This window comes from Muscardinus avellanarius, assembly GCF_963383645.1.
Source record: "Muscardinus avellanarius genome assembly, chromosome: 10".
Taxonomy (NCBI): Eukaryota; Metazoa; Chordata; class Mammalia; order Rodentia; family Gliridae; genus Muscardinus; species Muscardinus avellanarius.
In genome coordinates this window covers 38,783,830-38,928,008 of record NC_137796.1, presented here as the reverse complement: position 1 = coordinate 38,928,008, position 144,179 = coordinate 38,783,830, and the positions used below count along the sequence as shown (strand labels likewise).

Genomic DNA, 144,179 nt, shown 5'->3' with positions numbered 1-144,179 from the left:
GGGGGTGGGCAGCCCTGCTCTCCAGAAGGGCTGGTTCCAGGCAGGGATGGGTGCCCAGCCCACTCCCTGGAAGGCCCGGTTACACTGGTGGGGGCATGTGGCCCAACCCATCCCCGGGAGGCCTGATGCTGGGCGGAAGGCTGAGCCTGCATTCCAGGAGGCCTGTACCGAGCAGGAAGCTGAGCTGTGCATACCGAAGAACTCAGCGCTGCTGTGCTGTGTGGGTGGTGGTGCACTTAGAATAGCAGATCCTGGCTGTGGGACTCCGCTCTTGGAAGGGAGAAAAAATTCATTGCTACCAAGTGCCTGATTCCACAACCTCTTCAACCACACATACTGTCTTCTCTTAGAGAGAGAGAGAGAGAGAGAGAGAGAGAGAGAGAGAGAGAGGAAGAGGAAAAGAAAAGTATTGGAGAGGGGTCAAGATGTTCGTGGCGGCAGCCAGGACTGTGGAGATGCAGACAAAACATATCCAACTGACCTGGAACTTTTGGAAAAATTCCCCACGAAGGGTGATTGCTACGTCCTTACATGCTTAAGAATCCTGGACATCATCTGTAAGGAGGGAGCTCAGCGGAGACCTAGGAGGAAGGCGGTGTTGGCAGCGGCAGCTGCAGGGACAGTGGAGACTTGTATTTGGGAGAGGCAGAGATCTAATCCAACCCACCCTGATCCTCTGAAGAAATTGCCCAAAGGTGGAATGCTACACACTCAGGAATACTGGACAACATACAGTGTGGATAAAGAGTTTGTGAAAGAACTGAGATGGTAGAGACAGTGACAGTGACAGTGGCCAGTACTCAGGAGAGGCAGAGATCTGAAGCAACACACCTGGAACTTTTGAAGAAATATCCCAAGAGGCAGAATGCTACCACCGTGCATGATCGGGAACTTTGGTTCTGGGTGAAGAGGGTGCTTGGATCAGAGTCTGCCGAGGGGTGAGGCTGGTGCAGGGGACAGTGAGGCTGGGATTGGACCCTGCCAAGGGGTTAGGCCAGTGCCAGGGCCAGCGAGGCTCCTACTGTGAGGCAAGGACGGAGGTAGGGCCCCGAGGCCGGGATCGGAGCCTGCCGAGGGGTGAGGCTGGTGCCGGGGCCAGCAAGGCTGGGTTCAGAGCCTGCCATGAGGCAAGGCCGGTACTGGGGCCTCTGAGGCTGGTATTGGAGCCTGCTGAGGGGTGAGGCCAGTGTCAGAACCAGAGAACCGGGATCAGAGCCTGCCTTGAGGCAAGGCCGGTGCAGGGGTCTTCAAGGCTGCAATTGGAGCCTGCCAAGGGGTTAGGCTGGTGCTGGGGCCAGAAAGCCCAGGACCGGGGCCTGCTATGAGGCAGGGCCAATGCAGGGGCCTCCAAGGCCAGGATCAGAGCCTGCCAAGGGGTGAGGCCGGGGCCGGGGCCAGCAAGCCTGGTATCAGGGCCTGCTATGAGGCATGGCCGGTGCTGGAACCTCTGAGGCCAGGATCAGAGCCTGCTGAGGGGTGAGGCCGGTGCCAGGGCCAGAGAAGCCAGGATCAGAGCCAGCCATGAGGCAAGGCCAGGGCAGGGGCCTTTGAGGCCAGGATTGGAACCTGCTGAGGGGTTAGGCTGGTGCCAGGGCCAGCAAGGCTGGGACTGGGGCATGCCATGAGGCATGGTTGGTGCTGGGGCCTCCAAGGCCAGGATTGGTGCCTGCTGAGGGGTGAGGCCAGTGCCAGGGCCAGCAAAGCTGGGATCAGAGCCAGCCGTGAGGCAAGGACAGGGCAGGGGTCTTCAAGGCTGGGATTGGAGCCTGCCAAGGGGTGAGGCCAGGGCTGGGGCCAGCCTGGCCAGGAATGGGGCTTGCCATGAGGCAAGGCTGGAGTTGGGGCCTCCAAAGCCAGGATCAGAGCCTGCAGAGGGGTGAGGCAGGAGACTGGGCCAGCATGACTGGATTGAAGCCTGCTGTGAGGCAAGGCCAGTATTGGGGCCTCCGAAGCTGGGAACAGAGCCTGCCGAGGGGTGAGGCCAGAGCCGGGGTCAGCAGGGCAGGGATCGGGGCCTGCCATGAGGCAAGGCCATAGCTGGAGCCAGCAAGGCTGGGATCAGAGTTTGCCAAGGGTCCAGGCCAGCGCTGGGTCCTTCGGGAGTGGGAACGGAACTTGCAATGTGGCATACACAGAGAAACATCACAGAAAATAGAAAATCTGATGCTTTCCCTAATATGCAAAAACTAGGAAGAAATGGGTAATGGGAGGAGAGCTAGTTGAAGAAAGGGCCCCATGGAAGAGCAGTTAAGGTGACCAATCAGAGGGCATGGGATGGGGGAAGATGGAATCTCTTTAAAATGCATGATGTACATAAACAAATGTATCAAAGTTAATCACCAAACCAAGCATGGGATTGAGGGAGGGGGAGGGAATGAGGCGGGGACGGGATAAGGGCTAATTAGATGATATATGCTTGTGTACCCTCAAAAGTCTTGTGTTCCACTGTGATGTTTGACTACAATGCACCAATAAAAATATAGTATAAAAATAAATAAATAATCAAATATAAAAAATAAATAAATAAAACATGACTCAGTGGCTGGGCCCTGTCCTGGGGAAGCTTAAACAGTAGCCTTCCCTGTCTGGTGGAGGGTTCAGAAGAAGGCTTTTTATTTGGTGAAAGACACAACAGGCTTCCAGTTGACTGCCTCCTGAAGGAACTTCACAATCTGTGTCCCCACAGTTAAGCAGTCTGCCAACTTCTCCTCGGCTGTCCCTCTTCTTCAGAGAAATGCTCAGAATTTCTCCAGGAAGCACCTCTGTTTTATTTCTTTCAGGGCCAGCAAACTCACCATTGTGGCTTCTTACAGATGCCCTTTTATTTCTTTGAGGTTCCAAGGTAAGAACCGTGTACACCTGGGTTTCATTTAAGACCATCACAGAAAAAAACAGAAATTGTCTGTGGTAATTTACAGCAGTTTTTAAGGTGTATGGTCAAATAAATATGCATTGTCTTTAATATTACTCCTTTTGCAAAATTAAGGTTTTAAGGTGCTAGTGGTATTTATCTAATGTCTTAATTTTCCATATAATTTATAGTTCATTTATTAAAATGCTAAATGCAATGCTTTAAAATGCTCTTAAATTCATGAGGTCTAAAGTAACACTTAAGTTTTTTAATGGGTTTCTTTAACTGCTGGTATATGAACAATATTATTAAATGGTATGCTTTCTTTTGGGGTTTGCTTGTATGTAACAACAAAAGATAGATACAGAGAATCTATAGAGGACTACTTTTGGCAATGAAATCGGGAGACCCCAAAGTCTGTAATAACTCTTTAAAACTGGCTTCAAGGTTGTTTACTGAAAAGAAGTTACAGGAGACTAAGTCATATCATACAGGGATTTAAAATTTGCCTTAGAAATTAATTCCAAAAGCTTGTTAAGTCCACCAGGCAAGCAATCTAGAGACACATGTCCAGGTGAAGATTGGCAGCTTGGTTTCACTCATGCCAAGGGAAACTTTTAGATCTTTTCTGACTGGGACATAGTCCTAAATACCAATGTTACCCTATTGCCAGTGTACTGGCAAGTTTTAAGTAAACTTCAAACAGTGCCAGAGAAAAAGAGTAAATTCTGTCTTATCCAGGTGACCTGGCACTCATCAAATCATCCAAAATCTTTATTCTAAAGCCTATTTCAGGTCTCCACAATAATAATTTCTGGATTTACATGGTGCAAAATAAACTTAATACATCCCATTTTTGTGTGTTTCAGTCTAAGTCAACAAAACAGTTGTAATTTCTCATTTAAGTATTAGGTTTAGGTTTTCATGGCTAACCTATATTGTTAAATATTATCTCATAGGATCAAAGCGTTCTGACAGACAAAACCTGAAAGACATCTACCGAGGCCTTTGACTCGTCATAGACACACACGACATGGACCCATCTAATCTCCCCATGCCGATTACATACATATGTACCCTAAACCGGTGCCCCCTTACATCGCCCTTGTTTAGCTTCGAAGCAGCTCGATGAGTCATCGCCCTGATTCCTTTGCTAGGGGTACGTGTATGTATGTAATAATAATGGGATGATATTGATATAAAATTAGCTCATGTTAAATGTTTGTAAAATTGTAAATGTCAAAATGTATTTTCTGTACCTACCTTTGGCCTGACAGATGTCAGGAAGTTACTAGACAAAGGAGGGAATGTGCCAGTATTGGGAATGACCTAGGAAGATTTGGGAAAGATTTGATTATTAATATATTTCAAAAGAATAATTAGTATATTTCAAAATAGTTGTGTTAAAATGGAGGCAGACATGGATAAAAAAGGACTTGGTTTCGGCCTAAAACAGGCAGCTATTCCAATGTAAATCAACATAGCTCAAAGTAATTAACAAGTCAATAGAGGAGAGCAAGGGCTTCCTCTTTCTAAAGACAGATCTACATGATGAGCTAGGGGGGATGGGGCAGGGTTTGACTGTGCCCTTCATGAAAGGAGACACCTTACTACACCTTGCTAGGGGAGGCACTTTACAGGGACGTTCACTATGTCAGAGTCACGCAAACAAGATGGAGGTCATGGATATAAAAAGTCCGGTCCACGTGTAAGCCCTTTGGTATACTCATTCGAGTCATCCCCTCATGCCATCTTGGCATGGGGCTGTTGCAGACTAATCTCAGTCGGGTCGTTATTGTCCACTCCCGGTCAAATCCTCAGAAAGATGGGGCAAAAGGCAGGTGGAGTACTGCAGAATCTTATCTGCAGCGATTCTTTCCCTTTAGGGACTAAATTTTCTTTAGGTCCCTAAATGACGACGCTTTGGAAAGAACCTGAGGTGGACAAAGGCTTCTTGAGCCAATGACACTTTATTACAAAGACCCCAAGAAATTTATACCCTTCACCAGTAAAGTTAAGAGAACAAGGGGGGTGGGTGTCTTTCAGCTGGCTGTTGGCCCTCGAAGAATTAACTCCTGTTCCTCTCCAAGGTCTTGTAGATAAGCAGTTCCAGGTGGCAGCCTCCCAGAATAGTCAAGGCTTGGGAGCTTCTCGGGGAATCTTCTTTAACTTTTCCTGGAACTTTTCCATCTTTTGGGCTCAGTTCATATAGCAAGTGTGGGGAAATGTGGTGATTCAGGTGGATGTGATGGAGTTTCTTCAGGTGTTGGTACCTTATCTTCTAAGTCTGAAAGCTTAAGCATACTCACAACACAGTTTGGCAGACAAAATATCACAAACAACACCACAAGGTTCTTAGTTCTAATTGTCAGATGTATTTCCTTAACTGCTGAGCATTCTTCTTTAGACAACAAGCCTATTAAAAGCCTACTCATCTTTAATAATCCACTTCCCTGTCACAAACTCTCTGCAGCCTGCTTCTAACTTTCTAATTCCTTCCTTTCCCAGTTGGGACTTTCTTATGATAAGCTCTTCTTCATGCAAAAATGCTTTTCTTACTCTTACGGTATTTCATTTCCTTCATACATATATATTTAGAACGTCTGTCCTTTATTTAGTCATATTCATCTTTAACTATGCGGTCAGTCAACAGTCTTTTTCTTTGGGTCTATTGTATTTGGGCAGCTAAGTTGTTTATCAACTAAATTGCTTTAAGGTCACACACAAGGTTTTTCTCTGTCTCTAGGCAGGATTTCAAGGGTAAACGATTACTTTGAACTGAACTACTTTGCCGGAGTTAATGGATAGTGATGAAGGTCGGAGGCCATTTGTGATTGCTGCAGCTGGGGTGCTTATCACAGTACCTGAATTCTGGCCAGTCTTTTCATTACTATTGAGCAAAGCCAAGGACGTTTAGACAAATTATTAGAGAATTTATTTCCACAGACTCAATTTCATTCATAGTTCTAATTTCACATCACTGGAGCAATTCGTATAGGGAGTTAAAAGAATACTAGAAGAATAATAGTTATGCAAGAATATCTAGAACTGGAAAGATGCTTTTGACCAGCGAGCACACCTTCTCTCGGGGCTTATTTCTCACTTTGAGATTTTGCCTATTAACTGCGAAAATGCAGATGCCGAGAGAGCGTGGCTTTTGCTGGTATCTGCATGGGGCTGTATTTCTATTTTCTGTATTTCTATCTTTCTAATAAACTCCTTTAAATCTTAAAAAAAAAAAAGAAAAAAAAAGAAAAAGAAAAAAACAGAAATCGGCTTGATCAATTTGTGTCTATGTATCAAGCACATTCAAGCGCTTTCCTCATCTAATCTTCCTGCTCCCATCCACCACCCTCCTCAGGTCCCTCTCTCACTCCAATAGGGATCCTCCTCTTTTGTCTGGAGTACTTCCTGAAGTGCAATTTCTCCCTAGCTTCCACATAGCTTCCACGTTTGACCTTTTAGTTTTTGTGATAATAATCTTACTTAGTATAATATTCTTCAGTTCCATTTACATAGGGAGATGTAATTTGTTTCTAGTGCTACATTTATGCTTTATATGCTTTAGAATTGTGCTTACATTAGGTTTCATTTCTTTTTTGCAGGTCTGCAGATGGAACTCAGGGGCATTCAACCTCTGAGCTACACCCCAGCCTTATTTTTTATAATTTATTTTGAAACAGGGTATCACTAAGTTGTGAAGGGCCTCACTAAGTAGATGAGGCTGTAGGTGAAATGTGATCCTCTGGTCTCAATCTCCCAAATGCTGGGATTACAAGCATACGCCACCATGCCTGGCTCTAGATTTACATTTGCTGTCTTTTGGCTTGACCAATTTGTGTCTATGTATCAAGCACATTCAAGCGCTTTCCTCATCATATCTTCCTGCTCCCATCCCTCTCTCACTCCAATAGGGATCCTCCTCAGGGGATTATTAAGTGAATATATGTATTAAAATATGAGAACGAGAGCTTAAATAACATAGTGAGAATTGTAATCAATGGTTGGAATATTGAAGAAGGCAATTATCATGTGACTTTAGATTCAATCATATTGCTAGATAAAATAATTGACTTCAGTTATGAAACCAATGCATTGGTTTCATATCATCAGTTTGTAAGCAATAATTAAGTGATAATCCTCAGGGGGATTCTACCTCCAAACTACACCCCCAAGTCTATTTTATTCTTTATTTTGAACAGGTTCTCACTGAGTTGCAAAGGGTCTCACTAAGTAGTTGAAGCTGTCCACGAACTATGATCCTCCTGTCTCAGCCTCCTAAATATTGGGATTACAAGCATACACCACCACACCTAGCTAATAGGTAAGCATTTTAAGAATGAATAATGTACTGGCTAGTCAATATTAATTTTTTCCAAAATATAAAAAATTAAAAGGACATTTATATAGAAAATATTTCTTTCTTTTTATTTCTCTTCTTCTTCTTCTTCTTCTTATTATTATTATTATTATTATTATTATTATTATTATGAATTGAATTCAGGAGCATTCTGCCTCTGAACTACACGACCAATCCCCTTAAACATTTTTTTATTCTTTTCTTTCTTTTTTTTTTTTGCAGGTCTAGGGATGGAACCCAGAGGCATTTGACCTCCGAGCTACAACCCCTGCCCTATTTTTTATTCTTTCTTTCTTTTTTAAATTTTTTTATTGGTGTATTATATTCATACATCATATTGGGGTAAAAAACTTGTGTGTCCATACATGTACACATCACTGATTTAACCCGAAACCTATTCCCACACCATTCCCTCCCCGTCTGTCCTTCCCTTGCTTGGCTTAGTGGTTGACGTTAATATGTTTAAGTACATTGTGTGTTAAAGAGATTTTCCTCTTCCCCCCTCCTTTCTCCTCCTTTAGGTTGCCTTGTTTGCTCCTTTGTAGGATTTCCTTTTTCATCTAGAATTCCTCCTATGACCCATTTCTCCCTAACTCTCAGATATTAGGGAAAGCATCTGATTTCTTATTTTTTGTGACTAATCTCACTTAGCATAATGTCCTCCAGTTCTGTCCATTTCCCTGAAAATGATGTAATTGAGTTTTTTTAATGGCTGAGTAAAATTCCATTGTGTACATATCCCACAGTTTTGTAATCCATTCATCTGTTGATGGACATCTTGACTGGTTCCATAGTTTGGCTATGGTGAGTTGTGCAGCTATGAACATAGATACACATGCATTAGTTTGGTAGTTTGGTTTCCTATCTATTGGGTAGATACCCAAAAGTGTATTGCTGGATCAAGGGTAGTTTTGTTCCCATTCTTCTGAGAATTCTTCATACTGTTTTCCAAAGTGGTTGCACTAATTTGCAATCCCACCAACAATGTCTTAGAGTTCCCACTTCTCCACATCCTCGCCAGCATCTGTTGTTGTTTGTCTTTTGAATGATTGTCATTCTAGTTGAAGTTAGGTGAAATCTTAGGGTAGTTTTGATTTGCATCTCTCTGATTGCCAGTGATGTTGAGCATTTTTTCATGCATTTATTGGACATTTGAATTTCTTCTTTTTTGAAGTGTCTATTTAGTTCATTTGCCGATTTTGTTATTGGATGCTTTGTTTTCTTAGTGTTGAGTTTCTTGAGTTCTCTGTATATTCTAGATATTAGTCCTCTATCACAGGTGTAGGTGGCAAAAATCTTCGCCCATTCTGTTGGCTCTCAATTGAGGTTATTGAAAGTTTTATTTGCTGAACAGAAACTCTTCAGTTTCATGCAATCCCACGTGTTGATTCTCCTTTTAATCTGTTGTGCCTTTGGGTTTTTTTTTTGAGAAAGTGTTTATCTGTGCCTATGTGTTGCAGTGTTGGACCTATGCCCTCTTCAAGGAGCTTCAAGATCTCTGGTTTGATTTCCAAGTCTTTGATCCATCTTGAATTGACTTTTGTACAGGGTGAGAAAGTGGGATTAATTTCCAATTTTCTGCATATGGCTAACCAGTTTTGCCAACACCATTTGTTGAACAGGCTATCTTTTCTCCAGTATATGTTTTTGGCCCCTTTGTCAAAAATCCATTGGCTGAAAGTGTGTGGACTTGTTTCTGGGTCTTCTATTCTGCTCCATTGGTCTATGTATCTGGTTTTTGTGCTGGTACCATGCTCCATGCTGATTTTTTTTTACAATGGCTTTGTAGTATAGTTTAAAGTCAGGTATTGTGATCCCTCCTGCATGGTTTTTTGTTGCTGAGAACTACCTTGGCTATTCTGGGCTTTTTGTTATTCCAGATAAATTTAAGGACTGATTTTTCTATGTCTGTGAGGAATGGTCTTGGTAGTTTAATGGGCATTGCGTTAAATCTGTAGATAAATTTTGGAAGGATGGCCATTTTAATGATGTTTATTCTGCCAATCCATGAACATGGAAGATCCTTCCATCTTCTAAGATCTTCTTCTTTTTTCAGTGTTTTGTAGTTTTCTTTGTAGAAATCTTTTACCTCCTTGGTCAAGTTTATTCCTAAGTTTTTTTTTATTTTTTTGTGGGAGATCTTGTGTGGAAGTGTTTTCTAAATTTCTTTTTCAGTGGATTTATGGTTGGTGTACAGGAAAGCTTCTGATTTTTTAAGATTGATTTTGTATCCAGACACTTTGCTGAATTTGTTAATCAGTTCTATAAGCCTTTTGGTTGAGTTTGTTGGGTTTTCTATAAATATAGTATCATGTCATCTGCAAATAGTGAAAGTTTGAGTTATTCTTTTTCTATTTGTACTCCTCTGCTTTCCTTTTCTTGCCTTATTGCTCTGGCTAGAGTAGCTGGTACTATATTGAAGAGAAGTGGTGATAATGGACATCCTTGTCTCGTTCCAGTTTTTAGGGGGGATTCTTGAAGCTTTTCCCCATTTAATATGATGTTGGCAGTGGGCTTATTGTAGATTGACTTTATGATGTTTATGTATGTTCCTTCTATTCCAATTCTCTGCAGTGTTTTTTTTTTTAACATAAATGGATGTTGAATTTTATCAAATGCTTTTTCAGCATCTATTGAAATAATCATGTGATTTTTGTCCGTGGTTCTGTTTATATGGTGAATTACATGGACTGATTTTCATATGTTGAACCAGCCTTGCATCCCTGGGATGAATCCTACCTGGTCATGGTGTATGATTTTCTTGGTGTGGTTTTGAATGCGTGTCGGTAGTATTTTGTTTAGTAGTTTTGCATCCAAGTTCATCAGAGATATAGGCCTGTAATTTTCCTTCCTTGAACTGTCTTTATTCTGTTTGGGTATTAGTGTGATGTTGGCTTCATAGAATGTATTTGGGAGAGTCCTGGTTTTTTCTATTTTGCAAAATAGTTTGAGGAGTATTGGGCTTAGCTCTTCTATAAAGGTTTTATAGAATTCACTTGGGAAACCATCTGGTCCTGGGCTTTTCTTTGTTAGTAAGCTCTTTATTGCTGTTTCAATCTCTTTGATTGTTATTGGTTGGTTTAAGTGTTCTGTATCTTCTTGACTCAGATTAGGCAGGTTGTATTTATCTAGGAAGTTGTCGATTTCCTCCAGATTTTCCATTTTGTTGGAGTATAGTTTTTCAAAATAGTTTTGCACACAAAGATTTGCACAAGATGTACTTGACAACTTTCTTTGTAAACTGAAGACAGGCCAGGTGCAATTGGACACATGTATAATTAGTACTTATGAGACTGAAACAGGAGGTTTGTGGTAAGCCTCAGTAATTCAGTGAGACCTTCAGCAACATAGTGAGATTATGTCTCAAAATAAAAAATAAAAAGGGCTCAGTGGAGGAATCCCCTGAAATTTTATCCCAGGTACCACAAAAGCAAGCAAAGAAACTAGTTATAAAAAGTGTTTGATTCTGAAAAGAATCCAGCGGAAGACAGATGAATGGGGACATTTTCAACTATGAAATATTGCTCACTAGTAAAAAAAAAAAAGATAGATGAATAGAAAATATATTGAGCAAGAAAAGTCAGAGCCAAGAAAGTATATAACATGTATTTCTATTTATATAAATCCTAGAAAGCACACATCTAGTCAGTGGTGGAAAAATAAAGTTGTGTTTGCTAGGTGTTAGAGGAAGAGGCTTAAGAGAAAATTTTGGAGTAATGAAAGCATCTCCCAGGAACAAAAGCAAACACAGTTTGTAGACAGTATTCTCATAGATAGAAAGCTGTTTTATAAATTAATTCTCAAAAAAGATAAATAACAACCATCCCATAAAACCAACTAGCATAAACATGAAAAAAAAAACTGATTACATGTAACAGAATTAAGCCCTTAAAAGAATAACACATTAAAATCACAGGAAAAGAAGATAATATCAAATAAGAGTAGAAAATAAAAATTTCTGGAAATAAGCAATGTAATCATTTAGGATAATCTTATATTTAACTGTCACTGGACAGTTAAATATAAGATTAGACATGATTATATATGAAGAGAAGTGCTGCTTGGGAGGCTGAGACAGGAGGATTACACAGGTTCAAAGCCAGCCTCAGCTACTTAGTGAGACCCTGTTTCCAAATTAAGTATAAAATAGGTCTGGGAGTATAGACCAGAGGTAGAAGAGCCCATAGGTTCCACCCCCAGTACCACAAAAAATAAGTAAATACAAAATAAAAATATGAAGAGATATAAATATGCAAATGTAAAGAGAGGAAAGATAGAAATATAAAGAATTTATAAAATATATATGTTTAGATTTAAGAAACCTGGAATCACAAGAATACATAAAAATAAACTTACATGCAGACATATTGTAGTAAAATGGCAAAATAGAATATTGTAAAAGATGTTAGAGGGAAAAAGCTGAGGTTGGTGATGCATACTTTTAGCACCAGTATGTGGGAGTCTAAGGCAGGAGTATTGCAGGTTTGAAGTCAGTTTCAGCAGTTTAGTGAGACCTCCAGCAACTTAGACTCTGTTTCAAAATATTAAAGGGGTGAAGGTTTAGCTCAGATTTAGAGCACCCCTAGGTTCAATCCCTAGTATCAAAAATAAAGAGGGGAAAAGATTATAGATCTAAAAATGTATATTTTGTGTGTTTATGTGTGGGGGATGAGGGGGATGGATGACCAGTAGTGAAAAATTGTTCTGGTATTAATTTTCAAAATGTGAAAACAGTCAGAGCCTGGGTGCTGTGCAGGCACTCACGCATGGAGGGGGTGGTAGCTATTACAATGTAGAGTTCCTCTCTATCTCTGCCTTTTGTCCTAATGTCTACTCATATTAAAGCCTTTAGCCCTAAGAAGTTGTAGATGCAATTGAAAGCCCTAAAATCATGGTGACTCTGCTTGGGGCATTTGAGAGCCATAAAGATAGCCACTGGCACTGGGCATGGTGGTGCATGCTTGTAATCCTGGCATTTGGGAGGCTGAGACCGGAGGATCATGGTTCACGGACAGCCTCAGATACTTAATGAGGCCCCTTGCAACTCAGTGAGACCGGGTTTCAAAATAAAAATATTTTTAAAAATATTTTTACTTTTCAAATAAAATAAAATAAAATAAAATAGGGCTGGGGGTGTAACTGGGAGGTAGAATGTCCCTGGATTCTATTTCCAGTACTGAATTAAAAACAAAAAGCACACTGGTTCTAATCAGCACTCCCCTCTCCTACCTATTCTTTGGGACCCAGGAATGCTAAATTCTATGCTACTTCAAAGCACATGCATAGTTAGTGAACACCAAATAAAGCCTAATACAATAGAGGTGGAAACCAGATTATTAATCTCTGCATTTAGTAAGTGCACTATCCAGAGGAACTACCTGGTTAATAAATAAGTTACTAGCCCATTACCTTGGTAATGCTGATAAGAATATACCAATACAAAATTTATTTAAAGGCCAGGGATGAAGAGGGTGTTAAAGTTCCATTTTGGGGCTCTACAGCATGTCTACATGCTGCTTTTTTTTCTTTTCTCTTCTCTATTTCCTACTTATTTTGTAATATGGTCTTGTTAAAGCTGCACCAAGCTGCCTATTAGTTTTAATTTCCCTTTTCAACAAATTGTAGTTGAATAGAAGAAGAAGAGCCCACAGTGCCATTACAAGCATAACATTTTTGGTACCCCAGATGGGACAAGTGACTCAAAACTAATTTTTAAGTAATTTTCTCAGGACTTTTGGTCTGGTGATTCAGCAGGCGCCAGCAGCTTCAGCTCCAGCTATAAAGCTATAGAGCTTTGAGATAACTGCAGGGCAACAGCAACACTAATCATAGTTTAGCACCACTGCACCCTCAAAGTGGTTTTCAGGGCATCTCATAGGTGGTCTTTACACCACTGTACCCCAAAAGGCACATGCCTTTCTGAAAGCAATGAGCTTCCCTTAAACGACTGTTGATCATCTGGCACCTGGGAGGCAATTCTGGCTCTTCATGGAAATAGTCTACAATCAGATCCCCTTCAGGAAGAAATCCCCCTTAAATAGTTTAGGGAAGATGAGAAGGGACTCCAGACCAACCTTAAGCATACTAAATGGATTAAGTGGTGACCGATCAGTGATTTGGGAACCTTACACCTTTGGACTAATGGTTAGTGTCGACTAAATTCTCATAAGCAGGGCCAGACTGATGTCACAATCTGTGTTTGAGTTCCCAATCTGTACTGGGGAAACCCATTATTGTCTAGTGAGGCCCCAAATGAATGCCCATTCATTCTGCCCCCATGAAAGATGAGACACTCTTTAAAAAAGTAAACTGTTAAATCTTGGAAACACCCATAGCCCACCTCCAGAGAACCTCCAAATAGAGGGGAAGCTAGCCACGACCTGTTGCTAAACAGCAGCGAGTCTCTCCCACTGCGGCTGTGGCTAGGGAGAGGTGCTGGGTGAGATAAGTAAGGCAGGCAAGCCTGCTAGTGTCTAGCCACACCCTGCAAATGTTGCTATTAGCAACCATAGCCAGCAGACAGACATAGCCCAACAGCCATGTTGCCATCCTTGCAAATAAGCAGAATGGGGGAAAGCTGCCACTTCTGCTGTGCGTCCTGTACCACATGCCCTGTACCAGCTTGGCTCCACAGCTCAGGAACCTGACTGGGGTATGGGGGAGTAAGAGGGCTCTATAAACACCTGAAGTCATTCATGGCTCACTCCAGCTGCCCACTCATCTGAGCCTGAGCTCTGCTTTTGGGAGCCGGGGCCACTCTGGGCACAGCTCCAGGGAACTGGGATCCTCAGGGTCCTATTGCTGTCAGATTAACTTCTAATTTGCTCTGTTCCTATAATTCCTACAGAGACCAATGTCTCCTGTGTCCTGGGCTCCTCTCTTCTGTTATCTAACATAGCATAGTCTGTTAATGGCACTCTGTGCAGAATTTAGGAGGAAAGAACATCCATGAATGGCTATCTCTAAACTAGTTTGGCAGCTTTAGGCTTCTATTCACACCTACATAATGCAACTTTCTGAGGTAAAATAATGAGAAACAGACTTTCCACCCTTGAGATTCTACATCTGCTAGCTACTATCTGTCTGTGGATGATAAAAACATCCTGGGAAATAAAGTGTTTTATTAACTGGTAGCACCAATGATTTATAAACTTTAGGAAAAATACAGAAGACCTCTTCTAAAAAGAGAGAGGGAGGGTGAACAGAGGTAGGGTCTGGAGCAGTTCAGGTTCATGCTATTAAGAGGCCCACCCTGCTGAACCGTGAGAAGCCAACATCACGAAGCTCATGCAAGGGGCTTAGCCGGACTCGACCCCGCTGAGTTTCACTTCACTTGATTGGGTGCAGGCTGGGACATGCTGAGAAGGGTGACCTTCCCCAGACTGACAGGTAAAACCCAATCTCTCTCTCGTAGATGGAATTCTAGCAATCCAAAGTGGAAGCCAGAACTCCCCTAGAGTTACTCAAACACTGAAAATAGTTTGACCTCCAGATCTTAAAGAAAATGATTTTCTTCTGCAATCAAGCCTGGCCACAGAACTCACTGGGGAATGAGGAGGTCACCACAGGGAAGCTTAAATTTTAATACTATCCTTCAGTTAGCCTTGTTTTGTAGGAGGGACACAATGCAAATACAATGAGAGGTCATATATTTAGAGTCATTCAGACTCTGGACTTATACTCCAGAGCCGTCCAGACTTATTCAAAGATTGCAAACCTGAGGCAATTGTAGCAGCAGCAGTAGAGGCAAAACCCAAAGGTCAGGTGACCCCAGAAAAGCAGGATGATTGCCTTGCAGAAGCTAAGGCACCAGTAAAGCTCTCCTTAGCATCCAGGGAACTTGCATAAATAGGCCTCCTTTATTCCATAATACAGACCTCTCCAACCAGAGAACCCAAGAGACACTCGAAACTAAAAAACAAAAAACAGCAGCCAGGATCAGTTCCAAGGGGACTAAAAGAAATGTTTCCCCTGACAGTAGTGGGAAGGGAAAGAGTTTGGATTTCAACCTGTCCATAAGCCGTTTTCACTGGCTGAGCTTAAAGAAATTAAAAGAGACATTGGTTGTTATACCACTGACCCTGACCAATATGTACAGGCAACCAGGTTACTCAATTCTTTTTACTACCTAACCTGGAGGGATGTCAAGTTGCTTTTAGATCAGACCCTGACTTCATTAGAGAGAGACTGAGTATTTAAGAGGGGTAGAGAAGTGGGTGACAATTATTATAATTCCCAACAGACCTCTTTAAGAATGGAGTGAATGATCCTGCTGGGATGATTCCCAGTGGGACCCTAAAACATAAAAGATGACTGAAAAAGGATTAATTTCCTGTATGTATAATTGAGGGACTAAAAAGGGTTAACATCAAGCTGGGTGTGGTGGTGCATGCTTGTAATCCCAGTATTTGGGAGGCTGAGATTGGAAGATTGCGGTTCATGGACAGCCTCAGCTACTTAGTGAGGTGCTCGGTAACCTAGTAAGACCCTGTTTCAAAATAAAGAATTAAAAAAAAAAACAGGGCAGGAGTGTATGTAGTTCAGAGGTCAAATGTCCCTGGGTTTCATCTCCAGACCTGCAAAAATAAATAAATAAATAAATAAGGTTAACATCAACTATGGCTTCTTGGTAGCCACTCATCAGAGTGCAGAGGAATTCCCAATAGCCTTCCTCAAGAGACTAAAGAAGCCATGATAAAATTCACTAACCTGACTCCAGACTCAGAAGAAGGGGAGGCCATGCTCAGAAACAAATTCTTAACTCAGTCCACATCTGATATAAAGAGAAAACTCCAAAAACGTGTCAGATTCAGACATATTTAATCTAAAATCACTACTGCAGGCTTCTAACTCAGTTTATAATAGACTTGTAAAGGGAGAAACAAAAAGGACAGATGCAGATACCAGCAAAAGCCACGTCATCTCGGCATCTGCATTATTATTATTCATGCAGTCCATAGGCAGAATCTCAAAGTGAGAAATAAGCCCCGAGAGAAGGTGTGGTCGCTGGCCAAAAGCATTCTCCACTTTTAGATAGTCTTTCATAACTATTATTCTTTTAATAATGATTCTTTTAACTCTCCACATGAATTGCTCCAGTGGTATAAGATCAGGACTGTGAGAGAAACTGAGTCCATGGAAAATAAAATTTCTAGTAATTTGTCCAAACCTCTAAATGCCTTTGGTTTTGTTCAGATAGTAAGAGAATTTAGTTAGAGATTAGATGCAGTGGTAACGTTCTAGTCAGCAATTACAAACGCAGATTTCCTCTCAATCTCTGACCTTCAACCTAATTACTAACTAACCTAGAGGGGGAGGTGACCCGATGCCTCCATTTACCTCTCTTTATGATCCTGCCCAGATACGGGAAGACAAATGTTGGGTGTTATATCAAAGAAACCCAGTTTATGAGCAACTGATACTGCCCAATACAATGGAGCTGAAGGCTAAGAAGATTCCTGACCTTTACACCCAGTATGAGCCCTGCCCGAGATGGGAGGGGCGCCACGTGGCCCAGGAAAGGATATTGCAAAGGGTCTGGGACAGAAATATGGATTATTTATAAGATGAATAGGTTTCTAATAAGCCTATCATTTGGGAAAAAGTGTTTCACAGCTAAGGAAGTATACCTGACAACTAAATCTAAAAACTACATGGTATTTTTGGTGTTTGTCTGCCAAACTGTGTTGTGAGTTTGCTTAAGCTTTCAGATTTAGAAGGTGAGATGCCAACACCTGAAGAAACTCTATCACATTCACCTGAATCACCACATCTCCCCACACTTGCTATACGGACTGAGCCCAAAAGATGGAAAGTTCCAAGAAAGTTAAAGAGGATTCCCCGAGAAGCCTCCAAGCCTTGGGCATGCCCGTTTCTTCTGGAAGATTGCCCTTTGGAACTGCTTGTCTGCAAGATCAGGGAGAAGATCCGGAGTTAATCTCTTGAAAGCCAAAAGCCAGCTGAAAGCCGGACTAGTTTTTTTTTACCTCTGTTTACATGTCATTCACTATTGTTTCACAGTGATTGCATTCACTTCCTTTTCTCTTACTATTAACTTTACTGGTGAAGGGTATAAATTTTTCAGGGTTCTTGTAATAAAGTGTCATTAGCTCAAAAGGCTCTTGTCCATATCAGATTCTTTCCAAGAGCGCCGTCATTAGGGACTTAAAGAAATTTAGTCCCTAAAAGGGAAAGAATCACTGCAGATAAGAGGCTGCAGTATTTCACTCTATCCTTCCCCATCTTTGCTGAGATTCTCGATCGCGAGTGGACTTGCGCCCCGATTGGACTGAATTGGCCTTTGGCGGACAGACATCATGGGGAAATTATGGATGCCAGGTATATGAGTGTTAATCCCATGGAAAGTCAAGCTTGAGTCTGTTTTAGGTATATAAATTCAGGGCATTTCCAGTGTGAATGCCCCCAACTAGGAGGCTGTGAATGGGCTTCAAAGCCTTGCCCATGGTGTAATAGGGAATACTGGAAGTCTCAGTGCCCCTAGGCCCAGAAGGAACCAGGTTCCCAATGATGGGTCCCAGAGCCATCCTCCAGGCTCCCACAACCTATGTTAAGACTGAAGAGCCTTGGGTTACTCTAGAAGTGGGACCAGAGCCTGCCCAGTTTATCAGAAACCAAAGCACCAACTGCCCTACATGGCAAAGCATTTCTCCTGGTCCAAGATCCTCTCAAAGCATACAAATTAGCCTGCTCCTGGGGTGACCTCCACTTCTCTCATTCTTAATTTTGCCAGAGACTCCAGATTCTCTGTTAAAAAAAAGGAGATATAATGTCAGGAAACCAAACTAACTTGGGTACAAGACTTACTCTTAGTCCTGTTTAAAATTATACCTCTTTTTGCCTCATCCCTTCAAAGAAAAAAATTTAAGCTGCCTTTTTTTTCTCTCATACTCTCTGTATTAAGATAAGGTGCTGCTCAAGGTTTATTTATTTATTTATTTATTTTACTTTTTTAAATTGGAGCCGGGCGTGGTGGCGCACGCTTGTAATCCCCACGCTTGGGAGGCGGAGACAGGAGGATCGCGCAGGTTCGAAGCCAGCCGCGCTGGCGTAAGAGACCCTGTTTCAAAAATATAAAATAGGTCTGGGAGTGTAGCCCAGAGGTAGAAGGGCTTCCAGGAACCCCAGAACCACCAAAAAAAATTTTTTTTAAATTGGTGCACTGTATTCATACATCATAATGGTTTAAAAGATGTATAGACATACATGCACACATCGCCCAGTTAGCCCCTACCCAATATCCACACATTCCGTACCCATGCCTCCTTCCCATGCTTGGCTTCATGGTTGACATCTAATATTATGCAATTTATCTAAAATTAATAATGATAATCTCATATAACAGATTCATTTGTCTGATATCAAACTTTTGATCATTTAGAGATAACATTTCAATATTTCTTTTTGCTTTCTTTATTACCAGAGGATATTTTATCTTTTTTTAAGGTGAAACTATCATACTTTTTTTTTCAGAAAAAAAATCTATCCTAAAATGGAATATGAACTCTAAATACCCAAAAAACCTCGAAAAAGAACAAAGCTAGAAGATGTACATTTTCTGATTTCAAACCTTATAATGCTACAATAATTGAAACAGTGTAATACTGCTATAAAGGCAGATATATAAACCAGTGGAGTAAAATAAATAGCCTAGAAATAACTTCTTCCATATATGGTCAAGTTATTTTTGACAAGGTTTCCAAGAACTTTTGGTGAAGAAAATAATAATCTTTTCACTAAATATTGTTGAAAAATAATAATTACATGAGAAAGACTAAAATTGGACCCTTACCTAACACCATATACAAATATTAACTCAAAATAGATAAAACCTAAATGTGAATCTTTTTTTTTTTTTACTAAGTTCACGTATTTATTAAATAGTTCATCTTTTCACTCATGGTTTGCTATGCCACCTCTGGCTTTAAAGTTTTTTTTTTTTTATTGGTGCACTGTATTCATACATCATAGTAGGATACATACTTTTGTAGACATACATGCACACTTTTCCCAGTCAGCCCCCACCCAATCCCCACCCCATTCTCTCCCTATCCCTCCCTCCCATGCTTGGCTTAGTAGTTGACATCTAATATTATGGCAATTTATCTAAAATTAAAAATGATAATCTCACATAACAGTTTCATTTGTCTGATACCAAGCTTTTGATGACTTAAAGATAACATTTCAATATTTCTTTTTGCTTTCTTTCTTACCAGAGAATATTTTTTTCTATTTTTTAGGTGAAACTATCATATATTTATATATTTATTTTTCAGAAAAAAATTTATCCTAATGTGGAATATGGACTCTAGGTACCCAAAGCGATCTTGAAAAAGAACAAAGCTAGAAGATATATATTTTCTGATTTCAAACCATATAAAGCTACAATAATTGAAACAGTGTAGTACTATTCTGAAGGCAGATATATAAACCATTGGAGTTAAATAAAAGCCTAGAGCTAAATTCTTCCCTATATTGTCAAGTTATTTTTGACAAGGTTTCCATGAACATTTGGTGGTGGAAATATTAATCTTTTAACTAAATATTGTTAAAAAATAATAATTACATGGAAAAGAATAAAATTGGACCCTTACCTAATCCCATATACAAATATTAACTCAAGCCGGGCGTGGTGGCGCACGCTTGTAATCCCCGCACTTGGGAGGCAGAGACAGGAGGATCGCGCAGGTTCAAAGACAGCCGAGCGCACTGGCTTAGGAGACCCTGTTTCCAAATAAAAATGTAAAAATAGGTCTGGGAGTGTAGCCCGGAGGTAGAAGGGCTTCCAGGAACCTCAGTACCACCAAAAAAAAACGCCCCCCAAAAACAAATATTAACTCAAAATAGATAATAGACCTAAATATAAATCTTAAGACTATAAACTTTTAGGAGAAAATCTGGGTCAAAAAACCTCACAACATTGAAATTGGCAGTGATTTCTTGGTTATGATTTCAATGGCACAGGCAACAGAGGAGTATACAAACTCACTAAAAAATAAAAAAAATATTGTATATCCAAAGACAATGTAAACAGAGTTAACAGTTACTAATAGAATGGGATAAAATATTTCCAATTGCTATATCTGAAGGTATATTCCAACTAGAAATCCTAAAAATTAACAACAATAAAGGCAAACAATACCCTTTAGAGATAGGTAAAAGACTAACATAAATAATGAATCTCCACAGATAACCAATCTTAGTTGTCTGTTGGATGGAAAATCTTGTTTCTCTGGTTCTGGTGAGTGTTACCTATTTCTTCTTTGTAGTTAATCTCTTTGAGTATTTTCTCTAGTGCTCGTTTTGAAGACATAAATTCCTTCAGTTTCTGTTTGTCATGGAAGCTTCTTATTTCTCCATCTGATTTGATAGAAAGTTTTGCTGGGTAGGAAATTTTTGGATAGAAGATGTTTTCTTTTAGAATTGGGAATATGTTACGCCAAGCCCTTCTGGCTCTCATGACTTGGTTTGGGAAGTCTGGAGTGATTCTAATTGGTTTTCCTCTGAATGTCACTTGGCCCTTTGTTCTTGTTGCCTTTAAGATTCTCTGCTTGGCTTCCACATTGGTCATTTTGACAATTATGTGGCGTGGGGATCCTCTTCTTTAATCCTGTCTAAAGGGAGTTCTATAAGTTTCCTGGACCTGTGTATCGACCTCTTGCTCTATGTCTGGAAAATTTTCTGCTATTACTTCATTGAAGAGATTGTTGATCCCTTTGGTTTCACTTTCGTTTCCCTCCTCTATTCCAATTATTCTTAGGTTAGCTCTCTTAAGATGGGCCCATATTTCTTCAATATCAGATTCCTTCTGTCGGATATTTTTTTCTAGATTAGAAACTATGCGTTCATTTTTTGATTGCTCATCTTCTAAGAGCGAGATTCTGTTCTCCATGTGTTCTAATCGGTTGTTTGTGCTTTGAATTGAGGCCTTTACTTCATTAATTGCATCCTTTGTCTCTTTTTGGCTCTCTCTGAGTTCTTTTCGAAGCACCTCTATTATTTCTACAGTTATTTTCCTGATTTGATCTTCTAGAAATCTCTGATTTTCTGTTTTATCGGGTTCTGATGTTGTGAGGTTGTGGGCATTTATTGCTCCAGTATTATTCCTTTTTCCCATGATTTCGGAAGTTTGTGCCTTCTCTGGGTTCTTCCCTTGGGTCACTATGACTTCACTTAAGGTGTTCTGGATCTCGAGTCAGTAGTATCTCAGACCCCACTACTCCTTTACTGGGTTTTATCACAGAGTCTCTGACCCAGAGAGTCATTAGAGGCTGCTTTAGACTGTGGGGGGTGCCAGGTTGCACGTTCTCCTATGGTGTGATATCTCTGCCACTGCCCCTCCCCCACTGGGTCAAGTCCCAGGGCGTACAGTACTGGGATTTCTCTGCTGTGGCCCGCAATTTGACTCACTGTTCTTTTTTTTTTTTTTTTTTTATTGGTGCACTGTATTCATACATCATAGTGGGATACAAACTTTTGTAGACATACATGCACACATCGCCCAGTCAGCCCCCACCCGATCCCCACCCCATTCTCTCCCCATTCCTCCCTCCCATGCTTGGCTTAGTGGTTGACATCTAGTATTATAGCAATTTATCCAAAATTAAAAATGATAATCTCACATAACAGTTTCATTTGTCTGATACCAAGCTTTTGATGACTTAAAGATAACATTTCAATATTTCTTTTTGCTTTCTTTCTTACCAGAGAATATTTTTTTCTTTTTTTTAGGTGAAACTATCATATATTTATTTTTCAGAAAAAAATCTATCCTGATATGGAATATGGACTCTAGATACCCAAAACAATCTCGAAGCAAAAACAAAGCTAGAAGATGTATATTTTCTGATTTCAAACCATATAAAGCTACAATAATTGAAACAGTGTAGTACTGTTCTAAAGGCAGATATATAGACCTTTGGAGTTAAATACAAGCCTAGAGCTAACTTCTTCCCTATATTGTCAAGTTATTTTTGACAAGGTTTCCACGAAGATTTGGTGGTGGAAATAATAATATTTTAACTAAATATTGTTGAAAAATAATAATTACATGGAAAAGAATAAAATTGGACCCTTACCTAATCCCACATACAAGTATTAACTCAAACTAGATAAAAGACCTAAATATAAATCTTAAGACTATAAACTTTTAGGAGAAAATCTGGGTCATAAAACCTCACAACATTGAAATTGGCAGTGATTTCTTGGATATGATTTCAATGGCACAGGAAACAGAAGAATATACAAACTCCCTAGAAAATATTGTATATCCAAAGACAATGTAAACAGAGTTAAAAGTTACTAATAGAATTGGATAAAATATTTCCAAATGCTATATCTGAAGGTATATTAATATTCCAACTAGAAATCCTAAAAATTAACAACAATAAAGGCAAACAATACAATTTAGAGATAGGTAAAAGACTAACATAAATAATGAATCTCCACAGATAACCAATCTTAGTTGTCTGTTGGATGGAAAATCTTGTTTCTCTGGTTCTGGTGAGTGTTACCTATTTCTTCTTTGTAGTTAATCTCTTTGAGTATTTTCTCTAGCGCTGGTTTTGAAGACATAAATTCTTTCAGTTTCTGTTTGTCATGGAAGCTTCTTATTTCTCCATCTAATTTGATAGAAAGTTTTGCTGGGTAGGAAGTTTTTGGCTGGAAGTTGTTTTCTTTCAGAGTTTGGAATATGTTACTCCAAGCCCTTCTGGCTCTCATGACTTGGTTTGGGAAGTCTGAAGTGATTCTAATTGGTTTGCTTCTGAATGTCACTTGGCCCTTTGATTTTGTTGCCTTTAAGATTCTCTGCTTGGCTTCCACATTGGTCATTTTGACAATTATGTGGCGTGGGGATCCTCTTCTCGGATCCTTTCTAAAGGGAGTTCTATAAGTTTCCTGGATCTGTGTATCAACCTCTTGCTCTATATTTGGAAAATTTTCTGCTATTACTTCCTTGAAGAGATTGTTGATCCCTTTTGTATCACTTTCTTTTCCCTCCTCTATTCCAATTATTCTTAGGTTAGCTCTCTTAAGATGGGCCCATATTTCTTCAATGTCAGATTCCTGCTGTTGGATATCTTTTTCTAGATTAGAAACTATGCATTCATTTTTGGATTGCTCATCTTCTAAGAGCGAGATTCTGTTCTCCATGTGGTCTAATCGGTTGTTTGTGCTTTGAATTGAGGCCTTTACTTCATTAGTTGCATCCTTTATCTCTTTTTGGCTCTCTCTGAGTTCTTTTCGAAGCACCTCTATTATTTCTACAGTTATTTTCCTGATTTGATCTTCTAGAAATCTCTGATTTTCTGTTTTATCAGGTTCTGATGTTGTGGGGTTGTGCACATTCATTACTTCAGTGTTATTCCTCTTTCCCATGATTTTGGAGGTTTGTGCCTTCTCTGGGTTCTTCCCTTGGGTCACTATGGCTTCACTTAAGGTGCTCTGGATCTCGAGTCTGTATTATCTCAGACCCTACTACTCCTTTACTGGGTTGTATCACAGAGTCTCCGACCCAGGGAGTCGATAGAAGCTGCTTTAAACTATGGGGGGTGCCAGGTTGCACGTTCTCCTATGGTGTGACATCTCTGCCACCACCACTCCCTCACTGGGTCAAGTCCCAGGAGGCACAATACTGGGATTTCTCCTCTGTGGCCCGCAATTTGACTCACTGTTCTTGAGTACGTAGATGTAGCTGTACTGGATTCGGTGAATTCACTGCTGCTGCCGCTGCCAGTGGCAATAAGGCGCCTCTGCAACGCCCTCGGCCATGAGGCTGGCGTATTTTTTCTTCTCTGGTTTTGATTTCCACTCTAAATCCCTGCAGTTTGTGCTGAGCTCAGCCACTGGGAGCTTTAAATGCTGTCTGCGCCGAAAGATCCCGCCTGGCTGTTCCGCATCGGCTCACCTCGGCTTGCTGTAGCCGTCCGCTGAGTTTGCCGCTGCCGCCGGCAGTATGGCGCTGCTGCCGCGTCCTCGGGCGCGTGTGTCTCCTCTGTGGCCCTGAGCTCTGTTCTCAGTCCGCTTTCTCTCTGGAGCCTGGTGGTTTTTTTGTTTTTCTGGTGATGGTGTTTTCTGGCTATGAAAGGCGCTCTTTTTGTGGTAATGGAGATTGGTTGTTAGCGGGACTCTTAAGCCCCGCTTTTCTCGGTCGCCATCTTCCCGGAAGTCGACTCACTGTTCTTGAGTACGCAGATGTAGCTGTACTGGCCTCACTGAATTCGGTGCTGCTGCTGCCGGTGGCAATATGGCGCCGCTGCTACGCCCTCGGCTGTGGGGCTGGTGTTTTTCTTCTTGGTTTTGATTTCCACTCTGAATCCCTGCAGCGTGTGCTGAGCTCGGCTACTGGGAGCTTTAGATGCTCTCTGCGCGGAGAAATCCCACCTGGCTGTTCCGCAGTGGCTCACCTCGGCTTGCTGTAGCCGTCCCGTGTATTTGCCGGTGCCGCTGGCAGTATGGCGCTGCTGCCGCATCTGCCGCGTCCTCGGGCGTGAGGCCGGTTATCTCCTCTGTGGCTCTGTTCTCAGTCTGCTTTCTCTCTGGAGCCTGGTGATTTTTTGTTTCACTGGTGATGGTGTTTTCTGGCTATGAAAGGCGCTGATTTTGTAGTAATGGAGATTTGTTGTTAGCGGGGCTCTTAAGCCCCGCTTTTCTCGGTCCTGTGAATCTTAAGACTGTAAATTTTTAGAAGAAAACCTAGGTCATAACACTTCACAACATTGAAATTGGCAGTGATTTCTTGGATATGATTTCAAAGGCACAGGCAACAAAAGAATAAAGAAACTTTCTAAAACAATAAAAAATATTTTACATCCAAAGAAAATGTAAACAGTTAAAAGTCACTGATAGAATGGGATAAAATATTTCCAAATGCTATATCTGAAGGTATATTAATATTCCAAATAGAAATCCTAAAAATTAGCAACAATAAAAGCAAACAATAAAATTTAGAGATAGGTAAAAGACTAAAATAAATACTGAATCTCCAAAGATTTTTATAAAATCAATAAACACATGAATATCACTCATCATTATCATAATATAACTAATCATTAAGGAAATACAAATAAAAACTATTGTGAAATACTATTGGGGAATTGAGGCCATTTACATTCAGTGTGGTTATTGAGAGATAATTTTTAATTCCTAACATGTTAAGATTTTACTTCTGTTTGAAATACTGTTTATTCTTCTTCGCTTAGTTGTCTGCTGGATGGAAAGTCTTGTTTCTCTAGTTTTGGTGTGTATTACCTATTTCTTCTTTGTAGTTAATCTCTTTGAGTATTTTCTCCAGCGCTGGTTTTGAAGACATAAATTCCTTCAGTTTCTGTTTGTCATGGAAGCTTCTTATTTCTCCATCTAATTTGATAGAAAGTTTTGCTGGGTAGGAAATTTTTGGATGGAAGTTGTTTGCTTTCAGAGTTTGGAATATGTTACTCCAAGCCCTTCTGGCTCTCATGACTTGGTTTGGGAAGTCTGGAGTGATTCTAATTGGTTTGCCTCTGAATGTCACTTGGCCCTTTGTTTTTGTTGCCTTTAAGATTCTCTGCTTGGCTTCCACATTGGTCATTTTGACAATTATGTGGTGTGGGGAACCTCTTCTCTGATCCTGTCTAAAGGGAGTTCTATAAGTTTCCTGGATCTGTGTATCAACCTCTTGCTCTATGTTTGGAAAATTTTCTGCTATTATTTCTTTGAAGATATTATTGATCCCTTTGGTTTCATCATCTTTTCTCTCCTCTATTCCAATTATTCTTAGGTAAGCTCTCTTAAAATGGGCCCCTATTTCTTCAATGTCAAATTTCTGCTGTCAGATTTTTTTTTGTAAGTTATAAGTTATGAGTTTTGTTTTTGGATTGATCATCTTCTAGGAGCGAGATTCTATTCTCCATGTGGTCTAATCAATTGTTTTCTTTTAGACTCTTTCTAAATTATTTTCGAAGGTCCTTTTTATTTCTACAGTTATATTCCTAATTTGATCTTCTGGAGATCTCTGACTTTCTGTATTATCAGGTTCTGATAATATGGGGTTTGGGGCATTCATTGCTCTATTGTTATTCCTCTTTCCCATGATTTCAGAAGTTTGTGTCTTTCCTGAGTCATTACAACTTCACTTAGGGTGCTTTGGATCTTGAGTCTGTGGTAATCTCAACACCACTACTCCTTTACTGGGTTGTATCGTGAAGTCTCAGTCCCAGGGAGTTAATCGAGGCTACGTGAGATCGTGGGGGTGCCAGGCTGGCCGTTTTCCTACAGGGAGCTGTGACTAAGGTGTGGTATCTTTCCCACCACTATTCCTTCACTGGGTTGGACTGCAAAATATCAGACCCAGGGAGATTATCAAAGCAGCACAAGTCCCTGGGAGTGCAGTACAGGGATTTCTCCTTTAGGAGCCACAATTTCACTCACAGTTATTGTGAGCACTATTCAGGAGCTGTTGTAGGATATGGTGAACTCACTGTCACTGCTGGCAATAAGGTGCCACTGACACACCCTCGGCCATGAGGCTGGTGTATTTCTTTTCTGGTTTTGACCAGAGTCTGAGTTCCTGAAAGGCGTGATGAGCTTGGCCACTGGGAGTTTTAGACATTCTTTGCACTGAAAGAACTTCTGAATTACACCTGAATAATCTGCAGCTGATCACTTCGGCTCCTTGTTTACCTTTCCTCTCTGGAGCCTGGTGCTGTGAGGTAAGATGGTGCCAGCGCGGCTCTGCTGCAACTTTGCAGGCTTGATTTTTCAGGTCTCTGGTTGTTCTTCTAGTCTTTTTTTCTCTGTCCCTTGTTTTTACATTTTTTATTTCTCTGCTGATGGTGTTTTCTGGCTATGAAAAGTGCTGATTTTGTGGCAATAGAGATAGTTTTAGGAGAACTCATAAATGATGCTTTTCTCGGTCTCCATCTTCCCAGAAGTTCCTATTTATTTATTTTTTAAAATTTAGCAAGTTCTATAATATAAACCTTTAATGAAAAAGCTGTTACTCTTTGAAGTCCAGGCCACTGTAGAACTTAGACCTCTGTGAGATGTGATCAAATACAATGTGCATTGCCTTTAAAGATTTTTTCTTTGGCAGAAAAAAAAACTGTTTTAAAATACTAGTAATGCTTACTTGATGTCTTAATTTTCAAGGGCAAAATATAGTTCAATTATTAAAACAGGCAAATGTAAAAATGTGAGTAATGCTTTAAAATGCTCTTGGCTTCAAGGCCTAAAGTAACATTTGAGTCTATTATGAGCTTCTAAATTGTTGGTGTAATGTAAAATAGCATTGTTTTTTAGTCAACTTGTATGTAAAAACGAGAGAGATGTAAAAAGTACATGGGTTTAAAAAGTTTTGGTAAGGAGTAGGATAAAAATCAATGGGCTGAGTCAAGTCACAAAAGGTCTGTGTAATGTAAAAAAGGAAGTTTATGAAGTCAGTATTGCATATGTGATAAAGATTAGTTAAAAGACTTTCAGTAAGGTTTTATTAAGCCTACTTTTTGGGACCTCTGGAGGCCATTCTATCCATATTTATATTTGGCCCATGGTTACTAAATTATATGGTTGTTTCCAACAAAGCTAAGGCCATCAAGCTCCAGATGATGCTCCAGATAATACTCCAGATGAAAATCTGCTGGAGCCCTTTGGACAGCCATGAACACCTCAAACATCACCTGACCTTATCCCCCAAAGTGACTTCTTTGGACCCTCAAAGCTGGGGCCCTACTTTACCCCCTCTCAGCATGGAAGTAGCTTGATAGATTTTTTTTGCCCCCAGTCCCTTAGGCCTGACAGGTGGGAGGAATGTGCTGGTATTGGAAACTTGCTCTGGTATTAATTTCCAAAATGTAAAAAGCAGTCAGAGCCTGAGTGCTTTGCAGGCATTCAGGCAGGGAGGGGGCAGCATATGTTACAATGAAGAGCTTCTCTCTCTCTCTCTCTCTCTCTCTCTCTCTCTCTCTCTCTCTCCCTCCCTCCCTCCTCTCCTCTCCTCTCCTCTCCTCTCCTCTCCTCTCCTCTTCTCTTCTCTCCTCTGTCCTAATGTTTATCTATAGTAAAGCCTTTAGCCCTAAAAACTTGTAGAGCCATTTGAAAGCCCTAAGATCACAGTGACTCTGCCTGGTACATTTTAGAGCCATAAAGATAACTCTAATTAGCACCTTTGTCTTCTTCTATCATTTGGGACCCAGAAATGCAAACCCTGTGCCGCTTCAAAGCTGGTGAACAACCAATACTGCCTAATACAATAGGAGTGGAAGCCAGGTAGATTATTGACCCCTAAACTTGGTGAGTGCACTGCCTGGAGGCAAAATAAGTTACTACCCATTATCTTGGTAGTGCTGATAAGAAGATATCAATATAAAATTTATTTAAAGGCCAGAGATGAAGAAGTGGTCAGTGTTCCATTTTAAGGCTCTCCAGCACGCCTACACACTGAGTTTTCTTCTCTTATTTTCTATTTCCTACTGATTTTTATTAATAAAAACTTGTTGAAACTGCACCAAGCTGCCTATTAGTTTTAATTTTCCTACTTAATAAATAATAGTTAAATAGAGAGAGGAACCCACAACACCATTAGAGCTATAATAGGTGGAGTACTAGGGATTGAAACTGGGGGCATCTACCTTTGAGCTACACCCCAGTGCTTTCTATTTTCTATTTTAAAATAGGGTCTGCTGAGTTGCTGATGCTGGTCTTGAATCAACATGCTTGTAATCCCAATGCTTGAGAAGCTGAGACAGGAAGATTGCAGTTTTGAGAATAGCAATTAGCTAGACCCCCCCCCCCCATAATATAACAAGATCCTACCTCAAAAATAAAAAAATAAAAATAGTCTGGAGGTGTAGCTCAGAATGTTGTAGATCGATCCCAAAGAGGTACTAAAGTAAAAGGCTGAAATTTTATCTTTCCTCTTTGCTGCAGAAGTGTTTCCCACAGCAAGATTTCCAAGACAAAAAATAAAAAATTCTGGGGTGGAGGCCAATAAGCTGGTCTCTCTTTAACCAGTGGCTGATGGCCCCAAGTAGTTAATTCTCTGTGTGTTTGGGGGGGTGTGGTGTGGAACTAGGTATGAAACTCAGGGGCCTTCTACCTCCAGGCTATACCCCGAGGCCTATTTTATATTTTATTTGGAAACTAGGTTTCACTAAGTTGCTGAGAGCCTCACTAAGTAGCTGAGGCTGGCTTTGAACCTGGGCATACTGTGTCTCAGCCTCGCATGGACTGTTTTTACAAGCATGTGTCACCATGTCTGGCCCAGGCAGCTAATTCTTAAGCAGAGTTTGAAATATATAGAAGCTCATTGTTCTTCATACTTTTTTGTAAGTCTAAAATATAAAATAGAATGCAACTGTAACATTAAAACTGAGTCGGCGATCACAAGGGAGGCAAAATTCAGCAAAGGAGCATGGAACAACTTTATTGTGCCCCTGGGCAATGTCTGTCAACTGAGCAGCCTATCAGTCAGAGTCATGCCTGAGAGAGTAAGTGAGGGTATTTAGGTAGCTGGGGCCTTGGCTTGAGGGCTAGTGAGGCAGAAGAATGCTGGTCCTCTTGTGACATCTGGAGTCTGCCCATCTCCGCTTCTGGCTTCTTGGGCTCCAGGGACTCCTGTCACAGCTGCAGGGTCCCATGAGGGGAGTGGAGGGGACCCTACCAGCAATAACATTTAGTTTTTTAGGTAGTGTGTGTGTGTGTGTGTGTGTGTGTGTGTGTGTGTGTGTGTGCTGGAAACTGAACACAGGAACATTGTACCTTCTATTAGGTGTCAGTATGATGATCTCATGGAGAGTCCTGGGTTTGGGGAAGGGAAGTTCACTCCAGGGCCCTCAGGGTCTTTGACTTTCCTAGTGAAAAGAATTTCAACACACGCCATTCAGACATAAAGGCAGAGGCCTATTAAGAAAAAGCAAGGACACACATTAAAGGGAGAACTCGTAGCAGCTCAGAGCAGTCCCTTACTCATCTTTCCTCAGGCACCTTCTTAAGGAACATGCTGACCAATATCTTCCCCAACCTGACTGCAGAAGCAGCTCTACACCCAGCAGTCAAGGCTTTTAAGCCAGGGGATCAAGTTGTCCTCAAGTCACTTCAACCAAAACATCTCCAAACTCGGTGGACTGGGCCTTTTACAGTGATCCTCACCACACCTACTGCAGCCAAACTGCTGGAGGAACCCAAGTGTCATCACCTTATTCAGCTAAAAAGGGCTCCACTACAACAGCCTCATGACAAATTCTCTTGTATAGTGTTGGGGCCCACTAAGCTCCATTTTTCTCGGCATAATTCTCTTTAATGCTTTTATTTCAGCAGGTCCACTTGTCTACATTGTACGGTGCTCTCCCTCTCCGGATGCCAGACAGCCATAAGTATTAAGCTCTCTAAAATATGTTACTGATGCTCCTGACCTAATAGTATGTTTTCACTTAACCAGACTGACCCAAACCCACTCACTGCTGAAAAGAATGGCATATGTCTCTCTCAGGGAAATGCTGCTATTAATGATTCTGGTCTAATGAAGAAAACTGCTAAAAAGGGTGGTGTGTGTCTCTTTCTCAGGAAAAATGTTGCTATTATATTAATAAATCTAGTGAAAATCTACCTCATATCTAGAAAGGCTCCAAGGGCCAGCAGCTGTTGGGCTTTTTCTCTTCCAGGCAAGGGCCAATAGTTGATGGGCTCCTGCCTTTCCCAGGAATTGCTCTCATGATGTGCCTTTTCTTTTAATAGCTCCTTGTCTGTTAAAGTCTCCTTGAACGCACATCACCAAGCTGTTCAGGGTAACCTCCGATTCCCACTGCAGTCATACTCCCACCTGCCCACTTCTGGAGGACCCTACCTCTCCTAGCCAAAGGGCCCCCTACGATGCCCCCTGACAGCAGGAAGGAACTAGATTCAATCTCTGCCTGTTATCACCAAAAGGCAGGGATGATAACTTAGGTCCCTTCCCTCACCCATGTGATCTCACAGCGAGGACAGGAGGCAGAACACTGGAAGCAGAGATATCGCGAGAATCCAGGTGCCTCGAGACTCCAATCATTGCAAGACTACAGATGTCAGGAGAGAATCAGCATGCCTATAAAACATCGGTACTTCTGATCCACCACATGACTCAGCCTGATCAGGACTATGAGCAACTCTCCAGATGCATGGCAGTTCCTTCCCCCACAGTCAGCTGACTCCCCGGAGGGTGCCAGGTCAGTCTGCAAAAGGCAGTGGTCTCTGATAACCCTGTTGGTGTTTTTACTTCCCTCCTAAACTCCCTAACTCTATTTTCAACCTTTTACCACCATACCCAGCTTTTCAGGTTTTTTAAAAACACTTTGTGTACCAATATTAGGAAATGACCTAAAATATTTGAAAAAAAGTTTTGGTACTAATATATATAAAAAATTGGTTTATTGAAAGTGGAATTCAAAAATATAAAAAGAAAAGCAGTTAGGACCTGGTTACTACCAGGAACTCAGGTAGCTGTTATAATGCAAAATACCCTCACAAAAGTAATTAGCAAGTGGATAGAAGAGTTGGGACCTAGGACCTTCACATTCTAAAAACAGGTTTGCATAATAAATGACATCTAGTAAGAAGCTAAAAATTCCCCAGGAGTGTGGAAGGAGAGTATTGACCTTTGTGAAAGGGGAGCAGAAACCACGTGGCCCCTGATCTTGTGGATCATTCTGGTCCTAACAAAGAAACCTAGGCTTACACTGGCAGTAAGGTGGGAAGGATTTTGCCAGGCCAGAACTCCCCATAATTATAACAAAAGGGGCCTACACGGAGTTAAGGGATGGACTTACACCTAGGTCGAAGGAAAATGTGGTAGAGGAAGATGGGAGACTATGTATCTATAAGAGCTGTTTTATATTTAGAACTCCAGCGACTTCTTTTCAACCCACCCTCTTATACTATCTCAGGTAGGGTAGGGATAATATAGGGTATATGAAACTATAATCTATATTTTCATCTTTGTAATAATAAACTCATTTAAGCTTTCTTCAAGAGTTTGGACTAGTGTTTTATCTATACCTAGTTCAGAACAAGAACCTGCGGTTACATCTCTCTCTCTCATAGTAACTGGAACAGTTTCTGGGAGCCCAACAGAGTCCCTGGAAAAGTTCCCCTAACCATGACACGTTGGCCAGGGATGATGGCACAATTGCAGTAGTTGGGAAGCTGAGTCAAGAGGATCACAGGTTTGCAGCCAGCCTCAACTATTTAGTGAGAAGCTGTTTCAAAATAAAGAATAAAAAAATAGGGCTGAGCATGTAGCTCAGAGGTAGAATGCCTCTGGGTTTAACCGCTAGTGATGCAAACAAAACAAAAACAAAACAAGAACCATTTTAATCTTTCTATAGCAGTGGTCTCAACTGGGGTCAGTTCTCTACCACTCCCCACATTGGCTACTTTTGGTTGTTAAAATTGGGTGTAGTACTACTGGCATCCAGTCCTGGATGTTGGCACATTTTATTTGCAATGCACATGGAAGCTAGAGATTAACTGGGAAACAAAGAGTGTTGATAAATATCATATGTTGGAGCCGGGCATGGTGGCACACGCTTGTAATCCCCGTGCTTGGGAGGCAGAGACAGGAGGATTGCCCAGGTTCGAAGCCAGCCACACGCACTGGCTTAGGAGACCCTGTTTCCAAATAAAAATTTTAAAAATAGGTCTGGAAGTGTAGCCCGGAGGTAGAAGGGCTTCCAGGAACCCCAGTACCACACACAAAAAATATCGTATGTTCGTAAATACTAGGACAAGGAGTGCACAGCTCAACAACAGAAACAGATTTACTTGAGGATAAATTTGGGAGGAGGGAGAAGGCATCTGAACAGGAGAAAGAGTCCATGAGAGTCAAGGGCCCTGTCTTATAGACTAGGGGCTTTCTATGGGGAATCAGAAAGGATAGTTACACAATTGTGACTTTTCCCCATTCATAGTCTCGACAGGGGGGCAGACAGGTAGGTTTCTGGTCTGGGGGTAAGGGTCACTTTTCCCACCACTACTGGAGTTCTTTGTTCTCCTTTTCCTCTGGCCAGGCCTCACAGTGCCCACATTTCAGAGGTTTTATAATATTATATTGGGAAATAGGCAACTGGATTTTCAATGGCTACTTCCTGCATGACAATGGGCCAAAGGAGACCGAGGGCTAGGAGTGGTGTTGCAGGCACTGTGAGGGCCTTCAAAGGTCCTGTGCATTTGAGTATTGGCCTTTGGTCTGCAAGAAAGGAATCTCAATAACAGAGTGGTCAGTTAGTGACTTTTTAAAATTTATGATGTACCTTATTTTATCTGTTATGTGAAATATGAACAAGGGATGAAATGTAAAGAGCAGAGAAAGCAAGGCAGGGTGGAAAGAAGCAAAGTTGGGTGTGGGTATTGAGGGGAACAGGTGTAACAAGGTTTATCATAATCATCTGGAGCTGGAGGGCTGAAGGAGTCTGATTATCTTGGCTCAAAGACATTTTTGGTGGTTCAGTGAGCATCTACATAAAAAAATAACTGTTACAGTAATCCAGATATCTTGCCATAATGGTTTTGTCATAACCCATTAAAGAGGATGTTGGATAAATGAGGGAAACCTTAGTGGAATAAGGAATGGGAATAGGGGAGGGAGTTGAGGAGGCAAAGAGGAAATCTGGTGATGGAAACTATTCAAATAATCCTTTGTTCATACAAGAAATTATCTGTATCAATGTAAATATTATCTATGGGGAAAGGGGAGCTGGGAGGGACCCGGAGGGAAACACACAACAAAGGATGTGTGCATGTGTGTATCTGTCACCAGAATGTCACTATGATGTGTAATGACAAAAATGTTAAAAAATGCTGACTGGCCTCCCTACTGCCAAGAATTACCTGGAAAAAATATCAAAGGTGAGCATGATGGTGCATGATTGCAATCTCAGTACTTGGGAGGCTGAGATAAGAGGACCGCAGGTTCATGGACAGCCTCAGCTACTTAGTGAGGCCCTCTGCAACTTAATGAGAACTTGTTTCAAAATAAAAAAAATAAAAAATAAGGCTGGTGGTATAGCTTGAAGGTAGAATGACTCTGGGTTCCATTCCCATGACCACACACACACACACACACACACACACACACACACACCAATAGTGCTAGGATTACAGGCATGCACCACTGTGCCCTGCAGAACTCTGTTATTTAGGATAAGAAAATTAACTTTCAAAAATTAAATTTTCCAAGCCAGGTGTGGTGGCCCATGCTTATAATCCCAGCATTTGGTAGGCTGAGACAGGAGAATCATGGTTCACAGACAGCCTCAGCTACTTAGTGAGGTCTTTGCAACTCAGTGAGACCCTGTTTCAAAATAAAGAATAAAAAATTGGGCTGGGGGGTGTAGCTTGGAGGTAGAATGCCCCTGAGGTCCATTCCCAGTAATGAAAAAAAAAAGAATTTATTTTCTGTTTATTTAAAAAGAAATGAAACAGAAATGGTATCATATGATGACTTGCTTTAAACTATTTCTCATGTATATAATCATCTTTAGAAAGAAAAATGTTTCATTAAGAAAAACAATTTTATAGGCAGCATAATTATATTGTAAAGCATTAAAAGTTAACCTTTAGCCAGGTGTGGTAGCACATGCTTGTAATCCCCACACTTGGGAGGCAGAGATAGGAGGATCACACAGGTTCAAAGCCAGACTTGCTGGCTTAAGAAACCCTGTTTCCAAATTTTAAAAAGTATAAAAATAGGTCTAGGAGTGTAGCCTGGAGGTGAAAGGGATTCCAAGAACTCCAGCACCACCAAAAAAAAAAAAAAAAAAAAAAAGTTAACCTTTGGTTTATTGTTAGGTGTTAGGCATATAGCTTAAACTACCAGTGGTTGCTTTTATTTATTATTCTTTGTGGCACTGGGGATTGAACCCAAGGGCATTCTATCTCCAAGATACACCCCCAATCCTATTTTATTTTTATTTTGAAATAGAATCTCACTAGGTTAGTAAGAGTCTCACTATTTGCTGAGGCTGTCCTTGAACCTGCAATCTTCCTGTCTCAGCCTCCCAAGTACCAGGATTATAAGTGTGCACCACCATGTATACTTGACATTTGTTTATTGTAACAGTTTGGGATGTTGATTTGGGTTCTTGTTCTCAGCTAGTTTAGAAAAAAAAAATAGCCATAACTGCATTACTGCAAGCTTAAACAAAGTTTTATTATTATGGGATAAAAAGTGGGACAGAGCAATTAAAGTACTACATCAGAGGCGACACAGTCTTGCTACTCCTGCCCATTTTTGGTCACCATTGGCATGATATATCTTTTTCCATCCTTTCACTTTCAGTCTGTGAATGTCTTTTGCTGTAAGGTGTGTTTCCTGCAAACAGCATATATTTGGATTATATTTTTTAATCTACTTTGCCAGTCTGTGTCTTTTGATTGGAGAGTTAAGTCCTTTGACGTTCAGTGTTATTGAAATGTGTTGTTTCCTGTTGTTTTGTGTTCTAACTTCTTTGGATATAGTATTATTTCTTCATACTTAGAAGCCCTGCTGATCAACTTCATCTCTTCTCTGGTTCTGGAGTCTGCTTCTTTTTTCTTCTTTATGGTTTATTTCTTTAAGTATTTTCTCTAGTGTTGGCTTAGAATTCATGAATTTTTTGAAGTTCTGCTTATCCTGAAACACTTTTGTTTCTCCCTCAATTTTAAATAATAGTTTTTCTGGATATAGCAGTTTTGGTTGGAAGTTGTTTTCTTCCAGGGTCTGGATCACATCATACCAGTCTCTCCTGGCATTCATGACCAGGGATGTGTAGTCTGGAGTTATTCTTATTGTTTTGCCTCTATATGTTACTCATCCTTTTGTTCTCACTGCTTTTAAGATTCTTTCTTTGACATCTATGTTGGTCATTTTTATTATTATATGATGTGGGGATGTTCTTCTTTGATCTTCTCTTAGTGGTGTTCTGTTTGTCTCCTGAACGTGAAGATCCAAGTCTCTTTTCATGCTTGGAAAAGTCTCTGAAATTATTTCTTTGAAGAGATTACGGATGCCCTTGGTCTGTACTTCTATCCCTTCTTCAATGCCTTTTATCCCTAAGTTAGGACGTTTCATATTGTCCCATAGTTACTGGATGCTTAGGTTTTGTTGCTGTACTGACTCCTGTATGCTGTTGTTTTAAAGCCTTTCGTCATATTGTAGATCGAGATTTTGAACTCCCCTTCTTGCATTTCTTGTAGGTCAGTATTCGTGATTTCTGTTGTCTCTTCATTATTCCTGGTTCTTGTATTTTCAGCATTCTCAGTCCTGTTTTTCTGATTTCTACCCATCATTTGTGAGTATTATGTTTAATCCAATCTTAGTATTAGGAGTTTAGAGGTAGTGGCAGGTCAGCAGTGCTTTTCCAATGCTGAGGGTTGGGTGATGGGGGGGGGGATCTCGGGTGATGGATATAGGAGTTGGATTAGGTAGAGGATATGTTTAGGTTGAGAAAGACTTTAAGTATGATAAGATAATATCTTGTTGAGAATGAGAGAAAGAGTTAATTAGTAGGACTCTTGTAGTTAGTAGAAGTATGGAGATAAGTATGGAGTAAGTATGGAGATATGAAATACTTTGAGTATTAAACAAGGAGGTTTATTACGGGAAAAAGTTTTGGGGGAAAAGAGTAGATTGGTTAGTGTTGTGAAGTTTGTAAGAGGGATGGGGGAGGAGCAAACAAACATAAAGTATCAACACAAGATACCAAGACTAACTGTTATGTAATCAAAGAAAAAAACAACTAAAAGAGGACAAAGAAAAAAGAAAAGAAAGAGGAAGAAAGAGGATAAAAGAACAAGAATAAAATAAAAAGAACTAGCGACTGTGAAACCAGAAAACAAAGCAAACTATCAAATATATATATACAAGCAAAAGTAAAAGAAGGATGGGGAAAACAGAACAGCAACAACAATAACAAAACAGAAGCAATATAAAAACAAAACAAAACAAAGTATCAACAGCAAAAAATAAAAATAAAAAAACAGTCCTACTTATTTACAAATATGGGGTCAGGTCCATATAATATTTAAATGTCTGATTGCTGTGGTAGCTTTCAGAATATAATCCAATGTCTCTTAATTTTCTCTGTACTCTATTTTCGGCTTCTTAAGTCACTCTCTGGGTGTTTGGACACCTTTCTTTCCTTTGACAACTTTGGGTTTAGGTGTCAGGATGTCTGGTATCACTGTTAATAAATTCTGTACAATTCCCAGGTTCTGTGTATTTCCAACCTGTACTCAGCGCCTCTGCACTCACCACCCTAGACTCAAGCCTGTGCTTCCCTACAGCAGCAATGGAGGATGTCCAAAGTAGACTTGGAAACTCCCCCTGAGGCCCTGTGCAGGTATTGTGTCTTGAATTTTCCTGTGTCTCTGGAAAGTCTAACTGGGCTTGCCCATGTGGTCCCAAGATGCACCCTGGGCAAAGGGTTGCTGTAGGGTTCCTAGGCACACACAATTACTGCCAGAGCACTGCCAGTTCCCAGGGTGCAGGCTGGGTGCACAGCTATTACTGGACCCCGGCATGAATGGGCTCAAACATCTAGTGCCGGGTCCTGGGCTTGGCCAGGGTGCACAGGGTGCACTAGAACTGAGTCTCCAGCTGTGGGGCAGGAGCAGACAGCCAGCGGTGAGGCAGGAGTGCGGGGAGGGCAGGCACACATGAGTCTGGGGTGCAGGCATAGTGCAGGGTCCAGTACTGGTCTCTGGCTCCCGCAGGGTGCACGACAGTAGCACTAGGGTCCAGAACATGCGGTGGACATACATGCTGGTGCTGGGCACAGCACTTGGGCTGGGGGCCTGAGGATATCTCATGGGTGCACAGAACTCTGGCCACCCGAGAAGTAGGTAGGGCCTGCAAGGTAAGCGCCCGGGCTCTGGCGGTGCAAGGGGTCTAGGTGCACAAGGTGAGTGCCGAGTTTAGGGGTGCGGGTGGCACAGGCACAGGCAATTAGCAGGGGTCCTGGGGCGCAGACAGGGCGCATGAGGACAGTGCTGGGTTCTGGGGTGGGGGACAAGCACCCAGGGCCAGTGCTGGACCTGGGGTGCACCTTAAGACCCGCAGCTTCCCTGGACACACTCAGATACCTGGCTTCCTTGATCCAGGTTTCTGAAGGACTCACTGTGCTGCTGTGGTCCCATCTTTGGTGAGCACACAGGCTTCTAGCGTGGGCGCTGCTTGCTGCTTCAGATGAGGCTCTATGACCATTTTCAAACTATTGGATTATTTTGCCACGGTGGTATCAGTCAGGACCAGGGAATGCAGTTTGGGCCGGCAACTCGCACTGGCACTGGCGGGTGGCCAGGTTGTATCTGCAGCAGGTCCGATGCCCGAACTTTCTTCTTTCTTCTTTTTCTCCTTCTCCTTCTCCTTCTCCTTCTCTATCTCCTTCTCCTCCTCCTCCTCCTCCTCCTCCTCCTCCTCCTCCTCCTCCTCCTCCTCCTCCTCCTCCTCCTTCTTCTTCTTTTTTGCAGTGGTCTCGAGTTCAGGGTTTCTCGATTTTTTCCACCAAGGTACCTGGATCTGTTTTGGTTCCTGGGATATATTTATTTTGTTGGTTAAGACACTGACTTCTAAGTAGTTGAACTTTATTTATTTCAGCTACTGAGAAGTGCTGTGTCCCTCAGTCGCCATTTTCTTCAGTGAAGTACTTCAAGAAGCAGTCACGGACTGCCATCTAGCAATTGAAATGGCTGCATTTGGTGGGGCGCAGTTCAGTGGCAGAGCCTAGGCTCTTAGTCTGATCCCCAGAGCTTCCATCAAAAAGTACAAGCAAAAACAAAAAAGTGACCAGTGGGGACTGTAACCTCAGTTGGGAAACTGAGACAGAAGGACTTCAGGTTTGAGGCCAACCTCAGCAATTTAGCAAGCCTCAGTTTTAAAATAAAAAATAAAAGGAAAAGGGCTAGGGTTGTAGCTCAGAGGTAGAATGACCCTGGATTCAATCCCCATGTACTACAGATAAATAAAAATAAAATAAAATAAAAAGGCAGAATGGGAAAGAATAGACATTCAATCTGGTGCCTCTACTGTAGAGATTGGTACAAAGTGAAGCTTTGTTTCTGGAGATTAAGATTTGATAGATTGGTATTAGAAAAAAAGGTCTTAGGCCAGGTGTGGTGGTGTATACCTATAATCCCAGTACTTGGGAGGTTGAAACAGAAAGACCACATGTTTGAGGAAGTAGCAAGACTCAGCAAGCTAGCAAGATCTTTCAAAACAAAACAAAACAAAACAAAACAAGGCTAGGGGTGTAGCTCAGAGATAGAATGCCCTTGGGTTCAATCTCCAGAACTCTCCTCCCCCACGAAATGATTTAGGACACAATTATATACATAGGGTAAAACTGTGCTAACAAAAATAACTTCAAATCAAAAGAGAAAATTACACATAGATGCAATTAAGGATACAATTTTATCTTTTATACCAGGTAGCTGTGGCTGTCAGCCATCTACTGAAAATAATTTCAGAACTAAACACTTTCCTGATTAGGTCTTTTGCCCATTTTAGCCAATATAAGCAAAAAAAAAAACAAACAAACAAACAAACAAACAAAAAAAAACAAACAAAAAAAACCACAACATTTTCTTACAAGAAACCTTTTTTTTTATCACAACTAACAACAACAACAACAACAACAACAAAAATCTCTGTATAGAAATGTTTGGATTACACTTCATTTTGGGAGTAGAATGCACTTTGCACAGGAAGGGCTTTCATTTTTCTTTCAGTAAGTCTCCACTCTTTGTTATTTCATTGTTTTCTAAATCAGTTGTCCCAAGATGACCTAGCCTTGCAGTCTAGGAAATGGAGAGTTAATGTGATTGTAAATATGAAAAGATGTTGGCTGAATTATGGAAATATCTTAATGGAATAGAAATAGAATTTTATCCTTTATTCATTTTTAGATAATTTCATTTAAAACAATTAATGAGTGAGTTAAAAGGATACTATTCAAGATTGCAGATTAAATGGTAATATGATTTATATTTTGAATGCATAATAATCAAAATTTAATTATCTTGAGGGCAAGAATGAATCTGGGTGTTTTATTTGTGACTATGGAGGCTAATCACTGATGGGAACAGGAGAAAGATGAGCTCTCCTATGCTACTACTCTGAGCTTTTCTGCAAACAAACCATCACATTAGACTTCTCTTAACTACTTTTACTGCAGGAGTGGAGTTAGGATACCCATTGTCTTTTGTGGTGTATAGTGTGTGTGTATGTGTGGAGAAGTATTGGAGATTGAACCCAGAGGCATTCTACCTCTGAATCTACACCCCCAATCCCATTTTATTTTGAAACAGGGCCCACTAAGTTGCTGAAGGTTTCATTAAGTAGCTGAGGCTGTTCTTGAACCTGTGATTCTCCTGTCTCAGCTCCCCAAGTACTGAGATTACAGGCATGCACCACTATGCTGGGTTCTAGCTTTGCATTTGTTATCTATGGCTGCATAAAAAAAATACTACCCCCAAAATCAGCAGATTAAACAACAAACACTAGCTTGATTTCTTTCTTTTTTGTATGTGGTACTGCAGATTGAACCCAAAGTACTGAAATTATAGCTGCCACACCTAACTTTTGAGGATTAATTCAAAAACATAAAATTATTTTAAGTGTAATAGCCCCATGTTGTTTTTGGTACTGGGGATGGAACCCAGAGGCATTCTATCTCCAAGTTATACTCCCAACTCAATTTCTACTTATTTTGAAACAGGGTCTTACTAAGTGCAGAGGGCCTTTCTAAGTTGCCAAGGCTGTCTTTGAACCTAAGATCCTCCTGTCCCAGCCTCCCTAGTACTGGGATTACAAGCATGCACCACCATGCCCGGCCCTAAGGTTGTCTTGTAAACAAGTAACAATGATTGCTTTATTTTGGAAGCACTTAGAAGCAAACACCAACTGCAGAGAAATGAATTCTGCTGCCCCAAATGGCCTAAGTTCTGTTACTCCTAGAGACTTTAGAAATTGAAGCAGAGAAATAAAAACAATTTATTTTTCTTTTTTGCTGATAAATGAGCCATTTATTTGATATGGTAATAATCAGATTTATCAAAAAACCACCTGACTACTTTATAGTTTTGTTAATCTGTAAGCTTTTTCTGAACCTCCACAAAGTGACCTAGCAAAGCCTGTTCTAAAACTTTCTATATTCTGCATTATGTAAAGCAAATACAATGATGAGTTTTGACTCTTAGGCACCAAATATTAATCTCCTTATAAGTCATGGCACATTACTTTGTACAGAGATACAAAGATGGTGTTCATATGAATTTAATATTTGGTCTTATGGAATAAATTCATTATGCTTTTAGAAAAGCAGTACTCTTATCTGAAAATTTGTAACTTTTTATCTGAAAATTTGCCTCAGTGAGACCTTGTTTCAAATTAAAGAATAAAAAATAGGACTGTGGTTGTAGCTCAGAGGAATGCCCCTGGGTTCCAACACTAGAACTGCAAAAAAAAAAAAAAAAATCCTTTACTGTAAAATGCCAAGTCCAGGATTAAGCATATGAGAATTATTGTATGGTCTACAGTTTTATCTTTAATAAAAATTTACTGTTTTAAAAAAATGTACTCTAGACAATACACACTAAATATGCACTTTGTTCATTATAGCTTTTTGAGATTTGTAATCATTAAACCAACCGCAGAAACATATTAAGTATATACTTTGTTCATAGTTAATAAAGGAAAGAAAATTATTAGTAGAGGTACATAAGACATAATTTTGCAGGAAGCTAAAAAAAGACGAGGTCTATTTGTCACTTATAGTGGCTTAGACCTATTCTTCAAAACTCAGGAGACACAGCACACAGATGTTTAATTTCTACAATAAATATTGTTTCCTTTGAATTTTATTTTTTATTTATGTTTATTTATGTATGATTTATTTATTTATTTATTTATTTATTTATTTATTTATTTATTGTGGTACTGGGATTCCTGGAAGCCCTTCTACCTCTGGGCTGCACTCCCAGACCTATTTTTTATACTTTTTAAAATTTGGAATCAGAGTCTCTTAAGCCAGCGTGGCTGGCTTCAAACCTGCGCGATCCTCCTGTCTCCACCTCCCAAGCTCGGGGATTACAAGCATGTGCCACCACGCCAGGCTTTCCTTTGAATTTTAAAAATGATCACAAAAGCAAAAGCACTGAAGCTCTTTATAAGTATCCACCCTATATATTGTTAACAAATGTTGTTCATTATGAATTTACAGCAACTGCTTACAGAGTTTGCAGGTGCCAAGGAATAATGTTAAGAAAACTGTGGCATAATAAAATGGTACATATATTAAAAAGGGGGAATATGTTTTTTTTAAAAAAGTAGAGAATTACATTTTCAAGTCGAAATGATTGACAAGCTTTGCACAAAACATCTGGGCCGCTGTTAGCATTGTTTGACTTTTAAAACTTAGCACTTTTAGCAAAAAAGCAGAGAGAGAGAGAGCAAGAAGCAAGGGGAGAACACTGGGCTGAGTTCTGAGACATTGGTACTCATTTCACCTCTATGGGCTCCAGTCGTCTTTAATAAACCTGGACCAGATAATCTTTCTTGGATCTTTAACAACACCAACACCCAAAGTTCCTTTTGATCTAATCAGCGTGATCCAAAGCATATTATTCTTAGCACTTACAATAAGGTAAACATGATCAATAAAGAAGATGCTATGAGAACATAATCTCCTTTGAGTATTATTCCTGGAATCATGCAAGGCCTTTCCCATCCTGTTATTTTATTTTATTTTTTTTTTTTTGGTACTGGGTACTGAACCCAGGGTTTTTCTTCAAGCTACATCACCATCCCTAGTTTTTATTCTTTATTTGGAAACACAGTCTCATTAAGTTGCTGAGGGCCTTGCTAAATAGCTGAAGCTGGCCATGAACTTGCCATCCTTATGTCTCAGTATCCCAAGTACTGGGATTACAAGTATGCACCACCACAGTCTGCATCCTATTTCGTCAGTGGACACACCACTAAAATGAGGAAGCATCCTCATCACACTACAAACCTTACAATCAGAAGCATTCAAGAGGTTCTTTTAATCCCTAAACATCATAAAGATGCTGATATAGTCATTAAGTCAAAATTAAAGAACCCTTTTAATGTCTTCATAATGTTGTATTTGGAAATTCTTTGTTTTTTTTTAAGTATTTACTTTCCCGCCACACAAGTATTATCACTTTACTCCTATATATATATAATGAGTAGGTTTCCTGTAGTCACTTGGAGGTTGACATCTTGTGCTAATTTTGGAATGGAAGATGACATCATTCTTGAAGATGTTTATTCCCTCCAAATTTGCATTTAGGTGTGATAACTTAAGATAACTTAAGTCTTTCATTATTAAAATTTATGGCTTCACCTACAGTAAATAATTTGTAGTTTTCCCACTAACTTCAAAGATTAAAAGATTACATACACAGCATTAACATTTTGGTGGTAATGCTTAAAATATATTCTTCCATTCTGCTGTTTCTATACAATACAGGTAAAATGTTTGACTAAAAATGAGATCTAATGGCCACCTGCAGTTCAATGAAGGTATAAAACATACGGCAGTCTAAGGTATTTATCATTTGGCTCTTTAGTTCTATCCCTGCAAATAGACTCATCAGAAAAGTGATTTTAGATTATGCCTTTACTGGGTTAAGATGTATTATTATAATCACTTTTTGCATTTTGCAACTTTTTTTAAATTCTGAGGAAATGTCTATATAAAGACCCTCAAATCCTAAGGAAAACTAGCCTCTGCAGACAAGCGTATTCTACTATGAAAAGGAAAAACTGCTTTATTGTTTCAGAAGCCAGAAAATTTAGAAACAAATTTACTATCCAAGCTTTACTTGCCAAACTGCATGAAGCCATGTAATTCTGTATGATTTTATTAAATATCTTCTTTAAAGGCTCTATATTTAGAAGCCCTTTAAAAATAGGATACAAGCTGGGCAGTAGTAGGGCATGCTTGTAATCCCAGCATCAGGAGACTGAGACAGGAGGATCGCTGCTTGCAAACCCTGTTTCAAAATAAAGAATAAAAATTAGGGCTGGGTGGGGGTGTCTCAGAGGTAGAATGCCCCTGGGTTCCATTCCTAGTACAAAAAAAAAAAAAAGCATACAAATTTTAAAATAAAAATATAGTTACAAGTGGCTACTGGCAATATAGTTAAGCATACTATATTATTCTCTACTATAATCTAGAGGTTAAAGATAAATAGCTATTTTCACAATGGATATAATTAGAATACAAAAAATATGTTGCCAGGATTGGTGGCATACTCTTAATCCCTAAGTATGAGACAGGAGGATCGAAGGTTCCATAGTGAGGCCCTCTTCAACTTAGTGAGACCATTTCAAAATAAAGAATTAAAATAGGGCCGAGGATGTAGCTTGGAGTTAGAATGACCCTGGGTACTGGGTTCAATCCCCAGTACCACCAAAAAAGAAAAAAGGCTAATTTCTCTCTCATCACCACGAAAAATGAGATCATAGCTGTTGTTCAAATGTTGACTGGCCTGAGTTACCTACTAAAATTAAAATGCGTATTCAGTTTAGCTATTGGAAGGATTTCATTATCCAAATCTATCTGGAATTAGCTCACTGAATACATACTACATTCTTCAAGTCTATTTACTTTTCCAAGTTTTTTTTTTTTTTTTTTTTTGTACTGGGGCTTAAACCAGGAACATTCTACTTGTGAGCTAAATCCCCATCCTTTTTTCCTTTTTTTAAACAGGGTCTAAGTCACTGTGTGTTGGCCTCAAACCTGCAATCCTTCTGTCCAAAGGACTGGGATTACAGGCTTGTGCCACGACGCCTGGCCCAGCTTTTATTTTTAAACAGGGTCTTGCTAGGTTGACAAGAATCTCATTACTTGCTGAAGCTGTTCTTAAACCTGCAGTTCTTCTGTCTCAGCCTCCCATTTACTAGGAATACAGCATGTAGCACCATGCCTGGCTAATTTACTTAAAAATAAAAGTGTCAAGATGAAACACACTCTGAGGCAGTATTCAGTATCATAGTTTTCACTAATCTGAGGACTATGTAATATTAAAAAGAATTAATGAAATCCAATAAAATTTCAATGTTCCATTTCATTATTTACTATAAAAATGAAATTATTATTTTGTGTGTGTGGTACTGGGAATTGAACTCAGGGGCATTTTACCTCTGAACTACCCTTTTAGCCCTATTTTATTTTTTACTTGAAAACAATGTCTAAATTGCTAGTTGCTGAGGCTGTCCTTAAACCTGTGAATCTCCTTGTTTTAGCCTCCCAAGTACTGGGATTACAGGCACAGGATATTCAATAAACAAATTCAACAAACAAGTTTCTTTCATGTGCCTTAAGATCCAAAATCTCAGTACTATAAATAAAATGACTCAAGGATCATGTAATAATGTATATTTTAATATAAGATTTGTGTAGTGATTTAGAGCAATAAATATCACACAATGAAAACTTTATACAAACTAAATACAGTAACAAAAGGAAAGAGAAAGGGTATGTACACATTACCAAGGTCTTGATAATAAATTATGGTATACAGTTCTATCATAGCGTATTTGTTTACAAAGCTGCTCATGTGAACACAAAGAAATCTGTCATGTAGGTCTTTCATCTTGATTTAATAAAGTTTTTACAGTATCAAATAATATCAAAAGCCTAAAAAATGAGTTTTTATATCATGTTTATAAATTATTGTTTTATATACCATAAAAAAATAAGGTCATAAGTGCAGTTAAAAAAAAAGTTGAAATTGTTATTCTTGATATGAGCTAGAAAAATGTATGGTCCCAAGAAGAAGCCATCTAAAGGTTTACAAGCTTTTTTTTTTTTTTTTTAAAGGAATTGTTCTTTACCTCTCAAAGAACCTTGGTTACCATATGCCAAAAGATAAACCAATACAAAGAAAGTGATCTTTTTATAAAAATAGAAAACAGATCTGGTGATGAGAAACATTGCAAATAAACATTAATTACAGGCTTCCCCACAAGTGAATTAAACTACTGTCGTTTGATACTGAATGAGACCAAATGTGGGAAATTTCAAAGATTTGCTATTATCTTTCTCAAATCTTTAGTCATAACTGGCAAGATGCATAACCCCAGGATTATAAAATTTTCTAGTATAATAAAACTAAGATAAAATAAGATTTAAAGGTGATAAACCATATCATCCACTACTTCTCACAGAAAATAAGAACTAAAAGATCCAGTAATTAAAAGGTAGTAGTATAGAAATTAGTCAAGAATAAATGAAATATAATTCTGAGTCTTAATTGGCACTTATCACAGTAACTAGCTATATTCTGACCAACTTAAGAGCAAATACCTATGTTGAAGTAAGTTGTACATGGACCACTTATGTGGGAAAATGAAATGGCAAAATTACAGGTGTATAAAACACAAACAAAAGTCATGTAAAAGTAAGACATGTAAAAGCCTTATTTTTAAGTTCATCATGAGATCAAAATATTGACAGAGCTCTATCATCAGGAGCAGTATACCTGATGCTACAACTAACAGGTAGGCTGAGCCTGACTCAACACAACCACTCCCCTCTTCAACTGCTATTGACTGGTGGCTATTTGTTTATGATACCAAGCAAGAGATAATAATTACTTTTTCCACTGAATATATTTAGTTCCTTGGTTGGTTTAACATATAGACTGTCTGAGATAATAAAAATGTCACCGTTACAATAGGTTAATGGCAAATAAAGGTGTTTTTAGTTTTGATAGAGAAAAAAAACAGGGTTGGCTGCTGAAAACAGAATGAATGCTCTGTAGGCTACATACATATACTTAATAATTAACATCACTATTAGGAGATTAAAAGTCAATGGATATGGATGCTTGTGCAGAATCTTCTCTCCCTCTGACATAAATTTCACAGGGAATCTCTTCCATTACTCTGTCTTCTAGGGCCTGTTCAGGGCACTCATGTGCCTGTTTGAAAGTGTAGCTACTTTTTTTGAAGGTGCTATTAAATGTTTTCATTGGCTGTGGTTGTGCAAAATCATTTCGGAACGGAAGTTCCATGGAACTAAGGTTGGTCCTGCTTTGTTTGACACTGGATGCCTGCGATCCACAGTGATGGTCATGAATGCACCGGGAGGCAGTGGAGGAGCGCCGCATCTTCTGGTAGTTGTCTAATTCTTCTGACAAGTCTGCCAGGTCTGCAGAAATCTCTTTGTCCCTTAGTGAAAACAGTTCATAATGAGGAGGATCAAACACTTCTTGGAACCCAGTTTTATTAAAAGCAGTCTTGCAAGCCATGACCTTTTTTCGGGGCTGTTTCACTTGTACTAAAATAGAAATAATGAGAAGAACCAAGACAATCCCTGATGTAATGCCAATAATTGTTCCATGAGTTGTAGTGATTTGTTCAAATACTCCGGCTTTTTTCTTTTCTGTAGAAAGAGAAAAATGTTGAGCTTTCGAGATTCACCAGTTTTTAGAAAAACAAAAAACTTGGGTCAATACAGCTGAAAACTAGGCTTTTAAACAAATAAAACAATCCTATTATGATTTCTAGGTAGACAATCAGAATATAGCTAGAGTACAGAAAAGAAAGTATTTGGTTCCTTTACTAAAAAGGTACATGAATGTATACAACTTATAAATCAAATTAAACACATCAAAAGAGAAAACATAAAAATAAATACGTTTGCTCTATCAGGTTTAGTTTTCTGCTGTATGGTGGGTTTGAGCAACTGTTAGGTTTAAGCATATCCAAAATATTCCTACTGATAACCACTTGGAAAGAGAGAAAAATAATTAGATTAACTCAACCATGTATATTATCATGGTCTACTGTTTTTGGCCAATTATCTAAAAATATTTCATGTTAATACAGTAATGTCAGATTCTATCACCTTATAGATACTTAGTTCTGAGATAGTACTTTGACAATCAACTATTACTGTAAGTCATATTTATCTTTTAGAAAGTATCCATTAGAAATATAGCATAAAACTTTTTTCTTTTTGGTACTGAGGGTATTCTACCTCTAAGCTACATTCCCAGCCCTTTTTTAGTTTTAAGTAGGATCTTGCTAAGTTGTTGAGGGTCTAACATTGCTGTGGCTGGCCTCAAAACTGTGATCCTCCTAAGTACTAGTATTATAGGCTTGTGCCACTGTGCCCTGCCAGCATAGGTAATTTAATGAAATTACTGAATATACTGATCTTTATTAAGTAGTTTCCATAAAATTTAAAAGAGAACAGGCTATCCTCTAAATTATTTTGACAACTAAATACGGTATAATAGAAACAACAAATTTAAAAAACAATAAAATAAGGGCAGGAAATATCTCAGTTCACTTCTGAACTTAAGATTAAAAAACTGTGTAAACAAAAAATATTTTTGTTCAGAATATTTTTGTTTGCTTTTGCCACATCCCAGAGGTCTAGTATCCATTTAAAAGAGCATCTGTATTAGATGTCTCTATATCTGCTAAAACAGCTATGCTAAGCACAGTCGAGAAAAGGACATTTTAAGCCTCTTTTAATGAAAGGCAACAGCTACTCTTTTTTTCAAAGAGGTTGGCTTTGCATTGGACTTACCTTTACATTGATTTTCATCCCAAGGGTATGCACAGTTCTGAACACCATTACAGACTAAAGAATTATTGATGCACATGTTGCTATGGCAAAAGAAAGTGCTGCCTGTGCAAGGAGCTGGAGAAAAATAAATAAATAAATAAATAAATAAATAAATAAATAAATAAACTGCTAAGAACAGAGACATACAAATTACAGACCCATCATGATTTTATACTTAAAAATCTGACTTTACAGGAATAATTTCATACCTCAAAGGCCTTCCCATGAACATTCTCTGTGACTATACAAACGATAAAAGTCATGTTCTCCAATGCTGGTTCATAAAAACTTTTACTAAGGCTGGGCCCAAAGGTCATTTTCAATGTAATGACAATATGAGTGTACTTCCCACAGTCTGTACAGAACTTCTATGTAGTTTGGCAAATTTTTTTCAAAATTTTAAAATACAATGTTGGCAAGGATATGGACACAAAGTCATCACATGTTGCTGGTAGGAATGTAAAAAGGTATAGTCACCATGGCTCAAACTACTATGTAGCTTTTCAAAACAGGTAAGCATATAATAGTGTTATGATTCAATAATTCTACTTTTAGGTATATATACAAAATTATTAAAAGCAGGCTTTCAAACAGATGCCTGCATATACCAATGTTCATAGCAGCATTATTCGCAATAGCCAAAAGGTAAAAACAACCCATATGTTCATCAACGAGTGAACAGATAAATAAAATGTGGCATATAATACAGGGGAATACTATTTAGTCATAAATGAAGTTCTGTTATATACTACAACATGGATGAAGCTCAAAAAGAATTCAGTTAGTATAATTATTGTAATGCCACTGAGCTGTTCAACTAAATATGGTAATAATAATAATAATTATTATTATGGATCTGGGTATCAAACCCAGAGGCAGTCTACCTCCGAGCTGTACAGAAACAGGGTCTTGTTAGGTTGCTGAGAGTCTCACTACTTGTTGAGGCTATCTTTGAACCTGTGATCCGCCCATCTCAGCCTCCCAAGAGCTAGGATTAGAGATATGCACCACAATGCCTAGCTTAAAAATGATAAAATTTTATATTATGAATATTCTATCATAGTAAAAAATGAAAAAATTCTTCTGAGTTACAATTTTTTAAGACAAAGGTATAAAAATATATACTATATAATTTCATATTTTGTGTAAATTGTTTTTACAGCCCTTATATATCAAATGTGACCCTCTCTGTGAAGAATCCCCATTTCTAGGTGGCTAGTCATTTCTGTGTTTCTGTCACACCTTGATACATTCCTGCATTTGACACTTCTTATATTACTAAACTTATTTTCAAACAAAGACTTACTTGCTAAGTTACTGAGGGTCTAAGGTGTTTTGAGCTGGCCTTAAAACTATGATCCTTTTGTCATAGCCTCTTTAGTACTAGGATTATAGGCAATAAGTGTTTTCCCCACCCTAAACATTATCTTTCTCTTAATAAATATACAATAATCATCATTAAAAATATATACACAAATTAACCGGGCATGGTGGTCTGAGACAGGAGGATCGAAGGTTCTCAAACAGCCTCAGATACTTAGTGAAGCCCTTGGCAACTTAGTGAGACCTTGTTTCAAAATAAAGAATAAAAAATTGGTCTGGGGGTGTAGCTGGGAGGTAGGATACCCCCGGTTTCAATCCCCAGTACTGCAAAAAATATATTTTTTAAATTTCCTATAAAGAGAACTCTTTCTTTACAGTGTAGTCATGGGAAGCTTGGGAATAGCTGACCATGGACTTTACTGCAGTATATTATTTTGGTATTCACTCACTTGCTGTTCTTCCTTTGTCTTTCTCAACTGCCTCTGAATATGCACAGGGAAAACAAGTTTTTCGTTTTGTTTTTTGAGGTATTGGGGATTGAAACCAGGGGCATTCTACCTTTGAGCTACACCCCTAGCCCTACTTTTTATTCTTTTTATTTTGAAACAGGGTCTAAGTTGCAGAGGGCCTCACTAAGTAGCTGAGGCTGTCAAGAACCCTCAATCCTCCTGTATCAGCTTCCCAAAGTACTGGGATTACAAAAGTGTCCCACTATGCCTGGCAAAAAACAAGTTTTTACTAGGTTATCAGAAGACTCCCAACAAAATCTGATAAATGTAAGTCAATAGAGAATATCCAGAACTTATGTGCTATTATGGAATCTCTCTTTCCCTGGGCCTCCAAAATCACTTACTCAGTGGTGCCAGGGATTGAGCCCAGGGACATTTTTACCTCTGAGCTATACCCCCAGCCCCTTTTATTTTTTTAATTTTAATTTTTTTTTTATTTTGTTGTGGAACTGGGGATGGAACCCAGGGGCATTCTACCTCTAAGCTACACCCCCAGCCCTATTTTCTTTTATTCTTTACAAGGTATCACTAAGTTGCAGAAGGCCTCAATAAGTAGCTGAGGCTGTCCGTGAACCACGATCCTGCTGTCTCAGCCTCCCAAATGCTGGGATTACAAGCATGTACCACTACACTCTGCTTATTTTTTTATTTTGAGACAAGAGTCTTATTAGGTTGCTGAAGCTGTTTTTGAACCTGTGATCCTCCTGTCTCACTCTCCCATGTACTGGGATTATAGGCATACATCACGATGCCTGGCAGTTTACTCTTTTTAAATAAATGAAATAGAAGCCAGGCATGGTGTCACACACTTGTGATCCCAATACTTAGTAGGCTGAGACAGGATTGAAGATTTGAAACCAGTCTCAGCAATTTAGCAAGACTCTCAGCAACCTAGCGAAACCCTGTTTCAAAAACAAAACAAGAAGCCGGGCGTGGTGGCGCAGACTTGTAATTCCTGCACTTGGGAGGTGGAGACAGGAGGATCATGCAGATTCAAAGCCAGCCTCTCTGGCTTAAGAGACCCTGTTTCCAAAACTAAAAAAGTATAAAATAGGTCTGGGAGTATAGTCCAGAGGTAGAAGGGCTTCCAGAAATCCCAGTACCACCAAAATAAATAAATAAATAAACAAACAAATAAGTAAGTAAACACAATTAAAAAAAAAACAACAACAAGAGCCAGGCATGGTGGCACATGCTTGTAATCTCAACATTTGGGAGGTGAAGACTGGAGGATCGTGGTTTGCGGATACTCTCAGCTACTTTGCAAGGCCATTTGCAAACTCAGTGAGACTGTTTCAAAAATAAAAAGACTAAAAAAATAGGACTGGGGTGTAGCCCAGAGGTACAATGTCCCTGGGCTCCATTCCAGGTACTGCAAAAATAATTAATTAATTTAAAAGGGCTGGTAGTGTAGCTTGGATGTAGAACACCCCAGGTTAAATACCCAGTACCCTCCTACCACACACACACACACACACACACACACACACACACACACACAGAATGGGACAGAGTACAGTATATCTAGCACTTTGGGTTCTAAAATTTGATGAAACTATGAAATTAGTGGTTTTAGTTACATTGATATTTTTGGTTTTAATCTAAGTGCAAAAAAAAGTGGGTAACTAGTAAGCAATTTACTCATAGACAACTAACTTGTCAAAACAGTACTATTTAAACTATTAAACAAGTATTTCATGATTCTTAGAAAATACCTGATGGTTTTTCTCATTATGGACAACAGGTATTTGTGATGTAATTGAGCCATTAGACTGAGGGCAGAAAAACCAATGAAGATTAATGGTGGTATTTTATTTACTTTGTAACAATTGCTAGTGTACCTATTTCAATTGTCACAGATATCAGAAGACTGTATTACACAAATGAGTGCACTTTAAAGTAAAAAAAGTAACCTAAAGAAACAGTGTTTTTGAGTTCTTCATTTCTACAAACTGGAGTTTTCTGCTTTTATTTATGTACCATACCATAATTCATTTTAATTCTACTTATTTTATCTAGTTTACAATTGTGGATGAAAAGAAGTTAAACCATATTTAAGATAAGTATAATGAGGTTATAAATAGCACCATGGCCAGGTAGAGTGGCACATGCTTGTAATCCAAGCTTCTTGGGAGGCTAAGGTAAGAGAGTCACAAGTTCAAGGCCAGCTGCAACAACTTAGATGTTGTCTCAATGGAAAAAAAAGGAGGATGGGGTGGGGATGTTGCTCGATGGTAGAGTACCCCTAGATTTAATATCAAGTAAAAGAAAGGAAGAAAGGAAGAAAGAAAGGAAGGAAAGACAAAGAGAGAAAGAGAAGCACTATGAATCCTTGGTTTTCTGATTTTCTCAGAACATTGACAACACTTTGATGGCATTTAACTTAAAAGGTACCCTAGAAGTCAGGTTTTCTGATGTGTTCCCCACTGATTGAACACCGAGAGGAAAATACCATTAGTTTTTATTACAGATTCTTTATAAATGTTCTCCAAATTACTTAAAGCAATTAGAAAACAACAATGATATTGTCAAATTTTGTTTTGTAGAAATGTGACATTTAAAAATTAGAATAGATTAGATTTTATGGCTTTTCATTGGATAAGCACAGCTAGTTAAAATAAGAATCAAGGTATCAGTTACTGATATAAAATGCTAATGAACCACTATAATAAAGTGGCTGAACTGTAAGTCTTCCTGGGTAACAGACTAATAATGATAGTGCCAGTTATTAACTGTTCCCTGCTTACAGCTAAGGACTCTACACCTTCATTCATGATTAGGTCATGGAAAGAAGAGGAAGGTTAGAATTTCAGCTCTACTTTTGATGAGATGTAGCTATGATGTTGAATGATGGTTCTGTCCTTCAACTAAGCCTGCAGAGGACCTGCAGGCAGTATGTCACTGAAAATCATATTATAAATTTAGTCTAACAAAAATATCTTTTGCTGCTTTCACAGTTCTAGTCCTAGAAATTATTTTCCTAAAACCATATCCTTTCTTAAAAAGTGATGTATATATACTAGTATTCAGTGCCTAGGAAGAAGTTAAACATATCCTGATTGCTATTCTGTATCACCCATTTTAGCAAAGTCATACTATTTTGGTCACATCTCTAATCTATAATGGGTAAGCATAAAGTGAATCTCTCATGCAGAATTAACCTATTATATAAACCTTTTCTTAAATACTGTTCTCAGGGATGAATCCATAAAATTACAAATCATTAACAGCTTAGAGAAAAACAAAAGAAGTAATTTAACTATGAATTAATGATAAGTATGTAAAAAATTACCTCCTTTCCCTCTCCTGAAATAAGGCCAAAATTGGGATATGGAGCAGCCTTAAAACACTCTTACATTTGAATAGTTAATATAGATGTACTTGAAGGAGACTTTCCTTATTTTAATATCAGTACAAAAAGAGCGGAAAGGTAAAATTATCTTATTAATAGAGTTTAGTTTGTTTAACCCAATATATCTGTGCAGAAGAGTTGACATAGCAGAATGAGACTGCTACCTTTAGAAGGTTCTGCTCACAAGGCTGGTGTCTGTGAACATGGCTTTCCTTCATTCCCTAAGAGATAAGTAAAGGTAGTTCACTGTGGTTCAATTTGTGTAAACAATGTCATTTATGCCCCAAACCCTTCTGGCAGTTAGAACTTTTGATGCACAAAAGCTGGGGGTGACTGTGTGACCAGACCCACCCCACCCCAGCACATTAGGTGTACTGAGTCTCGAATGAACTGCAGACGTGCTACGGCAATGCTGGAGAAACAGCATGCTCAGAGTGCCTCTCATAGAAGGAGAGATCACAAAAAATTCTGGGCAGGGATTTCTCCAGACTCTGCTGGTCTTTTCTCTTGCTAATCCTACTATGCATCCTTTCTTTCTAATTGCTCTTAACTGTGAGTGTAAGTATTTACTGGGTCCTAAGGTATTTCTGGAATTACGTAGACAGTGTTGGGGAGTTTTAAAGCAATGTCCAAAATATTCTCATTTTAATTCATAGTTAAAGTATCAGTAGCATGATACTTTATATTATTTCATGTCAAGTCTGAAATCTGGGGTGCAATTTATAATTATAGTATATATCCACTTAAACCATATTACAAGTGCTCAATAGCTACATATGGCCAAAGGCAGTACAATAAACTGAAAAGAAGTCTAAAAGATTTCGTTAACTATGTTTTTTTTTTAAACTTTAGAAGTCCTCAAAAAAAAATTTTTTTCCCAGAAACAAGCTAAAGTTGCCTGTCTTCCTCCCTCCCTTCCTTCTGGTGGCACTGGGGATTAAACCAAGGGGCATTCTACCTCTGAGCTATATTGCCAGTCCTTTTTACTTTTTGTTTGGAAACAAGGCCTTGCTGAATTGTGAACATGGTTAAGATACTGAGGCTGGCTTCAAAGCTGCAATCCTCTTGTCTCAGCCTCCCAAATACTGGGATTACAGGTATGCGTCACCATGTTCAGCTAGCTCAGGTTATTTCTATCACAAAATAAGCAGCAGCACAATTTACTCATGGCAAATACCACTGCTGAGTTTTGTCATTTCCGATTGCCTGAGGAACTATGTCCAAAACGACTCAACTTTTAATCTTTTAATCTTGATTAGCCACCACATCCTGTTGATTCTAACTCCAAACTCTTCTTGATCCCCAGTATCATTTATTTGTTCAGACCTTTATGGTTTCCCACCTGGACTATGGAAGTAACCTCTAAACAGGCCTCCATGCCCTATCTAAAGCAAAGCCCTGATTATGCTATTCTGTAGTAAAATACTTCAGATACCTATAAGATAAATTTTTTAATTAAAGGCCTTTGTACTCCAGCTTTAATCTACATTTCGAGGCCCATTTCTCTCTGTTCTATCTGTACTTCTTGAGGCCTGAATAAGCTCTGGCTCAATGCCTTTGTATACTCTATTGCTTCTATTTAGAATTAAAAATCTCTCTGTTGTCAGTGACAAACTCAAAGGACCTAAGCTTAAGGACCATTGTGGGGACATTTCAGATCCAAACAATAACAAAACCCAAGTAAGAAAATTGACAGTACTTTTAAAAAGCACATTCTTGTTAAAGACAATGTAATATTATTTTTGCAGTAGTGGGGATTGAACCCGGGGCACTCTACCTCCAAGCTATACCCCTAGCGTATTTTTTATTTTTTATTTTGAAACAGGGTCTCACTAACTTGCGGAGGGCCTAAGTAGTTGAGTCTGGCCATGATCCTGTGATCCTCCTGTCTCAGCCTCCCAAGAGGAGAAGCAAAATAAAAAAAAATATTAGGAAGCAATGATACATCATTTAGATTCTTAGATTTTTTTTAAAAGATAGGCAAAGAAAAGATATCAGAATGATTATTTGTTTGTACAGAGGATTGAACCCAGGGGCATTCTACCTCTGAGCTACACCTCTAGAACTTTTTTTTATTTTGAATCAGGGACTCACTAGGTTGCTGAGAGTCTAAGTTGCTGAGGCTGGTGCTGAACCTGATAGCTTCCTATCTCAGCCTCCCAAGTACTGGGATTATATGCATGCACCACCATGCCTGGTGCACTAAAATTTTTGTGGTGTGCATTTATTCATCTGAATTATCAGGAATTCTAAAATTCTCCAGTTTTTTTTTTTTAGATGTTAGAAATTGAACCCAGAATTCTCCATTGAGCTACACAATCCTAGCTCAATCTTCTCCACTTTTTTTTTTAATTTTAATTTTTTTTTTTTTTTTGCGGGTCTGGGGATGGAACCCAGGGGCATTTGACCTCCGAGCTACACCCCCTACCCTATTTTTTATTCTTTATTTTGAAACCGGGTCCCACTGAGTTGCAGAGGGCCTCACTAAGTAGCTGAGGCTGTCTGTGAACCTCGATCCTCCGGTCTCAGCCTCCCGAATCATGGGATTACAAGCATGCACCACCACTAATCTTCTCCACTTTTACGTTGAACATTTTGTCCATGAGCTATGATGCTTAGGCTGTACTTGATTCTGAGATCTTCCTGTCTCAGCATTCTAAGTGCTGGGATTTCAGGCATGCACCACCATTTATAATGTTTATAATGTCTTTTAATATAGAAAGGTTGCTAAATGTTCACCAAAAAGAAAGAACTTAAAGATAAAAGCAATTCATTAAAAAAATAATCTCCACAATAAACACAATGAACTTATCTCCAAAATATGTAAAGGAGGAAACAAAAAGGTGAATAAAAACTTGTCATTACAAAAAAGAAGTGGAGATGCAAGGACAACAAAGCTGTAGGACATACGGAACAGGAAAATGGCAGAAGTCTGTCTTTATTGGTAATAATTTATAACATTAATAGGTTAAAGTTTCCAATCAGAAGGTAGAACCTGGCAGAATGAAAAATCATGAAGATTCAATTACATACTATCTACAATATACTCACTTTAGATCTAAAGATATAATTCTCAGACTTTAAGTCAGACAAAAATAGACTAAAAGTGTCAAAAAGGGCTAATTAACCAAGAAGAGAGAATTGCAAATATATTCGAATAAAAATCAGAGCCTCAAAAATACATGACAAAACTGAAGGGACAAATAGTTCTAATAGAGATGTCCACAAACTGCTTTCAATAATAAATAGGACAACCAGAAGATTAATAAAGGGCTTGAAAAACACTATAAACCAAATAAACTTAACAGATATACACAGAAAATCCTCCCAGACATGCTAGAAAGCTGGTGTCAACTTATCCAACGGTTAAATTTTTTTTTTTTTTTGGGTGGTAATGGGGTTTCCAGGCTACACTCCCAGACCTATTTTTATATTTTTATTTGGAAACAGGGTCTCTTAAGCCAGGGCAGCTGGCTTCGAACCTGCGCGATCCTCCTGTCTCAGCCTCCCAAGCAGGGGGATTACAAGTGTGCGCCACCACGCCTGGCCTTAAATTTTATTCATATGAAAAATAGAAAAGCCAGGTGAGGTAGTGTGTGCTAGAAATCCCTGTGTATGGGAGGCTGAAACAGGAGGATCACAAGTTTGTGGCCAGCTTCAGCAACTTAGAGAAGTTCTCTGCAACTTAGTGAGACTGGTTCAAAATAAAAGTAAAAAAAGGTTGGGGGTCTAGCTCAGAGGTAGAATGCCTTAGGGTTCAGTCCCCAGTACCACAAAGCAATCAAACAAAGAAACAGAAATATCTGGGAAGAACACAAAGATGTAAAAAATGCAAAAATAATTGCTGTCTTACTTTCTGGAAAATTGGAAACTCTACAAAATCAAGAGAAATAAGGATGAACTTTGAAGATGAAAAAGTTGAAAAGAAAAAGCACTGTGAAAAATAGCATCAGAAAATACCTTTTGACTTCCGGGAAGATGGCGACCGAGAAAAGCGGGGCTTAAGAGCCCCGCTAACAACCAATCTCCATTACCACAAAACCAGCGCCTTTCATAGCCAGAAAACACCATCACCAGAAAAACAAAAAAACCACCAGGCTCCAGAGAGAAAGCGGACTGAGAACAGAGCTCAGGGCCACAGAGGAGACACACGCGCCCGAGGACGCGGCAGCAGCGCCATACTGCCGGCGGCAGCGGCGAACTCAACGGACGGCTACAGCAAGCCGAGGTGAGCCGCTGTGGAACAGCCAGGCGGGATCTTTCGGCGCAGAAAGCATTTAAAGCTCCCAGTGTCCAAGCTCAGCACAAGCTGCAGGGATTCAGAGTGGAAATCAAAACCAGAGAAGAAAAAATACGCCAGCCTCACGGCCGAGGGTGTAGCAGAGGCACCATATTGCCACCGGCGGCGGCAGCAGCAGCAGTGAATTCACCGAGTCCAGTACAGCTACATCTGCGTACTCAAGAACAGTGAGTCAAATTGCGGGCCCCAGAGGAAAAATCCCAGTACTGTACCCCTGGTACTTGACCCAGTGGGGGAGTGGCGGTGGCAGAGATATCACACCATAGGAGAACGTGCAACCTGGCACCCCCCATAGTTTAAAGCAGCCTCTATCGACTCCCTGGGTCGGAGACTCTGTGATACAACCCAGTAAAGGAGTAGTGGGATCTGAGATAATACAGACTCGAGATCCAGAGCACCTTAAGTGAAGCCATAGTGACCCAAGGGAAGAACCCAGAGAAGGCACAAACATCCGAAATCATGGGAAAGAGGAATAACACTGGAGTAATGAATGCGCACAACCCCACAACATCAGAACCCGATAAAACAGAAAATCAGAGATTTCTAGAAGATCAAATCAGGAAAATAACTGTAGAAATAATAGAGGTGCTTCGAAAAGAACTCAGAGAGAGCCAAAAAGAGATAAAGGATGCAATTAATGAAGTAAAGGCCTCAATTCTAAGTATAAACAACTGATTAGACCACATGGAGAACAGAATCTCGCTCTTAGAAGATGAGCAATCCAAAAATGAACACATAGTTTCTAATCTAGAAAAAAAACTCCTACAGCAGGAATCTGACATTGAAGAAATATGGGCCCATCTTAAGAGAGGTAACCTAAGAATAATTGGAATAGAGGAGGGAAAAGAAAGTGAAACCAAAGGGATCAACAATCTCTTCAAGGAAGTAATAGCAGAAAATTTTCCAAATATAGAGCAAGAGGTTAATGCACAGATCCAGGAAACTTATAGAACTCCCTTTAGACAGGATCGGAGAAGAGGATCCCCACGCCACATAATTGTCAAAATGACCAATGTGGAAGCCAAGCAGAGAATCTTAAAGGCAACAAAAACAAAGGGCCAAGTGACATTCAGAGGCAAACCAATTAGAATCACTCCAGACTTCCCAAACCAAGTCATGAGAGCCAGAAGGGCTTGGAGTAACATATTCCAAACTCTGAAAGAAAACAACTTCCAGCCAAAAATTTCCTACCCAGCAAAACTTTCTATAAAATTAGATGGAGAAATAAGAAGCTTCCATGACAAACAGAAACTGAAGGAATTTTTGTCTTCAAAACCAGCGCTAGAGAAAATACTCAAAGAGATTAACTACAAAGAAGAAATAGGTAACACACACCAGAACCAGAGAAACAAGAGTTTCCATCCAACAGACAACTAAGATTGGTTTTCTGTGGAGATTCATTACTTATGTTAGTCTTTTACCTATCTCTAAATGGTATTGTTTGCCTTTATTGTTGTTAATTTTTAGGATTTCTAGTTGGAATATTAATATACCTTCAGATATAGCATTTGGAAATATTTTATCCAATTCTATTAGTAACTTTTAACTCTGTTTACATTGTCTTTGGATATACAATATTTTTTTTATTTTTTAGGGAGTTTGTATATTCTTCTGTTGCCTGTGCCATTGAAATCATAACCAAGAAATCACTGCCAATTTCAATGTTGTGAGGTTTTATGACCCAGATTTTCTTCTAAAAGTTTATAGTCTTAAGATTTATATTTAGGTCTCTTATCTATTTTGAGTTAATACTTGTATGTGGGATTAGGTAAGGGTCCAATTTTATTCTTTTCCATGTAATTATTATTTTTCAACAATATTTAGTTAAAAGATTATTATTTCCACCACCAAATGTTCGTGGAAACCTTGTCAAAAATAACTTGACAATATAGGGAAGAATTTAGCTCTAGGCTTGTATTTAACTCCAATGGTTTATATATCTGCCTTTAGAACAGTATTACACTGTTTCAATTATTGTAGCTTTATATGGTTTGAAATCAGAAAATATATATCTGCTAGGCTTTTTCTTTTTCAAGATCTTTTTGGGTATCTAGAATTCATATTCCATATTAGGATAGATTTTTTCTGAAAAATAAATATATGAATATATGATAGTTTCACCTAAAAAAACAGAAAAAAATATTCTCCGGTAAGAAAGAAAGCAAAAAGAAATATTGAAATGTTATCTTTAAGTCACCAAAAGCTTGGTATCAGACAAATGAAACTGTTATGTAAGATTAACATTTTTAATTTTGGATAAATTGCTATAATACTAGATGTCAACCACTAAGCCAAGCATGGGAAGGAGGGATGGGGAGGGAATGGGGTGGGGATCGGGTGGGGGCTGACTGGGCGATGTGTGCATGTATGTCTACAAAAGTTTTTTTTTGTATCCCACTATGATGTATGAATACAGTGCACCAATAAAATAAAATTAAAAGAAAAAAAAAGAAAATACCTTTTAAGAGTGGTTAACCACTCTTTTTTAAGAGTGGTTACCTTTTAAGAGTGGTTCATGGTTGAAATTAGTTAACATTACTTTGGACTTCTGATTGTACTGCCTAAATCAGAACTTATTAACATCAGTGTCACTAAAGTTGGCATACAACCTCCCACTATTAAACTTGACTGGCTTGATTGCTCGTTGCCATGCTAATTATAAACACATCTGTGTCACACCTTATGAATATGACAATGACACACATCCTTGGAATAATGTAAAGACTCATTTATTGGGGAATAATACAGATATTGGCTTAGATATACAAAAATCAAATTCAGAAATTACAGATATTAGTCTTAGTAAGACCCTTTAAATTTAAAAAATAAAAAAGGAGGAAATGGTGAGGCCCAGGTCCTTACAGCTGTTTGACAAGGTCCCAGTGAAAGGAGGACTCATGCAAAGGAGGACGACTACGCTCACATTGATCCTGTTTTGTATTTTGTGTTCTAACTGGATTATTAATAAAGCCAAACAATCTAGGTGGAAACGAGACATGCTGTTCTTTGCATATGAAGATGTTACAGGAAAATGGTATTACGAAACCTGAAAATTGCTCAGAAATTCATAAAATCCCAAATAGTAAGAACCTGGCTAGTGAAAATTGAAACAATTACAGTTGTTCATAGATGCTGAGTCTTTTGAGGAAAAGCCTGACATGATAACTACAAAATTAATTGGTCAGCAGTGCTGGGGCCTCCGAGGCCGGGATCGGAGCCTGCCGAAGGGTTAGGCCGGTGCTGGGGCCAGTGAGGCCGGGATCGGAGCCTGCCGAGGGGTTAGGCCGGTACTGGGGCCTCCGAGGCCAGGACAAGAGCCTGCCGAGGGGTTAGGCCGGTGCTGGGGCCAGCGAGGCCGGCATCGGAGCCTGCCGTGAGGCAAGGCCGGTACTGGGGCCTCCGAGGCCAGGATAAGAGCCTGTTGAGGGGTTAGGCCGGTGCTGGGGCCAGCGAGGCCGGCATCGGAGCCTGCCTTGAGGCATGACCAGTGCTGGGGCCTCCGAGGCCGGGATCGGAGCCTGCCGAGGGGTTAGGCCGGTGCTGGGGCCAGTGAGGCCGGCATCGGAGCCTGCCATGAGCCAAGGCCAGTACTGGGGCCTCTGAGGCCAGGATAAGAGCCTGTCGAGGGGTTAGGCCGGTTCTGGGGCCAGTGAGGCCGGCATCTGAGCCTGCCGTGAGGCATTACCAGTGTTGGGGCCTCCGAGGCCGGGATCGGAGCCTGCTGAGGGGTTAGGCTGGTGCTGGGGCCAGTGAGGCCGGCATCGGAGTCTGCCTTGAGGCAAGGCCGGTACTGGGGCCTCCAAATCCGTGATCGGAGCCTGCCAAGGGGTTAGGCTGGTGCTGGGGCCAGCGAGGCCGGCATTGGAGCCTGCCATGAGGCAAGGCCGGTACTGGGGCCTCTGAGGCCAGGATAAGAGCCTGCCGAGGGGTTAGGCCAGTGCTGGGGCCAGCGAGGCCGGCATCGGAGCCTGCCTTGAGGCATGACCAGTGCTGGGGCCTCTGAGGCCGGGATCGGAGCCTGCCGAGGGGTTAGTCTGGTGCTGGGGCGAGCCTGCCATGAGGCTAGGCCGGTGCTGGGGCCTCCGAGGCCGGGATTGGAATCCTGCCAAGGGGTTAGACCGGTGCAGGGGCCAATGGCCAGCATCGGAGCCTGGCGTGAGGCAAGTTCACTCCTGCGGCCTCCAAGGTCGGGACCAAAGCCAGCTTAGGGGTCAGACCGGTGCAGGGGCCAGCGAGACCAGAACTGGGGCCTCCCATTAGGCAAGGCCGCTGCTTGAGCCAGCGAGATCTGGATCAGTCCACTGAGTAGCCAGGCCACTACTGGGACCATCAAGAGTGGGATCGATACTTGCAACGCAGCATGCACAGAGAAATATCGCAGAAAATATAAATCAGACGCTTCTCTTAATCAGCAATAACTAGGAGGAAAAGGGCAACAGGAAGAGGTTGAGCTATAGAAAGGGCCCTATAGTGAAGCAACTAATGTGACCAATCAGAGGGTATGTAATACTGGAGGACGGAGCCTCTTTAAAACCCAGGAGGTACATAAACAAATGTATCAAAGTAAATCACCAAAGAAGTGTGGGATGGAGGGAGGGGGAGGGAATGGGATGGGGGCTGGAGGAGAGCTAATTGGATGATGTGTGCTTGTATATCCTCTCAAGTCTTGTACTCCAATGTGATTGATATATGACTACAATGCACCAATTTAAAAAATAAATTAATTAAAATAAAAAAATTAATTGGTCAGTTTATATGATCAAAGAGTATCAATGATTACCACTTCAAGGGGCCAGAGAGAATCAATACAAAGCCCCCCTACCACCCTTTATAGGAATAATATAGGATGGAGAATAGATAGGAAGGGTTAAGGAAAAATGGGTTTTAGCATGAAAATAGACTTATGGAAAGGTTGAGTATGCAGAGACCTCCTTGGTGCTTGCTCACTATAGCACAAAAGAATTTTCGTAGTAAACAATTTAATAGGTTTTATAGAAAAATAGGTGTAGACACTGTATGTTAGTGAAACAGAATAAGTTCAGTATGGGTTTGGTGGTTGGGTAAAAATTAAGTTAATAGAATACCTAGTGATCAAAAATAGCAGGTAAAATTAGCAGTTAGTTTTAGAAGTAGAAACAATAAGTATAAAGCCGGGTGTGGTGGCGCACGCTTGTAATCCCTGTACCTGAGAGGCTGACAGGAGGATCACGCAGGTTCGAAGCCAGTCTCAGCTGGCTTAAGAGACCATTTCCAAATAAAATATAAAATAGGTCTGGGAGTATAGCCCAGAAGTAGAAGGCCCCTGGGTTCCATCCCTAATACAACCAAAAAAATAAAAAAAGAAAGAAAAGAAAGAAAAACAAAAAGAAAAGAAAAAAGAAAAAGAAAGAATAAGTATAGCATTTATTAGTTAAAGTTTATTATGAGTGACAGAGAGATCAGCTAGGCAGGCCCTTTGGTGTTTTCTGATCAAAGATCATAAGAATTCAAGAAAATAATTGTATACTTCGTATTTTAAAATATAAAATATGAAAGTAAATTATTACCTTGTGCCCCTTAAAAATCTCTTAAAATCTTTGTGTACTTTCTAATGGAAAAGCCCCTGTATTTTCTGTGCTTTTGGTTTAGCCTTGGGTGTGAACATGTTCTGCAGCTATGTAAAATTACACTGTTATTTAGATTAATATTAAATAGAATTATTTTTGTGGTCAGGCAACCAGAATGAATTGTGTGATGTTAATTTGGATGGTTTTAGGTGTTTTTCCAACCAATGATATATGACCTCATTGGGGCAGGTGTGTGCTAAGAAATTTGTGTAAAAACATGTTTTGCCAAAAGTTGTTAAAATACCAGATACTTCCATGTAAAAGCATATAAAAATAAAGCATAGACTCTGAATGGCAGAGTCACACCTCTGAAAACAGCTGTCTCTCATTTCTTCAAGTCACCGGCTCCTCTCCACCTTCAAGAACCCCTGAATTGGCCAGAGCTGGTCTTCAGCAAATGGTATAAATGAAAGGTCTGCAAACTTTCTGTAAAGGCCAGATCATAAATGTTTTAGATTTTTGCAGACCATATATGATTCTTTGTTATATCTTCTTTGTTGCTGTCATCTTTAATGATTCTTGAAGTGAGATTACAGGCATGAGCCACCATGCCTGGCTTTAACAATCCTTTTAAATATATAAAAATCATTCTTACCTTAGGACCATATAAAAATAGAATACAGGCCAAGTTAAGTTTATGGGCCTAGATTGCTCTCCCTAAAAAATGATACTCTGAGTGTCTGACTATAAGCATTCTCTGCAGTTATCTATTATTAACTGTACTATAAGTGAATTATTTTTTCCACTTAGTTTTGTGTCTGACCTAAAAAGACCTAACCCGGGTTTTCAGACATTCCTAAAAATTTTTACTTTAAAAATACTAATGACATGGCAAATAAATGGGCACCCTGTTTTCATGTTATATTATAGTGAAGAGATTTTGTTTTTATAAGTTGAAGAAATTTCATAATAAAATTTTTTTGCAGATGCAAAACTCCTATAGACTGCTACACCATGCAGAAAACCTCAAGAGAAAAAAAATTATAGGAATTAGCACTGTGAAGTATCCAAAATATATCAAATATTCAGAGCTCTCCTTCCTTCCTTCCTTCCTTCCTTCCTTCCTTCCTTCCTTCCTTCCTTCCTTCCTTCCTTTTTTTTTTTTTTTGCAGTACTAGAAACTAAACCCAGGGGCATTCTACCTCCAAGCTGTGCCCCCCATCCCCTTCCTTTTAATTCTTTGATTTTGGTGGTACTGGGGTTCCTGGAAACCCTTCTACCTCCGGGTTACACTCCCAGACCTATTTTTATACTTTGTTTTTTAATTTGGAAACAGTCTCTTAAGCCAGCGTGGCTGGCTTCGAACCTGTGCGCGATCCTCCTGTCTCCGCCTCCCAAGCGTGGGGATTACAAGCCTGTGCCACCACACCCAGCTCTAATTCTTTGATTTTGAAACAGGGTCTCATTAAGTTGCAGAGGTGAGTCTCAGCCAGCTTTGAAGTACTGGGATTACAGGTATGCACCACGCCTAGCTTAGAGCGATGTATTTTAAAGATAGGTATTTATTTTTAAAACCTACTTTCACAAACATCTGTCCATTGATAATTGGTTATTTTAAAGCATCTTTCTAATAATTACATATTTGCCTTCTGGATTTTGTTTCATTTGTATCATTTATTTACCGTGATTTGATTTTTTTGTAATTGTGATTTTTCACTTGTGTCCAATCTACTCATTAGTCAAATAGAAAAAAAATAACTGTAAAGGTTTATTTTATATAATGATACAATGGTTGTTCCTGTTCTTGGTTTACTGTCAGAGGATGCCTTTTTCAGATAAATGTTGACAGAATTACTAAAATTATTTTTATTATTTTATATTTTTACTTTTTTCAGTTCTAGGGATTGAACCCAGGGGCATTTTACCTCTCAGGTACACCCCCACTCTTATTTTTAACTCTATTTTGAAACAGGGTCTCACTGAGTTGCAGAGGACCTCACTAAGTAGCTGAGGCTGGCTGTGAACCTGCAATCCTCCTGTCTCAGCCTCCCAAGAACTAGAATTACAAGTGTGCACACCATCATGCCCAGCTGAAATTATTTTTATAAAAAAAATCAAGCATAAAACCTAGAATGTGCTCTTTTATAATTTCTGAGTTGTTCAGACTCAAAAAGCTACAAATTTTTTTGGTTCATTTTATCAAACCTGTGAGTAACCTGTAATTGTTTAGTTATAATTTAAAGTGTATGGAATAGAGAGCAGAGGCTACAATGCCGAGCAGAGGAGGCAAAAGCTGGAGATCAAGCAGCAGCTGGGTGGGCACCATGGCCGGGACCATCACCACTGAGGTGGTAAATCGCAAGATCCAGGTTCTGCAGCAGCAGGTTGATGATGCAGAGGAAAGGGCTGAGCGCCTCCAAGGGGAACTGGAGAGAGAGAGGAGGACTCAGGAACAGGCTGAGGCCGAGGTGGCCTCCTTAAACGGGAAGATCCAGCTGGTTGAAGAGGAGCTGAACCATGCTCAGGATCACCTGGCCACTGCCCTGCAAAAGCTGGAGGAAGCAGAAAAAGCTGCTGATGAGAGTGAGAGAGGTACGAAGATTATTGAAAACCAGGCCTTGAAGGATAAAGCAAAGATAGAACTCCAGGAAATCCAACTCAAAGAAACCAAGCCCATCACAGAAGAGGCCGACAGGAAGTATGAAGAGGTAGCTCGCAAGCTGGTGATTACTGAAGGAGATCTGGAGCACACTGAGGAACGGGCTGAGCTGGCAGGGTCCTGTTGCCGAGAGATGGATGAGCAGATGAGACTGATGGACCAGAACCTGAAGTGTCTGAGTGCTGCTGAAGAAAAGTACTCTCAAAAAGAAGAAAAATATGAAGAAGAGATAAAGATCCTTACTGATAAACTGAATGAGGCAGAGACCCGTACTGAGTTTGCTGAGAGAACAATCGCCAAACTGGAAAAGATAACCGATGATTTGGAAATAAGCTGAAATGCACCAAAGAGGAGCACCTCTGTACACAAAGGATGCTGGACCAGACTCTGCTTGTCCTGAATGAGATGTGTAACTCCCCAGCCCTGCCCTGCCCCCGCTCTTTCCTCTGACCCCGACTCACCTGAGGCCAGCAAGCCCAAAGCTGACCTTAAAACTGAGGGCTGATCTTTAACTGAAAGGCTGCTTTCTCCTTTTAACATCCCCTCTGCCCCCTCCCTAACCCTCACCCCTTGTCTTTTTCAACGAAACTGGCTCTGCCTCTGCCCAGAGATTCCAGCTGGGTAAAGGCTGAGCACCTTTGGGAACAACATTTAAGAGAATGTGAGCACAATGCGAAGTGTCTTTAAAAAGCATGCTGGAAGCTGGGCGTGGTGGCGCACACTTGTAATCCCCAGGCTTGGGAGGCAGAGACAGGAGGGTCGCGCAGGTTTGAAGCCAGCCACGCGCGCTGGCTTAGGAGACCCTGTTTCCAAATAAAAATGTAAAAATAGGTCTGGGAGTGTAGCCCGGAGGTAGAAGGGCTTCCAGGAACCCCAGTACCACCAAAAAATAAAAAATAAAAAAAAGCATGCTGGATGTACACATTTTGCATTTTTGTTTGTTTGTTTGTTATAGCAACCATTTGTAAAAAAAAAAAAAAAAAAATTCCAAATAATTCCACAGCTCCAAAGCTGCAAGCTTCTCTCTCGCTTGTGGAAGGTAACTCTTCAGCCTGCTCAATACTGCCCTCTCCATAGAGGGGGAAACCGTATGGGCCAGCCTGAGAGCCAGAGCCACGGTAAGATTCCACTATGAGAAACCTCATCGTTCTGCACAAAGGACCAGCCAAACTAGAAAGAGCATTCCAGGAGTCAGCCAAAACAAAAAACACACTATTAAGCTTTTTCTCCCTCTCTTTTTTATTTTTTTATTTTTTTATTTTTTTTTAGCTTTAAGCAATCTTTGGACGACTTATTTTTACTTTTCTTATCAGAAATGACCAAATTAAGATGGTGAGACCCTGAGACCTTTGTTTATTTGTTTGGTGCTGGGGATGCAGCCCAGGGCCTCGTGCATATAAGGCAAGTGCTCTGCCACTGAGCCATAGCCTCAGTCCTGACCCCCACTTTTCATCCCATCCCAACCCCCTTCTCAACTGCTCACAGATGGATCATGTATACTGAGATGACTACTTCATTTCTTGCTTGCCTCCAGGAAAGGAAAGGAAAGGAAAGGGAGGGAAAGGAAAGGAAAGGAAAGGAAAGGAAAGGAAAGGAGGGAGGAAGGAAGGAAGGAGAAAGATCTTTTTGCCACTGATTTAGCCATATGAAAGTCATCTCATCACCCTTTTCTGGGTCTGAAGCTGCTGCCTCCAAAAGTGCATCTCATTGTGCTTTTTATCAGCCAGAACTTGAAATATCTTGAATAGCTTATGTACAAAACTTTTAAAATTTTATATCATTTTGAAACTTTGCCACCCTGTCTGGCTGAGTGCGTTTCCCACAGTCTGGGCTGGCCGCGTGCTGATCTTTCAAAGTCTCGCTCCCCACCCAATCCCCACTTGTGGGCGAGATCTCCATGAGGTTTGTTAGTGCACAGCCTGTAGCTTACTGGCTTCAAATGTACTCTCCTTTGTCGTGGTCTCTTTGGGGCCAGTTGGGAGAAACAGAAACCAATAGTGCAACTGTTTTGATACTGAATATTGACAAGTTTCTTTTTAAAATAAAGAACCAGTCCCTCCAAAAATAAAGTCTATTTAATAGTAAAAATTTCATTAATGAGAAGTCAATCAATAAAAAACACAACAAAATATAATAAAAACACCTAGTTTTGGCAAGGATATGGAAAAAGTGGAACCCTTTGTGTTCCTCTGGTGGAAATGTAAAATGATACAGTCACTATAAAAATGTTTGTTGGTGCCTCAAAATTTAAGCATATATTTGTTTTGTGATCCAGTGATTCTTATAATATAGCAAATAACTGAAACTAGGAATCCAAATAGACACTTATGTGCCAACATTCACAGCAAAAGCCAAAAACAGCTTAAATACATTGTCTTATCAATGAGTTTAAGCAAAGTGTGACATACCATGAAATTTTTTTTTTTTTTTTGGTGGAACTTGGGGTGGAACTCAGAGGTTTTCTACCACCGGGCTATACTCCCAGACCTATTTTATATTTTATTTGGAAACAGGGTCTCACTAAGTTGCTGAGAGCCTCACTAAGTAGCTGAGGCTGGCTTCGAACCTGTGTGATCTTCCTGTCTCAGCCTCCCAAGCACGGGGATTACAAGCATGCACCACACTATGCCTGACTACCATGGAATATTTTTTAGCCTTTAAAAAGAATGAAATTTTGATCCATACTACAACATGAATGAAACCTGAAAGCATTATTCTCAGTGAAATAAGCCAGACACACAAGGATAAAAATTGTACAATTTCATTTTTATGATATACCTATAATACAGGGTATCAGGAGTGATTATTAAAAAAAAAAAAAAAAAAGAATAGAAGCCAGGCCCGTGGTGGCACACGCTTGTAATCCCCGCACTTTGGAGGTGGAGACAGGAGGATTGCACAGGTTTGAAGCCAGCCTTGCTGGCTTAAGAGACCCTGTTTCCTAATTAAAAAAAAAAGTATATAATAGGTCTGGGAGTGTAACCCAGAGGTAGAAGGGTTTCCAGGAACCCCAATACCACCAAAAAAAAAAAAAAGTAGAATTACTTTCAATGGTATATTTTAATTTGAAATGACAAAAGTACTCTGGACATGAATAATTGGAATGGTTGCACAATAACATGAATATACTTATTGGCACTGATTGTATATTTAAAAATTGTTGAGGCATGGTGGTAAACATCTATAATCCCAGAATTTTGGAGGCTGGGAGAAGAGGATAGTAGGTTCAAGACCAGTTTCAACAACTTAGACCCTCAGCAACCTAGCAGGGCCGTTTCAAAACAAAACAATACAGAGCAGGGCTAAGGGACAGCTAAGAGGCAGAATGGCCCCTAGGGAAAACACACACACACACACACACACACACACACACACACACACACAAAACCTTTGGAAGTTTTAAAACTTTGGAATATTTAACTAAACTACATATGACTTACTTTTTGACCAAACAATCCCATTCCAGGATCTACCCTAAGGATATACTTCCAACAGTATGAAAATACATCCATATAGCATTATTTATTGTGGCACTATTTGTCATTGCAAAATATTGAGTTAATCCATATTTTCATAAATAGGAAACTGGATAAAGAGTATATATAATGTTCTATGCCATAGCAATAAAAAAAGAATGATTTCTATAAAAACTGATATGAAATGGCTTTCAGAATATATTATTAGGTGAAATATGCAAAGTGCAACCCTGTATGGTGGTGCATGCTTGTAATCCAAGTATTTGGGAGGCTGAGACTGGAAAATCACAAATTACTGATAGCCTCAGCTACTTAGTGAGGCTCTTTGAAACTTGGTGAGACCCTGTTTCAAAAATAAAAAAGATTTTTAAAAAAAAGGGCTGGCATGTGTATCTATGTTCATAGCTGCACAATTCACCATAGCCAAATTATGGAACCAGCCAAGATGTCCATCAACAGATGAATGGATTACAAAACTGTGGGATATGTACACAATGGAATTTTACTCAGCCATCAAAAAAAAACTCAATTACGTCATTTCCAGGGAAATGGATGGAACTGGAGGACATTATGCTAAGTGAGATTAGTCAGTCACAAAAAATAAGAAATCAGATGCTTTCCCTAATATGTGAGAGTTAGGGAGAAAAGAGGAGCAAACAAGATAACCTAAAGGAAGAGAAAGGAGGGGGAAGAGAAAAATCTCTAAAGCACACAATGTACTTAAACATATCGAAGTCAATCACTAAGCCAAGCAAGGAAGGGAGGGACGGGGAGGGAATGGGGTGGTATTTGGGTAGGGGTTGAATCAGCGATGAGTACATGTTTATACACACAAGTTTTTTACCCCAATAAGTTGTATGAATATAATGCACCAATAAAAAAATAAATTAATAAAAAAACATTGAATGAATGAGTGAAAGGAATCAGAAATCCAATAATACTCCACATGGACATTTTTTTTTTTGCAGTACTAGGGATAGAATCCGGGGCATTCTACCTTTGAACTACACCCCCAGCCCTATTTTTTCTTTTTTACTTTGAAACAGGGTCTCACTGGGTTGCAAAGGGCTTCACTAAGTAGCTGAGGCTGTCCCCAAACCACTATCCTCCGGTTTCAGCCTCTACACTTGGACATTTAAAAACTTTTTTTTTCATAACTGGGGATGGAACCCAGGGGCATTCTACCTCCAAGCTATATCCCCCAGCCCTATTTTTATTGTTTATTTTCAAACAGGGTCTCAGTAAGTTGCGGAGGGCCTCACTAAATATCTGTTCATTTGTGTAAAAACAGAATGAGTAAAAATTGAAGGCAAAGAATGAAGAAATAGGACCAGAGCAGCAGAGAGAAAGTAATGAAACTCTTCAAATATATTTCTTTAAATAGCTCTCTGAGAATAACAGTCATGTTCCAAGTACCTTAATGAAAGGTTCGAGTCACCCCCTGCCCCACAGGGGGCAGGGCTGGAAGCTAGGAGGTGGAGCTCTGCGATTCCGGGAGGGAACCAGGCCTCCTGGGTCCGGGTCCGGAAGAAGAGAGTGCAGAGTTCAGAGAGGACCCCGAGAGGGAGGGAGGCACTCTCCTGCCCGCCACCAGCCCCCCACCCGGGGGGCTGGAGGTCGATGTGGGGTCTGCTTTGGGAGTTGCTGCTATTAATAACTCTGGTCTAATGAAAAACTGCTAAAGGGGCGGTAGACGTTCTCCTCAGGAAAATGTTGCTATTTAAGTTAGTAGATCTAGTGACTGCCTTGCGTCTAAAAGGGCTTCTGCCCAGCCTGGGTTCCGCTCTCACAATTTTCTTTTTCTTTAATAGCACCTTGCCTGTTAGTCTCCTCAAAGCAAACCAGTCACCGAGCTCTCCAGGGTAACCTCCAACTCTCGCTGCGACCACAGCCACCTGCTCCCTTCCAGCGGCTCAGATCCTGGTTTCTCCCGACCTGGGGCCCTGACTGACTGACTGACTGACGGGCGTCCCATCTCAGCAGGAAGTTGCTAGATGAACAAAAACCCCGCCCTTCTGCACCCCTTAGTCAAAGAGGTTGGAATGAAAGGTTCGAGTCACCCCCTGCCCCACAGGGGGCAGGGCCAGAAGCTAGGAGGTGGAGCTCTGTGATTCCGGGAGGGAACCAGGCCTCCCGGGTCCGGAAAAAGAGAGTGCAGAGTTCAGAGAGGACCCCGAGAGGGAGGGAGGCACTCTCCCGCCCGCCACCAGCCCCTGCGGCCACGCGGGGGCTGGAGGCCGATCTCCCAAGAATAAAGGCATCCATAATATCTACTATGGATCTCCGCGTGTCTCTATGCGCCAGTGGGACTCACCTAATATATTATCATTCACTTAAGATAAAAACAATTTAAGTATTTTGTGTCAAGAGATAAAAAACAAAATATGCACTCTAACAAGTGAATCAAAGTGTATTACAAATGAATAACAAACTCACAAAGAAAGGAGAGGGGACAACAACTAACCAAATTAATGGGAAAACTGTATTTTGACCTTACGGTTAAAGAACTATATACAAGTAAAAATACTTCGTTAGAAATAATGTCTCAGGGTGTACTCATTTGAGTCACCCCTCCATGCCAGACTGGTATGGAGCTGTTCCTATTCTCTGTATTTCTATCTCCTGTATTTCTATCTTTTCCTATTTTTTTCTGTGTTTTTCTGTTTTTCTGTTTTTTTGTTTCTTTGGGGAGTTTTCGGGAAATTATTCCCAGAGGTCTAACAAAGATCCCTGGGGACAGTTTCCCAAAATCTGTAACATAATTTGGCGACCAACATCGTGGGGCAACATGGGGCACGTGGCTCTGTATTTTTCACAGGACTTTTTGTCCAGTGGGCCAGTGAGGAAAAGCAGCAGCTTTAGCTCCAGCTGTTGAGCTTTAAAACAACTATAGAGCATTCTTTGCATCACAGCATCTCTGAAAGTGACTTCCAGGGCATCTCGTCGGTGGGCCTAGTACCACTGCACCCCAAAAGGTATATACCTTCCTGGAGCGATAAGGAGTTCCCCCAGAATGACCGTGATCGTCCGGCATCTGAGAGGCAATTCTGGCTCGCGGGGAACGCCCGGCCAAGGAAGTAGCCCATGGTCGAATCCCCTCCAGGAAGAAACCTGTTTAAATAGCATAGGCTTGATAGGCCCAATGAGTGCCCATCCATTCTGCCCACATCACAGATGGGACACTTTTAAAAGCCCTATACAAGGTTAAATCTAAGAGAAATGCCCATGGTCCACCTCTGGAAAAATTCCCAAACAGGAGATGCTAGCCAGCCAGCACCCATTTCTAAATAGCAGTGAGTTTATCCCCGGTAATTGGAAACAGGTTCTAAGGATATAAGCCAAAGGAGGATAAATGGACAGAGAAAGCTCCCCAAACAGGAGACGCAAGCCAGCAAATGGTAAAAAGGTTTTTTTTTTTTTTTTGGGTTTTTTTTTTTTTGGTGGTTAGAAACCGGTTCTAGGGAGATAAGCTAGTTTGTTTTTAGCGTCAGGGTCTAGGAAGCGTGGCCATTAGCAACTGCGGCCACGTGCACCCTGCTGGTCACTATGGCGGGTCGTAGTCCCCAGCAGTCCCCAAACTCCTAGCAGCTGTTAGAAGTCTGAATAGCTAAGCACCTCTGAAAGCTCAAGAAAAAAAAAAAAAGCCAGCTAGTCAATCTCAGTTAGATAACAGCCAGCCATGCCTCTTCCATGAACAGCTGCACCCTGGAGGGATTGTCTGGTTGCAGGTAGCTGGCAGATACAGCTCTATTGGCATAAGAAAGCCCTCAGGAAAGGAAGCCAAAGAGAGAGAGCTACTCCCAACCTCTTGTTAGCTAGGGGTTCTTAGGCACACCAACGTTGGAGAACATTTTCAGGGAGGCAAATTAATACAGCAATGTTTTCATCTGGGAAACCTCCTCCAGAGAAAGAGAAAGGATTCAAAGTGAAGAGGGCTCAGAAGTAGGGCAGGAGTAAGAGTAGCAAAACTTCAAGCCTACCCTGGTCTTCTGATGGACTATGAGGCCACTCTCATGGCTCCAGCAACATAGGCATCCCAGCTGGATGCCCCCAGTTGGGCTACTAGCTTTAGGAAATGCAGGAAACTTCATCCAGACAGAGAAGGGCCACGCAGCTCAATCGGACAGGGGAATATGGAGCAAGGGAAAGGGTGGCAAAGCCCCTTCCCATTTAATACCCTCCCGGTGGGCAGCAAACTGGTGGGAAATGAGGCCACCCTCAAGGCCCACACACACACAGAGTGCAGGGACAGGAGGACGACCTTCTGAGCACAGAATACCTCTCTCTGTCTTAAGATGAGATCCCAGCAATATCCTAAATGCTAGGGTAATTGGTTTTAGATTGGGAAGCTCTGGGAAGGCAGGGCGACCTTGCCCAGACAGGCCACTAAAACCTCACCCTTTCTCTCACAAATGGGACCCCAGAAATCCAAAGTGAAAGCCGGGTCTCCACTCACCTGCATTCTCCAAAGCAAGGGGGGGGGGGGAAGCTGGATCCCAAACGTTAAAGCTCTCATGTTGTTTTTTTTTTTTTCCTGCACCCAAGTATGGCCACAGTATGTGCTGGGGAACAAAGACACACGTGGCCCAGCCAGGGAGGTTTAAAGTAGCTTATCTTCAGCTGTTCTTTAACTTCAGAGACCACCCAGATTTCTTTAATGACTGCAGGGTTGAGACAATTATGGCAGCCTTGGCTAAGGTAGTGTGGGGAGAGGAGAGTTTAAAATTCAATCTGTCCATATGCAGTAGTTTTTCTCCTATTATGGGCTAAGTTTAGAGTGATATCACCAACTCAAGCAATAGGTGTTGGCATTCTTAAATCTTTACCTGGTAGAGTGAGAGGCTATCCTCAGACTGCCAATTTGGTTTAGTAGGGACTTGAAAAGGGAAAGAGAGAAGGACAAAAGCCATTTAAGAACTCTGGCTGAACACAAAAGCCTAGGCTCAAGTCTGCTTAAGGATGGAGAGCAAGGGCATCTCTGAAGTAATGCTCTCAACCAAGAGGCCAAAAAAAAGGCCCTCCGAGGCCTGGCTCACGGTGCAAAGGGGGACCATTAAATGGCTGAGTGCCCCCAGTTCCGAAGAGAAATGGGGTCCCCAGACCTAGGTTCCCAGTAAATTACCACCACCTGAGTTGACTAAAAAAGCCTTAGGCGATCACGCAGTGAGATCTCGGAGGCCAGTTCTAAGGCGTTGTCCTTCTTTCCCGGCCCAAGATCCAAAAGCTTAGGCAGGGTGGGGGGGCTTAACAGGCCAGTCCTGAGCCATCTCTTTACTCAAGATTTAGTCTGCGGTGTCCAGAATGACCTTCCTCATTCTCCCATTCTTAGCCACACCAGAGAATTCAGCTCCTCTGCTAACAAGTTTTTTTTTTTTTCTTTTTGCTGGCTACACTAAAGTTATTGTTAAAAAAAAAAAAAAAAAATATATATATATATATATATATATATATATATATATATATATAATCTCAATCAGTCTTGGCTAAATGGTAATTTCAGGAAAGTTGTCCAATTAGACTCTTGTGAGATGTGGTTAAATAAGGTTATCTTCTATTGACAAAATCAATGTTTTAAGACACTAGGGATGCTTTCATGATGTCGTGGATTTCTGTGGTAATTTACAATACAGTTTTTAAGGTGTGTGGTCAAATAAGATATGCATTGTTTTTAATATTATTCCTTTTGCAAAATTAAGGTTTTAAGGTGCTATTGGTATTTATCTTAATTCTCCATGTAATTTATAGTTCATTTATTAAAATGCCAAATGCAATGCTTTAAAATGCTCTTAACTTCATAAGGTTGAAAGTAACACTTAAGTCTTTTAAATGGGTTTCTTTAACTGCTGGTATATGAACAACATTATTAAATGGTATGCTTTTTTGGGGGGTTTGCTTGTATATAACAACAAAACATAGATGTAGAGAGTCTATAGAGGATTACTTTTGGCAATGAAATCGGGAGACCCCAAAGTCTGTAATAATTCTTTAAAAATGGCTTCAAGGTTATTTACAGGACAAAAGTTACAGGAGACTAAGTCATACCATACAGGAATTTGAAATTTGCTTTAGAAATTAATCCCAAAAGCTTGTTAAGTCCACCAGGCAAGCAATCTAGAGACACATGTCCAGGAGAAGATTGGTAGCTTGGTTTCACTCATGCCAAGGGAAACTTTTAGATCTTTTCTGACTGGGACATAGTCCTAGATACTAATGTTACCCTATTGCCAGCGTACCAGCAGCAAGTTTTAAGTAAACTTCAAACAGTGCCAGAGGAAAAGGATAAATTCTGTTTTGTCCAGGTGACCTGGTGCTCATCAAATCATCTAAAATCTTTATTCCAAAGCCTATTTCAGGTTTCTACAACACTAATTTCTGGATTCACATGGTGCAAAATAAACTTAATACATCCCACTTTTGTGTGTTTCAGTCTAAGTCAACAAAACAGTTTTAATTTCTCATTTAAGTGTTATCTTTTGGGTTTTATGGTTAACCTGTATTGTAAGTATTGTCTCCTAGGGTTAAAGCTTTCCAACAGACAAAACCTGACAGACATCTATTGACATCTATTGAGGCCCTTTGAATTGTCATAGTCGTACATGGCACAGACCAATCTGATTCACCCATGCCAACTACATGCATGAATGTTACCGTAAAGCTGGGGCCCCCTAACTTTGCCCCTGTACAGCTCGAAGCAGTTTATGAATGATTCGACGTCCTTATTCCTTTGCTGAGGGGTACATTCATGCAGTAGAAACGGGGGGGAAATTATTGGAAATTGAGCTTGTGTTAAATGTTTGTAAAATTGTAAATGTCAAAATGTATTTTCTGTATCTACCTTTCACCTGACAGGTGTCAGGAAGTTACTAGACAGAGGGGGGAATGTGCCAGTATTGGGAATGGCCTAGGAAGATTTGAGAAAGCTCTGATTATTAATATATTTCAAAAATAATTGTGTCAAAATGGCGGCAGACCTGGAGAGAGAAAGGCTTGGCTTTGGTCAGGAAGCAAACAGCTATTGAAATTTAGATTGACTTAGCTACATGTAATTAGCAAGTCAATAGGAGAGAACTAGGCCTTTCTCTATCTAAAGACAGATCTGCATGATTGGATAAGCTAGCTAAAATGGTAGGAAGGGTCTCCCTTCATGAAAGGAGACACCCTGCCACACCTTGCTGAGGGAGGTACCTTATAGGGATGTTCACTACGTCAGAGAGTCACGCAAACAAGATGGAGGTCATGGGTATAAAAGGTTGAGTCCACGTGTAATTCCTTTGGTGTATTCATTTGGTGTATACATGCCATTTTGGCATGGGGCTATATTTCGATGTTCTGTATTTCTTTTAATAAACTTATTTAAATCTTAAAAAAAAAAAAAAAGAAAGAAAGAAAGAATGTCTTCTTGCCGGGCATGGTGGCGCACACTTGTAATCCCCACACTTGGGAGGCGGAGACAGGAGGATTGCGCAGGTTCGAAGCCAGCTGTGCTGGCTTAAGAGACCCTGTTTCCAAAAATAAAATATAAAATAGGTCTGGGAGTGTAGCCTGGAGGTAAAAGGGCTTCCAAGAACCCCAGTACCACCAAAAAATAAAAAATAAAAAATAAATAAAAATAAATAAATGATGTCTCACAGAGATAAGGATTGACCATATTTTTGTTTGTTTGTTTTGTTTTGTTTTTTGTGGCAGTGGGTAATGAACCCAGGAGCATTCTACCTCTGAGCTACATTGCCAGCCCTATTTTTTATTCTTTATTTTAAAACAGGGTTTCACTAAGTTGCAGAGGGCCTCACTAAGCAGCTGAGCCTGGCTGCAAACCTGTGATTTTCCTGTCTCAGCCTCCCAAATCCTGGGATTAGAAGGGTGCACCGCCACACCCGGCTAAGGACTGACAATTTTAAAATCACTTTATGTATATACTAGGACTGAACAAATAGGATATATTTTTGGATAACTGAAGTCCAGTTTCTCTTAGAAAAGGAAAGACACCCTTTCCTTTTCAGGCTGGTTCTAGGGTTGGATCAGGGAAATACAAGCTGTGCTTGCTTTATCCCAGTGCTGCCAGAAAGAAAAGAACTGAGCTGGGAGTCGTGGCGCACACGTATGATCCCTGTACTTGGAAGGCTGAGACCAGAGGACTGCAAATTTGAGGCCAGTATGCAGCAAGTTAGCAAGATTCTGCTTCAAAACAAAAATTAAATAGATCTCAGAGGTCTATTCCCCAGTATGTCACACATTAAAAAAATGGGAGCCGGGAGTGGTGGCACATGCTTGTAATCCCCATACTTGGGAAGCTGAGACAGGAGGATCACGCAGGTTTCAAGCCAGCCTCAGCTACTTAGTGAGACCCTGTTTCCAAATAAAATAAAAAATTCTGGGAGTATAGCCTCTGGGTCCCACCCCAAGTATCACCAAAAATAAATAAATAAATAAATAAATAAATAAATAAAAAGGGTATATAGGAGGCAAAGTTAAGAAGCTCCCAATGGCTAAGTCTTGGATTTTTTTTACCCATAAATTTATTTATTTATTTAAAGTTAAAAAGAAAGTTTAATCTAATTGACCCTTTTCTTTTTTTAATTTTTACCTTTTATAAGTGGAACATATTGAAAGTGGTGTACATTTAGACTGCTTCATGCCCTTCCCCCTCCATTTCCCTCCCCCCTCCCAATAGAGAGTGTCCAGGTTAACCATGTTGTATTTATGCTATTATACATATTCATATGTAGCTTCTCCATTGAACAATCTCAGCTTTCCTCCTCTCCTATCCTTCCATTCAAGCTTTGCTTGGATTTTAAGTAATTAAAACAATATATTATAATAATAGTATGATAGTACAACATGAGTTTATATCTATATGAATGACTAAAAAAGTAATGGAAAAAGAATACTTATTATTATTATTATTATTATTATTATTATTATTATTATTTTGGTGGTACTGGCGGTGGAACCCAGGGGCTTTCTACCTCCAGGCTACACTCCCAGACCCTTTTTATATTTTATTTGGAAACAGGGTCTCACTAAGTTGCTGAGAGCCTCACTAAGTAGCTGAGGCTGGCTTCGAACCTGCACGATCCTCCTGTCTCAGCCTCCCAAGCATGGGAATTACAAGTGTGCACCACCACGCCCGGCTCAGAATACTTATTTCTTACAGCAAAATTTTGATAGCATATGTGTAGCACATGTGGAAGGAAAGATGGAAACTAAAAACCATCATTAGGTAAATAAAGTAGCCAGGCAATGGTGGTACACATCTGTAAACAAACCCAGTACTTGGGAAACTGATAGGAGGATTGCAAGGTTGAGGCCAACCTCAGCAACAGAGCAGGGCTCTCAGCAACCTAGCGAGGTCCTGTTTAAAAATAAAATAGGTCTGAGGGTGTAGCTCAGAGCCACAATGATCCTGGGTTAAAACCCCAGCACACACCACACAGAACCCGCAGGAAAACCAAAAAAGCTCCACTAAATAACTGTTGCAGGTTACAGGCAGGAACCATCAATAAATGATAAAAAATTAGTGGCTGAAAGAATATCTTCATAGGCATAGATTTTTTAATCAGAAAGAAAAATATAGTACTGGAAAAAATGAACAGATAGCACCTTGATGAAGTAATGGGAGTTAACATCACTAGCAATAAGACAAATCAGTATTATATGCTCTACTTCAACTGATACAATGCACTGAGAAAGACATAATGGTATTGACAATATACATATCCTCAAATGAATCCATATGCATCAAACAAACCCGAATTGGTAGACATTCTACTAAATAACTGACCAGGAATTCTTCACATGTCAAAAACATGAAGACAGCCAAGAAAAGACTGGGTAGTCATCATAGAGACTAAGGATACTTCACAACCAAAAGCAATCAAATTATGAGACCAACCTAGGTGTTTATTTACATTGAATGGATTACAAAATTATGGCCTGTACAACACAATGGAATTCTTCTCAGTAATAAAAAAGAACAAAATTATGTCATTTGCAGAAAATGGATGGACCTGGAGAAGATTATAAGTGAGATTAGCCAGCTACAGAAAGTGAAGGTTAATATGTGGAAGTGAAAGAGTAATCAGGATACGAGAGGGACTTCAGATAATGGAGAAAAAACCCCAGTGGAGCCAGGGAGTTACTCTAGGGGAGTGAGAGGGGATTAATGAAAAAATCACTTCCACTGACATTATGTATATCTATGAGAATACCAATGCCCATCTCAATATCACATATGGGGAAGGGGGTAGGGAGGGAGTCGGAGGAAAGCCCACCAAGTGCTTGTGCATGTATGTCATTAACACTGTGAACATTATGATATATGTAGTCATAGAGTAACACTATAATGCACCAATAAAAATATATGTGTGTATGTATATGTATATGTATGCACACAGGGCTGGGGGGAGAGGGAGAGAGGGAGAGATGGAGAGACAGAGAGAGAGAAGAAACGGTTAAAAAAATCTACCATTACGTTAAAAAAATCATAAAGACCAAGAAAAGAGTAGCCATCATAGGTAGAAGAAACTAAGGATACTTTACAACTAAAAGCAATGTGGAAAATGAGCTTATAAAAAAGAAATTAATGGCAAAACCAGTGATGTCTGAATAAAGTTTATAGTCAATGATACTGTATCAATGTTAATTCTTAATTCATTTGTTAAGAATCTAAGGGCATATAGGAATTCTGTACTATTTTTATAACTTTCTGTACTTCCAAAGTTAAAAAAAAGTTAAGGAAACATTAACACAACATATCTTTTTGATGACCATGGTTTGGCAGGTTCATAATTACTAAGCTCAATTAAAACTACTGATAATTATTTTTAAATTAGGCAATATTTTAAGTATAAGTAAGCTGGGCGTGGTGGCGCACGCTTGTAATCCCTGCGCTTGGGAGGCTGAGACAGGAGGATCGCACGGGTTCAAACTTAGTGAGACCCTGTTTCCAAATAAAATATAAAAAAGGTCTGGGAGTCTAGCCCGGAAGTAGAAAGCCTCTGGGTTCCACCCCCAGTACCACCAAAAAAAAAAAAAAAAAAAAGTATAAGTAAGTCTCTACTTTCTGCAACCCCTATCATTTGTTTATACTTTTATAGTGAGGTAGTGTTGCAATTTTTTTTTGGGGGGGGGGGGTCTGGGGATGGAACCCAGAGGCATTTAATCTCTGAGTTACACCCCCTGCGCTATATTTTATTCTTTAATTTGAAACAGGGTCTCAAAGTTGCGGAGGGCCTCACTAAGTAGCTGAGGCTGTCCACAAACTGCAATCCTCCAGTCTCAGCCTCCCGAATGCTGAGATTACAAGCGTGCGCCACCACACCCAGCTTTGCAATTTATATATTAACTTTTTTACACAAGACAGTCAATTTCTTGAGGCTCAGTCTTTTATGTGCTCTGTGATTATAAGTGTACTGTGGATGAAAATTATGTAAAAGATCTCAATGTTAAAGGAATTATTTACTTACGTTCCACAAAGGAGGTAAAGAGCATTCTAAATCTGCTAAGCCGACTACCTTCATCTGCCCACATTCGTATCACACCAATTCCTGTTTTAAGCATTACATCATTGGCCACAGTGCTGCAAAACTTGGCCCTTAGATTTTCAATAGCACTGCTTCCATCATATACTGCGACGAAGTTTCTCTTGCATTCATTCGAGTGCTCCATCTGATAATCTAGGAACCTCAAATAAATCTGTAACATTAAAACAAAAAGAAACACTGCTTTAAAAAGATATGCAAATTTTTCTATTTCTATTATGTATAGTCAGCATTGTAAAATGAATTATGAAAGCTGACAGAAAAACAGATACAAGGCTGATAAATAACTAAAAGATCTAAGGCTAATGCTTTGTTTCTTTGCTTAATGATAGAAACAAGTATTTAAGAACCTAAAATTTGTATTTTGTTTACAAAAAGAAGGTTTTTGCAAATGAGGCATTAACCCTCTTACTTATTCTCTATAAAAGCAATATCATGGCATTAACAAAAGAAATAAAAGAATAACTCATAATTTTACTTATCTAACAACCAATATGACTAATTGATGAGTTTTTCATTTTTCTGCGTATTTTAAAACTAAGTCAGAAAAGATATAAACATCTGCTTTTACTGTAATACATCAAAATGTTACATTCTTTACATTCCTTATAACCATACTCATTTCTGCAATGTCTTATCATTTCAGTCATTTACTCACTGTTCTGTTGCACACTTTAGTTGATTTAACATGTTATCCCTTAAAATTTTCTGTTTTCAGACTGGAAGATACAAACTATGTTCAAAGTTAAGCACCATTAGTATCTTGCTTTATTCAAATTGCATAGGAACATTGCTACCTGCCATCAACTCATTTCCTAAAATACACTTGGCCCATTCTCATTTGATTTATTTTATATCTTTACATTGTTGTTTAGAAAGACTAATGAAAAAAATAATGAAGTAGGTCTCATTGTTTATGGTGAGAGATTCAGGAACTTGCCCAGGATTACTCAGGATAAGAATTTGAACCCAGATTGGCCTGAGTCTAAAGTTGTATTATTATTCCCATTCTATGGGGTGCATTACATGCATATGTGTGTGCACATACACATAAGCATACATAACACTCCTTACTTTTTTTGGCTCAAGATGGTCATGTGACTTGAGAGTAAAAATAGTGAAGAATAGTTTTCCTTTGAATTACCACTTCAGACAGATGAGCATGCACTTTCTAGTTGTTATTCCTGATGTAGTGTTATGACACCCTTGCCCTACCATTAAAGTCAAAAAGGTCATGTCATATATTTCTCACCTCTATTCCCATTCTAAGAATAAGCTCAGAAAAATAGGTTGCTTGGTCATTGTTATGAGTTAGTGGAAAATCTTTTCTAATTTACCCTTTCATGTCAATCATCTCCCTTTGAGGATTTTAGCTTTATGTCAGTCTTACAAAGATCACATGATTCCGTAAGTTCTCCCAACCTTGAGAATATTAAAAAAACAAACTCCTTAAAAACTTGGGCTGTAATATATTACTAAAATCAGTCAGGGGCATTTTGGAATGTCAATTTGTTTATTACTCTAATTTATATGTCTCTTTAACTTTTAGTTCATAAGAATTATCCCCTTTTACACTTACTTTTTAATTTTTTTGTGTGGTGCTGGTTATTGAAAACAAGGATATTCTACCTCTGAGATATATCCTCAGCCCTATTTTTTTATTTGAGGAAAAAAGTTCTTCCTAAATTGCTGAGGATATAATCCCAATGTCTCAGCCTCCCAACTACTGGAATTATTGGCATGCACTACCATGCTCAGCTTTGGAGCATACGTATGTTTTTAAAAGAATATTTATTAAACTTTAACCAGTGTTTCCAGGTAAATTTTTTGTAGGTGTGTGGTACTGGGGATAGAACCCAGGGGATCGTACCTCTGTGCTCTCCCTCTAAGCCCTATTTCTCTTTCTCTCTTTCCCTCTCCCTCTACCTCCCCCACCCTTTTTCTCTTTCTTTTAGTGGTACTGGGATGGAACCGAGGGACACTGCACCTCTGAGCTATACCCCAAGTCCTATTTTTTAGTCTTTTTATTTTTTGAAACAGGGTCTCACTGAGTTGCAAAGGCTCTTGCTAAGTAGCTGAGGCTGTCTATGAACCAAGATCCTATGGTCTCCGCTTCCCAGATGCTGGAATTACAAGTGTGCGCCACCACGCCTGGCTCTATTTCATTCTTTATTTTGAAACAGGGTCTCAGTTGCGAATGGCCTCACAATTTGTCAAGGCTAGCCATGAAACTGATCATCCTGTCTCGGCCTCCTAAGTACTAGGATTGTAAGCATGTGCCACCACAACAGGCTTCCAAGTACTTTTTTTTTTTTTTTTTGGTGGTGGTACTGGTGTTCCTGGAAGCCCTTCTACTGCTGGGCTACACTCCCAGACTTATTTTATATTTTTTAATTTAGAAACAGGGTCTCTTAAGCCAGCATGGCTGGCTCCGAACCAGCGCTATCCTCCTGTCTCTGCCTCCCAAGCGCGGAGATTACAAGTGTGCACCACCACGCCCGGATTCCAAGTACTTTTTAATCTGGAGGATTTTCAGGTTATCTAACCTATTATATTACCATAACTAAATCTGATTTTTCTTTTTCTTGTGTGTGGTGCTGGGGATTGAACCCAGGAGCATTCTACATTTGAGATGTATTCCCAAGTCTATTTTATTTTTTATTTGAAAACAGTCTTACTAAGTTGGCTAAGAGCCTTGCTAAGTTGCTGAGGCTGGTCTCGAACCTGTGATCTCGCTGTCTCAACTTTATAAGTACTGGGATTACAGGCATGAGCCATCACACCCAACTGATTTTCATGATTCCTTAAAGGTATGTTTCTCCTATCCCCTCTTCTACTTTTTATCTACATTAAATCTAAATTTGAAGCCTACTGACATTATTAGAAGTATAAATTAAAAGCAAAGTAAAAATAGTTACCATTCTGAAATCTTTCCTAATAAAAAGCTCTACATTATCAGCACAGACAGCACATATGAACAGTCAACATATTTTACACTGATGTGAAGAACTCTGTGACATTCAAGGCACTTTAATCTCTTGCAGCCTAATTTTCCTCCCCATAAAAAAGGTTTTTATGAATTGTTCAAGGTCAATATTTGCACTTGCCAACTAGGAATTCACAGATTTTAAGAATCTGTTTGTTTCTCAGATAAGGTCTTGCCTTGAATTCATGATGCTCCTGTCTCATGAGCTGCTGGGGTCAAGTATATCCAGCTAGATCTTAATCTTGATCTTTTAAATTAAGAATTAATGTATGTGTAATGTTCCTGAAATTTATATTTATTTAACTTCAACAATGCTAGTAGTAGGTGTCAAAACACAAAATGAAATAAAATTAATTTTTAAAAGTTATAATAGTTAATATCTCAATACTCTATACTGGGATAGGGGAAATAAGAAGCGGGGCACCAAGTGCTGTGTTCATGCTGTGAATCTATAATGCACTAATAAAAGCACATTAAAATAAACACACAAATTTTAAATAAGTTGTAATATTAATTTATATACTCAAATATTTCCATGAACCAAAGTTATACATTATAAAAATAATATATTATGCTATTCTCTGAAGTATTCAAAAAATAAATTACCTTAGCTTTTGGAGTAGCTTTAATTGTCCATATGCAATCAACTGCTTGGCCAGGTTTTGTTTTTTCTTCTTGTTCTACCTGACTAGAACGCACTATCCCATCAGCTCCTGAAAGCTCAAATTGGCAATCTAGAAAGAATAAAGTAACGATGTTCAAAGAAAAATAAGACTAATGAAAAATACCATGGGAAAAGAAAGATAATATACTAAACCTGGAATGGGATTTAAAATACCTCCTAGATAAGTAAAATCTGGATCTGTAACAAAAGAAAAGAAGAAAATTATTGGTACTTAAAAAGGCTTAACATCTTTTTTTTTTTTTTTTGGTGGTACTGGGGTTCCTGGAAGCCCTTCTACCTCCGGGCTACACTCCCAGACCTATTTTATACTTTTATATTTGGAAACAGGCTCTCTTAAGCCAGCGCGGCTGGCTTCGAACCTGTGCGATCCTCCTGTCTCCACCTCCCAAGCACGGGGATTACAAGCGTGCGCCACCACGCCCGGCCTTGACATCTTTTTTAATTTTGTTTTTAGTACTAGGGTTTGAATCCTGGGGCAGTCTACCTTCAAGCTATATCCCAGTCCTATTTATTCTGAAACAGGGTCTCACTAAGTTGCTGAGGTAAGAGGCTCTTTTTTTTTTTTTTCAGTACTGGGGATGAAAGCATAGACATTCCATCTCTGAGCGACACTCCAGCCCTATTTTTTATTCTATATTTTGAAACAGGGTCTCAGTGAGTTTCAAAGGACCTCACTAAGTAGCTGAGGCTGTCTGTGAACCGTGATCCTCCTATCCTCCCAAATGTTGGGATGACAAGCAAGCGCCACCATGCCTGGATCAAATCATTTTTTTAAAGACACATGTGTTTGTATTTTTAAAATATTTTTTATAAAATTTATTTTGCTGGGCATGATGACACACTGCTGTAATCCCAGTGCTTGGAAGGCTGAGACAGAATATTGCAGGTTCAAGGCCAACTTTGGTGAGAGGCTTTTATTGCAGTGGACTACACATCACTAGTCACTTCTGAATTCACTTATAGGCTCATTTACTGGTAGTGTTTGTAATTTTGATCCCTTCATAAGTTAATAATTTAAGAAACTTGAAAACTCACATCAAATATCAAAAGTAGTAGCTAGTCGATAAACACAATGCTGTATATACAATGCAATGAAATAGTATTCAGTCTTAAAAAGAAATAAAATTCCTTGTGGCTGAATCATATTACAATTTATCTTCTAAGGTTTTTGCTTAAATGGGCAGTGGTGAATATTTTTAATGCCACTGAGTTGTATACTTATAAATGGCTAAAGGGTAAATTTTGTTATGTATATTTTACCACAATAAAAATATTTTTAAATCTTAAGGTTACTTTTTTCTTTTGGGACTGGGGATTTAACACAGGGGCATTCTAACTCCAATCCATATCCCCAGCCCTTTTTATTTTAAAACTGGGTCTCATTAAAGCTGCTGAGGTTGGCCTTGAACCTGTGATATTCTGTCTAAGCCTCTATAGCACTGGGATTACAGAGAAGGGTCATCATGGCCAGCAAAAAAGAAAAATATTTTTCAAATGTACAAACACACGTTTTTAAGGGAAAAAAAAGATTTGATAAGGCATGTAGGTGCATGCTTGTAATCCCACTACATGGGAGGCTGACACAGAAGGATCATGGGTTTGAGGCCAGCTTCAGCTACTTAGTGAGGCACTCTGCAACATATAGAAAGCCTGTTTCAAAATAAAGAATTAAAAAAAAAATAGAGGGTGTAACTCAAAAGGTAGAATGCCCTTGAATTCAATTCTCAGTCCCATAAACAAACAAACAATTTGTAAGTTGAGATATACCCAAGTGCTGGGGGGTAGGAGTGTGGGGAGAAACCTGGGTAGTCTGAAATGTCTCAGAATCTATTTCATATAGAGTTTATTTTATGTAACAAGATGTTCAGTTTTTGTTAAAATTGTCTTTAATTCCAGATGTTTTAGAAAGTTGTTTTACAAAGTAGAAAAAATAGAAAATAAAGTATGAGTTTAATTAAGAATACATTTTGAAAGCTGGGCATGGTAGCACACTGGACATTAAGCATTTGGGAGGCTAAGACAAGAGAAATGAGGTTCACAGACAGCCTCAGCACTGAGACCTGTTTCAAAATGAAGAATAAAAAATAGGGCTGGGATTGTAACTCCGAGGCAGAATGCCCTTGGGTTCCATCCCCAGTACCCAAACAAAACAAAACAAAAAGTAAAAACAAAAAACCATTTTGGAGACTCATTCTTACTAAAACAGAACAAAAAATAGAAGCTTTAATTTTTTTGCAGACAAATGTCAAAGAAAAATTTAAATCTTACATGGCATTGTGGGGTAAATCACAGAAACTATCTGGATATTAATAAAAACTTTTCATATGTAGATGTAAATTTTAAGATGTTAATATTACTTTAAAATTTCCATCATTATCCTAGTTACTTCCAGGAAAATAGCAATTCATTAAGAGCCTCTGACTCAACAAGTATCAACAATAGCTCAGAGAATTTCATTAAAAAAAACTAATGTTTCACCACTGTTAATAGGTTTCTTTCAGATTTACCACTCCTTAGATAAACATATGACATTAAATAATAGCACACATAGCAATATTTTTGCTAAATATATACTGCCTGTTTATTTTGCCATGAGGTATCTTTCTTTTAGCGATAAAATACAATCCTCACTTATATTATAAAAGCAACATGACAGAATTTAAAAAGTTGCCTAAAGGAGTGAAATTATGTCCTGGATTTTCCATTACATAAGAAAACCACTTAATCTCTAAGTTTCCTCATCTATAAAATAGGGCATTACATAATCCTCCAGATATTAGTGATTAGCATAAAATTACATAGAATATGGAAATTCTGAAGCGCTATGAAGTAAAAATGAAAGAAAGCCTAGACATCCTAAGAATCTTATAACTTGACTATATTTTAACCATATAAAGTTTCTCTGATACATAAACCAAAAGGACAAAGAACTACTTTTGCCAAAAGTAAGCATATTAACATATAAAGTTGGTTATTTAAAAAATAAACATTATTCAAATAACATTTTTTGTGAGTTTTTTGTTTGTTTTGCAGTACTGGGGATAGGACCCAGGGGCATTCTACCTCCAAGCTATAACCCCAGCACTTTTTTTTTTATTCTTTATTGTTAAACAGGGTCTGAGTTGCAAAGAACCTAAGTAGCTGAGGCTGGCTTCAAACTGTGATCCTCCTGTCTCAAGTCTCCTAAATGTTGGGATTACAAGTGTGCACCACCATGCCTGGCTAGAACATTGTTTTTATTTTCTCTTTTTTTTTTTTCAAATAGTTGAAACTTGTAAAGATATGATTTCATGTGTGAGATTTTGTATTAAGTCTCCTTATGACACTAAAGTATCAATTACTTCAGTTAATTGATTTGGTTAATAGAAACCAAATACTTCACCAATTTAACCAAATTAGCTCTTTTGTATTTGGTACTGGGAATTGAACCAAGGGTCTTGTGCATGCTTTAAGCTAGGCACGGCTTTACCACTGAGCTACACCTCCAACCCTTTATAAAACTTAATTTTGAGACAGTCTAGTTACCCAGACTGCTCTGTAACTTGTGATCCTCCTGTCTCAGCCTCCCAAGCAGCTGAAGATACAAACTTGTGCCACTGTACCTAGACAAATAATTTATTTGATATGTTATAGGTTCTCGATAGTGAAGTAGCAATTATCACCACTTTTTTTTTTTTTTGGTATTGGGGACTGAATTTAGGGGCATCTACCTCTGAGCTGCAAGCCAGGGGTGGTGGCACACACTTTTAATTCCAGAATTCAGGAAGCTGAGACCAGAGGATTGTGGTTTGCTGAAAGCCTCAGCTACTTAGGCACTATGCAATACAGTGAGACCCTGTTTCAAAATAAAGAATAAAAAATAGGTCTGAGGGTGTAGCTAGGATGTAGAATGCCCCTGGGGTTCCATCCCTCGTACCTCAAAAAAAATAAAGAAAAAGACTAAAAAATAGGGTTGTGGGTTAACTCGGAGGTGCAATGCCCTTGGGTTCTATTCCCAGTACCATAAAGCAAAAAACAAAACAAAACAGGATCTCACTAAGTCACTGAGGCTGGCTTCAAACCTCAGATCCCCCTGTCTCTCATGTACTGGGATTATAGACATACACCGTAACATTTAGCTTATTTACAAAACTATCATCTCAAACTAAAATCTGTTCTCACTGTACACTAGTCACTGTCCTGTTTCTCAAGTGCTTGGGAACAGCTATTCTACTTTCTGTTTCTATGAATTTGACTTTCAATTTCTTATATAAGTGGACTCAGAGTTGTTCTTTTGTTTCTGGCTAATTTTACTTAGCAAGTTTCAATGTTTATCTATGTTGTAACATATATTCAGAATTAACCCAGATCAGTTAACATACATCTCTCACAAAAAATCCATTCATGATGTTTATAGCAGTTTTGTTCATAATTGCTGAAATTTGGAAACAAGCAAGATAGTCTTCAACATATCATATAAAACTGTGGTATATTCAGATAATGGAGTATTATTCTGTGCTTAAAAAAAGAGTAGTCAAGCCATGAATAAGACACAGAGGAACTTCATATGCATATGGTTAAATTATCAAAACCAATCTAAATACATGACATTCTGGAAAGGGTCAAACTAAAGACACTAAAGAAATCAGTGGCTGCCAGTGGTTTGGGGGAGGAAAGGATGAACTGCAAAAGCACAGGGTTTTTAGGGCAATGACACTGTTCTGTGAAACTATAATAGTTAATACATGTCATTATACATTTGTCAAAATACATACCATATAATAGCAAGAGTAAACTGTAATGCAAACTATGACTTTGGGTGACAATGTTCATCAATTTTAACAAATGTACCCCTTCCTATGGTACGAAATGGTGATAGGAAAGGTAGGAGTTAGAAGACAGTTGCTTCTTCTCAATTAACTGAACACAAGAGTTTTCTAAAAAATCAAGTCTATTAGACAAATTTTACTTTTTGAAAATATCATTTTGGCATTGGGAAGATAACATACTGAAGCAAAGCTTATAAATTTCCATAACACTTACTGACAAGAATAAAGTGTTTTTACATTTTTTGGCAAAAGAGGTAAAAATAATAATATCCAATTTTCATACAAGTTAATCAGATAAAGAAAAGAATCTGAAGTGATAAACATCAAATTGTTAAGACTGATGTTATATACAGAGTAGTAGGGTTATGAGCATTTCCATTTAGATGTTTTAATTTTTGTCAGCTAACAAGTTTCTCACATTAAAAAGTAAGTAAAAGCAAACAAATTCACAGATGTTATATTGTTTTTTTTTTTTAATCCTGTTATAGCCAGGTATGGTGGAAAATGCTTGTAATCCTAAGGAGAATTATAAAAAAAATGGCAAATCTCAGGCACAACACTATATTTAAGTCTTATAGCCTTAAGATAGCAGAGAAAGAATTAAAATCTGATATTTTAGCTGGGTGTGGTGGTGCACACCTGCAATCCCAGTACTTGGGAGGCTGAGACAGGAGGATCACAGGTTCCTAGCCAGCCTCAGCAATTTAGTGAGGCTCTTAACAACTTAGCAAGAACCTGTTTGCAAATAAAAACTAAAAATAGTAAGCCGAGCATGGTGGCACACACATGTTATCACAGCTTTCTGAAGGCAGAGACCTGAGGATCTGGATTTGCAGACAGCTTTAGCTACTTAAGCGAGGCCCTTTGCAACTCAGTGAGACCCTGTTTCAAAAATAAAGAGACTAAAAATTAGGGCTAGGGGTATATCTCGGAGGTACAGTGCCCCTAGGTTCCATCTCTAGTACTGCAAAAATATATATATATATATATATATATATATATATATATATATATATATAGTGCTGGGGGGAGCTCTGATTTGGAAGGCCCCTGGGTTCCGTTCCATCCCCTGTGAGGGACACACACACACACACACACACACACACACACACACACACGGGGGAAAAAAGAGAAAGGAAGGAAGGAAGGAAGGAAATAAAAATAAGCCCCACATATGTAGAACAGTACTTGTTCTCTTGCTGATTATTTTCTTAGGTATTTATTCAAATATGTGGTTAATTCAATCAGTTAAATGAAAAGCCAGCTAAATGCTTTTTGAGGTGATTGCAAAAACAAGATAATATGTTGCATTATTATTTTTTAAAGGTTTCTGTTTGGCAGTACTGGGGATTGAACTCAGGAGCATACTAAATCTCTAAGCTATACCCCCAGCCCCATTTTTTATTCTTTTGTTTGAAAAAGGGTCTAAGTTGCAGAGTGCCTAAGTTGCTGAGGCTGGCAATAAACCTTTAATCCTCCTTGTATCAATCTCCCAAGTACTGGGATTACAAGAGTGCATCACCGCACCTAGCTTTGTTAAATTATTTTTAAACGATATTTATTTTGATGTTGTGGGATTTAAGTATGACTATAAAACATAGATGTAGAAGAAAGTATGAGGCCAATGTGACATGCCTCAAAATTCAAATGATATGGTTCTAGTTGCACCTTTTATTAGGCTTTCATTTGTTCATAGACTGATTTCCTTTTGACTTGAAAATTTCCTTTAAAGTCTTGATTTTATTAACTTGGCCAAATTATCTCTTTTTTAACCTTAGAATTCAAAAATCAGAGCAAGATAATCAAAATTGAAAAGGTAACTTTATTCTTTTTAGTAAAAGATAACTTTTATTCTTTACCTGGAATAAATGAATATTTTGCTCGAAATCCCAATCCTTCAAGTTCTTCATCAGAACTAAACTTAATCCACATGAATCTCCCTGTTGACCTAAGTAATGGAGGGCTTTTCATGCCACAGTAACGATCTATAAGAGGAGAGAAACCAAAGGGCCCATCTCGAACTTCCAAGTGATCAAATCGACATTCAAATGATGGTTCTATGTAATAGTGTTCATCAAAGGTCAACTCTATTCTTTGACGTGGAGCAGCTATAAAGCAAGAGGAAACAAATCAGTGCAGCATGAAAAACAAATACACAAATGTTTGGACAAAAATCAGAAAAACAAAACAATTGTAAATGCTTCATACATGAGAATTCTGAAAATTGCTGCATGTCATAATGTCACATTTTATATGAATAATAATGCTCCTCTGTATAACTATAGTAGCCTTCTCTTTGATATATGCTATTTACTAAATTAGTTAAATGTGCTTGGTTAAAATTGAAGCTTTGAAAAAGTATTGCTTACTTAGTTCATGAGATATAACATCTATGATACATTAAATAAAGGAAAAATAAAAGAAACTCATTAATATATCCATTAATCTGTATAAAGCCTAATAAGAAATGCCAGTATGTTAAGTCTTTATCAGGGATAAGTTTCTCATATATATTGATGTACTTAATTATATTTTTAGGAGATTCAAAATTTCTATAAAAATACAATTATCATTTTGTTAAATGTGTTTAATATTTAAGAAATATTTATCATTACTAAAATTTGTTGGTGGAATTGAGGGGCATCCTACCTCTGAGATCCACCCCTAAACCAATTTTTTTATTCTTTATTTTGAAACAGGGTCTCACCAAGTTACAGAGGGCCTCACAAGTTGCTGAAGCTGTCTGAAAACCTGCGATCTTCCTCTCTCAGCCTCCCAAGTACTAGGATTACAGCCATGTGCAACCATGCCCAGCTCATTAGAATTTATTTCAAATATATGTCTTAATTTTTTCTCAAACTGATTTAAACAAGGCATTTTTTTAACCAGTGCAGTTAGTTTTTAATAAAATGAAAATTCATCCTACAAAAGATAGAAAATAGTCAAATACCTTCCAAAATGTAGATACATTCCTTGTTTGGTGGATAAGAATCAGGATAATTTGGTGAAGCAAAATGACCTCCATTGCTGGTTCGAACCCAAGTGCCACACTGGGTTGTAGGAATGTGCTTGATTCCAATAGTTTGCCCATCTTGGTGAAAAAAAGAATTTTAAATATAATTGCAACAGAAGAGAATACAATCTTCTCTTTCCCCCACAACTTTCTAAACAATTGCCCACTCTGTTACATATATATAATTCCCTAACAGCCACTGCCAAATTTAGCACAACAAATTGAGTACAGCAGAAGTTAAAGAAAGATAAGATTTTGTATGCTGTGCTTGCTAGAAAAATTTGCTGCTAGGACAAAATCATTTGTGAGAAATCTGATAAGCCAGAAAATTTTAATAAAATTCAGTTGACAAAAAGTAAAAAGATCTCTGGAGTTATCTTTAGTATGGTGCCCTTATTATTTAGTTTAACACAAAAGTCAAATAAGGTTCACAGAGTAGAGAGGGTCTTTAAAGACTATAGCTGAATAAAAGTATTAATTCTGCTCCCTCTTTAAGTTTTCCTTAAACAAAAGAAGTTTTTAGGAGGACATACACTCTAAACTACATAAGTATAAAATTACAGACACAAAATAACAAATGACAGTTATAGAAGTAAGATGAGAGGTGGTATGAGAAAGCCTGCTTTTTAAAAACAGGAGGCTAACGTCTGTTTGCAATCAGTATGACTACATATTCTCTTCTCCACAAATCTCAGCAGTTATTGCCTGGACAGTTCCTCTTTGGAAAAGGTAAAAGGGGTTAAGGGGCAAGAAGACATCAGGTGCACCCGAGAGTGAAAGTAGCAACCTGAGAACAGGGAGATTAGTGAATGTTAACATACTGAATGGTACTCTCAAGGCTTCTCCCCCTGGGCTCACCAAAAGCCTCTTAATGAGCTATAGAGCCTCTAAGCAGAAAATGATTCTTTTCTGGGGAAAATAATCAGCCCTAAGAATGACTTAACAATGCAGACTCAGGGGCTCCCCAATGTGAGATCACTGAACAGTGAAGGGCACAACAAACAATTATTACCTTTGCAGACAATTAATGGTTAGCTTTTCAGTGCTCCTATTAAGATATGAGCAGACACTGAAGAACATTTGGAGCAAGCCTTTAATATGGAAAACATACCCAGTGCTTACCTAGCACTCATGAGGCCCTGGGTTCAATTCTTAGTAACACACAGTCATGGGTTTAAAATTCACTAAAATGTAAAAACTTGACTTTAAAAAAAAAAAAAAAAAGAAAAACATCCAAAGAGAAAAAAAGCAACTCTGTGGAAACTAAGACTATATAAGAAACAAATTTTTAAATTGTAACACATAATAAGACTTTAATTTAATCTCCTAAGAGAGATAGAAATCCAGTATATGCATGAAACAAGAACAAGTATATTCTTTAAAAAAACATTTAGAAAGCAAAATAAAGCATAACAAAATAGAAGAAATAAAAATATTAGAAAGTTTACAGCAGAGGTCAAGCACTGGGACAATCTCACCTGCTGCCTATGGTTGTACACAGAGATTTTTGTTTTTTACTTTTTTTTGTAATGGGGATTGAACACAAGGACATTCTACCTCTGAGCTACAGTTCCAGCTCCCTTTTTTAGAATTTTGAAATGGAATCTTGTTAAGTTGCTGAACTGTGTTGACCTCAATCTGTGATCCTCCTGTCTCAGCTTCCCAAGTTCTGGGATTACAGGCATGTACCACCATGCCTGGCCGTACATAAAGTTTTACTGAAATATATCTATGCCCACCATTTGTTTATTGTCTGTGGCTGATTTCACACCACAATAGAAGAGCTAAGCAAGTGTTCCAGAGACAGGGAAACCTGCAAATACTTAAGTACTTATATCTAACCCATCATACACACACAAAAGTTTCCTGAATCTTAGAAGATAAAGTTGATGATGTGGAACAAAATGTGGAACAAAAAGAGATGTAAATAGAAAAGATAAAACAACAAAAACCCAAGAGGGTTGCAACCAATTAACAGGAATTCCTGAAAAGACAGAACAAAGAATATGGGGAAGGAATTAAGGTTAACAAAAACTAAAAATTTCTAGCTATATATGGTGGCACATGTTTATAATCCAAGTATTTGGGAGGCTGAGACAGGAACATTGCAGGTTCAAAGTCAGCCTCAGCAACTAAGAAAGTTGTGGGACTCTCATCAACCTAACAAGACCCTGTTTAAAAAAAAAAAAAAAGAAAGAAAGAAAAATAGGGCTGGGTATGAAGCTTAGAGGTAGAATGCCCCTAGGTTCAATCCCCAGCACCACACACACAAAAAACAAACAAACAAAACCCCTCAAAACCTAAAATTTCCTATATCTATAAAGATAAAATTCATATTGAAAAAGTTTGATATGTGACTTAATGTAAACCCTGAATACTGATGTAACCAGAATTATGATGTAATATATTGAGAAGGGTAGCACAAAGAGAACACATGTATGTGCATGGGGGTAGACAGTAGGTAGGTGAAAGAGCTAAATTCTCATCTTCCATGATGAGAAACCAGTATCTAATGTTATTTATTTATTTATTTATTTATTTATTTATTTATTGGTGGTACTAGGGATAGAACCCAGGGGTCTTCTACTTCCAGGCTACATTCCCAGACCTATTTTATATTTTTTTTTATTTGGAAACAGGGTCTTTTAAGCCAGCAAAGGCTGGCTTTAAACTTGTGTGATCCTCCTGTCTCAGCCTCCCAAGCACGGGGATTACAAGCATGAGCCACCACCCCTGGCTTGAAACTAGTATCTAATGTTTAAAGCTGAAATAGTCAAGAAGTAGGAGTATATTTAAAGATATGAAAGAAAATACCAAAAGAATCAGCAAAAGAAAGATTATTTGCATCAAGCAAGCAGTGTAAGGGTGGGATAAAAAAAGATATTTCTTAATTATTTTGTATGCTTTAATATTTATTTATTTATTTATTTATTCATTCATTCATTCATTCATTCATTCATTGTAATAGAGATTGAACACAGAGGCATTCTACAACCCCAGTCCTATTTTTTCATTCTTTATTTTGAAACAGAGTCTCACTAAGTTGTGAAGGACCTCACTAAGTAGCTAAGGCTGGCCTCAAACCTGTGATTCTCAAAGTACTGGGATTACAAACATGCTCCACTCATCTGGTTTTGCTTTGATTTTCTTTATTATGTGTTATATAAGTGACAAAAATAAAAGCAATTAAAGTTATACAGAAGCCAGGCATGGTGGTGCACGCTTGTAATCCTACCATTTGGGAGGCTGAAACAGGAGGATTGTGGTTTGTGGGCAGCCTCAGTTACTTAGTGAGGCCCTCTGCAACTCAGTGAGACTATGTTTCAAAATAAATAAAAAATAATAGGGCTGGGGTGTAGCTCAGAGGTAGAATGCCCCTGGGTTCTATCCCTGGCATAGCAAAAAAAAAAAAAAAAAAAAAAAAAACCGGAAACATACTGAACTCTGACTTGGAAATCAGGTTTAAAAGTTAACACTAGCCTCTGGGTAATTGGGAGACTGAGACATAAGGATCACAGTTTTGAGGAAAACCTTAACAACTTAGTGAGATCCTATTTCAAAATAAAAATAGGACGAGGCGGGGTGAAATTCAGAGATATAATGCCCGTGTTCCCAAGTACCCTCCCCCAAACACACACAACTCTTACTCTTACTCTTACTCTCACACACTCTCTCTCTCTCTCTCTCTCTCTCTCACACACACACACACACACACACACACACACACACACACACACACAACTAGCTTATCTTTTTTTCACAAATCAGGACTAAATTAGAATAGGACCAAAGAACTTTGAATATGATTAAATGTTTTGTTAAGGAATTTTTTTCTTAGTGATAAGTATGAACCTCATTTAATTTTTCAACATACTCCACAGTGTGCAAGGAGCACTGCGATTCCATTTTTTAAAAATTATCTGGGCAAGATTTATGTTGACTATTTACATAGTAAACTGCAGTTAAACCCAGTTAATCTGAAGTTGTCAGGCTGATTAAAAGCCCTAGGTCACTGAAACATCCCAGAAGTACTATGGAAATAGAACTCAAATTTTCTACTTTTTTTTTTCAAATTAGTTATCCCACTGTCCTGAATATGTGGTAAGTTATCACTATAGGTACTTTACCTTGGGTCTTTTGGGCCACAGCAATCCCTTCCACTACAAGTATTGTTATTAACAACACTAGAGAAACAACAGAAAAGAAAAGTTAAAAAATTGAATCTATATAACATTTTACTAAGTCTATAAGGAAAATCAAACAAAAGGTTAATTATAATGACTATTTCTTACTAACATTCACTTTCAAGGTTTTTAAGTGTTAAACATTATATTCTGATTATTTGACCCCTAAGACAACCCAAAACCCATAATTAACTTTTTGTTCATTTATTTATTTTTGCTGTACTAGGGATGGAACCCAGGGGCATTTTACCTCCAAGCTACACCCCTATCCCTATTTTTTTTATTCTTTATTTTGAAACAGAGTCTCATTGAGTTGCAAAGGGCCTCACTAAGTAGCTAAGGTTGTCCGCAAATGGCGATCCTCCTGCCTCAGCCTCCCAAATGCTGGGATTACAAGCGTGTGCCACCAGGTTTCTTATTTATATAAACACTAAGACATAGCATTTAAAGCATTTTCAATCTGACAAATTTTGAATACACTATATTTTATATATACATATATATATCTTCTGTGTGTGTGTGTGTGTGTGTGTGTGTGTGTGTGTGTGTGGAAAAGCTATATAAACACATACATGCTTGCATATTAGAAACAAAACTAATCCTTTACTAAGCCTAACTATTCTTCCAATTCTGCTGTACTATCTGAAAGTTTACTAGTTCTGCAATGCATTATGCTAGTGAAAAGTTAACAGAGTATCTGCTTCTGAGGACATCCATGATAAAGACAAGTAGGAGGTAACTATCTCCTAATTAAGCATTACTATGCTGTTTGTGATGCAAAAGCTAGCCATGCTTATAAACTAAAGGTTCTTCCTACACACTGAATATTCCTGTGATCCAACAACATATTGTTTTCCCATGTATGTTTTTTTAAAGATTTTGAAAAACATTTTAAGAATGGTACACTTTTCCATTCAATAAAAACTACTGAGACTGCCACAAACTACTGTGAAAACTGGAGTTATACTCAGTCAATAAGCCCTTATACAGTATCAACTGAAGAGGAGGTACTGAGGATATCATAGATGGAGGGATGGAGGGAGGGAAAGAGAGAGAATACAGCAAAATAGTTGAGTATGGACTTTAGGAGATAGATGAATCTAGGATGGGGTTTTGACTTGTACCAGGTGTAAGGCTTAGTAGGAAAACTGGCATGGTGTACTAATACTGTAGACTAATTTCACTGGCTGTGAAGATTTAATGACAAGATGTGCATAGTACATCTTATGTGCCAGGCATTGCATTCTACTAAGTGACAAACATTAGGACAAACTAGCATTTGCACGAAGTCAATTGTCAAAGGCAATATATATACAATACATCGTGAAAAGATATTTAACAGAAGTTAGTCAGAAAGTATAATGGAAACACAGTGAAGGGAAGCATCTATTCTTCTGGGAGATAAAGGGAATAGAGTGGGAAAAAAAACTTCAGAAAAAGAACGTGTATTCTGTTTAGACCTTATAGGACTTGATCCCTGAAGAAGAAAGAGCTTAAATACAAATATGAAGACATGAAATATCTATAGCAGGTTGTAGAAGACTCTGAGGAATACAATATATAGTTAGCATGCAAAAGGGAATAGTAGTATATAGGAGGTAGAATGAGATCTGAATGAAAAAAGTTCTGAATGCCATGCTAAGAGCTTGAACTTTTGTTTATAATGACAAACCACTAGGTTGTTTTTTTGTTGTAGTGGGGACTGAATCCAGAGGAATTCTACCTTCAAGCTACATTCCCAGCCCTTTGTTTTGTTTTGAAACAGGGGCTCCTATATCATTGAGGCTGTCCTCAAATATCTCAGCCTCTCAAGCACCAGGATAACAAGCATGCACCAGTACACCCAGCTCCACATAGATTTTTAAACTAGAGAAAGACATCATAATATCTGAGTTTTAGACCAAAAATTTTGATGGTTGTATGGAATTGAAACTTAAGAAGAAAAGAGTGAAGCCCTTCTACCTCCGGGCTACACTCCCAAACCTATTTTATACTTTTTTATTTTTAGAAACAGGGTCTCTTAAGCCAGCATGTATGGCTTTGAACCTGTGCGATCCTCCTGTCTCGGCCTCCCAAGCGCGGGGATTACAAGCATGCGCCACCATGCCTGGCAAGAGTGATCATTTGGGAAGCAAAGATGATATGTTAAAGCAGAGCAGTGGCAATAGAAATGAGATTAATCACATGATTTGGATGTAGAGTCAGCTGCAACTGGTAATTTAAAGAATATTAGGATGAAATAACTAAATGTACTAATGTGAATGTTCATAAACTATTCCTTACTCGATAACATGTACTAAGCATCTACTAAGCAATGTTCAAAGATATAGTTCTTGCCATTCAGTTTATATCTTAAAACCTAATTATCTCAACCATGTTAATTGCTCCTTTCCTACTTATTTACTATGGTACTAGGGACTGAATCCAAGAGAGCTTTCTACCTCTGAACTATAGTTCAGCCCTTTTTATTTTATTTTACTTTTTTATTATTATTTTTTAATTGGTGCACTGTAATCATATATCACATTGGAATACAAGACTTGAGAGGATACACAAGCACACATCATCCAATTAGCCCTCCTCCAGCCCCCATCCCATTCCCTCCCCCTCCCTCCATCCCACACTTCTTTGGTGATTTACTTTGATACATTTGTTTATGTACCTCCTGCGTTTTCAAGAGGCTCCATCCTCCTCTATTCCATACCCTCTGATTGGTCACCTTAATTGCTTCACTATAGGGCCCTTTCTATAGCTCGACCTTTTCCTGTTGCCCCTTTCCTCCTAGTTATTGCTGATTAGGGGAAGCATCTGATTTTTATTTTCTGCGATATTTCTCTGTGCATGCCGCGTTGCAAGTACCGATCCCACTCTTGATGGCCCCAGTAATGGCCTGGCTACCCGGAGGACTGATCCAGACCTCACTGGCTCAAGCAGCAGCCTTGCCTCATGGGAGGCCCCAATTCTGGTCTCGCTGGCCCCGACACCAGCCTAACCCCTCAGCTGGCTCTGATCCCGGCCTCGGAGGCCTCAGCACCGGCCTTGCCTCACGGCAGGCTCCGATGACGCCCTCACTGGCCCCAGCCCTGGTCTAACCCCTCGGCAGGCTCCGATCTAGCCTCGGAGGCCTCAGTAGCAACCTTGCCTCACGGAAGGCTCCAATGCCACCTACTGGTCCCGGCACCGGCCTAACCCCTCGGCAGGCTCTGATCCCAGCCTCAGAGGCCTCAGTAGCGGCCTTGCCTCATGGCATGCTCCGATGCTGGCCATTGGCCCCGGCACCAGCCTAACCCCTCAGCTGGCTCTTATCCTGGCCTCGGAGGCCCCAGCACCGGCCTTGCCTCATGGAAGGCTCTGATGCCAGCCTCGCTGGCCCCAGCACCAACATAACCCCTTGGCAGGCTCCGACCCTGGTCTTGGAGGCCTCAGTAGCGGCCTTGCCTCATGGAAGGCTCCGATGCCGACTGCTGGCCCCGGCACCAGCCTAACCCCTCAGCAGGTTCTTATCTGGGCCTCAGAGGCCCCAGCACCGGCCTTGCCTCACAGCAGGCTCCGATGCCGGCCTCGCTGACCCCAGCACCAGTCTAACCCCTCGACAGGCTCCAATCCCGGCCTCGGAGGCCTCAGTAGCGGCCTTGTCTGTAGGGAGCCATTAAGGTCTTCCCCTTATCTTTACTAAAAGCATACTTCTGAATGTCCTCTGCCCAGAGTCAACAAGGTTTGGGGCCTTGGAAACTTCAAGGTTACTAATGCTAATGATGCTATTGTTCTGTCTGAGCTAAGGCTAGGTTTGTATTGTTTGTGGCAACAGGGTATTGTTTGACCTGCCCGGACAATGGAATTTTTCCCTCCAGGGTAACCTAAAGCTAAAAACTATAAATACCACAAAAGAAGAAGCTCCAGTGTCAGCCAGTAAAGATATTGACCTAGGAGTTGACTGGTGATCCTTCCATGCTTAGGAATAAATCATATTTGGAATTTAATTCTTAAGAGTTATATTATTTCATCCTCACTCCTCTCTTCAGAACCCGTACTTTTGCTGGCTGGCTCCGGCACTTGCCTCACGGAAGGCTTCGATGCCAGCCATTGGCCCTGGCACCGGCCTAACCACTTGGCACGCTCTTATAACGGCCTTGGAGGCCCCAGCACCGGCCTTGCCTCACGGCAGGCTCCGCTGCTGACTGCTGGCCCCAGCATCGGCCTAACCCCTTGGCAGGCTCCGATCCCAGCCTCGGAGGCCCCAGTAGTGGCCTTGCCTCACGGCAGGCTCCGATGCCAGCCATTGGCCCCGGCACCGGCCAAACCCCTTAGCAGGCTCTTATCCTGGCCTTGGAGGCCCCAGCACCGGCCTTGCCTCATGGCAAACTTCAATGCCGGCCTCACTGGCCCCAGGACCAGCCTAACCCCTCAGCAGGCTCAGATCCTGGCCTCGGAGGCCTCAGAAGCGGCCTTGCCTCATGGATGGCTCTGATGCTGGCCTCTGGCCCCGGTACTGGCCCAACCCCTCGGCAGGCTCCAATCCAGGCCTTGGAGGCCCCAGCACCGGCCTTTCCTCACGGTGAGCTCTGATCCTGGCCTTGCTGGCCCCGGCACCAGCCTAACCCCTCGGCAGGCTCCGATTCCGGCCTTGAAGGCCCCAGCACCGGCCTTGCCTCATGGCAGGCTCCGATCCCGGCCTCACTGGCCCCAGCATCGGCCTAACACCTCGGCAGGCTCCGATCTTGGCCTCAGAGGCCCCAGTAGTGGCCTTGCCTCACGGCAGGCTCCGATGTCGGCCAATGGCCCAGGCACCGGCCTAAACCCTCAGCAGGCTCCAATCACTGTCTTGAAGCTCCAGCACCGGCCTTGCCTCACGGCAGGTTCTGATCCCGGCCTTGCTGGCCCCAGCACCGGCCTAACCCCTTGGCAGGCTCCGATCCTGGCCTCGAAGGCCACAGCACCGGCCTTGCCTCACGGCAGGCTCCGATCCTGGCCTCACTGACTCCAGCACCAGCCTAACCCCTCGGCAGGCTCCGATCCTGGCCTCGGAGGCTCCAGCACCGGCCTTGCCTCACGGCAGGCTCCAATCCCAGCTTTACGTGTCCATCACCAGCCTCAACCCTCGGCAGGCTCCAATCCGAGCATCCTCTTCGCCCAACCAATTGTCCCACGTTCTCGAGGGTGTGTGGAGGTAACATTCTACTTCTGGGGTTATTATTTCAAAGGTTCCAGGTGTAATGCATCAGATCTCTGCCTCCCCTGGGTACTGGTCACTGCCATTGCCACTGCCTCCACCATTTCAAATGCTTCCCAAGCTCTTTTTCCACTCTGAATGTGTCCAGTGTTCCTAAGCATGTGTGACAGTAGCATTCGATATTTGGTGTAATTTCTCCAAAAAATAATGATGGTAGGATCCGATTTCTGCTTCTCCTGAATACAAGTCTCCACCGGCATCGCAAAGACCACTTTCAACACTGCCTTTCTCCTTGGTCTCCACTAAAGTCTCTCCTTACAGGTGATGTCCAAGATTCTTAACAATATAGAAAAACAGCAGTCTTCCTTCATGGGGAATTTTTCCATAAGTTCCAGTGCATTTGGATAAGTTCTTTCTGCATCTCCAGTGTCCTGGCATCCGCCACGGCTTTCTTAACTCCTCTCGGATATTTTTCCTTTTTCTTTTCCTTTTTTTTAAAATAAAATAAGACAGTATATGTGGTTTGAGGAGGTAGTGGGATCAGGCACTCAGTAGCACTGTGACCCAGTCGGTTTCCCCATGGGTCCAGCGTGCTCCACACTACTCCGCCTGGGCCCAGAGTCCTGCGACCCGGGCCCTGGCTGGTGTGCCCCGCGCGACCCCCGCCCGGGACCCAGGGTACTGGGCCCGGTTTCTCCAGGGATCTGGCGTGTTACGCGCGGTCCGGCCCGGGGCCCAGAGTCCCGCGACCCGGGCCCTGGCTGGCGTGCCCATGCGACCCCCGCCCAGGACCTAGCATCTTTCTGTGCCCAGTTTCTCCAGGGGTCTGGCGTGCTATGCGCGGTCTGGCCCGGGTCCCAGAGTACCGCGACCCGGGCCCCAGTTGGGGTGCCCCGCGCGACCCCTGCCCGGGACCCAGGGTACTAGGCCCGGTTTCTCCAGGTGTCTGGCATGCTACGTATGATCCAGCCCAGGGCCCAGAGTCCCAGCCCTTTTTATTTTTGAAATAGGGTCTTGCTAAGTTGCTGAGGCTGGTTTTTGTCTGTCTGTCTCTCTCTGTTTGGTGTTATTTGGGATTGAATCCAAGGACATTCAACCTCCAAGCTACACCCCCCAGACCTATTTTTTATTTATTTATTTATTTTTTTTTTGGTGGTACGAGGGGTGGAACCCAGAGGCTTTCTACCTCCAGGCTATACTCTGAGATCTATTTTCTGTTTTAATTGGAAACATTGTCTCACTAAATTGCTGAGAGCCTAAGTAGCTGAGGCTGGCTTTGAACCTGCGCAATTCACTTGTCTCAGCCTCTTAAGTGCAAGGATTACAAGCATGCGCCACCACACCCAACTATTCTTTCTTTCTTTCTCTCTTTTTCTCTTTCTCTCTTTCTTGATTTTGGTGGTACTGGGGTTCCCAGAAGCCCTGCCACCTCTGGGCTACACTACCAGACCTATTTTTATATTTTTATTTGAAAACAGGGTCTCTTAAGCCAGTGAGACTGGCTTCGAAACTGTGTGATCCACCTGTCTCTGCATCCCAAGCGTGGGGATTACAGGAGCGCGCCACAATGCCCAGCTATTCTTTATTTTAAAGTAGGGTCTTATTAAGTTACAAAAGGCCTCACTATGTAGGTCTTAGCATCCTGTCTTTTAATTCCAGGAATTGGAATTAAAAAGATGTGCCACCGTGCCTGGCTGCTGATGCTGGTTTTGAACCTGTGATTTTCCTTTCTTACAGGCCTGTACCACCACACCCAGCTTCCCCTTCACTGGTTGCTGATAGTGTTAAAGATTTCATATTATGTAAATAATCCTTTCTAATTCTTCACATCTTTACATTAAATTGTGAGGAATGGAATCTTAAAACTTTTTTTTTTTAAACTGGGGATTGAACCCAGGGTCATTCTACCTCTGAGATACACCCCTCAGACCTATTTTATTTTTTATTTTAAAACAGGGTTTCACTAAGTTGGTAAGGGTTACCATGAACCTGAGATATACTCTTAGCTTCCAAAGTACCAGGATTACAGGTGTGTGCCCACCACACGTGGCTGAAACTTTAACATAACACAATCTTTAACAGAAGATTATGATCAAAAAGAAAATTCAGGGCAACATTACATATTTGAAAATTTAGCAAATAACACATCCACTATTATCAGTTTATCTTGTTAGAGAACACTATCTCCTAAGGCATATGATAAACTTGTAAAAATTTTGTGCTCAATATGCCTTTGCCTCCTAAATCACATGCACAACTACCATTTTTCACATTTACAAGTCAGATTTTTTTTTTTTTTTTTTTTGGTGGTACTGTGGTTCCTGGAAGCCCTTCTATCTCTGGGCTACACTCCCAGACCTATTTTTACATTTTGATTTGGACACAGGGTCTACTAAGCCAGCGCGCGTGGCTTGCTTTGAACCTGCTCAATCCTCCTGTCTCTGCCTCCCAAGCATGGGGATCACAAGCGTGTGCCACCACGCCCAGCTACAAGTCAGTTTTTTTAATGAAATAAATAATATTTTTATATTTTATAAGTGTAACATATTGAAAATGGTGTACATTTATATTGTGCTTCGTGCCCTCTCCCGCCATTTCCCTTCCCCCTCCCAATAAAGTGTCCAGGTTAACCATGATATATTTATACTATTGCACATATTTGTATGTGGCTCCTCCATTGAACAACCTCAGCTATACTCCTCTCCTATCCTTCCATTCAAGATTTGCTGAGATTTTCCCTCCATCATCTGGAGTCCCTCTGGTATTACCACTACTCCCTAGCTTGGGCATATTAGAGAAAACATGTCTCTTCTCTTTCTGTGCTTGACTAATCTCACTTAACATAATGTTCTCCAGTTCCTTCCATCTTCTTGCAAATACTATTATTTTATTCTTCTTTATAGCTGAATAGAATTCCATTGTGTGTATTTCCCATAATTTTGAAATCCATTCATCTGTTGATGGAGATCTAGGTTGGTTCCATATTTTGGCTATTACAAACTGCTGCTATGAACATGGGTATGCATATGTTAACGTAGTTCTCTGATTTCAACCCCTATTGAAAGATACCCAGGAGTAGTATAGCTGGATCAAATGGTGGATCTATTCCCAGTTTTCTATGGAATCTCCATACTGATCTCCATAGTGGCTGAACTACTTTGCACTCCCACCAACAGTGTAAAAGATTTCCTCTTTCCCCACATCCTCGCCAGCAATTGTTGTTGTCTGATGTCTTTATGTTTGCCGCTCTGATTGGGGTTAGATGGAATCTCAGTGTAGTTTTGATTTGCATCTCCCTAATGACTAGTGATGTTGAACATCTTTTCATGTATCTTTTTGCCATTTGTATCTCTTCTTTTGTGAAATGTCTATTCATTTCAGTTGCCCATTTCTTGACTGGGTTGTTTGTTTTGCTAGTGTAGAGTCTTTTGAGCTCTTTGTATATTCTGGATATTAGCCCCCTATCAGAGTCGTGGCTGGTAAAGATCTTCTCCAATTCTGTAGGTGTTGCAGACTAATCTCAGCGGGTCGTTAATTGTCCGCTCCCGGTCAAATCCTCAGAAAGATGGGGCAAAAGGCAGGGGAAGTACTGCAGAATCTTATCTGCAGCGATTCTTTCCCTTTAGGGACTAAATTCTCCTTAGGTCCCTAAATGACGACGCTTTTGGAAAGAACCTGACATGGACAAAGGCTTCTTGAGCCAATGACACTTTATTACAAAAACCCCAAGAAATTTATACCCTTCACCAATAAAGTTAAGAGAACAAGGGGGGTGGGTGTCTTTCAGCTGGCTGTTGGCCCTCGGAGAATTAACTCCTGTTCCTCTCCAAGGTCTTGTAGATAAGCAGTTCCAGGTGGCAGCCTCCCAGAATAGTCAAGGCTTGGGAGCTTCTCGGGGAATCTTCTTTAACTTTTCCTGGAACTTTTCCATCTTTTTGGGCTCAGTTCATATAGCAAGTGTGGGGAAATGTGGTGATTCAGGTGGATGTGATGGAGTTTCTTCAGGTGTTGGTACCTTATCTTCTAAGTCTGAAAGCTTAAGCATACTCACAACACAGTTTGGCAGACAAAATACCACAAACAACACCACAAGGTTCTTAGTTCTAATTGTCAGATGTATTTCCTTAACTGCTGAGCACTCTTCTTTAGATAACAAGCCTATTAAAAGCCTACTCATCTTTAATAATCCACTTCCCTGTCACAAACCCTCTGCAACCTGCTTCTAACTTTCTAATTCCTTCCTTTCCCAGTTGGGACTTTCTTATGATAAGCTCTTCTTCATGCAAAAATGCTTTTCTTACTCTTACGGTATTTCCTTTCCTTCATACATATATATTTAGAACGTCTGTCCTTTATTTTGTCATATTCATTTCTAACTATGCGGTCAGTCAACAGTCTTTTTCTTTGGGTCTATTGTATTTGGGCAGCTAAGTTGTTTATCAATTAAATTGCTTTAAGGTCACACACAAGGTTTTTCTCTGTCTCTAGGCAGGATTTCAAGGGTAAACAGTTACTTTGAACTGAGCTACTTTGTCGGAGTTAATGGATGGTGATGAAGGTCGGAGGCCATTTGTGATTGCTGCATGTAGGCTTCCTCTTTAGGTTCTTGATGGTTTCCTTTGATGAGAAGAAACTTTTTAGTTTGAAAAGATTCCACGTATTAATTCTTGTTTTAATTTACTGTGCTTTGGAAGTCTTATTGAGAAAGTTACTGCCTGTGCTTATATGTTGGAGTGTTGATCCTATTCCTTTCTCTAATAACTTCACAGTCTCTGGTCTAATTTCTAAGTCTTTGATCCATCTCGAGTTGATTCCTGTGCATGGTGAGAAGTAAGGATTCAGATCCAACTTTCTACAAATGGAGAGCCAGTTCTCCCAGCACCATTTGTTGAAAAGGCTGTCTTTTCTCTAGCATATGAGTTTAGCCCCTTTGTCAAAGATCAGTTCACTATAGATGTGTGGGTTTGTTTCTCAATCTTCTATTCTGTTCCACTTGTCAGTCTTCCTATTGTTGTGCAAATACCATGCTGATTTTAATACTATTGCTCTATAGTATAATTTGAAGTCTGGGATTGTGATGCCTCCTGCCTGGTTCTTCTTGCTAATAATTGCTTTGGCTATTCTGGGTCTTTTCTTTCTCCATATAAAATTCATAACTGATATTTCCAGGTCTATGAGAAATGTTGTTGGTATTTTAAATGGCAATGCATTGAATCTATATATCACTTTTGGCAGAATGGCCATTTTGATATTTATTCTGCCTATCCATGAGCAAGAGAGATCTTTCCATCTTCCAAGGTCTTCTTAAATTTCTTTCTTTAATGTTTTGTAGTTTACTCTTTAGAGGTCTTTTACATCTTTGGTTAGGTTTATTCCTAGGTATTTTAATGGTTTAGAGGTTATAGTAAATGGAATAGTTTTCTTTATTTCTTTCATTATGGATTCAATGTTGGCATAAAGAAAAGCAACTGATTTCTTTAGGTTGATATTGTATCCTGCAACTTTGCTGAACTGGTTAATCAGCTCCAGAAGTCTTTTGGTTGAGCTCTTGGATCTTCTAGATAAAGAATCATGTCATCTGCAAATAAGGATAGTATTAGCTCCTCTCTTCCTATTTGAATTCCTTTGATTTCCTTCTCTTGTCTTATTGCCGAGGCAAGAGTCTCAAGGACTATATTGAAAAGGAGTGGTGATAATGGGCATCCTTGTCTTGTGCCTGATTTTAAAGGGAATTCTTGCAATTTTTCTCCATTCAATATGATGTTGGCTTTGGGTTTATTGTATATAGCCTTAATGATGTTGAAATATATTCCTTCTATTCTAATTTTATGCAGTGTTTTTAATATAAATGGGTGCTGGATTTTGTCGAATGCTTTTTCAGCATCTATTGATATGATCATGTGGTTTTTGTTCTTAGTTCTATTTATGTGGTGAATAACATGTATTGATTTGCGTATGTTGAACCAGCCTTGCTTTTCTGGGATGAAACCAACTTGGTCATGGTGTACAATTCTCTTGATTTAAATTTGAATGCGTATAGCTAGTATTTTGCTTAGAATTTTTGCGTCTATGTTCATTAAGGATATTGGTCTGTAATTTTCCTTTCTTGAAGTATCTTTATTTGGTTAGAGGATTAATGTGATACTGGCCTCGTAGAAGGAATTAGGGAGAATTCTATCTCTTTCAATTTTCTGGAACAAGTTGTGAAGTACTGGTCTTAATTCCTCACGGAAAGTTTTGTAGAATTCAGCTGGGAACCCATTAGGTCCTGGGCTTTTCTTTGTTGGCAGAATTTTTATTGCTGTTTCTATTTCATTGTTTGTTATTGGTTGGTTTAGGCTTACTATGACCTCTTGGTTCACATTATGTAGGTTATATGTGCTTAAAAATCTATCAATTTCTTCCACATTTTCCAGTCTGTTGGAGTATAAATTCTCAAAATAGTTTCTGACAATCCTTTGAATTTCCCCTCTGTCTGTGGTAATGTCTCCTTTTTCATTTCTGATTTTAATAATTTGAGTTGATTCTTTCTTTTGATTAGGTTGGCCAGGAGTTTGTCAATCCTATTAATCTCCTCAAAGAACCAGCTTTTTGTTTTGTTGATTCTTTGAATTGTTTTTGTTGTTGCTGTTGTTCTCTATATCATTTATTTCTGCTCAAATTTTAATAATTTCCTGCCTTCTGCTGGCTTTGGGATTAGACTGTTGCAGTGTTTCTAGGTCCTTGAGTTGTATCATTAGGTTGTTTGCTTGGTGGCTTTCTGTTCTTATGTGGGCATTCAATGCTATGAACTTTCCTCTCAATACTGCCTTCAAAGTGTCCCATAAACTTGTTTCTCTATTTTCATTTAATTCCAGAAATTTCATTTCTCCCCTAAGTTGCGATCTTACCCACTCGTCGTACAAGAGTGTATCATTCAATCTCCATGTATTTAAATAGTTTCTTTTGGGTTTCCTGTTGTTGATTTCTACTTTAATTCCATTATGGTCTGAAAAGAGGCAGGGAATTATATTACATCTTTTGAATTTGCTGGTGCTTGCTTTGTGTCCCAGAATGTAATCTATTCTGGAGAAGGTGCCATGGGCTGTTGAGAAGAATGTGTATTTTTTTGTTCCTGTTTGAAATATTCTGTATTAAGTCCATTTGGTTTATAGTTTTCATTAGTTCTGTATTGCCTTTACTCATCTTTTGCCTTGAAAGTCTATCCAGTGGTGTGAGAGGTATATTGAAGTCTCCCACTCTTATTGTATTTGGGTCTATTTGAGAATTCATGTCCAAGAGTGTTTGTTTTACAAATGTAGCAGCACCCACATTCGGGGCATAAACATTTACTATCATTATATCTTCTTGGTGGATTGTTCCTTTTAATAAAGGGAAGTGCCCTTCTTTGTCTCTGCTGATGTGTTTTAGCTTAAAGTCTGTTTTGTTGGATATCAGTATTGCTACTTCTACCCATTTTTGGTCACCATTGGCATGATATATCTTTTTCCATCCTTTCACTTTCAGTCTGTGAATGTCTTCTGCTGTGAGGTGTGTTTCCTGCAAACAGCATATATTTGGATTATATTTTTTAATCTACTTTGCCAGTCTGTGTCTTTTGATTGGAGAGTTAAGTCCTTTGACGGTCAGTGTTATTGAAATGTGTTGTTTCCTGTTGTTTTGTGTTCTAACTTCTTTGGATATAGTATTATTTCTTCATACTTAGAACCCCTGCTGATCAACTTCATCTCTTCTCTGGTTCTGGAGTCTGCTTCTTTTTTCTTCTTTATGGTTTATTTCTTTAAGTATTTTCTCTAGTGTTGGCTTAGAATTCATGAATTTTTTGAGGTGCAGCTAATCTTAGGATACTTTTGTTTCTCCATCAATGTTTAATAATAGTTTTTCTGGATATAGCAGTTTTGGTTGGAAGTTGTTTTCTTCCAGGGTCTGGATCACATCATACCAGTCTCTCCTGGCATTCATGACCAGGGATGTGTAGTCTGGAGTTATTCTTATTGTTTTGCCTCTATATGTTACTCATCCTTTTGTTCTCACTGCTTTTAAGATTCTTTCTTTGACATCTATGTTGGTCATTTTTATTATTATATGATGTGGGGATGTTCTTCTTTGATCCTCTCTTAGTGGTGTTCTGTTTGTCTCCTGAACGTGAAGATCCAAGTCTCTTTTCATGTTTGGAAAACATGAAAAGTCTCTGAAATTATTTCTTTGAAGAGATTACAGATGCCCTTGGTCTGTACTTCTATCCCTTCTTCAATGCCTTTTATCCCTAAGTTAGTACGTTTCATATTGTCCCATAGTTGCTGAATGCTTAAGTTTTGTTGCTATACTGACTTCTGTATGCTATTGACTGTTTTTGGTTTTGAATAAACTAACTTCTAACAGTGATATTCTACTTTCCATTTCATCTAATCTTCCAGAATTTCTATTGCTGTCTTCATTTCATTTATTGACCCTTTCATTTCATTCCAGACTGCTTTCTGATTCTTAGTGTTTCGATTTCCTCTTTTATTTCCTGTAGACTTGTTTTAAAGCCTTTCATCACATTGTAGATCAAGATTCTGAACTCCCCTTCTTGCATTTCTTGTAGGTCAGTATTCATGATTTCTGTTGTCTCTTCATTATTTCTGGTTCTTGTATTTTCAACATTCTCAGTCCTGTTTTTCTAATGTCTACCCATCGTTTGTGAGTATATCTAATCCAATCTTAGTAGTAGGAGTTTAGAGGTATCAGCAGATCAGCAGTGCTTTTCCAATGTTGAGGGTTCGGTGATGGAGGAGGAGCCGGGGTGATGGGTACAGGAGTCGGATTAGGTAGAGGATATGTTTAGGTTGAGAAGGAATTTAGGTATAATAAGGTAATATCTTGTTGAGAATGAGAGAGAGTTAATTAGTAGGACTCTTGTAGTAAGTAGAGTAAGTATGGAGATATGAAATACTTTGAATATTAAACAAGGAGATATAGTATGGAAAAAAGTTTTGAGGGAAAAGGTAGATAGTTCAGTGTGGGGAAGTCTGTAAGAGGGGTGAGGGGAGGAGCAAAAAACACAAATAAAGTTTCAACACAAGATACAATTGCTGTTATGTACTCAAAGGAAAAAAAACAACTGAAAGAGAAAATAGAAAAAAAAGGAAAAAAGAGGAAAAAGACAAGAATAAAATAAAAACAACTAGTGACTGTGTGAAACCAGAAAACAAAGCAAACTATCAAATATATTTTAAAAAATCAATAAAAGTAAAAGATGTGGAAAAAAACAAAACAGCAACAACAATAACTATTGCATCCCTAAGGCTCTGACCAGCAGAGCCTAGGGAAGAAACAAACGATCGCCGACTCTGTTGATGAAGCTACTTCCTCTTTTAATGCTCCTTCTCAATAATAATGCTGCTGCTGCTGCTGCGCACAGCAGGCAAATATATATTAGTCTCATAACCCCTCCCTCATCACTCCACCAACCCCAAGCTTCCCACAGCTAGGGCATGCGCATTTCTAACCCTCTCATAGGCGGGCTGGTGGTAGCATGAAGCGCTGCGTCACTGATCATCCGTAGGGCGCCTGATAGGGCTCACTGCACAGGCTCAGGGCACCGCCAGCCGCGTGAGCCTTGTGACTTGGCTGCAAGCCTAGGCGCCATCTTGAGTCCATGCTGGCAACAAGCCTGGGTGCCATCTCGGTCCAGCCGAGTGGACCCCGACATCTCCCCCTTTTTGTTTTATTAAAAATAGGTCTCGGGATCGTGTCTGTCTTAGGTTGTCGACCCTCAAGGATCATTCTTACCCATCTTTGGGAGAACAATAGCATGATTGTTTCCCAGTCTTAGGTTGATATGATCCCGAAGACGATCTTACCCGTCTTTGACTACCGATCCAGCATATTGAGCCAAACCTGAGGAGATGAGCCAACATCAAGGGCTGCCATAGCTTGCACCAATATGCGCTGTGGTTGCAGTGTGCGTTGTCGAGTTCGCCTGATATATCCAACCAGGAAACAGCAGGCTATCACCAGCAAGAATGCCCAGAATGCCATGCCACCCCAATCTTTTAAAAAACCCAATGTTCCATGTATCAAGTCCATCCATTGTTGTACTGTGGTGACTTCTACGCAGGTAGAATTAATTGCAACGATAGATGCTCGAAGCTCAATCATGGCGTGTTCAAATTCACGGCTCCAAGTTCCTAGAAGCGTCTTGCTTAATTGACGAGACAAATTGCCTGCATGGGAGAAATTTTGATACTGCACATACGTTATACATAACCCAGATAATTTATGAATACATGGTACCATGGCCATTTGCCCCAGAATGTCAACCTGTTCTTGTAACAGGTCTACTCTTTGATTTACCATTAATATGCCAGCTTTAAGTTGTCCATTTATTTGAGCTTGCTGAGCCATGGCAGTAGCCACATGTGAGGATAGAGCATTCATAGTGGCTGCAGTATTTATAGATGTTGCCAAAGCGGCAGCAGCTGTAACTGCCATGGCCACAGAGGCCACAATTACAGCAATAAGAGCAGAAATTCCAAAGTCTCTCTTTTCTCGTTTCAGCAAAACTGGAAGGGAATTTACATTCACTCGTATTGGCCAAGGAACTGCTATAGGCAGTCACATTGCTACTGCCCAAGGGTGCATAGAAGCATTCCAGCAGAAAGTTAGAAAACAGGTATCAATAAAACAACCTAGACTATCATTAACCAAAGAACTATTAGAAAGGTGGCAATGGTGGACACAGGTAAAGGAAGAGGGAAAGCAGAAATAATTCCCCAAAGATCTTTTTCACCCATTCCAATGTGAAACATTACCAACAGAGTTAGCAATATCCATTTGTTGCTTGGCATCTTCCATTGGCTCCTGTACATGGCGCACCAATCTTTCAGGAACCCAAATCGGCGAGTCTTTGTCCTATGGGAAAACACACACCGACCCTCGACCCCACGTTAGCACTGGATCCGGACCATTCCATGCTCCTGTAAGAATATCTTTCCACATTGCTTGCCCTGCATAGCGCTCATGAGGCCTGTAATGTCTTTCCGCTGCCGTTCGTCCATTGGCATCCAACGTTAAAAAATTTAGAATAAATAATATAAGATTTAGTTTATCTTTTGGTGTGCTCCATTGAGCCCATATTCCCCCTTTTTGTTTTATTAAAGCAGACTTAATAGTGGCATGGGCTCGTTCTACTATGCCTTGGCCCTGTGGATTATATGGTAATCCGTGATTTAAGTGTATAGCCATTTGGGCACAAAAATGAGAAAATCTCTGAGAAACATAAGCAGGTCCATTATCAGTTTTAATTTGGTGAGGGATGCCCCAGGCAGCAAAAGCCTGCAAACAATGGGAAATTACATGTTGTGCCTTTTCTCCAGTATGAGCAGAGGCAAAGATGACTCCGGAACATGTACCCACAGAAACATGTACATATTTAAGAGAGCCAAATTCAAGAACATGCGTGACATCCATTTGCCATAGGTGAAGAGGTCGCAGACCTCGAGGATTTACTCCTGTAGTAGGCTGTGGCAATAATGTCAAACAATTTTTGCATTGCAATACAATGTGTCGAGCTTGTTCTTTAGTGATTTTAAATTTTAGTCTCAGCATTTGGGAATTTACATGAAATTTATTGTGAAATTCTTGAGCCTGTAACACTTTGTCTTCATTTGAAAAAATAAGTACAGTTCGAGTATAAAAATCTGCAATAGCATTGCCTTCAGCAAGCGGTCCAGGAAGTCCTGAATGAGCTCGTATGTGGGTTGCATAGAAGGAACATTTTCGGTTCCAAATATATTGTTGTAACTTAGCCAATAATAAAAGAATAGTAGATTGTCCCTTAATATGTCCTACACGTTCAAGGCTATTAAGTGCCTGTACTACATATAAGCTATCTGAAATTAAATTGAATGGAGTGGAATCATAGAGCATAAATACTTGAATCACTGTCAAAATCTCTACTGCCTGTGCTGATGAATGGAGAAAAAGAAGTTTGTGGATCTGAGCCCTCTTTGAATATCACTCCCATACCGCCTTTGGATCCATTTGTAAAAATATTTGGCGCTCCAGCAATCGGTGCAGATCGAGTGATTTTAGGAAAAATAATAGGATGAGCCAAAACAAACCTGAGCCATGGATGTTGTGGATAATGATTATCGAATTGTCCTGTGGCCATTACATGGACAAGAGCCCAGTCAGAATTGGTGGCAGCTAGAGTGGCAAGCTGTTCTTTAGTATATGGAGTGATGATAAGATCAGGCTGCATCCCAAATGCAGTCAGTTTCCTTTAGTGCCTTAATAATTATTTGTGCAACACAGGCTGGATACCATGGCAACACTTTTTTGGGAGAATGAGGGAGGTGTACCCACATTATGGGACCCTCTTGCCACAACACTCCAGTGGGTGTGAGATCTGTGGTAAGAATACATAAGAGCAGTTTTTTCTGATAATCTATACAATCCACTTGTGCTTCAGATAATCTTTCCTCTACAAGTTGAATACATGTTCGCGCCTCAGGTGTTAAAGATCGCGAAGAAAGTAAATCTGAATCCCCTTTTAGCAAATCAAACAAAGGTTTTAGGTCAGCATTACTAAGTCTGCAATATGGTCGAATCCAATTTATATCCCCTAAAAGTTTTTGAAAATCATTTAAGGTTTGTAAATTGTCCACCCTCAAGCTAACCGTAAGAGGACGAATAATAGTATCTTCTAATTTGGTGCCAACGTATTGTTTAACATTTCCCTGTTGTATTTTTTCTGGAGCTATAATTAAGTTCCATTGTTTAAGACATAGTATAGTTTTGATAAGCATTTCGTCCAAAATTTCTGGGGTTTTAGCACATAATAAAATATCATCCATATAATGACAAATCATGGAAGAGGCAAATTCTCTCCTAATAAATTGTAGGGCTTTATCTACATATATTTGGCACAATGTGGGACTATTAGCCATACCGTGTGGTAGCACTGTCCATTCATATCTTTGATCCACCTGCTGATGGTTAATGGACAGTATTGTAAAAGCAAATCGAGGGGTATCTGCAGGATGCAGTGGGATAGAGAAGAAACAGTCTTTGATATCCAACACAACAGTGGGCCAATTAGCAGGGAGGGCTGATATGACTGGTAGCCCCAATTGCACTGGTCCTATGATCTCCATACTATTATTTACTGCTCGGAGATCATATAACAATCTCCATTTACCTGATCTTTTTGATAACAAAAATAGGGGTATTCCATGGAAATGTGGAGGACTGTAAATGTCCTGCCAATAACTGCTCCTGTACCAGCTCGTGGGCTGCGGTAACTTTTTCTTTAGGAAGGGGCCACTGAGAGACCCATACTGGCACATCTGTTTTCCATTTAACCTTTAATTGTTCAGTGGCCCCATAGAAAAACCCAGTCCTCTTTTATCTTTAAGATTGTTTCTTCCCATCATGGGAACAGGGGACTTTCGACCTTGTTCAAATCGGCCAAGCCCACCTGTCCCTGAATAGCCTGCATGATGCATAAGTTGTTGACTTTGAGGGCTATATACAGATTCAGTAGTCAATTTTACTCCCATTTGTTGTAACACATCCCGACCCCACAAGGATACAGGAAGCTCCAGAACAAAAGGTTGGAATGTCCCTGAATGACCTTCTTGATCTGTCCAATTAAGGTGAACAGCACTGCAGCTTGGACTATTTGCATATCCTAACCCCTTAAGTAATTGATCTGTCTGTTGTAATCCCCAATCTTTTGGCCATTCAGATAATCTAATGATACTACGGTCTGCACCTGAGTCCAAGAGACCCCAAAAAGAGACTCCCTGTATAGTGAGTTGACACATGTGACGTGACCCCATATCCATAGTGAGCCATGCTCCAGGAGTACCTGTAGAACCAAAGCCCTTATCTTTTCTTGCCTGTCTTTGACTAGGAAAAAGAGAATGTTTACTAGGCAACAGAATTATCTGAGCAATGCGGTCCCCATCATTTATAACAGAAATCCCACGAGGGGAAGAAACTAATATTTTCACATTGCCTGTATAGTCCTGGTCAATAACTCCTGGATGCACCACTAGACCCGATAAGGTAGTGGAACTTCGACCTAGAAGCAGTCCTACAGTATTAGAAGGAAGGGGTCCATGAAAATCTGAATCTACTTTTTGAACTCCCATTTCAGGGGTTAATGAGTCGGGCGGTGGCACAGACGTCCAATCCTGCACTCCCTGGGGTTGCTCTCCGTATGGTGGGAGAGGCTGCTGAAATTGAGGCACCTGCCTCATCTGTGGTACTGCATTCCCTGTCTCCTGTTGAATTGCTCCATACATTTGAGGGCCCTGAGGCACAGGGCCCCTCTGCCCGTATTTTGGCCTAGCACTTGATTGCGGTGGGGGAAGAGGCTTTCCATCTATATCCCATCGAGATCTGCACTCTACAGCCCAATGATGGTCTTTTCTACACCGAGGACACAGATTGGGAATCCTCTGGGCTGGTCTAGAAGATGCTCCAGAATTAGTCTGTATACAATCTCTTTTAAAGTGTCCTGGTTGACCACATCGGAAATAATTCCCTAAACTGCCTCTGCTTTTGATTGTAAGGCTTGCCCTGCAACCCAGCAACAATGGCAGCAGCTATGGCTTGTCCTTGTAAGACAGAGTCAGTTATGTCTCTGCATACCTTGAGCCATATTTCTAGGCCCTTATTTTTATAGGGATGTATTGCATCCCGACAAGGCTTATTGGCTTGCTCATAAGCTAGCTGTTTAATCAATGGCATGGCAGCGTCCACATCAGGGAAAACCCGAGAAGCTGTTTCCACAAGCCGTGATAAAAAATCAGCAAAAGGCTCATTGGGTCCTTGAGTAACTTTTGACAAACTGGCTCCTAAATTACCTGTCCCTGATAACATCTTCCATGCCCTTAATGCTGCTTGATTAATTTGCCCATACACCTGCTGTGGGTACCCATTTTGATTATTAGCAAATAGTCCCTGTCCCATTAACATATCCAAATTCCAAGCAGGTTGCCCTGTCTGAGCATTAACACGAGCTTGATCAGAGCAATATTCTATATAGGCTGACTTCCAATTAAGATAGGCTCCACCAGACAGTACAGCCCTGCACAAATTCATCCAATCATTTGGAGTCATGGAGTATCTTTCAAAGGATTCTACCAGTGACAAGGTAAACGAGGCCAGCACTCCATATGTAGACACAGCTTCTTTTAATCTTTGAACAATCTTCCAATCTAATGGCTCATGATACCTTTGCTGATTCTGGTCAAGAAACACAGGAAATGCTCCTGGTGTAGGCAAAATCTCCGCCCACGGACTAACCTCAGATCTCTTCCGCCTATCAGACTTTCCTTTCTCAGTAAGATGTGGCGGCGGACTAGGAAAGGGAGGAGGAGGAGTGGAAGGTTCAGGATGTTTCTTTTTTCTGTTATAAGACATTTGGAATCTACTCCAAGATTCTAGCAAAGCTTCTTCCTCCTTATCTCTTTCTGGTGGAACAGGCCATATCTCTTGTTCCTCCTTGGAGGAATCGGAGGAGTCGCTTTCAGAGGACTCCTTGTCCCTCTGAGAGTCTGCCTGTTGACCTTGCCCTGAAATCTCTTCTTTTGCTTCCTCTAAAACATTAGAGCCTTCAGCCAGAACTTGATGATACCTCCCTGTTTTGTCTGTCAGGCATGATTTAATTAAGCTCCAGATAGCCAATGTCCCAGGTGGGAGAGCCCCTTCGGCATCGGCCTTAAGAAGATCCTGACCAAGACATTTCCACTGAGGAGTGTTAACATATCCTTCCTCTAAAAACCACGGAGCTACAGTTTTAACTGTGCTAAGAAAATTTTCTAAAGTGGCTGCTTTCACTTTCACTCCCCCTTTAGACAAAATGTTACGAAGAGCCTCTTTAACCTTCATGGTAGCAACCTTAGACCCCATGGTAAGTTTTACTTCGTCGCAAACTCCTACAAACCTATCGTCGCAAATTCCTGTGAACCTATTGTTGCAAATTCCTGCGAACCTATCATCGCAAAATCCTGAGAACTACACAGCGCTGTCCCTCGCTTATCCGTGAGCCTTATCTTATTTTATCGCTTACCTGCGAATTTTTTGCTACATTTTTTTTTCTCTCTCCCGGGTTTCGGCACCACTTATCGCATCCCTAAGGCTCTGACCAGCAGAGCCTAGGGAAGAAACAAGCGAACGCCGACTCTGTTGATGAAGCTACTTCCTCTTTTAATGCTCCTTCTCAATAATAATGCTGCTGCTGCTGCTGCTGCGCACAGCAGGCAAATATATATCAGTCTCATAACCCCTCCCTCATCACTCCACCAAACCCAAGCTTCCCACAGCTAGGGCATGCGCATTTCTAACCCTCTCATAGGCGGGCTGGTGGTAGCATGAGGCGCTGTGTCACTGATCATCCATAGGGCGCCTGATAGGGCTCACTGCGCAGGCTCAGGGCACCGCCAGCCTCATGAGCCTTGTGACTTGGCTGCAAGTCTAGGCGCCATCTTGAGTCCATGCTGGCAACAAGCCTGGGTGCCATCTCGGTCCAGCCAAGTGGGCCCCGACAAATAACAAACAAAAACAATAAAAAACAAAACAAAAAACCAGTCCTACTAATTTACGAATATGGGGTTGGGTCCATATAATATTTGAATATCTGATTGCTGTGGTAGCTTTCAGAATTTAATCCAATGACTCTTAGTTTGCTCTGTACTCTATTGTCAACTACTTAAGCCACTCTCTGGGTGTTTGGACACCTTTCTTTCCTTTGACAGCTTTGGCTTTAGATGTCAGGACGTCTGGTGTCACTGTTAATAAATTCTGTACAATTCCAAGGTTCTGTGTATTTCCAGCCTGTAGTCAGCACCTCTGTACTCTCCAACCTAGACTCAGGCCTGTGCTTCACTACCACAGGGGTAGAGGATGTCCAAAGTAGACTTGGAAACACCCCCTGAGGCCCTGTGCAGGTATTGCGTCTTGATGACTTTTCCTGTGTCTCTGGAAATTCTATCTGGGCTAGCCTGTGGGGTCCCAAGACGCACCCTGAGCAAAGGGTTATTGTAGGACTGGGCACACACAATTACTTCCAGAGTGCTGCTATGTCCCAGGGCATAGGCTTGGTACACGGCTATTATTGGACCCCAGCGTGAATGGGCGCCAACATCTAGTGCCTGGTCCTGAGCTCGGGCTGGGTGCACAGGGCTAGAGCCCTACACAGGGTGTGGGCTGGGCACTCTAGACTAGAACTGAGTCTCCAGCTGTGGGACGGGCGCAGACAGCCAGCGGTGGGTCAGGGGTGCAGGGCGGTCGCACATGGGTCCGGGTGTGCAGACGCAGTGCAGGGTCCAGCACTGGTCTCTGGCTCAGGAAGGGTACTCGAGAGCAGTGCTAGGTCCCAGGGCGTGGGGCGGGCATACACGCTAGTGCTAGACCTGGTGCGTGGGCTGGGGGCCCAAGGATATCTCCCGGCCTCAGGATACAGGTAGGGCACACAGAGCTATGTTCACCCGGGAAGCAGGCAGGGCACGCGAAGTTAGTGCCCGGGCTGGGGCAGGGTACTCCAGTTGGGCACCCAAGATGAGTGCCGAGTCTACGGGTGCGGGTGGCACAGACAACTAGCACGGGTCCTGGGGCATGAGCAGGGTGCACGAGAACAGTGCTGGGTCCTGGGGAGGGGGACAGGCACCCAGGGTCAGTGCCGGACCTGGGGCGCACGCTAAGACCCGCAGCTTCTCTGGATACACTCAGGTACCTGGCTTCCTTGATCCAGGTGTCTGAAGGATTCACTGTGCCGCTGTGGTCTCGTGTTTGGTGAGCACACAGGCTTCTGGCTCGGGTGCCACTCACTGCTTAAGATTTTGCGGCTCTTTGTCCGTTTTCAAACTGTTGGGTTATTTTGCCACGGTGGTGTCAGTCAGGACCAGGGATTGCAGTTTGGGCTGGCAACCCGCACTGGTGATGGAGGGTGGCCCGGTTGTGTCTGCAGCAGGTCCGATGCTGAAACTTTTTTTTTTTTTCAGTGGGTCTTGAGTTCAGGGTTTCTGGAATCCTTCTGCCAAGGTACCTGGATCTGTTTTGGTTCCTGAGATATATTTATTTTGCTGGTTAAGGCGCTACATTCTAGGTAGTTGATCTTTATTTATTTCAGGTACTGATAAGTGCTGTGTCTCTCAGTCGCCATTGTGAATCAAATTCTACAAGTCAGTTTTAAAGCAAGTAACCACACACCCAGCATAAAGGGAAACCAGAAGATCAACAATACAATTTTTGGTAATAAAGACTATTAATCATTCAAAATTCCACATCAGAATAAACCGTCTATGATTGGTGTAATAGATCTTTGTACACTGTCTGAGTTATAATCAGGCTTATATTAAAACAATCTATATGGCTGGGCGTGATGGCACATGCTTCTAATCCCAGCGCTTGGGAGGCTGAGACAGGAGGACTGCACAGATTTGAAGCCAGCCTCAGCTACTTAGGCTTTCAGCAATTTACTGAGACCTTGTTTCCAAATAAAACATAAAATAGGTCTGGGAATATAGCCGGGAGGTAGAAAGCCCCTGGGTCCACTCCCAGTACCATGAAAAAAAAAAATCTATGAATGCAAACACTGCAAAAGGACTTTACAAAGCAGCACCTCTGTGTGCTGTGTTCTGTCTCATCCCAGTATGAGCCACTATTTCCTATGCTTACCAAAAGGTCCAATAATTTATCAATTACAGAAAAATTTATACTTCAAATACAAAGATAATGTGTACTCAAGCTCGGCATGGTGGTTCATGCCTGCAATTCCAGTAGGTATTACCTGGACGCTGAGACAGGAGACTGATCAGTTTTGAGGCCAACCTTAGCAACTTATTGAGATAATGTTTCAAAATAAAAATTATGTAGGGCTGGGGTTTAGCTCAGAGGTAGAATGCTCTTGAGTTCAATCCCTAGCACCATAAAAAACAAATAAATAGCCGGACATGGTGGTACATGCCTTTAATCCCAGCTTTCGGGAGGCTGAGACTGGAGGATCGCGGTTCACAGATAGCCTCAGCTACTTAGTGAGGCCCTCTGCAACTCAGTAAGACCCGGTTTCAAAATAAAGAATACAAAAATAGGGCAGAGGGTGTAGCTCAGAGGTCAAATGCCCCTAGGTTGCATCCCCAGACCCGCAAATAAATAAATAAATAAATAAATAAATAAATAAATAAACAAACAAACAATGTATTGAGAAGTTATTAATTTTTAAAGTAAAAATCTACACCAAAATAAAAATTCTAAACTCTGTAACCATGCAATTTGATTATATAGAGAACTGTTTTTGATTTGATGCTTTGAAAAGTAGTAACTACAAAACCTCAAAACTATTTTTTATTTATTTATTTGTTTGTTTGTTTGTTTGTGTGGTACTGGGAGTGGAACTCAGGGTCTTTCTACCTCTGGGCTATACTCCCAGACCTATTTTGTGTTTTATTTGGAAACAGGGTCTAAGTTGCTGAGAGCCTAAGTAGCTGAGGCTGGCTTCGAACCTGTGCAATCCTCCTGTCTCAGCTTCCCAAGTGCTAGAATTACAAGCGTGCACCACCACCTTCAGCATTAAACTACTTTTTATTTAACTCTTTTTACCCAGTATCATTGTCCTTTGAATTCTGAGACTCTTGTCTCTAGTCCTTTGAGTTTAATCCATTAAGTCCCAAGTTTTCAACTGTGAATATTCCAATGCAGTTAAACAGGTGCATTAAAATAGTTTGAAAACCATAATCTCAAGCTTATACATTACCATGTTAATTAGTGCTATAATTAATATACTGTATGATTAGTCTTATTATATACACATCTACATTATATTTATATTTAATGGGCTTTTTTTCTTTTTCTTTTTCCCTTTGGTGATACTGGGGATGGAACCCAGGGGCCTTCTACCATCCGGGCTATACTCCCAGACCTATTTTATATTTTTATTTGAAAACAGGGTCTCTTAGGCCAGACAGGCTGGCTTCGAACCTGTGCGTTCATCCTGTCTCAGCCTCCCAAGCACAGGGATTACAAGTGTGCACCACCACGCCTGGCATCATATTTTTTATTGGTGTTCCACATCAATAAAAATTTTTTAATCCAGGATGATGTGGAAAAATGGGTTAAAGACTATACTTTCCACTGTAAAAATATCAATGTCACTTTTATTCTTTTACTGTTATGTAATAGTGACAACTCTAACAACTGCAATAAGTACTGCAAAGATGAAAGCATTATTATTTATAAGTAGTATTTAAAATCAAGTAATTTCAAGAGAATTATCTGGAAAAGTATTATATGCATTAAGAAAAGGAAGACTAGACACCGGCCTCACTGCCGAGGACTCGGCAGCAGTGTTATACTGCTGGCAGCGGTGGAGAGTTCACAGGACGGCTCCAGATCAGCACACTCAACAACCCACCAGGCTCCAGAGAGGAGGGGTGGACAGGGAGCTGAAGTAAGCAGCTGCGGAACAACTGGGTGTAATTCAGATTTTTCAGTGCAAGGACTGTCTAAAGCTCCCAGGGGCTGGGCTCAGCATGCCCTCCAGGGACTCGGAGTGGAGCTCAAAACCACAAAAGAAATACACCAGCCTCACGGCCAAGGACATGGCAGTGATGCCATATTGCCAGCGGCAGTGAGTTCACCTAGTCCAGGACAGCTGAAGATCAGCGCACTCAACAACTGTGAGTCAAATTGCGGCCCCAAAAGGAGAAATCTCAGTAATGCACCCTCAGGGATGTGCACAGCTTTGATAATCTCCCTTGGTCTGAGATTTTGCAGTCCAACCCAGTGAAGGAGTAGCGGTGGCAGATATACCACACACTAGTCGCAGCTCCCAATGGGAAAACACCCAGCCTGGCACCCCAATGGTCTCACGCAGCCTCGATTAACTCCCTGGGTCTGAGACTTTGCAATACAACCCAGGAAAGGAGTAGTGGTGACTGAGATTACCACAGACATGAGATCCAGAGCACCCTAAGTGAAGTCGTAGTGACCCAGGGAAGAACCCAGAGAAGGTACAAACTTCTGAAATCGTGGGAAAAGGGAATAACAATGGAGCAATGAATGTGCACAACACCACAACATCTGAACCTGATAACACAGAAATTCAGAGATCTCTATAAGTTCAAATCAGGTAAATAACTAGAAATAATACAGGACTTTTGAAAAGAATTCAGAGTCTAAAAGAGATAAAGGATACAATCATTGAAGTAAATGCCTCAATTCAAAGTATAAACAATCAATTAGACAGCATGGAGAATAGATTCTTGCTCCTAGAAGATGATCACTCCAAAAAGGAAAAAAAAAAATCTGACACCAGGAATTTGACATTGAAGAAATATGGGCCCATTTTAAAAGAGCTAACCTAAGAATAATTGGAATATAGGAAGAAAAAGAAGGTGAAAGCAAAGGGATCGTGGGGTTCCTGCAAGCCCTTCTACCTCAGGGCTACACTCCCAGATCTATTTTTATATTTTTATTTGGAAACAGGGTCTTTTAAGCCAGAGCAAGCGGCTGGCTTTGAACCTGCATGATACTCCTGTCTCTGCCTCCCAAGCACGAGGATTACAAGTGTGCGCCACCATGCCTGGTGAGCACTAGCAAATTTTAAAAATGTTACATACTTCCCTGTGTCATTTCTGACCATAATGGAATGAAACTAGAAATCAACTATAAAAAGACCCAGAGAAACAACATAAACATATGGAGACTGAACACTACACTTCTAAATGAATGGGTCATAGAAGCTGTAAGAGGTAAAATCAAGAAATATCTAAAAAGAAATGAAAATAAAGATACAACATATCAAAACCTCTGGGACACTTTGAAGGCAGTATTAAGAGGAAAATTTATAGCACTGAGTGCTCACATAAGAAAAACAAAAAATCTTCAAATAAATAACCTAACGACACACCTCAAAGCCCTTGAAAAGCAAGAACAATTGAACCCCGAAGACAGAAAATTATTAAAATTAGAGCAGAAATTAATGAAATAGAGAATAAAAAATACAGAAAATCAACAAAACCAAAAGCTGGTTTGTTGAAAAAATTAACAAGATAGATAAACCACTAGCCAAACTAACTTAAAAAAATAGAGAATCAACCCAAATTATGAAGCTAAGAGATGAAAAAGAAGACATTACTACTGACAGTGTAGAAATCCAGAGGATTATCAGAAACTACTTTAAAAACTATACTCCAACAAAATGGAAAATCTGGAGGAAATTGACTACTTCCTAGATAAATACAACCTTCCTAAACTAAGTCAAGAAGATATAGAACACTTAAACCAACCGATAACAATCAAAGAGATTGAAACAGCAATAAAGAGCTTACCATCAAGGAAAAGCCCACGACCAGAGGGTTTCCCAAGTGAATTCTATAAAACCTTTATAGAAGAGCTAACCCCAATACTCCTCAAACTATTTCGTGAAATAGAAAAAAATCGGGACTCTCCCAAATACATTCTATGAAGCCAACATCACTAATCGAATAAAGACAGTTCAAGAAAGGAAAACTGCAGATCTACATCTCTGATGAATTTGAATGCAAAACTATTAAACAAAATATTAGCAACACGCATTCAAAACCACATCAAGAAAATCACACACCATGACCAGGTAGGGTTCATCTCAGGGATGCAAGGCTGGTTCAACATACGAAAATCAATCCATGTAATTCACCATGTAAACAGAATGAAGGACAAAAATCACATGATCATTTTAATAGATGCTGAAAAACCATTTGATAAAATCCAACATCCATTTCTGATGAAAAAAAAAAAAACACTGCAGAGAATTGGAATAGAAGGAACATACCTAAACATCATAAAGTCAATCTACAATAAGCCCACTGCCAACATCATATTAAATGGGGAAAAACTTCAAGAATTCCCCCTAAAAACAGGAACGAGACAAGGATGTCCATTATCACCACTTCTCTTCAATATAGTACCAGCTACTCTAGCCAGAGCAATAAGGCAAGAAAAGGAAATCAAAGGAGTACAAATGGGAAAAGAAAAACTCAAACTTTCACTATTTGCAGATGACATGATACTATATTTATAGAAAACCCAACAAACTCAAACAAAAGGCTTATAGAACTGATCAACAAATTCAGCAAAGTATCTGGATACAAAATCAATCTTAAAAAATCAGAAGCTTTCCTGTGCACCAACCATAAATCCACTGAAAAAGAAATTCAAAAAACACTTCCACCCAGGATCTCCCACAAAAAATAAAATACTTAGGAATAAACTTAACGAAGGAGGTAAAAGATCTCTACAAAAAAATTATAATATATTGAAAAAATAGAAGATCTTAGAAGATGGAAGGTTCTTCCATGTTCATGGATTGGCAGAATAAATATCATTAAAATGGCCATCCTTCCAAAAGTGATCTATAGATTTAACGCAATGCTCATTAAACTACCAAGATCATTCCTCACAGACACAGAAAAATCAGTCCTTAAATTTATCTGGAATAACAAAAAGCCCAGAATAGCCAAAGTATTTCTCAGCAACAAAAATCATGCAGGAGGAAACACAATACCTGACTTTATACTACAAAGCCATTGCAATAAAAACAGCATGATACTGGTATAAAAACAGATACATAGACCAATGGAACACAAGACCCAGAAACAAGTCCACACACTTTCAGCCAATTGATTTTTGACAAAGGGGCAAAACACACACACTGGAAAAAAGCCTGTTTAACAAATAGTGTTGGCAAAATTAATTAACCATATGCAGAAAATTGGAATTTTTTTTTTTTTTTTTTTTTGGTGGTACTGGGGTTCCTGGATACCCTTTTACCTCCGGGCTACACTCCCAGACTTATTGTTTATACTTTTTTATTTGGAAACAGGGTCTCTTAAGCCAGCACACTGGCTTCGAACCTGCGCGATCCTCCTGTCTCTGCCTCCCAAGAGCGGGATTACAAGCGTGCGGCACCACATCCAGCCTGAAAATTGGAAATTAATACCTCTTTCTCACCCTGTACAAGAGTCAATTCAAGATGGATCAAAGACTTGGAAATCAAACCGGAGATCTTGAAGCTCCTTGAAGAGGGCATAGGTCTAACACTGCAACAAATAGGCACAGATTAATACTTTCTCAACAAGACCCCAAAGGCAAAATAAATTAAAAAGAGAATCAACATATGGGATTGCATGTAACTGAAGAGCTTCCGTTCAGCAAAGGAAACTGTCAAGAACCTCAACTGAGAGCCAACAGAATGGGAGAAGATTTTCGCCACCTATACCTCCAATAGAGGACTAATATCTAGAATATACAGAGAACTCAAGAAACTCAACACTAAGAAAACAAAGCATACAATCATAAAATGGGCAAGTGAACTAAATAGAGACTTCATGAAAGAAGAAATTCAAATGGCCAATAAATTCATGAAAAAATGCTCAACATCACTGGCAATCAGAGAGATGCAAATCAAAGCTACCCTGAGATTTCACCTAACTCCAACTAGAATGGCAATAATTCAAAACACAAACAACAACAGATGCTGCCAAGAATGTGGAGAAGTGGGAACTTTAAAACATTGTTGGTGGGATTGCAAATTAGTGCAATCACTTTAGAAAACAGTATGGAGAATCCTCAGAAGAATGGGAACAAACCTACCATTTGATCCAGCAATACAACTTTGGGGTATCTACCCAAAAGAAAAGAAACCAAACTACCAAACTAATGCATGTGTATCTATGTTCATAGCTGCACAATTCACCATAGCCAAACTATGGAACCAGCCAAGATGTCCATCAACAGACGAATGGATTACAAAACTGTGGGATATGTACACAGTGGAATTCTACTCAGCCATCAAAAAAAAAACAAAACTCAATGACATCATTTTCAGGGAAATGGATGGAACTGGAGAACATTATGCTATGTGAGATTAGTCAGTCACAAAAAATAAGAAACCAGATGCTTTCCCTAATATATGAGAGCTAAGGAGAAATGGGTCATAGGAGGAACTCTAGATGAAAAAGGAAATCCTATAGAGGAGCAAACAAGGCAACCTAAAGGAGGAGAAAGGAGGGGGGAAGAAGGATAATCTCTAAAACACACAATGTACTTAAACATATCAAAGTCAACCACTAAGCCAAGCAAGGGAAGGAGGGATGGGGAGGGAATGGGGTGGGAATTAGGGAGGGGTTACATCAGTGATGTAAACATGTATGTACACACAAGTTTTTTACCCAAATATGATGTATGAATATAATGCACCAATAAAAAATTAAAAAATCAAATCCAAAATAATAAAAATAAGACTAAAGAAAATAGAAAAAATTGAGAATTAACATGTTTCTGCATAGGAAAACAATGTAGTAAATGTAATAATTATTTCCAATAAACTGTATCTTTAATATTTTAATGAGAGTAATGGATTTTATTTAAAGTGTTTTTGATGGTCACCTTAAAGACTTTTTTATATTAGCCAAGGAAAACTTAGAAATAACATAAAATACACAAAACTAGGACAAAAATAATATATACTTATAAAGTTAAAGTAATTTTTAAAAGATAGCAACAAAAACTTGGTATGGTGGTGCATACCTATAAATAACAGTATTTGAGAGGCTGTGACAGGAGGATCACAGGTTTAAGGCCAGCCTCAGCTACTTAGGCCCAGTTTCAATATAGAAAATGAAAAATAGGGTTGGGGTAAGTTTGGAGGCAAAATGTCTGATTTTAATCTCCAGATCTGCAAAACAAACAAAAAATAAAATGAGGCTGGGGGTATAAATTGGTGGTAGAAGACTCTTGCATTCAATCCGTAACACACACGTACAAAAAAGGGTACCAATGGTATTGAAAGAAACAGATCATCTTTAATAAACATATGAATCAGCCAGTTCCTAAGGTTAGTGAACCAAGAATAGGTCCGTACTCTCCAGTAACTTATAGATAAGAAAATAAAGGAACTCAGAAACAGACATATATAAGTATTTCTGATGATATATTTGAAACCTTGGTGAGAAGATTTAATAAATGTTTCTAGAACAATGTGTTAATTATTTGAGAAAAATAGAGCCCTTCCTCAGTCTAAACACTAAAATAATTGACAAATTTGGGGTTGGAAAGAAGGTGAATTATGTACACACTTTTGGGTCAAGAGGACCTTCATTTACTAAAGATAGAAACAAAAATGTTTTTACATATTTTGTTTATATAATAAACATTTTACATATACAAATAACTAGAGGAAAATTATACCATCAGAAATATTTGCCAAAACTAAAGATATCTAGCCTTAATATTTAAAAGAGATTTGTGTTAAAATAAATTCAATTAAAAAGAAAAGGGGGAGGATATGGTGTGGAAATTGGGGAAGGGTTTAATGAGTGATGTGTGCATGTATTCCTCTATCATCTTGTACCTCATTAGAGATATATGACTACAACACACCAATAAAAAACATACATACATACATATACATAAATTCATTAGCAAAGGTTTTAAGACCAAAATGGACAACACTTTAACAAGCAGTTTGTAAACAGGGAAGACTTGGCCAAAGGTACAAATAGAAAATGTGACCTGAAATAAAAAAGAGAGACTGGCTTGTATAATGAAAATTCCTGCCAAGGTTTCCACTCCAGTCCACTATATAAGCAGGGAATGTCTATGTGCAAAAACTGCTTGATCCTGATTAATAAAATCTGATTGAATGTCACAGCTCATTGGTTGAGTCTGGGTGGTAAAATGTGGCTTTCTAGAGGCTGTTTACTTTGGCATCTGAAACAGAATCATGCCTGGGGAAGGGCCAAGAAGTTTAGTTTGTGATTATTTCAGGAACAAAGTATATTCAAGACTCCTGGCCAGCAAATGGCTACCAGACTTCATTATGAATTTAGATCAAGTTAGCATCCTGGGACCTATCTTGAAGATATATAGCTTTTTTAAAAAAATTTTTAAAAGTTCACATTTCCTCATTTTGATCCAAACCTCTTCAAAGATGATGCTGATTATCTGTTAAGAGGGTTATTTACTGTTAGGTGTGGGGTGTGGTGGTACATGCCTATAATCCTGATACTTGGGAGCCTGAGACAGGAGGATCAAAGGTACAGGCCAGTCTTAGCAACTTAGACTCTGTTTCAAAATAAAATATATAACAAGGCTGGGGGTATGGCTTATATAAGCTCATGGGTTTAATCTCAGTACCACACATACCCCAAAAAAGGACAGTTATGTCTCATCATAGTACTGGATTGGCTGGTTACCTGCTACAGATCCACCCAGTCCTGCATTGGGATCCTGGATGTTAGATGGTGACCAACTGAGCACCTGGAGCCATTAGCTCATGAATAACACCTAGATACCTGTTAGTCTTAGATCTGAATCGAAGACTCTTAGGTTAAGTTGGTTCCAATGTTATTCTGGTGGATGCCTCTGGAAGACATCTGTTGAAATAGGCTAAAGTGATCTTAAAGAAGCCAAATGCTTATTCCTAATATAAGGAGAACTATTAAAAACTCTAAGGCAAAAGGTAAGAGGAATCAGTCCAGAGGGAAGTTAGCTGAAAATATTTGAGAACTGGAAGTTTTGCCAGTCATGAGAACCCTTTGAGACACTTTTGGAATTTGGCCAATTTTAAGACTTAAAGTTTCCAACTCAACCTGGCTAGAAGTATTTATCCAAGTTGGGTGTGGTAGCACAGGCTTATAATACCAGTACTTGGAAGGCTGAAAAAGAAGGATCACAGATTTGTGGTCAACCTCAGATACAGTGAGGCCCTCTGCAACTTTGAGACTCTGTTTCAAAATAAAGAATAAAAAATAGGGTTGGGGGTATAGTTCAGGGGTAGAATGCCCCTAGGTTCAATCCTCAGTACCAGAAAAAATTATCTGTCCAATTTTAACATTAGGAATATGCAACAGCAGAAACTTTTCTGCCCAGCAAGAAAGTATTCTAACACAGTGTAGTCAGGCATTCAGGGTATTCAAGGGAATAAAAAAATCTCTGCTAGGCTCTAATGGTAGAAGCAATGGAACATATTTCTGGTCATGTCTTCTTCCAGGATTTCACAATCTGAATGACCTATCCTGTAAAATGAATCTCTCCAACCCTATAAAGTTCCTAGGAGGGGGGACACTCTAGGTTAATATAATTTCCTCTAATAAGGTCTTAGCTAAATGCCATGACTATGGCCTGGGGGAAGGGGGAAACTTCAACCCAAAGAGAAAATATGTAAATGATGACTGACACATGTGCATACGCTTGTGAGGTAGTAAGTTGAATAAAACCTAGCTGTCAGATTTCAGAGCAAAAGGATTATTTGGCAGGGGGAAATGACCTACAGAAGCATGACATGGCTTCTCAGCCACTGTTTATACTGGAAACACATTTTACAAAGTTGGAATACTTGATGAGCAATAGTGAATGACGGATTCCAATAGTATTGCTTTTCTCATATTTTGCCAGCATTCCAGTAAGCCAAATCATGGACAAAAGATAAAACTTTTCTTTGTATGCTGTTTGAGGAAATAGAATACCAATTTGGGGCCACCAAAGATGTCTCTATCAGATGAACAGGCCTGTTTTTTCCATTTTGCCCATATAGTCACAGGAGAAGTGACTTGGGCCTTTTAAGTCCATGTAATGAGTCTGAGGTTGAGGAGGTGATAGAAATGGGAGAGCTTTTAGAGACAGTAACATGCAAGTCTCTGAGAAGAAGCTGCTTTAGTGGTGATGGTAACTAAGGATGCCCCACCACTGATCTACACTCTCCAATTCTTATTTTGAAACAGGGTCTTACAAAATTACTGTACAATGGCTTCAAATCTGTAATCTTCCTGTTTCAGCCTTCCAGTATTTGGATTATGGGCATGCATGATATGCTCAGCTGTTATCTTTGTTTATTTGTTCTCTTGAAAAAGTAAAATTTCTCTCTTCTTTTAGAGCACAGCTAAGTATCTGAGCCCCAAAGATGTATCACTATCTATACAAATGTTGGTAATCTTGTCTTTAGTTGGAAGGCATGCTCTTGTTGAAGAATGGAGCCCCAACTTTATAATCTCATCAAGAGCAACTATCCAGCTTGGTAGTGACCATTGGGTCCTCTAAAATAATACCTGATTATAAATCAGTCAGTCTGTATTAGACAAGGGGTTTCTTGCAGATCTAGTCAGGGGATGAGGAATTGATCAATTAAGGAAATAAAGTCATGATAAATGTCATTAACTGGGAGTGGAAGGAGGGTTGAGCATGTGACAATGAGATGAGGAAAGATATCACAGTCAGGTGGCTAGGAGAAAGAGAGCTATTGGGTTATGGTGAGAGCTTCCAAAGTGAGGGACATGGTGAGAAAAGGTCCCATGACAATCTTTCAGTGACTTTAGTGAAAATGAAGGCAGTAGCAACTTGCCTACAGACAGGGAGGCAATCCTTGTGTCACTGGGTCTAACTGCTGGTCTTTTTTTATCCTTGAGGGGGTTATGTTAAAACTCCTAGGGCTTTCTTTTCCCATTCATGAATAAAGAAGTGGAAAGGGAGGTTGTGATTTGGGTTCCCAAAGTGAGGGCTAAAGTCATTTGGTTCTTTATATCCTTGAAGATCCATTGGAGAACCACTAAATAGTGGAACAGAAGAGGAGAAAGCTAAAAATGCTTTAATGGTAAGTAGGGTCAAGATTCAGACTGTGGCCAGGTGTGGTGGCACATGCTTGTAATCTCAGCATTTGGGAGGTTGAGACAGGAGGCTTGCACAGGTTCAAAGCCAGCCTCAGCTAACTTAGTGAGGCTCCCAGCAACTCATTGAGGCCCTGTTTCCAAATAAAATATAAAATACATCTGGGAGTATAGCCTGGATGTAGAAAAGCCACTGGGTTCCACCCCCAGTAACACACACACACACACACACACACACACACACACACACACACACAGATTCAGATTGTGGAGTGACCAAAAATTTGAACAGAGGTCTGGCAGAACTGCAGTTTTCCCTCTGAGATGAAAGAAAAACTTTCCTTTAGAGAATAGGCTACAGCACAAGCTTGGTTGGTTAATAAGGCTATTACATGGGAACATTTTGCTGCCTGAAAGATATCAAGTTGAGTAGTGTGCTGAGGGCCACAAATACCAAGTTAAACAGTTTAATTGCAATTAATTTCTGTGTTTTGCTGAAGGGTTTATTCAAATCTGGCAAAGTAATCATAGTAAAACTTGTCTTTCTTCTGGGTTAAGCACTGAATGGCTTTGGGAGAATGATTAAAGGAATAGCTTCTAGTAAACTAGTTGCTGCTTTTGTGCCTTACCAAATCCTAGACCACTATAGCTAGTTTAAAAATTTCAAGGAAGCTTCCCTCTTAGCAGCTCCTGAGCCAGTATATTTCCCATAAGCATCATGTGAATAAGTTGGTACAGATCTGAAAATACGAGGGTCCCAGTGGCACACACCTATAATCCTAGTTCTTGGTAGGTTTAGACAGAAGGACCACCGGGTTCAAAGTCAGATTCAGCAATTTAGTGAGACCATGTTTTAAAATAAAAATAAAAAGGGATGGGGGTGTACCTTAAAGGTAGAATGCCTCTGGATTCAATTCCTAGTCAAAAGAAAAAAGAAAGAAAGAAAAGGAAAGGAAAATCTAGGTTGATGGATTGTCAAATTCAAAAGAATCGATTTTGGGGTTTGGAAACTCCCTGATAATGGCTTACACATTCTGATCTAGTTCACTGAGCATGGAAACCTTAAAGGACACTATTCAAGAAAGACCTCAAACAATCAGGATCAAGGAAAAGAGTGGGATGTCAGTAGAGGAAAAGGGGAGCTCACAGAGGATGGAGGGGTGAGGGATGAAGGGCAGAAAGGAGGTGTTGAAGGGACAGAAGACAGGCAAGGAGAAATAGTGGTGGCAGCATGTGCTGAGGAAGTACTGGTTGTTTTGCTTTGCTATTTCAAGTGCTAGTTTTTTTTCTGATTTTTTGAATTTGAGATTTCATTTTGAATTTTTCTTTTTGATAGAAGCATAGTAAGTTATTTGGCTCCTTTAGAAGTTTTGCAATATCAATTAAAGAATGCCCCTGAGAATTGGTATTTTATCTAATTTAGTACATAAAATGACAAATTCTAGAATTCAAAAGAACCCTATTTTGGCCAGCCAAGTTTTGGATATTCTCCTAGGTTATCTAGGTCCAGAGACCTAACAAATTACATCTTTCTGAACCATAATTTTTATTCATGAAAGAAGTTAATAGTGTCTGGTCAGCATAGGATTTAAAACTTAGGTTACTCGTTTTCCATTCATCTAATGAAAAAGTCCAAGTTCCTTCCTGTTCAATTTAAAACAACTGTAGAGTTCTCACTTATAACCTTTGTACCCAGTAACCTAAATGAGAGAATGCCTTCCTAACTCAAAATGCAATCTCTAAGACCTCTCCCTGGAGCACAAGAGGTCTGGATCCATTATACTCTGGCACCACCAGAGAAACAGCTGAGCTCAAGGGGTTCTTGCTAGTCCAAGGGGTCTTTGTTAGTCCAGGAAGGTAACAAGAAGAACTGAGAATGTTTCTTTGGATCCAGCTTCTGACACCAAGGAATGTCAACAAAAATTCAGTAGGAAAGATTTTTAAGACAAAAAGGGAGGCTTTATTTCAGCCAGCAGTTTTCAAACTGGGGAAAATCATTTTTCAGTACAAAACCAAAATGTGATCTGAAGGAATAGAGAGAGGCTCAGCCTATATAAAGTTCCCTTCCAAGTTCACAGTATAGTCCACTAGGTAAACAAATAATGTTAGTATACAAAAACTTCTCAGTACTTATTGGTTATTTAAATTTGACTGCAAATCACACCTCATTGGCCACACCTGGGTGACAAAATGGAACTTTCTAGAGGTTCTTTATCTTGGCACTTGAAACAGAAACACACTAAGGAAAGAGCTGAAAAACTTTGATTCTTTCAGAAACATGTGTATATAACCTCGTTGAGGAACATGTATGTATGACCTCTGATTAGCAAATAGCTACTATCAAGGCTATCAAGGATCCAATTTTGTTTTGTTTTGTTTTTTGTGGATCTGAGGATGGATCTGAGGATGGAACATTTGACCTCCAAGCTACACCCCTTGCCCTGTTTTTTATTCTTTTTTTTTTTTTTTTTTTTTTGGTGGTACTGGGATTCCTGGAAGCCCTTCTACCTCTGGGCTACACTCCCAGACCTATTTTTCCTTTTTTTTTTTTTTTTAATTTGGAAACAGGGTCTCTTAAACCAGCAAGGCTGGCTTCAAACCAGCGTGATCCTCCTGTCTCTGCCTCCCAAGTGTGGGGATTACAGGCTTGTGCCACCACGCCCAGCTATTCTTTATTTTGAAACAAGGTCTCACTAAATTGCGAAGGGCCTCACTAAGTAGCTGAGGCTGTCTGTGAACCGGTCAAGGATCCATTTTAATTTTAGGTCAAGTTAGCCTAAATTCTCAGAGATTCATTTTTTCTTGAAGTTCATACTAGTGTTAGGCCATTTGAAACACACATTCATATTCTGCCATTGGATTGTACACTGGTACAATCTTTTGGAGGTTAATCTGGCAATATCTAAGGATTAAAAATGTACAAATCCTACCCAGTAATAATAGTCTCAGGTTTGGAAATGGAATCATGGGGACAGAGTTTTTCAAACTTTAATGTGTATCATAATTGTGCTGGTATTGGGAAACGGCTTCAAAATATATTTGAAAATAGCTTTGGTATTAGAAAGTCAGAGCTTGGGTACAGGCAGGCACTCAGAGAAGGAATCCTGAGGGAGTTCCTGGCACCACGGAGAACAACAGAGGAAGCCCAGGGACTTTGCATTTTAAAGACAAGTTTACATAGTAAATAAAGCCACAAGCCTTCCAAAGATCCCTGACTTCTAATCAAGTAACACCTTTTGGGGGCTTAAAAAATTTGAGCTTACATCTATTGGAAGAAGACTTTTGGTCAGACAGGATGTAACATAGTGAATCCCCACATCAAAAGACTTGCCCCAGAGAGTATCAGAAGATTACTGATTGAGCAAGATAAAGGATAATGTATCTTTATCAGAACTGTTCTGTATCCAAAAACTTTAGTAACTCAATTTCAAGTTACTCCCCTACACCCTCCCCTTTGGATTTAGGGCTTGTCTTTGTAATAATAAAATTACTTAAGTTTATAGCAAAAAACTTTGGGCTATTCTTTTTCTAAAATATCTCAGAACAAGAACCTGCAGCTACATCTCCTACCGTTACACTTTCAAAGCCCAATGGGGGCACCATAACAATAATCACCTTGAGGATTCATCAAATCACAGATGAATGAGGCAGGGTATATTAACTTTCAGATAATTCTGGCATAGTAGGTAGGTCTAGGGTGGGGTTTAAGAATCTGCATTTTTAACAAATTCTCTAGTGGATCTCAAACCACACTTTGAGGAACACTGTGATAGCACAATTATAGTTTTCCTAAAAGAAACAGAAAGGCCATCTATCTTCTCCTCCTCCTCCTGACCTCTCTGACCTCTGATTGCTGTCTATGGCCACACAGACCTTCCCATTACTTTAGCACATCAAGTTAATGATAGCTATTAATCAGGATCAATATGGATGGGGCAGGCCAACTATCTGCCACGGATCTCTTTTTGCATCAAGAAAATTAGACCAAGCATGGTAGAACACACCTGTAATCCCAGTAGATGGGAGGCTGAGACAGGAGGATCGCAGGTTCAAAGCCAGCCTCAGCAACTTAGAAATACTTTGTTTCCAAACAAAAAAATAAAAAGAACTGGGGTTGTAGCTTGGATATAGAATGCCCTGGGTACAATTCATAGTACCAAAATAAAACAAAAGAAAATAAAATAGCTATGCAATAGTGATGCACACATGAAATCCCAGTTGGGAGGCTGAGAAAGAAGGATCTCAGAACAGACTCAGCAAGTAGTGAGACTCCTAGCAATCTATGGAGACCCTGTTTTTAAAAATAAAAATTGGGTGGGAGGTAGTATAGCTTGGAAGTAGAATAGCCCTGGGCTCAATCTCCAGTACATCCCCTCTATATACACATATCAAACCACATGACTCTTCATAAAATCTTCTAATGGAGTTCCATTAATTTTAGGGTAAATCCATAATTTAGCTCTGGTTCCTGAAGCCCTATGTGATCTGGCACCTAACTTCTCTGACCTCCAGATTGCTATCTATGGCCACATAGACCTTCCCATTAGTTCAGCACATCAAGTTAATTTTTGCCTTCAGGACTAATCCATGTTGTCTTTGCATGGCTGGTTTCTCCTTGTCAGGTCTTGTGAGGCTTCCCTAATTTATACATAAAACTCTACTTTTTCTCTATTTTGCTTCATTTTCATTATTAAGCTACTTGGTATTTGCAGGGCTTGTTTATTGTCATCTCTTCTTACTAAAAAGACCTTGTTTCATCTGATCCACTGATGCACCGCCAGTGCTTAGAAGATTGTCCCATATAGCATGCCATCCAAATTAGATGAATATACAGAGTGACTAACATGATACATATAGTACAAAGAGTATTACCTGACAAGCATAGACCCCAATTTAACAACAGCTACAAGCCAGGCGTGGTGGCGCACGCTTGTAATCCCCGCGCTTGGGAGGCGGAGAAAGGAGGATCGCGCAGGTTCGAAGCCAGCCATGCTGGCATAAGAGACCCTGTTTCAAAAACATAAAATAGGTCTGGGAGTGTAGCCCGGAGGTAGAAGAAAACAACAACAGCTACATATATGACCCTTTTTATTTGAGCATAAATCAAGAAATGAGAAAAGAACTGAGATTCCCCACCCCTTTCTTCCAATACCCAGCCATGACTAATTCTTCTCAAACTGGCTCAATTTACCTTTATTAATCATCAAACATGTCCTTTTCTTAGCTTTCCTACTGTTGCCATCTAAGTGATAAACATAAGGTTTGTTAAAGCTAACACAAGATGTTAGAATGTAACAACCACCTAGCCTGTCTCCCTGTTCATTACTATTTTCTATAATGATAGTCAAATGAAATGTAATTAGAGTTCATATACACTACTTGACACAGCAGGAACCTGTTTTTGATAAACTCTGTTCCAAATAACAAAAAGTGCCCACATTTAATCAAAATCTTACTTTATCAGTTGAGAAGATGGATGGTGAACTTAGGATCACTCCAGCCTACGTATGCTAATCATATTGCCAGTCACTTTTCTAAGAAAGAGTAATTCTGTAGCAGAAGTGTTTTCTATTTCCTAAAGGATGTGACAAACTCTATTGGTCAAAGTGTGAGATGGCAGTTTTGTACAGCTCTATTTGGTTTTAAAAAATCCTCCTTCAATATCCACAGAAATTGTCATCAAATTTTAAAATGATCAGGTCACATCTGAAAGATACTTGATATGTTCTTATAATGTAATTTCTAGTCTTACATTGGCAAATTTAAACCAATACATATTAATGTCATTTTGATAAAAAAAAAACTTTCAGATTATATACTATACTCTGCAACAAATAAACTAAAAAGTGTCAGTTTTTCAGTGGCCACTCAAGATGTTGGAGGTGACACAGAGCAAAGCTTCCCACCAATCACAGCAGTCTTGCTCTTATCTATTGTTCTTGTTTCTTTGGTACTTGGGATTGAGCTCAGAGGCATTCTATCACTGAGCTTATACCCCCAGCCCTTTGCATAAAATTTTTAAATTTAGAAACAAGGTCCCAGCTGGACATGGTGGCACACACTTGTAATCCCAGTTCTTGGGAGAATGAGGCAGTAGGATTGCAGGTTCACAGCTAGCCTCTGCTACTTAGTGAGGCTCTCACAATTAGTGAGACCCTGTTTCAAAATAAAGAATAAAAAGCTGGGTGTGGTGGCGCACGCTTGTAATCCCAGTTCTTGGGAGAATGAGGCAGTAGGATTGCAGGTTCACAGCTAGCCTCTGCTACTTAGTGAGGCTCTCACAATTAGTGAGACCCTGTTTCAAAATAAAGAATAAAAAGCTGGGTGTGGTGGCGCACGCTTGTAATCCCTGCACTTAGGAGGCTGAGACAGGAGGATCACCAGGTTCGAAGTCAGCCTCAGCTGGCTTAAGAGACCCTGTTTCCAAATAAACTATAAAAAATGGCTGGGGGTGTAGCTTGGAGGTAGAATGCCCCTGGATTCAATCCCCAGTACCTCAAAATTTTAAAATAAAGTAAAAAACAGGGCCCTGATAAGATGATGAGCATTTCCCGTAATTGCTGAGGCTGGCCTCAAATCTGTGATCCTCCTTTCAGTCACCCAAGTAAGGGGATCATAGGTGTTGATCTCTGTACCAGGCTGGTTTAGAAGTACTTCCTCATAAGAGTGACTTTGAAGGAATTGCTATTAAGGAAAGTTTGGAACCACCTGGATTAGATCATTTCTTAGGATCCTTTTTTCCAACTCAAACACCATAGTAATCTGGATCTCAAAGTGCCTCAGGGACACTTTTTATTTATTTATTTATTTATTTATTTATTTATTTATTTATTTATTTATTTATTTTGGTGGTACTGAGGTTCCTGGAAGCCCTTCTACTTCTGAGCTACACTCCCAGACCTATTTTTACATTTTTATTTGGAAACAGGGTCTCCTAAGCCAGCGTGCGCGGCTGACTTCGAACCTGCGCGATCCTCCTGTCTCAGCCTGCCAAGCACGGGGATTACAAGCGTGCGCCACCACACCCGGCTACACTTTTTTTTTTAACATCAATAATATTCTACAGGAGTATAAATCGAAAACTGATAGGAGATTGCCCTGAATGTGTAGTACCTCAGAGAACAGAATCTGGGCTGTTTTAAAATTTCAGATGTAAGCCAGGTGTGGTGGCCCATGCTTGTAATCCCAGCATTTAGGAAGCTGAGACAGGAGTTCGCAGACAGCCTCAGCTACTCAGTGAGTCCATTTGCAACTCACTGAGACCCTGTTTCAAAATAAAGAATAAAAAATAGGGCAGGGAGGAGTGTGTGTGGCTTGGAGGTAGACTGTCCCTAGGGTCCATCCTCAGAATTGCAAAAAAATAATTAAATTAAATTAAATTTAAAAGGTTGTGTTATAAAAATTTACTTTTAGGCTGGGCATGGTGGTACATACCTGTAATCTCAGGATTGGCAGGCTGAGACTGGAGGATCAGAGGCTCATGGTCAGCCTCAGCAACTTAGTGAGGATCTCAGCAACTTAGACCCTATTTCCAAATAAGAAATAAAACAGACCTATGGGTATAGCCCGGAGGTAGAAGGCCCCTGGATTCTAGCCCCAGACCACAAATAAATAGGGCTGAGGTTACAACTTGGAGGTAGAATGTCCCGCTTGCATACCACAAAATAAATTAAACTTTACTATTAAAGGGGTAGTTTTGCATGCCTATAATCCTAGTATTTGGGAGGCTGAAACAGAAGGATCGCAGGTTCGAGGCCAACCACAGAAAATAAGCAAGGCCCTCAGCAATTTAGTGAGACCCTGTTTCAAAATAAAACACAAAAAAGGCCTGGGAGAGGATGTAGTTTAGAGATAAAATGCTCCTGGGTTCAACCCCCAGTACCAAGAAAAAGAAAAAAAAAGAGGGGTAAGCTTTTCAATACTACATTTATTTCTGCATAGTTAGTTCATTTTCTTTAATGAGGTGTAAGACTAAAAGAACTCAGTTAATACAGTCTTAGACAATTTTAAGTACAAGGAATATTTATGCTGCTATATCATAAATTTAATGAGTTTATACAGTTTTAAATATCACTGAATATAATAGGATTCTCCTGTATCTAGTAAGCTAGAGCTCCTACAGGATAAGAACAAATGTGTTTGTAATTACAGTATTTTCAAAAATGTGTCATATTTTCATAGGACTAGAGTGTTTAGCTGACTTAATGAGAAGGTTAACTTAAATTCTGCAAGACTTAGAGTGGTAATAAATAGTAAAAAATGTATTATTCTTTTTTTTTTTTGCAGTACAGGGGATGAAACCTAGGGGCATTCTACATCCAAGCTACACCCTCAGCCCTAATTTTTTATTCCATATTTTGAAACAGGGTCTCACTGAGTTGCAAAGGGTCTCACTAAGTAGCTACAGCTGTCCTGGAACCGAGATCCTCCTGTCTCAGCCTCCCATATGTTGGGATTACAGGTGTGCGCCACCACATCTGGCTTGTATTATTCATTTTTAATAATACTGTACATGAAAGGTTTTCTTTTTCTTTTTCTTTTTTTTTGGGTACTGGGAATTGTACCCAGAGACATTCTTTTTGTGTGTGTACTGGGGATGGAACCCGGGGCATTCTACCTCCAAGCTACACACCCAGCCCTATTTTTTATTCTTTTATTTTGAAACAGAGTCTGAGTTGCAAAGGGCCTCACTGAGTAGTAGCTGAGGCTGTCCTCCAACCATGATCCTCCTGTCTCAGCCTCCTGAATGCTGGGATTACAAGCATGCACCACCACGCCCAAAGACATTCTACCTCTCCGGTTATATTTTTTGAACATTTTTTATTTTGAAACAGAGTCTAAGTTGCTGAGTCTGGCTTTGAATCCACCGTCCTCTTGTTTCAGCCTCTCAAGACCTAAGATTACAGACAAATTCTACCATGCCTGACTATGAAAAGCTGTAAAAACCTAGAATTATTCTTTTGTCCTCACTGTAAAAAGACTAAAGGAATCAATGACATTTGAAAAAACTTATGTTACTTTTTATTTAAAATCTCACACACTCATTTTAGCTGTTTTAATGGAAACAGACCATAATATTCCAAACAAGGCTTTTGTATCTGTAATTATGCAAATATTAAATAGCTATTTCAGGTAAGAACCTCTTTGATGTTGATGTAATACACCTTGTATGTTAACTAAGGTATACTTGTTTTTTTCTTTGTACAAGGCTGAACCCAGGCATTCTACCTCTAAGTTACACCCTCAGCCCTACTTTATTTTTTATTTTGAAATAAAGTCTCACTAAATTTCTGAGGGTCTTGCTAAGTTGCTGACGCCAGAGTCCAGACTTTCATCCTACTGTCTCAGCCTCCCAAGTACTGGGATTACAGACCTGCACCACCATGCCAGCAAGGACTATCATTATGATTTGGGACACACACACTACCATTGAGAAATATCAATCCATTGTTAACTTTAAAAAATATTAATTTAATATAGGTATCATATGTATTGGGTTTCGCTGGGGGCGGGGGAATGTTAGAGATTGAACCCGGATCATTTTACCTTGGAGTCAAACTCCTGGTTACTTTTTTTGTTTGCTTGTTTTGAAACAGTCTTCCTACATTGCTGAGGCTATTGGTGAATGTGTAATTACCTATCTCGGCCTTCCAAATGGGATTACAGGCATGTACCAACACGCCTGGCTTGCATTTTGGTTTTTTAAAAAATCAAGTAATATAAATGAATGTGTAGTAAGACCTAAGTCCACCCTTCACTCTTGTTTTTTAGTCACCCCAGACTCCTTTCCAGGATCCACTTTTGTTAAAAATTTTTTAAAAATGTTTTAGATGGATCTCCTATATTTACAAGCATATACTACAGATGACTTAAAAATAGATTTCTTTCTCGCTAGTAAGTCTGCAACAACAATAATTTAGCTGAAGCTTTAAAAATACTACAACATGTAAAAATAGTGTAAGTTGAATAACATTAAAAAAAGAAAAGCCAGATACTACATTGTTTTCACTGTAGCTCTGCCAGCACCACAGAATCCTTTCCTAAAAGGTGTAACAAGCTGGGGTGGTGGCACAAGCTTGTAATCCCAGCGCTTGGGAGGCGGAGACAGGAGGATCGCTGCGCTGGCTTAAGAGACCCTGTTTCCAAAAAAAAATGTATAAAATAGGTCTGGGAGTGTAGCCCCGAGGTAGAAGGGTTTCCAGGAACCCCAGTACACCCCCCCAAAAAAGTGCAACAACTAAATGCTTCGAGATGGCCAGAGAGGGCAGTGTGTACCAACTGCAAAGACAGACGCTGCAAACCCCTTCACTACTGGAGAAGCTGCTCCTGAGACTTGCCCAAGCCAGCTCAGTTTTGTCAAGTTCTGCAGGTAAAGAGCTAAGTGTGATTTCTTCCTGGTACCAGTGGGGACGGAGAGGATACTTTCAGACTGACTGCCATGATGTTGATTACCCTAAAAGGTGTGTGCACAATCATCAGCACAACGGAGAAAAATTCAGCTAACCAGTACCATCAGAAATCCTGATACATGGTTGTATGAAAGAGTAAAACAAATATTAATTTTCAAGGAATAACTATACAAATCGGAGATTACAGATAAGTACAAAATTTCAAAGTTGTTTTTAACTGTAATATAATAAATCACTAAGAATTTAGGGACTGACTGAGATATTCATCAAATAGAAAGTCCTAGGTTACTTTAGTACAAGCTGAAAATAGAAGCATAACAGTTGGGTAGTTAAATGTTTTATATTAAATGTTCAATTAAACATCAATTTGTCAAAAGTGTAATTTGTTCAATTAAAATTAAAGCTAACTTTCTAGTAAAACAAATTTGGAAAAATTATTAACATGGAATAAGAAAAACGCCAGACTCTGGCACTGTACAAATATTATACGGTGAAAAGCTATGCAAACCGATGTTAATACAATGCCTTCACTTCTCTCTCAAAATGTATTTCCAACATCACAAGTATTCGGGTATTAAATTTTAAACTCAATCAGAAGGGGAAAAGAAGGGCTTTTATTGAGTGGCGGTAGTGTTCCCCGAGAAATGATTTATTCGAGTTTCAGAAGCAACTCTGTATCACAATCTAAATTATGTATATACATTTTTGTGTAAACTAACACCTGGGAAAATGCAATCCGGATAGTGTTCCAGAGCTTGGTGCACTGGGCAAGCCGACATTCTTAATTCCCCGTACCGCAAATGAACACTAAACGCCAGCGGCAGGGTTTCTGAGACCTCCGGGAGTGCGGGGCGCATCCCTGGAAGGGAAGCGGCTGGGCGCAGTGGGGCCGCCGCGCTCCTCCGGGCCGGCCGAAGCGGGGCCGCCACCGCCGGAGCGCCTGAGAGCCCGAGCCCGAGCCCCCGAGCCCCCGAGCCCGAGCCCGAGCCCCTGAATCTCGCGCCCGAGCCCGAGCCCCGGGTCCCGAGAACCTCGAGCCCGAGCCCGCGGCGAGCAGGTGCCCGGCCGCCCGCGAGGCCCGCTCCGCCGCCCGCCAGCGCAGGTGCGGGCCGGGGGCTCCCCGGGACGGCTCCGCGGCGTCTCGGTGGGGCTGTCATTGTTTGCGTGCAATTACTTTTTGCTGTTGCGTGCCGGGGAGGACCGGCCTTCGCTCCGCCGACTCCCACAACTTTCCCAGGCGAAGCGCGCCATTCCCCGGGGGCGCGAGGCGGCGGTCGGGCCGCGCGTCCAGCCCGCCGCAGCCTCCGCGCAGCCTCCGCCCTCGGGGCCGCCAGACAAAGGCGTCGGGCGCGGGCGCTTACCTTTGAGCGCCGGGCAGAGCTGCTCCAGGGCCATGTTCCGAGCGGCGCGGCGGCTCGCGCGGGGCTGAGGCGGCAGAGGTGCGGCGTCCACGGCGGGCCCCTCCGCCGGCCCGACGGCGCCGCCCTCGCTCCGCCCGCGCCAGCCGACCGCGGCGCGGCTCCTCTCGAGTGGCGGGCGCGGGCGCGGGCGCGGGCGCGGGCTGCGGGCGGGGGGCGGGGCGCGGGCCGCGTGCCGGCCGGCGCCGTGCGCATGCGCGGCCGCCTCCGCCAATCGCCGGCCGCCGGCCGCCCCGCCCCCGCCCGCCCGCCCGCCCGCGTCGAGCTCGCGGGCCGCGGCTGGACTCGAGGCCGCTGCACAAGGCAGCCGCACCCCGGCGGGTCAGTACTCTTGGGGAGCAT

The 144,179-nt window shown here is 40.1% G+C and overlaps 2 protein-coding genes across 3 annotated transcripts; one reads left to right on the top strand and one right to left on the bottom strand.

The window, feature by feature from the left end:
* Positions 1–47,048: 47,048 nt before the first annotated feature.
* On the bottom strand, positions 47,049–143,814 carry NETO2 (neuropilin and tolloid like 2; the record flags this gene model as incomplete). Of its 2 annotated transcripts, none has more annotated exons than XM_080702066.1 (9): positions 47,049–47,629; positions 48,785–48,898; positions 81,454–81,682; positions 85,121–85,248; positions 85,332–85,376; positions 91,867–92,115; positions 92,958–93,098; positions 97,148–97,204; positions 143,781–143,814. In XM_080702066.1, 9 exons carry the CDS (start codon positions 143,812–143,814, stop codon positions 47,049–47,051), a joined length of 1,578 nt encoding a protein of 525 aa, XP_080558192.1. The 2 variants fall into 2 exon arrangements, with proteins under 2 accessions (XP_080558192.1, XP_080558193.1); XM_080702067.1 differs by having other exon boundaries at positions 85,353–85,376.
* On the top strand, positions 66,178–66,849 carry LOC308269270 (uncharacterized protein; the record flags this gene model as incomplete). The annotated part of the gene is made up of 1 exon (XM_080704574.1): positions 66,178–66,849. One exon carries the CDS (start codon positions 66,178–66,180, stop codon positions 66,847–66,849), a length of 672 nt encoding a protein of 223 aa, XP_080560700.1.
* Positions 143,815–144,179: the final 365 nt, after the last annotated feature.